General features: G+C 41.6%; 1 protein-coding gene and 1 non-coding gene across 4 annotated transcripts; one reads left to right on the plus strand and one right to left on the minus strand.

The window, feature by feature from the left end:
* Positions 1-63,316: 63,316 nt before the first annotated feature.
* LOC126484307 (uncharacterized) lies at positions 63,317-120,649 on the plus strand. 3 transcript variants are annotated; one of them, XM_050107740.1, is made up of 4 exons: positions 63,317-63,559; positions 109,769-109,939; positions 110,375-110,608; positions 120,216-120,649. In XM_050107740.1, exons 1-4 carry the CDS (start codon positions 63,416-63,418, stop codon positions 120,534-120,536), a joined length of 870 nt encoding a protein of 289 aa, XP_049963697.1. In that variant the 5' UTR covers positions 63,317-63,415; the 3' UTR covers positions 120,537-120,649. The 3 variants fall into 3 exon arrangements, with proteins under 3 accessions (XP_049963697.1, XP_049963699.1, XP_049963698.1); XM_050107742.1 differs by lacking the exon at positions 63,317-63,559 and adding an exon at positions 71,876-72,003; XM_050107741.1 differs by lacking the exon at positions 63,317-63,559 and adding an exon at positions 76,973-77,164.
* Positions 100,087-100,161, minus strand: Trnal-caa (transfer RNA leucine (anticodon CAA)). Its single transcript has one exon. It is a non-coding gene; the product is annotated as a tRNA-Leu (tRNA).
* Positions 120,650-126,855: the final 6,206 nt, after the last annotated feature.

Below are 126,855 nucleotides of genomic sequence, written 5' to 3' on the forward strand. Positions count from 1 at the left end.
AGATGAATTCAGTGAACCTTATATACAAAATAGTGTTATACAATTAAGAAACAAAACAATAACCTTGTGGTTCAGCTCTCATGAACAGCCACATAATACCTGTACTGCGTATAATTATCAATGTAAAAATATGTGTAACGAGATTATTTCAGAAGTAGTCTGAAAAAATACAGTGTGAATTTTCTCAAGGAGAGGGGAGTGTTGTGAACAGTAAGGTATCCTATGCAAATGTAAACTTTTTGAAGTTCCTCGATGGCCATCACCAAGTCATGTTCATGCACAAAATCTGCATAGAATTGTCAAACAGATTGGAGAGCTGATACTTCAGCTAGCATGATTCACAACCAAGGCCATTGCGACACAATGCTCTAGCGAGGTCTGCGAACTGCCAATGGTGTATTATGAGCTCAGTGTAAAGGGAGCATAACGTCATTCTGCCTCCCATGCACAGTGGAGTAACAACACACAAATCATATGCAAGAACGACTTTCAGCCCACTGATGCTGCAGGAAGCATAGAGATGAAAGCCGAAAGGTCCGACACGGTGAAAAATGCTGACGGGCCTGAAAACTGGGCCACATTCAGTCATCCTCGTCAAGCAATAACGTCGCATTCACCAGATATCGATTGCCTTCGAGAGAGCAGCCAGCCTGGCCTGCTGTTGGCGCTGGCTATGCTGGCGCCATTGAGACTGCTGTGGTGGGTGCATCAGCACATTCCAATTTTGTGTTGTGTTCCTGCTGCTGTCACCACTGCTGAGGAGGAGATGATTCAAATCTAACACCAAAACCAATAAATGTGTAATCCGCTAATGGTGTTGCTGCGTCGCGGTTTTTTCCGTCCCTTTACGACGAACCTGCACCTACCTGTGAACATTGTCTCAGCAGATCATCAGTAGGAAAGCCGAGTGAAACCTACTGTACTTCGACGTGAACCAGGCTGCAATTGAAGTCACTAATCTACGTTTCGGGAGGAAGTTTTCACACAAATGAAAGGTTGGAAATTTTGTCCTCAATTAATACATTCTGAAACTTAGGTGAACAAGTATCACTGCCAAGCCCGTGCTAGTCTTAACACAGTCACTCACAATCCCTTTCACTCACGTTGACAAGTTTATGGTGTTGCATTTCCCGAAAACGCAATAGCTACAAAAATACTTATTGTTTTTGATTGAGAATGCTCGCCAAATATTAAGTCTGTCGGTACCTAATACAATCACAGTTTTTAGCCACCGACCTGCTCAATACGCCCAAGGAATATATATCTTTTCTCGTCACAAAATTCACTTAAAAATTCCGAAATTTCTACACGCCCATCGGAATAATGATGCCGTCACTTTACCACACTTTTGATGCATGAAACACTGCTAGATCCGGCAATTTATCATTTCCATCGGAACCTCTACCACACACGTCCGAACTGTTTCATGGCTAGGCTCCCACTCGTCTCTCGAATACTCTTAAGTCTTCTCTACCAGTAGAGAAAGGCGCTCGAAGAATATTGCGTCACCATTGGTCAGTTTACTCAACAGCCAATAGCAAAACAACATTCTCAAGCGTCAATCCGCGCTTTTCATCAATAATCAATCGCAAAATAGTAAACCTAACGACTGCACCTTTTACCGACGTAATTATCTAATATGCTGAAGTTTTGCTTATGCATAAAGTTATTTACTATTGTTATTTATACCTGAATTACTTTCCCTTTACCATAAACTTACTTTACAAATCTATTCTACAAAAATCCCCTTTGTCCATATCCACACTTCTTCAAAATGTCCCCACACTAAATCCTACTACATAACTCGTTAAACAATTATCTTCTTGTTAACCTTAAACCACACTCACGCATCATTCATACTGCTAAAACACATTTATAACATTTTACATACACAAAAAAACATAATAACACTTTATGAAAATACTAGAACAGTTTACGAAAAACATTCTCTTACTTTAGTGCACTCTAGTGGGCACAATCGAAACTAAAATCACAGTCCCTCTATCCAATATTGTCCTCTATCGGCTGATACATAAACTACGTGCGCGTCCAGTCTCGCGTCACCATCTGTCACTATCCAGCTCTGAGACACATCTCCCACTTAAAACCGCCTCCACAGCAGGATCGTTATACGGCGCTACGCCTCAGTATCTCAATTGCACCACTAGGCATTTGACAGAACTCACCACCACACTCCATGCTTCATCATCGTGTGCCTATAGGGGTCACAGCCCACTGACTCCTACACTGTTTTTAGCGTAATCATGGCCTCAATTGGTAGTAATCGCAAGTTTCATTTCAGTTTTGTGAAGGAGACTTAGGCCTCTGCAACGGAGGAGAGGGGGAGAGCAAAAGGGGGAAGTTGGCTCCCCCTGGTATCAGGATACAACCTTTTTATTTACTACTGAATAATCTTGAATTTCTAGCAGCTATTGTCTGCAACTCCAATAAACTGCTCATCTAACATTGTTGACAGTGATTAGAAAAACTGCAGCTTTACCAATCCCTACATACCTTGCATTTTCTTAGATTGTAAGGTGTCAGTCGATTCCTGACCTCACACATCACATTTTAATTCCGTAAATTTCGTTAATAAGAGCCACAATCATGTTTTTACCACTTGATTTACACTTTTGCCACCTATGGTAACGACACCAGCAACTATAAAGGCGTCCGCAGCTCGTGGTCGAGCGGTAGCGTTCTCGCTTCCCGCGCCTGGGTTCCCGGGTTCGATTCCCGGCGGGGTCAGGGATTTTCTCTGCCTCGTGATGACTGGGTGTTGTGTGATGTCCTTAGGTTAGTTGGGTTTAAGTAGTTCTAAGTTCTAGGGGACTGATGACCATAGATGTTAAGTCCCATAGTGCTCAGAGCCATTTTTGAACTATAAAGGCCAAGCCATGTTGTCCTATTTCTGAACCTTCTGCATTCTGATTGGGAACATTTTGATGTGGATTAGTTAATGTCGTTCTGCGCGCCATAGGTTGGGGAGCTAGTGATAAGCCACAGCAGCGACTGTGGGCCGAGTTGCCTGTAGAGATACTTTCTAAGGGACGGGGGCTGACTTCTAAGGATCCTGTTGACAGAAGGTGGGGCGGTGTCTCTGGTCAATCAGGTGCTCGGGTACCCAACACTGTTCTGCTGCATGGCATTCCGGTGGCCGCACAATTTTTTCCATGAGCCGTAGGCTGGCAGTGCATGCAGCGTGCGTCTGGATAAAAAGTGAGAATAATAAACCGTGTGGTTAGTCTCCCGTAGCAAGTAAATGACCGTTTTGGGATTAGGCCCAGGACGGTCAAAGCACATTTTGTCGAGGGTACTCGGCCCCGTTCACGCGAAATTACGCTGATTCGTTGGCTCGGCTGTGACTCTGGAGCTAATCTGCAGTCAATATGGCTATGAATCTTCACAAAACAGTGCCGAAACAATGTCGTTAACTACTTATAGTGATCCGCCGTTCAGCTCTTATAGGAATGCAGAAACGAGCGAGTCTCTCACCCTGGAGCACGAATTCCGTCGCCGATTTCGAACTCATAAACATATTAGCAGTATACTAGTAATTTACCATTTTTCTGTGTAGAAAGAAAACCAATGAAGCCTTGCTGATTCTGCATTCAGTTTTACGCAACAGAGCTGCTTGCATGAGGGACAGAGGTGGACCCAATGCATTATTAACTTGCTCAGTTTGTGAAGTTCGTTCTCTTTAACAAATCATCAATTTCTTCTGTAACTGCAATTATTTTTTGGCTGTACATGTATATCACATCTACCAATTTCCGTTCCATTCGGATAATGCCTTCATGGTGCGTCGTTTTTTTGTCTTAGTGTGTCTTTATAAGGCAGATTACTGTGCTTTCTAAACGTTACACGTATTTCAATGCATGTGCGAAGTACATGTTTAATGTTAGTAATTTGAGTATACGTGCCACCTTTTTTATTTAATGAGCTGAAATTACACCCTCATACACCTTGAACATTGCTCACCAGTGTGGGATCCGTACCAGATAGGGTTGAAAGATGAGATTGAGAAGATCCAACGGAGAGCAGCGCGCTTCGTTACAGGATCATTTAGTAATCGCGAAAGCGTTACGGAGATGATAGATAAACTCCAGTTGAAGACTCTGCAGGAGAGACGCTCAGTAGCTCGGTACGGGCTTTTGTTGAAGTTAAGAGAACATACCTTCACCGAGGAGTCAAATGGCTCTGAGCACTATGGGACTTAACTACTGAGGTCATCAGTCCCCTAGAACTTAGAACTACTTAAACCTAACTAACCTAAGGACATCACACACATCCATGCCCGAAGCAGGATTCGAACCTGCGACCGTAGCGGTCACGCGGTTCCAGACTGTAGCGCCTAGAACCGCTCGGTCACTCCGGCCGGCACCAAGGAGTCAAGCAGTATATTGCTCCCTCCTACTTCCACGAACAATACGAGACAGGAATAGAAGGGAGAACCGATAGATGTACTCAAAGTACCCTCCACCACACACAGTCAGATGGCTTGCGGAGTATGGATGTAGATGTAGATATAATCAAATCCATTGTATTCGGAAGTACATAGCCGTGCTATATTGTGTTTAAACATATAATTACTCCAAAACACATCACCCGAGAAATGGAAATACAGTTTTCTGAGCCAGAAGAAGGGGGAAAACTGTGAAATTTTACGTTCGGAATAATATGCTCTCCAGGACTGTGACCTTTTCAAAGTCTGAGTGCAACAGAGCGCCACATGTAGTCACTAAGATACGAATTCTGCACTGCTATTGCAGTGCTACAAAATAAAGTGACTGTAGACACGAGGATTACCTTGGAACTGATTATGCCAGCCAATTCAAGGGTATTTTCTGGTGACTTTTAATGTGTCATTTTTGTTGTTATCCAGCAAAATTTTCTCTACCCTTCTGACTTTATTTTCCTAAACCCGATTTTTAGTAAATTTCAATTAATTGTTAGTTTCAGCCTAGCATTAGAAGAGTATGAATCAATTATTTTTGTGAATTTTTGCAGATTTATTTCAAATCTCGCTGGACACTCTGAATTTAATTATATGAAGACGTAATTTCTGCTTAATGAATGAAAAGGTGGCAACGAATCTCATATTAATAACATTAAACATGTACTTGACACATACTACTGAAATATGCGTGACGATTAGGCAGCAAAGCAATCTGCCTTAAAATGTACTCTAAGAAAAAAAAAAACGACGCACCATGGAGGAATTATCCGAATGGAACGGAAACTGGTAGATGTGATGAAAATGTACAGCCAAGACTAAAATTGATTAAGAATTGCATGATTTATTAAAGAGAACAAATTTCACAAACTGAGAAAGTCAGTACCGCGCTGGTCCACTTCTGGTGGAGCAACTATTCGGCTTAGCATTGATTGACTGAGTTCTTGGATTCCTCCTGAAGGATATCGTGCCAGATTCTTTCCAGCTGTCGCGTTGATCGTCAAAATGCTGAGTTGGTTGCAGGACCCTGCCCATAAAACTCCAAAAGTTCTCAATTGGAGAGCGACCTGGCGACCTTGTTGGCCAAGGTAAGGTTTGACAAGCATGAAGACAAGCAGTAGAAACTCTCGCCGTGTACGGGTGGGCATTATCTTTCTGAAATGGAAGTCCTGCGTAGCTTTCCATGAAGGGTAACGAAAAGGACCGTAGAATATTGTAATCATACTGCTGTTCTGTAATGGTGCTATGGATGACAACCAAAGTGGTCCTATTATGAAATGAATTGGCACCCTAGGCCATCAATCCCAAATGTCGAGCCGTATGATGGGCGAAAGTCAGTTTAGTATCCCATCAATGCCTGGGGAGTCTCCAGATCCATCTTCGCTGGTCATCAGGGCTCAGTTTGAAGCAGGAGCCATCACTGAAGATACTCCAGTTAATGAGATTCCAGCCCGAAAGCTGTCTGCAGATGCCCCAGAAAGCAATAGGATACCAACCAGACTGTCTCCTGCTTTGCCTCTTAACATCCAGGCTATCGCCTGATTTGTGGCTTGACATCCAGGCTGTCGCCTGATTTGTGGCTCGACATCCAGGCCGTCGCCTGCTTTGTGGCTCGACATCCAGGCTGTCGCCTGTTTTGCGGCTCGACATCCAGGCTGTCACCTGCTTTGCAGCTCGACATCCAGGCTGTCGCTTGCTTTGTGGCTCGACATCCAGGCTGTCGCCTGCTTTGCGGCTCGACATCCAGGCTGTCGCCTGCTTTGTGGCTCAACATCCAGGCTGTCGCCTGCTTTGTGGCTTGACATCCAGGCTGTCGCCTGCTTTGTGGCTCGACATCCAGGCTGTCGCCTGCTTTGCGGCTCGACATCCAGGCTGTCGCCTGCTTTGCGGCTCAACATCCAGGCTGTCGCCTGCTTTGTGGCTCAACATCCAGGCTGTCGCCTGCTTTGTGGCTTGACATCCAGGCTGCCACCTGCTTTGTGGCTCGACATCCAGGCTGTCGCCTGCTTTGCGGCTCGACATCCAGGCTGTCACCTGCTTTGCGGCTCGACATCCCAGCTGTCGCCTGCTTTGCGGCTTGACATCCAGGCTGTCACCTGCTTTGCGGCTCGACGTCCAGGCTGTCCCTGCACCACACGCTCCTTCCGTCTCCATGATTTCTACCTCACCCTTTATGGTCGTCCCATTTAACTCACTGCCACCCTCAACCGTCACCTCATTTTGACCCCTCACCTCCTGACCATCCAGCAGATAGCCCATTCCCGCCTCCGCCTTCTGAAACTCCTGTCTGGCTGGACATGGGGATTGCAGCCTTCCACCATCCTCCACACCTACAAATCCCACATCCGACCTATCCTGTGTTATGCCAGCATTGCCTGGATCTCCGCACTCACCCACTATTACAAGGCCCTCCAAATCCTCGAACGCCATGTGCTCTGCCTTGCCTTCCGTATCTGCCTTCCTTCCCCCATACGGCTTCTGTATGACCTCATCCTTTTCCCCCATCTCCTCTTTTCCTCCAACATCTCTGCATCCTTTACACTGTCCACAGGCTTGATCCCCACCACTCCCTGGTTTCCTCCTTCCTCCCACTCCCCCAACTGTTGTCGCACCTCTAGTGCGGTATACCTCCCTCTCTCCACCTCCACACCCTCCATCTCCTTCATCAGGGCAATTTCCGGCACCTCACCCTCCCAGATGATGAACTTCACCATAACATACACCCTTCCTTCCAACTGTAACCTGGCCTTGTCCCCCCCCTCCCTTTCCAGGGCACCCTTTTTCCTCTCCCCTCCTTCTCCCAGAGCAGATTTTCCTCCTTCCCTCCCTGAGTCCCTGCACCCACTCCTCAGCTGTTTTCCTCTCCTGTCCCTTCCCTTCCAAGCCCTCCTTCAGTCCACCCCCCACCTCATCCCCCTTTCTCTCCCCTCCTCCTCGCCTCCTTTCCCCTTCCTCCCATTTCCCTTGCCCCCCCCCCCCCATGCAGATCCTCTCAAGTTTTTATTCATTATCAGTGTGCTACGTTAGTGCTGTGTTTCGGTGTCGTTATTCAGTGTCATCTAGTGATGTGGGTTTTAATTGTGTGCTCGACCTGTTTATTGTCCATGAAAGTTCCTTGCTATGCCGTCCATCACGTAGCTGTTTTACTCATTCTACGGGCTTTTATGCTCCGGCCGTACTTTGCCTGGTGCCTTTTAATGAAGGGTTTTTTTTATTTTTGTGAAGCATACCTTTTTAGATTTTTATCTCCAATTTACAGTCACCGCTTTGTATGTCTTCTTTGCTTCTGTACCGCATTTTTGGTTTCTATATTCCGCCATGTTATCTCTTTTATATTGTTTTTAAATGTCTTCCTGTCTATTTATGTCTCTTGGTTGAAGAACGGCGCTTATGCTGCTGCCAGCCTGCCCCTGATGGGGAGTGGAAATGACAATAAAGGAAAAAAAAACATGCTAGTACAGCAGCTATGCTTCTCGCAGAAGCAGCAATGTTTAAATTAAAGACGAGATTGTAGGTATTTTGCTGCAAGGTTTTTTATTACCCAGTTTCATAATATCTCATTTATTATTAAGGTACTCACATTATATTCTGTTGCATGCTGTAATATTATTGTTTTTTGAGAAAGAATCTTTAGAGAAACAAAATACTGTGCATGTCGGAAATATAAAAGTCGATCAAATATGCTGCTTAAAAAAAGATTTATCCAGTGTTCCAGAATCAACAGTGCTTTAGTCTTAGCATCACCAGTGAGTTCAATACTAAACTGAAGAGACTACTACACGACCCAAAGCCTTGATTCTTGACGTCACAGTCGCCGTGTTAAACCATGGCAAAGTATCAAGTTGTTCTGGTATATAGAAAAAATAAAGTTACCGTTTATGTACACTGTGACGCTGTGTATGTGTTTTTTTAGTTTACAGATTACAGTTAGTTATTGCCATGTGTCTTCTAACCCTTCCCTGCGAGATCAATTTTGCAATTATTTTATACGTATTGCCGCTAAGGGTGCTGACAAATTATGATCCTCAAAAAACGTATCTGTGTGCAACAGATTTTTGCTTTCACTTTTCGCATTTTATTTGCTAAATAACAGAAGTATATTGCGATACAACATGGTCAAAACATTGACATGGAAAATTTCTTATTATAGTTACCTACATCTACATCTACATCTACATCTATACTCCGCGAGCCACCTTACGGTGTGTGGCGGAGGGTAGTTATTGTACCACTATCTGATCCCCCCTTCCCTGTTCCATTCACGAATTGTGCATGGGAAGAACGACTGCTTGTAAGTCTCCGTATTTGCTCTAATTTCTCGGATCTTTTCGTTGTGATCATTACGCGAGATATATGTGGGCGGTAGTAATATGTTGCCCATCTCTTCCCGGAATGTGCTCTCTCGTAATTTCGATAATAAACCTCTCCGTATTGCGTAACGCCTTTCTTGAAGTGTCCGCCACTGGAGCTTGTTCAGCATCTCCGTAACGCTCTCGCGCTGACTAGATGTCCCCATGACGAATCGCGCTGCTTTTCGCTGGATCATGTCTATCTCTTCTATTAATCCAACCTGGTAAGGGTCCCATACTGATGAGCAATACTCAAGAATCGGACGAACAAGCGTTTTGTAAGCTACTTCTTTCGTCGATGAGTCACATTTTCTTAGAATTCTTCCTATGAATCTCAACCTGGCGCCTGCTTTTCCCACTATTTGTTTTATGTGATCATTCCACTTCAGATCGCTCCGGATAGTAACTCCTAAGTATTTTACGGTCGTTACCGCTTCCAATGATTTACCACCTATGGCATAATCGCACTGGAATGGATTTCTGCCCCTATGTATGCGCATTATATTACATTTATCTACGTTTAGGGAAAGCTGCCAGCTGTCGCACCATGCATTAATCCTCTGCAGGTCCTCCTGGAGTACGTACGAGTCTTCTGATGTTGCTACTTTCTTGTAGACAACCGTGTCATCTGCAAATAGCCTCACGGAGCTACCGATGTTGTCAACTAAGTCATTTATGTATATTGTAAACAATAAAGGTCCTATCACGCTTCCCTGCGGTACTCCCGAAATTACCTCTACATCTGCAGATTTTGAACCGTTAAGAATGACATGTTGTGTTCTTTCTTCTAGGAAATCCTGAATCCAATCACAAACCTGGTCCGATATTCCGTAAGCTCGTATTTTTTTCACTAAACGTAAGTGCGGAACCGTATCAAATGCCTTCCTGAAGTCCAGGAATACGGCATCAATCTGCTCGCCAGTGTCTACGGCACTGTGAATTTCTTGGGCAAATAGGGCGAGCTGAGTTTCACATGATCTCTGTTTGCGGAATCCATGTTGGTTATGATGAAGGAGATTTGTATTATCTAAGAACGTCATAATACGAGAACACAAAACATGTTCCATTATTCTACAACAGATTGACGTAAGCGAAATAGGCCTATAATTATTCGCATCTGATTTATGACCCTTCTTGAAAATGGGAACGACCTGCGCTTTCTTCCAGTCGCTAGGTACTTTACGTTCTTCCAGCGATCTACGATAAATTGCTGATAGAAAGGGGGGCAAGTTCTTTAGCATAATCACTGTAGAATCTTAAGGGTATCTCGTCTGGTCCGGATGCTTTTCCGCTACTAAGTGATAGCAGTTGTTTTTCAATTCCGATATCGTTTATTTCAATATTTTCCATTTTGGCGTCCGTGCGACGGCTGAAGTCAGGGACCGTGTTACGATTTTCCGCAGTGAAACAGTTTCGGAACACTGAATTCAGTATTTCTGCCTTTCTTCGGTCGTCCTCTGTTTCGGTGCCATCGTGATCAACGAGTGACTGAATAGGGGATTTAGATCCGCTTACCGATTTTACATATGACCAAAACTTTTTGGGGTTCTTGTTTAGATTGTTTGCCAATGTTTTATGTTCGAATTCGTTGAATGCTTCTCTCATTGCTCTCTTTACGCTCTTTTTCGCTTCGTTCAGCTTTTCCTTATCAGCTATGATTCGACTACTCTTAAACCTATGATGAAGCTTTCTTTGTTTCCGTAGTACCTTTCGTACATGATTGTTATACCACGGTGGATCTTTCCCCTCGCTTTGGACCTTAGTCGGTACGAACTTATCTAAGGCGTACTGGACGATGTTTCTGAATTTTTTCCACTTTTGTTCCACATCCTCTTCCTCAGAAATGAACGTGGCTATGTGGCGAACTGGACATTACAGACACGTCCGATTCCACCCGACTGCTTTGACCCATGATGTCATCAACCTACATCTACATCTACATCCATACTCCGCAAGCCACCTGACGGAGTGTGGCGAAGGGTACCTTGAGTACCTCTATCGGTTCTCCCTTCTATTCCGGTCTCGTATTGTTCATGGAAAGAACGAGCGTCGGTATGCATCTGTGTGGGCTCTAATCTCTCTGATTTTATCCTCATGGTCTTTTCGCGAGTTATACGTAGGAGGGAGCAATATACTGCTTGACTCCCTGGTGAAGATATTTTCTCGAAACTTCAACAAAAGCCCGTACTGAGCTACTGCGCGTCTCTTGCAGAGTCTTCCACTGGAGTTTATCTATCATCTCCGTAACACTTTCGCGATTACTAAATGATCCTATAATGAAGCACACTGCTCTCCGTTAGATCTTCTCTCTCTTCTATCATCCCTATCTGGTACGGATCCCACACCGGTGATCAGTATTCAAGCAGTCGGCGAATAAGTGTACTGTAACCTACTTCCTTTGTTTTCGGACTGCATTTCCTTAGCATTCGTCCAATGAATCTCGGTCTGGCATCTGCTTTACCGACAATTAATTTTATATGGTCATTCCATTTTAAATCATTCCTAATGCCCACTCCCAGATAATTTATGGAATTAACTGCTTCCAGTTGCTGACCTGCTATATTGTAGCTAAATGATAAAGGATCTTTCTATGTATTCGCAGCACACTACACTTGTCTACATTGAGATTCAATTGCCATTCCCTGCACCATGCGTCAATTAGTTGCAGATCCTCCTGCATTTCAGTACGATTTTGCATTGTTACAACCTCTCGATATACTACAGCATCATCCGTAAAAAGCCTCAGTGAACTTCTGATGTTATCCACAAGATCATTTATATATATTGTGAATAGCAACGGTCCTACGACACTCCCCTGCAGCACACCTGAAATCACTCTTACTTCGGAAGACTTCTCTCCATTGAGAATGACATGCTGTGTTCTGTTATCTAGGAACTCTTCAATCCAATCACACAATAGTCCATATGCTCTTACTTTGTTCATTAAACGACTGTGGGGAACTGTATCAAACCTCTTGCGGAAGTCAAGAAACGTGTCATCTACCTGGGAACCCGTGTCTGTGGCCCTCTAAGTCTCTTGGACGAATAGCGCGAGCTGGGTTTCACACAATCGTCTTTTTTGAAACCCATGCTGATTCCTACAGAGCACATTTCTAGTCTCCAGAAAAGTCATTATACTCGAACATAGTATGTGTTCCAAAATTCTACAACTGATCGTCGTTACAGATTAGGTCTATAGTTCTGAACATCTGTTCGACGTCCCTTCTTGAAAACGGGGATGACCTGTGTCCTTTTCCAATCCTTTGGAACGCTACGCTCTTCTAGAGACCTACGGTACACCGCTGCGAGAAGGGGGGCAAGTTCCTTCGCGTACTCCGTGTAAAATCGAACTGGTATCCCATCAGGTCCAGCGACCTTTCCTCTTTTGAGCGATTTTAATTATTTTTCTATCCCTCTGTCATCTATTTCGATATCTACAATATTGTCATCTGTGCAACAACCTGGAGAAGAAACTACATTGCAGTCTTCCTCTACGAAACAGCTTTGGAAAAAGACATTTAGTATTTTATCCTTTAATCTGTCATCCTCTGTTTCAGTACCATTTTGGTCACAGAGTGTCTGGACATTTTGTTTTGATCCACCTACCGCTTTGACATAATACCAGAATTTCTTAGGATTTTCTGCCACATCAGTACATAGAACTTTACTTTCGAATTCGTTGAACGCCTCACGCAGAGACCTCCTCACACTACATTTCGCTTTGTGTAATTTTTGTTTGTCTGCAAGGCTTTGGCTATGTTTATATTTGCTGTGAAGTTCCCTTTGCTTCTGTAGCAGTTTTCTAACTCGGTTAGTCCGCAGCTCGTGGTCGTGCGGTAGCGTTCTCGCTTCCCACGCCCGGGTTCCCGGGTTCGATTTCCGGCGGGGTCAGGGATTTTCTCTGCCTCGTGATGACTGGGTGTTGTGTGGTGTCCTTAGGTTATTTGGGTTTAAGTAGTTCTAAGTTCTAGGGGACTGATGACCATAGATGTTAAGTCCCATAGTGCTCAGAACCATTTGAACCATCTAACTCGGTTGTTGTACTACGGTGGCTCTTTTCCATCTCTTACGATCTTGCTTGGCACATACTCATCTAATGCAATTTGTACGATGGTTTTGAACTTTGTCCACTGATCCTCAATACTATCTGTACTTGAGATAAAACTTTTGTGTTGAGCCATCAAGTACTCTGAAATCTGCTTTTTGTCACTTTTGCTAAACAGAAAAATCTTCCTACCTTTTTTTAATATTTCTATTTACGGCTCAAATTACCGATGCTGTGACCGCTTTATGATTGCTGATTCCCTGTTCTGCGTTAACTGTTTCAAATAGTTCGGGTCTGTTTGTAACCAGAAGGTCTAATACGTTACCACCACGAGTCAGTTCTCTGTTTAACTGCTCAAGGTAATTTTCAGATAATGCACTTTAAAAAATTTCACTGGCTTCTTTGTCCCTGACACCTGTTATAGACGTTTGCGTCTCCCAGTCTGTATCTGGTAAATTAAACTCTCCACCCAAAACGATAACATGGTCAGGAAATCTACTCAAAATATTTTCCAAATTTTCCTTCAGGTGTTTTGCCACAACAGCTGATGAGCCAGGGGGCCTATAGAGACATCCAATTACCATGTTTGAACCTGCTATAACCGTGACCTTCACCCAAATTATTTCACATTTCCCATCTCCGTCAATTTCCTTCGATACTATTGCACTTCTTATCGCTATAAACACGCCTCCCCCTTAACTGTCCAGCCTGTCTCTGCGGTATACATTCCAATCTGAGTTTAGGATTTCATTACTGTTTACGTCTGGTTTTAGCCAACTTTCTGTCCCTAGTACTATATGGGCATTGTGACAGTTTATTAATGAGAGCAATTCTGGGACCTTTCTATAGACGCTCCTGCAGTTTACTATTACCACATTAATACTGTCATTCTCTGTTGCGTTTTGCCTACTGCTACCTTGTTGCATCTCAGGAGGCGACTTGTGGGGTCTAGGGAGCGAATCTAACCTAAAAAAAACCACATGTGCACTTCACACGTACTCCGCTACCCTTGTAGCCACTTCCTGCATATATTGCATGCCTGAACTATTCAGGGGGACCCTACATTTCTGCACCTAATAGCGGAGGTCGAGAAATTTGTACCCTAGATCTCCGCAGAATCGTCTCAGCGTCTGGTTTAAGCCTTCCACTCAGCTCCAAACCAGAGGACCACAATCGTTTCTGGGAGCGACACTACAAATAGTTAGCTCAGATTCCACCCTACGAGCAAGTCTTTCTGCCTATACAAACTTCGCCAACAACCTGTATGAACTGAGGATGACCTCTGAACCCAGATGGCAGGAGTCATTGGTGCCGACATGAGCAACAATTTGCAGTCGGATGCACCCAGTGCTCTCTATCGCTGCCAGCAGGGCCTCCTCCACATCTTGGATGAGACACCACAGCAAGGAGACAGAGTGAGCACTGGCCTTCTTCCCCGACCTTTCTGCTATTTCCCTAAGAGGCTCCATCACCAGCCTGACATTGGAGCTCCCAATCACTAATAAACCCCTCCCGCCCCCCCCCCCCCCGCCCCCCGTGTGCCTGCTTGGGCATTACTGAAGGAGTGGCCACATGTCCACTAACAGGCAGAGCGGGCAACGCCACACGGCCAGCCTCCACATTGACCCTCTGCCTCATGTGACGTGAATGCAGTTGAACCCGCCACTTCTCTTGGGGAGAGGGTGGCCCAACTGTGCCCAGTACCCATGAAGATGTCTCAACAGCAGTGACCGTGGGAGAAGCATGTAACACCTGGGTTGTACCATGTGACCCACCAGAGTCCCCACTGCCGCTACACTCTGAGGCAGCAGCCTGAAGACGGCTGACCGCTGCCACCAGCACGTTCAGCTGTTCGCGAACAGTGGCCAGCTCCTCCTGCGTCCGTACACAGCAGTCACACATCCTATCCATCCAAAGAAATCAACAGTTTAGTGTAGAGAGTTAAGTAATCAACTTTTAACTATACTGCTAATTCACTAAAGGTGGCTGATAGCTGACGAAACTGTGGTTACTAGACACTTCTTGTTGGAAACAATGAAAATAAGCACTAACTGTCTCTGGATTGTATTCAAAACAAACACAAAATCTATGGAGCACTAATACTAGTACTCGAAAATTAAAGCTTCCTAAAAGCAAAAACACACGGTAAAAGAAATGACAAGTAAGAAAAACATAGTTAATACTTAGAGTTACGTAGCTTGCTGCAAAGGAGATGTGAAGCAGATGGCAGTTACAATGACAATATGGCGGAAACAGCTACCTACAGTGTATACAAAATGATGACAATGACGTCACTACATAGACATGCCGACAAACGCGAACAAAAATAAAAGTGAAACAGTACCGTCTCACTCCAAAAATAAAATAAAACTAACTGAGGTTTAGGACACGGACAAGCTAAATATACAGCAATAAAAAACATCACTCCATCCAAAAACAAATAATACCCAAAAAAACTTACACCAACAAAGTCACACGAATTGGACAATTCGCTTGAGCTACAATCTCTTTCGCAGATGCCAATACCAAAAACCCAACACCTGCAACACTGAAAAGGGTAATTTCCTTTGACCCACCTACATAATCACACCAAATACCTAAACCCAAAACCACGATATCATGATGACAACGAAAACTCAAATGAACCCAATACCAGACATTAAAATTAGCACGTCCACATCCACCACCAGAGGGCACTACCAAATATGACAAAATGACATCTACAAACACAACCAACTCGAAAACTTCATTCCATAGTGGCGTAACACACCACAACACTATTACTACATGGGTTAAAACAAACAAGGGAAATCATATGGTTCCATTGATCCCTGAACTGCAAAGTGCATTTCTCTCCTCTCCTAACGAGAAAAGTTCTGTACACGTCATTAGGCAACAAAATTACTAAACCATTGCTTTGGTGCTAATTTCAGCTGCTGACAGCTGAATAATCTTTAATGTTGATATGAATCACTTTACATGTTGCTGTGTTAACAATTTGCAGGCGAGAGTTTTGGGGAAGGAAGGGGCTGCTCAAATTAGTAACGTGTGGAAATCAAATTTTAATTTTTATTTATTGTTCTGCTTCATTCAATATACATATTCGCATGTCATACATTGGCAAATGTAATTAACTTCCCCAACCTTTGCCACATTTTGTGTGTCTCTTTATTCTGATCTTAAAGTACACAGTAGCAATACGTCATATTAACTGTGACTTGTGCCTGTCTTCACATTCAATGGCAGAGACTAGCGTCTGTGCTTTGTCAAATGTGCTGGCTTCTTCACCAGAGAAACAAGAAACATAATTAATAAGCCTTTCATAAAAATGGTTTGAGTATAAAGTAAATCTCACTAGAGCAGAACTAAAGCATTTTTTTTATGCTGCACTATTGTAAACATGCTACAGGTGGGTGAAAGAAACCATCTCTGTTAACCTTCATGATAAAGGCAGTTGGATTTGCAACAGGAGTCATGCAGTAAGTGTGTTCATTTCAGCATTTTTTGGGAACAGTAATAAGCTCTTTGCACTCATCATCTCTTATCATTTGCCTAATCTTACTCACAACTTATTATATGTCTAAAAACAAAGATTCTGTAACTTACCAAATGAAAGCGTTGGTAGGTTGATAGAAACAATAACGAACACAAACACACACACAAATTTCAAGCTTTCACAATCTATGGTTGCTTCATCAGGAAAGAGGGAAGGAAAGGGAAAGACAAAAGGAGGTGGGTTTTAAGGGAGAGGGTAAGGAGTCATTCCAATCCCGGGAGTGGAAAGACTTGCCTTGGGGAGGAAAAAGGGACAGATATACACTCGCGCACACACACACATATCCTTCCACACATAACAGACACAAGCAGACACATGTAAAGGCAAAGAGTTTGGGTAGAGATGTCAGTTGAGGCGGAGGTACAGAGGCAAAGATGTTATGAGCGGCGGCAACTTGAAATTAGCGGAGGTTGAGGCCTGGTGGGTAAGGGGAAGAGAGGATATATTGAAGGGCAAGTTCCCATCTCTGGAGTTCTGATAGGTTGGTATCAGTGGGAAGTATCCAGATAACCCGGACAGTGTAACACTGTGCCAAAATGTGTTGGCTGTGCACCAAGGCATCTTTAGCCACAGGGTGATCCTCATTACCAACAAACACTGTCGGCCTGTGTCTGTTCATGCGAATGGACAGTTTGTTGCTGGTCATTCCCACATAGAAAGCTTCACAGTGTAGGCAGGTCAGTTGGTAAATCATGTGGGTGCTGTCACACATGGCTCTGCCTTTGATTGTGTACACCTTCCAGGTTACAGGACTGGAGTAGGTGGTGGTGGGAGGGTGCATGGGACAGGTTTTACACTGGGGGCAGTTACAAGGGTAGGAGCCAGAGGGTAAGGAAAGTGGTTTGGGGATTTCATAGGGATGAACCAAGAGGATACGAAGGTTAGGTGGATGGTGGAAAGACACTCTTGGTGGAGTGGGGAGGATTTCGTGAAGGATGGATCTCATTTCAGGGCAGGATTTGAGGAAGTCTTATCCCTGCTGGAGAGCCACATTCAGAGTCTGATCCAGTCCCGGAAAGTATCCTGTCACAAGTGGGGCACTTTTGGGGTTCTTCTGTGGGAGGTTCTGGGTTTGGGGGGATGAGGAAGTGGCTCTGGTTATTTGCTTCTGTACCAGGTCGGGAGGGTAGTTGCGGGATGCAAAAGCTGTTTTGAGGTTGTTGGTGTAATGGTTCAGGGATTCAGAACTGGAGCAGATTCGTTTGCCACGAAGATCTAGGCTGTAGGGAAGGGACCGTTTGATATGGAATGGGTGGCAACTGTCATAATGGAGGTACTGTTGCTTGTTGGTGGGTTTGATGTGGATGGATGTGTGAAGCTGGCCACTGGACAGATGGAGGTCAATGTCGAGGAAAGTGGCATGGGATTTGGAGTAGGACCAGGTGAATCTGATGGAACCAAAGGAGTTGAGGTTGGAGAGGAACTTCTGGAGTTCTTCTTCACTGTGAGTCCAGACCATGAAGATGTCATCAATAAATCTGTACCAAATTTTGGGTTGGCAGGCTTGGGTAACCAAGAAGGCTTCCTCTAAGCGACCCATAAATAGGTTGGCGTACGAGGGGGCCATCCTGGTATCCATGGCTTTTCCCTTTAATTGTTGGTATGTCTGGCCTTCGAAAGTGAAGAAGTTGTGAGTTAGGATGAAGCTGGCTAAGGTAATGAGGAAAGAGGTTTTAGGTAGGGTGGCAGGTGATCGGCGTGAAAGGAAGTGCTCCATCGCAGCGAGGCCCTGGATGTGCAGGATATTTGTGTATAAGAAAGTGGCATCAATGGTTACAAGGATGGTTTCCGGGGGTAACAGACTGGGTAAGGATTCCAGGCGTTTGAGAAAGTGGTTGGTGTCTTTGATGAAGGATGGAAGACTACATGTTCGTTATTGTTCTGTCAACATACCAACGCTTCTGTTTGGTAAGTTTCACAAATTGTTATGCTATTCATTGAGTATTGTTGAATCAAGTGCCTCAATGTAACTAGCATGTTCACTATCATCAGTGAACTTATCACTTTGCTTCTTATGGCACATGAATTCATGAACACCGAAAGAGCTCAATTTCTCAGTGTCATCTCATTAGTCTTGTCACTTGCAGTAACATTGTTTTTGAGCAACATTGTTCTCGGAACAGACTGGAATTGTAACGTGATGGGATTATCACTTCAACCAGACTTATATATGATGCAAGAAAAAAAAAAGCCTTCTAGAAGATCTTGTGAGAATTTGTATGTTAAAAAATACTTCAGGGGTTCAGTATTCCAAAACAGTAACTACTGGAGAGGCATCTAACACGGTTTATGCACATCAAAAATCCCAGTACAAATGTGTTTCATGGATGTACTAATGCACAGGAACCATCAATCCTTAATGTTTGAAGGAAGTTTTCTGCCTCACAAAGAAATTCAGTCTAATAACTTATATTTCCAGTTCTCAATGGCTGTTTAAAGCCCTTAGCATTAACATTCCTAGAACTGCACACATCAACTGGTTTATCAATTATTCTGATGAATTCTGCATTGGCAGAGGCGTCCTGAAAATCAGGGTGCTGGGAACTCTCCAGAAATTTTATGGCATCAGCAACACTGGAACTCATTGTCTGGGCTGCTAAAGAGACATTCATTTTCTTATTATAGAAAATCACATGTGAATCAGAGATTGAATTGGCAAATTTTAAGGATTTAAACTCTTGCAGATAACTTCAAAATAAAGTCCCACTTCACATCTCCAGCTTCACAGTTAATAATTTTCTTTTTAGCTAAAGCGTCACGAACTAATTTCAGAATATGGTATGGATCAAGAATTGCATGAACATTACTGTCATTGGCAGGATGCTTGAAGTAAGGGACAAAATTTTCCAGGTTCAGTAGCACCCAAGATTCTTAAGTGTCTGAATGCTGACAGCAGCACCATCACATGTCACTGACCTCACATGAACACCTTCAGAGAACAGTATCAGTATACAAACTCTCACGATTTCAGTGATTACATCTCACAACAGTTTATTCACAAAGAAATATGCAGTTGGACATTTAAACTTTTCATTATATGACACTACCTGAGAAACTAAAGCTTCAGTAGCCAGTTCTTCTGCATCTGCATTCATAATGTCACCCAAATCAACATCGCCTACATACACTATTTGGTTGTTGTTTCACATAGGCTGCTTCCTAATTGATGTACTACCAAAAATAAGTGCACACTCTTTAAGATCTTGTGTGCCACTGGCTTTATGTTTTAGACAGTTGAAAATCTCTTGTAGACAGCCTGGTTCATGATTTACTGAAGACACCCAAACACGAAGAATACTGGTGTGGAGCAATAGAAACATAGTGTGCAAATTTATACGCCCTAGTGGAATAGAAATACAAAGTAATAGCAAACTGTTCGGTTAGTTTGCTGTATTGCCTTAATTGCTTCATTGCACCACTGTTTTTCAATTGGGTAACATCAAAGTTCAAAAGCACTAAAATGTGTCTGAAGAACACTTTCCAACTTGTCATTTACACAGTTTCTTTTTTTCAGCACTGTAATCAATCCTGCCAATGTTTCCACCTTTATTTCATGCCACTTCAGTTTCATCTGCAATCTTCTCACTTTTTTCCTAAGGGCCACAATTGTGTGAGAGACTTCAATCTGAACACTTGCATCACACTTCCCATGATTGCGATCAGATTCACACAACATATTTGTCACTTGGATCTAATTTATTTCCTGGAATAAAAGTAAAAGAATTCATCAGCAACAATTACAAGTTACTAGAAATGCAGAAAGATAGATTAACAGCAATGTGTATCCTCGCTGCTAGTTAAATACATGGTTTTACATCAGAAATTGATGGTTTACTCCAAACAAGTTGTCTTCCCCGATTGCTTTTCACTTGCACATGGCCTGGGGAACTGAATGAGCTTGGTATAGGGTCACTCTTCAGCAGCTGTCTATCAGCTCCTGGTCAAAATATGTAGCTGTCTTTTGTAAAATGAGAGCTACAACTGATGCTGTTTGTAGATGGAGTCCAATAGTCCCTTCATACTGCATGCACCCATTTCTTTAATAGTTCTGGATGTGAGTGAGGAAAACTGAAAAGATTTTAAGTATGTTTTTACAGTATCTGAATCTCTCGAACACAGCTTCCTTTACCATATATTAAAGCACATGTAACTTACAAGTGGAATTGAATACCACCTCATGTTGTCCTTCAATTACTACCCTCCATATGCAACAAAAAGAAACAGCATCACTTTAAAGTCACAAGCAGAAGAACAAGAAATATTACTGCCCTGTTGCAATATGGCGACTCCACCAAAGAGAATCATGGTTTTCTGGGCAAAGACGCCTTTGAACAGTTTAATATTGAGCTCTCTGATCAAACAAAAATCAACAACTGAGAACTTCAAAGAAAGAGAAATTAAACAGCATCATACATACTGTTACTCATATATAATAAAATACGATATTGTAATTTATAAGATCTTCAACACTCTCCTGCAATGTTCACATTTTATTATTTCATCAAAGATTTAACTCAAATTAATCCCAACCAAAGTTTTCATCCTTGATAACTTCTTCACTGATAAACCCTTAGTAAAAATGTCTGCTGCCTGATCTTCTGCTGAAATGTATTCTACATTGATCTTCATCTCACTTACCATCTGTTGCACATACTGATATATTTCAATACGTTTAGAGCATTCATAGAATGTACTTTGAATGTACATAAAATGTACCTTGATAAAATGCATAATGTTGAACTGAACTTGCTTCAATAATTTTAATTCCCTTCAATAAATGATCCAACAACACTAATGATTTACTTTCAGTAACAAATTAGGCTTCCACTGATGACTCTGCAACACATTTTTGAAGTTTACCTTTCCACATTACTGGTTCATCACAGTACATCATTAAAACTCCAATTGCTGAACATCTGGTCAGTTTTTTACCTGCTCAATCTGCATCACTATAAGCTTTTATAGCAGAACTGATCATTTTACTAAACAGAATTCTGTCATCAGTTGTGCCTTTCAAATAGTGAAGAATTTGTTGAAACAATTTCAAGTGGACTTGAATTGGTGAATCTTGTGCTCTTGGAGTGACATTGACAGCTTAAGCTAAATCTGGATGTGTTCCTAATGTTAAATACATGAGACTACCTATAATCTCTCGGTAACTGACAATGTCAGTAGCTGGCGGTGAATCACAAGTTATCCATCCAAGAGCAATAGGTAATGATATGGGATTTGCATCAGTCATAACATACCTTGCCAACACTCTCTTTGCATATCCAGTTTCATTAATCTTCACACAGTTTTCAGATCTCTGGATTTAAAGGCCAAGAAAGCAGTTATTACATTACATCACACTAATACTTGTTCCATGGATCATGAATGTGTTGGAATTCAGTTTGGGTTGTGGTCCAAGGAAAACACACTTAATACTGTAAGATTTGATATAGTGCATATCAGTAAGTACAAACATTCACATTACAGCAAGTCATACAGAACATTCAATAAGCAAGATGGTGCGGGCTGTTCGGTTAGTGTGTAAAAGAACTTGTGATAGTGGAGATTGTTGTTCATACTTATCAACACCATGCTGCCTCCCTCCCCCCCCCTGCCCCCCCCTCCCACACACAGTGTGGAGCACTGTTTGAGTGCAATGAAAAGAGGCATGTCCGGTGATGTACGTGGTGAGGATGATGGCAGTGATGGATGTGATGGGGATATCCATCTCCAGAGGCTGTTGTGGCAGGGAGCACACTGGGAGGTGACATCCTCCACAAGTTCGGGCAGAACATTGGTTTGCAGAACCACTACAAGGGATAGCGGGGAGGAGTTAGAGAGAGAGCGAGAATCTAGAAACTGTGTTGATGTTGACACAGGTGCAGGTTTGGGTGAGGGCTGCGGCAGTAGCTCTGAGGCGATGGTGAAAACTAAATGTCCAATGACTGTACGTAGGTGGGGCATGGTGTTGGTTGAATTTTTAGGTGTGCATGGATTGGAAGCACAGCAGTTGTCTGTTCAAGAGGAGAATGGCAGCAAAAAAGTCACACGATTGTTATGTTTACACTGGAATGGATGGAACATTGGTTTGCAGAACCACTACAAGGGATAGCGGGGAGGAGTTAGAGAGAGAGCGAGAATCTAGAAACTGTGTTGATGTTGACACAGGTGCAGGTTTGGGTGAGGGCTGCGGCAGTAGCTCTGAGGCGATGGTGAAAACTAAATGTCCAATGACTGTACGTAGGTGGGGCATGGTGTTGGTTGAATTTTTAGGTGTGTATGGATTGGAAGCACAGCAGTTGTCTGTTCAAGAGGAGAATGGCAGCAAAAAAGTCACACGATTGTTATGTTTACACTGGAATGGATGGAAATTCGCGAGTGCCTAGCAATTGGTGGGCATGAACGATGCACGTAGAGACTGTCTATTGTCCAGAATGCACGAGACAGGTGAGCTTGGCAGTGGCAGCACAGCAGGCGTGTGTGGAGCTCTCGAGCAAGCCATGCGAGGAGGCACGAGAGGGAGAAATGTTTATCAACACACTGGGTGGGTGCACGTATTATGGTGTGGTGCATGGTCAGAGCCTGGATGGCTGGATTGTCATGAGGCATGAGTGTCAGTTTGCGAAACAGGTGAGAGAGACATTAAGTGGAACACACTTGATGGGGGTGGGGAAGGCGGGGGTAACACTGTACAGTTGAGACTGTAGTCACACGTGACAGATGTGATGTTGCTAGCCTGTGTGCTGTTCTCGATGAAGCTGTCAGATGTGGCGGATGAAGGCTCGGGTGTTGGCACTGCTGTGCGGTGTGAATTGATGTGGGCGGTGATCACAGCAAGCTCGTCCTTGGCACAGGTAATGTGATACTCCAAAACAGCATTCTCATAGTGGAGGGCACATGTCTTGACACTTTCTACCAGGACGCAATCCACAGTTGCACAAGTCCTGCTCACAAGAGCCATGTACTGATGCACTAAACATATAATGACGTTTACACTCGGAGAAGGTGGCGGAGCTTGTATACACAGAATGTGAGAGTTAGAGGTGTGGTGAATGGTGAAACCGAGAACCTCAAACAATATTTGGAGACAGGTGGTGGTATGATAAGAAGTCGATTTCCTGGTTCGGTTCTGCATTGTCCGCTACGTGGAAGATCCAGGAGAGGGAGAGGCTGTTAGAGAGGCATAGTTGAAGATCGATGGAGCCACAGGTCTGGAGTGTAGATGAGTTCATAGCTCACAGGAGAGAGCATGTGTATGTGAGGGGGCATGGGACCATTGAGTTAGGTACGATTGAGATGTCAGGGCTGATGTCCACGAGGAAGTTGCGAGTCAAAGAATAGTCTTTGATGCAAAGGTGGCTGTTTGATGGGACAGATGCGTGAGTAGAATGTAGTGCGGGTTGCTGCTTATCGGACGATTGGCTTTTCAATGCTTGCATGGAGGCATGGCGTTTTTTGGGTTGTTGCTGAACACAGTGTGGTACTAACAGTGAGGGTACATTGGGAGAGGAGGCAGCCAATCATCCTCGATGTGTTCGGTTTCATCTGCTGGGGTGAACAGCACGGGCATAATATTCAGTGGCTTGATGGGTGGAGAGTGCACGTGCTGGGTGCCAGGCGGTGCAGTAGTCTGAGGAGTGGAGCACACCCCGTCCCTGCCAGCAGCTATGCAAACTACTGCTGCAGGAGTCCCAACCTGTTGCGTGACTTCCTGCTGATGGCGCTGGAGGGATTCCAGGGCGTGGGGGAGGAGATGAACCTGGAGATCTGTAAGCAGTTTTGATAACCACACCATCCACAGGGATTTGTATGGCATCATCTGTTCGCTGACCAGCAAGTGTAGCCGGCACCAAAGCTGGGATGGAGTTCAGTCACCGAGATGCTGAGGCCAAAGTCATATTTAACTTGGAATGGTGAACACAAGCCTTCCTTCTATTGTTGTAGTTATGCACTTCGCAGAATAACCTCTTGTGGGGAATGCAAGAGACACTCGGTGATAGACTGTTTTGCAGAATCATACTTTGAAGTTAGAGGTGAGCATCAGAAGTAGGTCACAGATCAGGTCTGTGCACCTATGCAGATGAGTCATGAGGCACAGGAATTTTGAATTGTCGTTGGTGATGCATGCAGTTTGAACAAGTACTCCACCAGTGCAAACCACGTTGTTTGGGTGTCCTTGGATAGCGGAGGTCAGGGTTGGTAAGTGGCCTGGTGGTGGCAATGACAGCACAGCTAGTTCTGTATCTGAGTCCCTCATATCACTTGTATGATGTGGATGCTGGCGCTGTAAACGCAGGCACCACTGCCTAGCATGTCAGTGAGCAGTCTGTCAGAGTGGATGAGAATGGCAGCGAAGCACTAGCAATTGATGCCATAGAACTGTCCAATGCAATGTTCACGGTGCAACTGCAGAAGGCATGGCCAGCACCATGTGAAATGCGAGCAGGTGAAAGGCTGCAGCCGAAACCTCCTGAAAGTTTCCTTGTGGTGGTAGAGGGCAGGGGAGGTGGGGGTTGGAAGAGCTGAAGTGCACAGAGTAGCACAGTTAAATGTCCCCACGGCAGTGGACATGACCAGACGGGGCATGTTGGTAGGTGCAGAAACCACAGTTAGTCTCACTAATAGGCACATTGTTCACATCAGGATGGGGCCCCTAAAGTGCACTGAGGGGCCGAATGGTCACTGGGGCCAGAAACGTACCTGGAAATGTTCGTGATATACACTGGGTTTTGTCCACTTTGTAAACCAATAAAGCAGTAAAGTACTCTGCCGTCATGGGAGCATAATTGGTACATAAGGTCTGTCCTAACATAGGTGAGGTTTCACACAGCATTTGTTGCAACAGTCAACCAGACAGCTGGCGTCTGATACATATTTTTTGTGCACAGAATGCAGAATCCACCTTAGCAAGATGAAATGCAGGAAATTTGCTCACCTCATTATCATTTTCAAAATGCATGTGTCAATGCATACATGCTGGAGAGGCAAAGCCTGTGTCTACAGTCACATTTTGCACTTTTGAGTGGCAAAGATGTTGAGGCGACAAAACTGCAGGAAATGTGTTGTAGAATCCACGTGGTGGTAGTGGTGGTGATGGTGGTGGCGGTGGTGGTGGTGAAGCAATGAAATATCCCATTTTAGGTTCAGGAGCTTCAATATCCATGTGCTGCCTGGCACGATACATGGCCAAGTGGAATGAACGAAGGTGTAAACAAAGCTGGTGCTTTAGCCGTGAAAATATTTGCTTATGAGGAAACAGCGCGCAATTCTTAATTGAGGTCACCACTGTGGGAATTCGGTTTGGGTTTTAGCCCAAGGAAAACACACTTAATACTGTAAGACTCGATATATTTCATATCTGTAAGTACAAAAGTCCACATTACAGCAAGTCATACAGTGAACTCAATAAGCAAGATGGCATAGGCCATTAGGTTAAAGATTCAAAGATCCTGCAACGGTGGAGATATGTTGTTTGTACTTGTCAATGCCACAAACACAACATTTTATAAAGATGTGGAACATGTCAGTTTAATGTAAGTTTTCTTTACATAATACAATGTTTTTTACTATTCCATATCTAAAAATTTATCTATTGAGTAGAAGTAGTTGCCATCCAGAAAGTTTTTTTGATTTGTTTTTAAATGCTAGTTGGCTATATGTCAGACTTTAATGCTATTTGGCAAATGACCAAAAATTTTTGTGGCAGCATAATTCACCACTTTCTCTGTCAGCCAGATTTAACTTGGGATGGTGAAGACCAATCTTCCTTCTGTTGTTGTAGCTATGCACTTTGCTATTATTTTTGAATTGGGATAGGCTATTGATAACAAATTTCATAAGTGAATACACGTATTGCAAAGGTATTGTGAATATCGTGAGTTCCTTAGATAAATGTTCACTTTCCTTATCACAGTACCAAACACATCTTGTAATTTGTTTGTGCAACTATGAAACATTTCTTCAGATCCCATTATCAATTTTTCATTCACATGAAACAAAAGGATAAATTTTCATTAAAATACATACAGAGATCAGCACTGCTCTCATGCAGATTGGGTTTCTTAAGATATTCTTTCAAACATTCATACCAAAATTTTACTGCTTGCTTCAGTCCATACTAGCTTTAAAGCAATCTGCACACATGACCTGTACCATCGTCATAATCTTGTTTCTGTTGCATGTAAATTTCTTCCTCCAAAATACCATTCAGGAATGCCATTTTAACATCAAATTGTATAATGTTCCAATTTCAATGGACAGCAACACAAAAAAGAACTCTCATTGTCTCAAACCTAAGTATAGGACTAAATGTTTCAGAAAAAGCAACTCCTGGTCTCTGACTAACCCCTTCTGTAACTAATCCTGCCTTGTAGCAGATGATGTCACTATCATTATTCAGTTTTGTTACAAACACCCATTGATTAACAATAGTTTCCCTTCCAGCTGGTAAATCAACTAATTTCCAGGTGGAAAGCTTTTGAGGTGGCAGCCTCTCTTCATCCATTGCACATTTCCAATTTTCTCCATCTGGAGACTTCACTGCTTCATTGTAGTCTTTTGGAAATTCCCTCAGCATCATTACCTTTGGTAGCTCAGGTTCAACTTGATAACAATTTCTCTATTTCTCAAAACTCGATGTCCATCTGTACTTCCAGCTCCAAAAATGAGATGTTATTTGTATCTTCATTCACTCCAGCATAATCATGATCTGATCTTGTAATGTATTTTTCTATGGTTTCTTTATCATTCAGGTTAAATGGCGTCACATGTTTAAAACCACCCTTAACCGATATGTCAAGTAGCTTGGTTTCATCACACTTCAGTGATTGTTGTAATTTTTCAGTCTTGAATTTTACATCTCACCTGAGTGTAACTGAATGCATGTCTGGGAGTTATACACAATAGCCACAGTCATCATATCCAACTAAATAATCTTCCAAAGATTTGGCTTCAAACTTCTTCCATTTCTGCACTGCAATCCAGACAAAATATTCCACCCCAAATACTTTCAGATGATCAAACTGACTCTTCTTCCAAAAAAATTCAATTGGTGTTTTTCCCTCAACACTTGTTGGCCCAGTTCTGTTAAGAGTAAATGTTGCAGCAAGCACAGCTTCATATCACAATAAGCAACACCATTTTGGCGTGGTGTAGAGAATTTTTCAACCCAGTTGACTCAGCACATTTTTTTACATTATATTTATCAAACTCCTTGCCACCATCAGTTCACAGTTCTTTAAAATTCAGTTGAGTTTGTGTTTTCACCATCTCTGTGAGTATTAGTAACTTTTGTCTAACCTTATCATTTTGCTTTAAAAGAGACATCACTCTGAAACCAGAAAAATCATCCTTAACAACATGAAAATATTGATAACCAGAAAATATTGATAGACAGCTACATCCTTTTCTTTCATTAGACCACAGATACTGGCAAAGATTAATTCTCCAGAGTTAGTTGATTTATTAACTAGGTTACCAAAATCTAGCTGTTGTCATTTACCTAGTGTACAACCTTCACAAAATGTACCATTGACCCTTACATCAGTAACATGTCCTGTCAAGAATGCTTTAAATGATGTTTATTCTGATGCCCAAATCTTCAATGCCACATTTGAAGAGAGCCAGTAGCTCCTTTTACAACCAAATACTTTTCTTGCTGAATCACTTTCACTGTCAAATTATGAAGTTCATTCTTGCTTACAATTAGAGCTACAGCAACTGATATGTCGTCTCTGTAACACCATCATATATTACCTTCATTTTTGATACTTTGATCAATACCTTTTTCTCCAGCCTTTCTAACAGAGACTAAATTACAAGCATCATATGGACAGCACCATACACCTTCAAAATATCATCTGGTCCACCTTTTACCATCTAAAGCTTCAACATCAGAATGACTATTTCCATATGGTTTGATGTGCATATTATCCTTGGTGCTGTCCATTTTCTTTGGTGAATCAAGAAGATTGTACAAAATGAATCAAACTTGGTGGTTTGTTACATGATGTGCACAGCTATCAAAGTACCATTCATGCAAAATCCAACAATGGAAAATCCAGGATAGAATAGAACAATATTACAAAAAGGATATTTGCTACTCACCATAAAGTGGAGATGCTGAGACACAGATAGGCACAACAGAAAGACTGTCAGAAAGTGAGCTTGCAGCCAATGAGGCATTCATCAGAAATAGACGAGATATGCACACACACTCACACAAACCATTTCCTCCTCTGACTCTCTATAACTCCTTTTCCTTTGTCACATGGTGCCCTGCTCATCACCATACATGCCACTTCCCTTTACACTAACATCCCTAACGCCCATGGCTTACTACTTACTGCTTCCCCAACACCCGATGGCTTGCAAACCGACAACCTCCTCCCTAGTCACCATCACCAAATATAACCTCACCCACAATTACTTCTCCTTTGAAGACATTACCTACAAACAAATCCAAACACTTGCATGGCACCATCCTACGCCAACCTATTCATGGGCCATCTACAGGAATATGTCCTAAACACCCAGAATCCCAAACCACTCACCTGATTCAGATTCATTGAAGACATATTCATGATGTGGATCAAGGGTTAGGACAAACTATCCACATTCCTCCAGAACCTCAACACCTTCTCGCCTATCTGTTTCACCAGGTTCTACTCAGCCCATCAAGCCACTTTCCTCAATATTGACCTGGACATCACAGATGGCTATATAAGTACCTCCATACATATTAAACCTACCACCCACCAGCAATACCTCAACTTCAACAGCTGCCACCCATTCCATGCCAAGTCCCTTCCATACAGCCTAGCCAACCAAGGTCATCACATCTGCAGTGATGAGCGGTCCCTTTCAAAATATAGTGAGGGTCTCACTGATGCCTTCACAGACCCTAATTACCCTCTCTACTCACCCACCAAATCCCATAGTCTCACCATCCAGCCAGAGAGAAACATTCCCCTTGTGACTCAGTACCACCCAGAGTTTTGACTACCTCTTGTTGTGCCCTGAAGTGAGGAATGCAGTACCTCTACCACAATGATATTCCACCACTCACTGAATCTACACAATATCCTCATCCATCCTTACACAACTCCTCCTCCCAACCCCTTGCCTCACAGCACGTATCCCTGTACTAGACCTAGATGCGACACCTGTTCCATACATCCCCACCACCACCTACTCCAGTCCAGACACATCACCTATCTCCTCAAAGACAGGGCTACCTGTGAAACAGTCATGTGATCTACAACCTAAGCTGCAACCACTGTTCTGCATTCTACGTGAGTATGACAATCAACAAGCTGTCTGCCTGCATGAATAGCCACCGATAAACTGTGGCCAAGAAACAGCTGGACCACTCCACTGCTGAGCATACCACCTAATACACCATTCTTCATTTCAACAACTGCCTCACAGCCTGTGCCATCTGGATCCTTCCCACTGCCACCAGCTTTTGTGAATTGTGCAGGTGGGAACTCTCCCTGCAATATATCCTACATTCCCGTAACCCTCCTGTCCACAACCTTCATTAATCATTGTCCTTATCCATCTAGCCCCTTCCCTGTTCCCATTCCTACACTGCACAGCCCTCTATTCTGCCAATGCATCCACAGTCTTTTTTCTTTTCTCCTTTTCTGCTATCTCCTCCCCCTCCCCCCCCCCCCCTTGCCATCTGTCTAACCTGCTGACTGCACCTAGAGGCCCTACACTCTCCACCTCGTCCTTGTATGCTCCCTCAAGCAGCACTTTAGTATCCCCTACCCCTACCCTGCTATCACTCCCACTCATTGCCCCACCCTCCTCCTTACCCCCACCAATTTGTTGCTTGACCCATCATTCACTGCTGCTTACAGTGTGGCCTCAACAGCCAGAGACTGTGGTCATATGTATATGAGTTGTGTTTGCAGGAGCATGTATGTGTATGTTGTCTATTTCCAATGAAGGACTTGTTGGTTGAAAGCTCACTTTTTGACTGGTTTTTGTGTGTGTGTGTGTGTGTGTGTGTGTGTGTGTGTGTGTGTGTGTGTGTGTGTGTGTGTGTACCTATCAGTGACTCAGAAAATTCACTATATGATGATAACAACTATCCTTTTCACAATAATGTACCATTCATCACACACTGATATAGCTACATTTGGAGGTAAATCAGATATCTTGGACAAAATATTTCTTGGACTTACTTCTGATGATATTTTCATAGCTGATAAAGTCGCATAATCACCACAGTTACAACAGTTCCTGGATAAATGACCTTTGCCTTTGCTTTTAACATCCCCTAATACTGTTCTACAATCTTTAGAAATGTCTCCACTTTTACCATAGGACAAACCCTTCTTCACATTTTGTTTGCTTGACTTTTTCACTACTTGTGCACTAACTATATTTTTGCCCTGTAGCTGAGATGATTTACTTGCTCTTGAAATCATTGCAGTTTCTACATTGGTTTCATCTCTTTCTTGTATCTGCAACTCATAATTTAGACATCTTTTCTGCAATTTATGCTTGTTTTGTCTACTTGTGGAAGATCAGACCAAGTCACATCAATGTGATCACATTCTTTCGGCAATTTCTGAAGTAAACATGTGCAAAGATTAGCTCCATCTATTGGTTTATTTAGCACAGACATCTTTGTTTGAACTTCATCAAATTTTGCTAAATGACCTTGCATACTACCTGAACATTTCCATCTAATATTATGGAAGTTATGTCATAGCAAGTCAATATTTTCTGCAGAGTGACTATTATAGATGTCATGCAACTTTTCCCATACATCTTCTGCAATTTCACATGTAGCAACTCAAAGTAATGGGTTTGTATCTAGTGACAAAATAAGACTTTTTGGAAATTTCTTTTGTCTGAGTGGATAATTTTGCAACATAACCTTCAATGTTTGCTTCTGGCGTGATTAAAATACCAATTACCAAGTCATAAGCTCTATCACATTCCAAAATAACCTTCATGAGAATATGCCAGGTTGCTCAGTTCTCTTCACCGATTACTCTTTCAATTTGTTTTCTTCAGTTTTGGTTTTCTTCTTACCCACTCACATCAAGTGGGGTCCTTTTCCTTTTCTGTGCCTTCTATCAAACTCACAAAGATGTCCTATGATTTCATAAGCTTTCCACAATAACGTAGGATAACATCACAATCTGTCTGCTTGAATTCCTGCATTCTTAGAAGTCTTTTTCTAATTATACATCTCAATTATTGAGCAAATCAGTGTTTAGCTGGACCATGCACATCTGACACCATGTCAGGAATATGAAAGACAAACATACATGCTGCTTAAGCAAAGACTTATTCATTGTTCTTAAATCAACTATGTGTTACTCTTAGCAACATGCACACAACAACTGAGAAGTTCAAAGAAAGAGAAATTACACAGCAACACAGCGCACACTCCGCTGCAGAGTGAATATCTCATTCTGGAAACATCCCCCAGGCTGTGGCTAAGCCATGTCTCCGCAATATCCTTTCTTTCAGGAGTGCTAGTTCTGCAAGGTACGCAGGAGAGCTTCTGTAAAGTTTGGAAGGTAGGAGATGAGGTACTGGCAGAAGTAAAGCTGTGAGTACCGGGCGTGAGTCGTGCTTCGGTAGCTCAGTTGGTAGAGCACTTGCCCGCGAAAGGCAATGGTCCCGAGTTCGAGTCTCGGTCGGGCACACAGTTTTAATCTGCCAGGGAGTTTCATATCAGCGCACACTCCGCTGCAGAGTGAATATCTCATTCTGGAAACACAGATACTGTTACACATATATAATAAAATATGAAACTGTAATTTATATAGTCTTCAACAGTGCTCAACAAATGCTTTATGGATAATGGGGAAAACAATGAACACTACTCTTTTACAGATGTGTCACCAAAGAATGAAGAATTCACAGTATCCTTGCTTGACAAGTGTTTCTTCTCTGCCTTTAGGTAACAAGTCATAATTAATTTATATTTGTTACTTCTCATACACAATTCTGCTGTCTGCAAAACATTGACACTGTTAGATCACGAACTGATACAGAAAGAGCAATTATGTACCAAAAGATCAGTGCTGTTTACCAGAAATTAACTGTACTTTTCAAATAGTGTGTATGTACCCACAACACAAGTGGATAGATGAGCTAGTAGTAGTTCAGCTGTCAGTAATTTATATTTGTTACTTCTCATACAGAGCTCTGCTGTTTGCAAAACATTGAACACTGCACTTGATTGATGAGTAAGTGACGTCTCTGTAAATGACTTCACATGCAAATACTTGATGGTAGACATTTTCCTCAGATGGTAGAAAGCTCTTTTGGTACAATCTGCGAACCTTATGACATTTCATCACTTGCTTAACAGTGTGTACACATAAGTGATAGACAGACTGCTGACCATCATCACATTTGATACCACTACCTGGCTCATAATTTTTTTCAGCAGGCTATATCAGTTCTGCCAGATACTACTGTCATCAGTTTTGTCACTTCAGTTACTGACAGCTGATAAGAATGGAGTGAGAGAAATAACTCTAGATGCTGATTGGAATTCTCATGGGTTTGGCACATGTTTTTTTTTGGAATGGACAATTGAAAATAGATTTTCTAATGCACCTTGTGCAAATCTCCCAGTCAGAACAAATTAAAACCCATTCTCATTCAGAAATGTGTCCTGCAGTCCTAAAATACCTGCATTTTCAAATTAACAACTGACTGGATTGGTTTCCAAATGCCCCTCTATCTGATCATCAGGTTTTGGCTAGTGAAATTGTGTCATTTAAATGGCAAAGTGCCTTATAATATGTTTGTTAGCTGGAGCTATTAATGTAATGAGACAATACCAATTATGAACATGCTTGAAGAACCATGCTGTGGTCAAAGGAGTCCTTGGAAGCTGCCTTGTCTGGACAGCAGTTTGGATGTTAATCAGTACAGCTATCATGCCAGTTTCAAGCTCAAATCACTATATATATCTGTTTCACATGACCAGTTTGTACCTCATTTCATAAAATACCATTTTTACATTAATATTTTTGGAAAGGAAGATTGACTGCCCACCGACCAACAGATTCTTCAAAGTTTTTAATGTAAGTGGTGTACCAGATAGGAAAATTTCAAAGGAAAATTTGCAGGCAGTATATTAGCATTTCTTATGATAAAGAAATAAATGCCATGTGACGAGGGCCTCCCTTCCAGTTGTCCGGCTGCCTGGTGCAAGTCTTTTGAGTTGACACCACATTGGCAACTTGCGCATTGATGGGGATGATATGATGATGAAGACAACACAACACCCAGTCCATGAGAGAAGAAAATCTCCGACCTAGTCAGGAATCGAACTCGGGCCCCTTTGCGCAGCACAGCCAATGAATTGTACTACCATGGTGAAGTGATACTAACAATATCCATCATAAGACCTGCATGCTTTCCTTCTAGTAACATGAAGTCTAGTTTGAGCTTTAGGGACCTCCTGAGTTCTCTCAGTATGCCACGTCTAAACTTCACATTGTGTAGTGTAAATCTGAGTGTTCTATCCAAAATAATGTGAAATTTGTTTTCTAACAAGATGTTGTACCTTGTTTTACTACAGCTGAGTGTTCACTTTAGAGCTTTCTGCAGCGTTTGAACTGACCACACGCTATCCTTGCAGATTCCCTTTGCTAAACTGTGAATTGGTCTGCACCAAACAAAACACATAGAGCTGAAAGGAGGGTTAGCTGTGGGGTGTGACATCACTGCCACCAAGAATCGCGAGCAGAGGGGAGAGACGCCATTGTTGGGGGATACACAGCTGTGCAGTGCGGTCGGACGGGGCGGACCTGTGGTGAGGCTTGTTCCGCCGCTTGGACTCGGCAACATAGTTAGCTCGATCTGGTCACGTATTGTATTACTGATACCAGCTGAATAAAGTTGTGCAGGCAGCGAACTCGAATTGTGTGTTTCGAGTATGTTTCTGCTGGTGACAAACTGCTTCCTCAGCAAAAATCTTCTCTGCATTTCCTGAGAGAGGTTCAGTTGTTTCTTCAAAGTATTTATTTCATCATGCAGCAGTTATGCAAGGTTCTTAAAGGATGAACTTTGTCTTCTGTTGTGTCCAAGTTGACTATGAAATTCTGATACTGAGCTTATTTGAAGCTTCTGCAGTCTCTGAAACAGATGAGTGAAACATTACAATCTGCAAAAATAAACTGAATTTAATCCTATAGTAAATCATTATATTATTGCATTGGTCACCATTTTTTTTTTTAGATTGTGGCAGACAAATTACAGGTGAATAGTTCTCATAACATCAGAAGCTGTAATAATAATAATAATAATAGTAGTAGTAGTAGTAGTAGTAATCATATAACAAAAATTAAAAAAAAAAGAGAGACAGAAAGAAATCTATGGTGATCTGTGTGGCTAACAGTAATTCAGTGTTGCTATTATGAAGAAATGGCAGTTCCCATTCTTAATAGCCTTCATGAATACTGTTAAATCCCATCTGGGTAATGCATACTGCAGTAATGATAATGAATGAGCTTAAGAACATTTTATTAACAGAACAATTTCACAATTGAGAATAGTTTTGATAACTGAAATACTATTCACAATCACTTGAATATATCAGAAACAAAATGATGTGATATCAGCTCTGAGGGAGGCATTATTCCGAGTGGCTGTAGATACAGTGTCCTGGAAGGCCATGCTGCATAGCATACTGAGATACAGTGCAGTGATGGTGCAGTGTAGAGTGGAGCATATGGGCTGGTCTCAGCAAGTTTCAATCAACGAGCTACAAGGTGTAGCTGGTTCCTGGTGGAACAGAGTAATCAGTTGAGTGGTGCTGCTGGAGGCTGTGCTTGGTCATAAGCATCTAGCAGGCAGTAGTAGGGTAGTGACCATGTAACATGCAAACAGTACTAATTACCTCAATAGCAGTGTTGCCGGTTTCCTGATGTGTACGTTGCTTGGAAGCATAGCTGATGCCCTCTGGCGGTTCTTGTAAGGACGGTGTGTTTACATATTGGTTGTGTACAGTATGGGACCCCATTATATGTGATACTCATATACATCTACGCCTATACTGTGCAAACCACTGTGAGGTGCATGGCAGAGTGTATGTCCCATTGTACCAGTTATTAGGGTTTCTTCCTATTCCATTCATGTATGGAGTGCAGAAAGAATTCATGTTTGCATGCCTCTGTGCATGCACTAATTATTCTAATCTTATCCTAATGATCCCTATGTGAGCGATAAGTGGAGGGTTGTAATGTATCCCTAGACTAATCATTTTAAAGCTGATTCTTGAAACTTTGTTAATAGACTTTCTCAGGATAGTTTATGCCTGTCTTCAAGATTCTGCAGTTTAGTTCCTTCAGTACCTCTGTGGCACTCTCCCTTGGATTAAACAAACCTGTGGCCATTCATGAAGCCCTTCTCTGAATACATTAAATATTCCCTGTTAGTTCTTCCTGGTACAGGTCCCACACACCTGAGCAATATTCTATGATGGGTCACACAACTGATTTCGCTATGAAGTGGTACACCCAGGTATTTATTTGTATGAATTGGCCAATTCCAACAATGACTCATTGATATTATAGTCATAGGATCTACGTTTTCCCATCTTGTGTAGTGCATAATTTTACATTTCTAACCATTTAGAGTATGTTTCCAATCTCTGCACCATGTTGAAATCTTATCAAGATCTGACTGAATATTTATGCAGCTTCTCTCAGATAGTACTTCATTACAGATAAACACATCATCTGCAAAAGGCCTGACTTTACTATTAATATTGTCTGTAAGGTCATTAATACGAGGGCAGTTCAATAAGTAATGCAACACATTTTTTTTCTGAAACAGGGGTTGTTTTATTCAGCATTGAAATACACCAGGTTATTCCCCAATCTTTTAGCTACACAACACTATTTTTCAACGTAATCTCCATTCAATGCTACGGCCTTACGCCACCTTGAAATGAGGGCCTGTATGACTGCACGGTACCATTCCACAGGTCGATGTCGGAGCCAATGTCGTACTGCATCAATAACTTCTTCATCATCCGCGTAGTGCCTCCCACAGATTGCGTCCTTCATTGGGCCAAACAAATCCGGCGGTGCGAGATCGGGGCTGTAGGGTGCATGAGGAAGAACAGTCCACTGAAGTTTTGTGAGCTCCTCTTGGGTGCGAAGACTTGTGTGAGGTCTTGCGTTGTCATGAAGAAGGAGAAGTTCGTTCAGATTTTTGTACCTACGAACACGCTGAAGTCATTTCTTCAATTTCTGAAGAGTAGCACAATACACTTCAGAGTTGATCGTTTGACCATGGGGAAGGACATCGAACAGAATAACCCCTTCAGCGTCCCAGAAGACTGTAACCATGACTTTACCGGCTGAGGGTATGGCTTTAAACTTTTTCTTGGTAGGGGAGTGGGTGTGGCGCCACTCCATTGATTGCAGTTTTGTTTCAGGTTCGAAGTGATGAACCCATGTTTCATCGCCTGTAACAATCTTTGACAAGAAATTGTCACCCTCAGCCACATGACGAGCAAGCAATTCCGCACAGATGGTTCTCCTTTGCTCTTTATGGTGTTCGGTTAGACAACGAGGGACCCAGCGGGAACAAACCTTTGAATATCCCAACTGGTGAACAATTGTGACAGCACTACCAACAGAGATGTCAAGTTGAGCACTGAGTTGTTTGATGGTGATCCGTCGATCATCTCGAACGAGTGTGTTCGCACGCTCCGCCATTGCAGGAGTCACAGCTGTGCACGGCCGGCCCGCACGCGGGAGATCAGACAGTCTTGCTTGACCTTGCGGCGATGATGACACATGCTTTGCCCAACGACTCACTGTGCTTTTGTCCGCTGCCAGATCACCGTAGACATTCTGCAAGCGCCTATGAATATCTGAGATGCCCTGGTTTTCCGCCAAAAGAAACTCGATCACTGCCCGTTGTTTGCAATGCACATCCGTTACAGACGCCATTTTAACAGCTCCGTACAGCGCTGCCACCTGTCGGAAGTCAATGAAACTATACGAGACGAAGCGGGAATGTTTGAAAATATTCCACAAGAAATTTCCGGTTTATTCAACCAAAATTGGCCAAGAAAAAAAAGTGTTGCATTACTTATTGAACTGCCCTCGTATATAACATGAACATCAAGGGTCCCAACACAGTTCCCTGGGGCACACCCAAAGTTACTTCTATATCTGATGATGACTCTCCATCCAAGATAACATACCATGTCCTCCCTACCAAATAGTCCTCAGTATAGTCATAGATTTTGCTTGGTACACCATAGGGATCATACTTTTGACAATAAGCATAGGAGTGACACTGAGTGAAATGCTTTTTGGAAATCAAGAAACACTGCATCTTCCTGGTTGCCTAAAGGCAAAGCTTTCAGAACGTCACGAGAGAAAGGTGCAATTAGCATTTCACATGAACAATATTTTTGAAATGCATTCTAGTTGGCATTGAGGAGGTCATTCTATTCAAGACAATTCATTATATTTGAGCTCAGAATATGTTCTAAGATTCTACAACAAATTGATGTCATGCATATTAGATGACGGTAGTTTTGTGGATCACTTCTATTATCCTTCTTGTAAGCAGGTGTGACCTATCCTTTTTCCAAGAACTGGGCTTGGCTTTTTGTTCAAGGGTCTACTATAGATTATAGTTAAAAGAGGGGCTAACTCAGCAGCAAATTCAGTACATAATCTGACAGGAATTCAATTTTAACGATTTCAGCTGTTTCTCAACACCACTGGCACTTAGTTCATTCATCTTTTCAGTGTTATAAGGATTAAACTAGGTCAATTTTCCTGGGTTTTTGTTTCTAATGGAACATTTGAAAATCAAGTCAGCCTTTTCAGCTTTTGCTTTGCTGCCCTCAGTTTCAGTAAATGTCTCATTTGCTAGGGACTGGGCACTAACTTTGGTGCCACTAACAGCTTTACGTATGACCAGAACTTCTTTGGATTTTGTGAAATGTTATTTGACAATATTCTGCTACTGCAATCACTGAAGGCATCACACATTGCTGTCTTGACAGCCAAACATGTTTCATTCAGCATCTCTCTATCTATAACCCTACACTTTGTTTTACACCTATTATGCAGTACTTTCTGTTTCTTTACAAGTTTCTTTACAGTGAATGTATACCATGGTGGTTCCCTCCCATTATGAACCCCCCCCCCCCCCCCCTGCAGGTCCAAGGGTTAGAATAGGCCTGAGGAATTCCTGCTTGTCATAAGAGGTGACTAAAAGGAGTCTCCCACATTTCGGCCTTTATGTGATGGTCCCCTGTAGGATTTGACCTCCATTTTTCAAAATTTTCCCAAAGAGCGAGCCAATTGGGAAAGGGCACCTTACATGGTGCAGCCTGTCCATCATGTGCTGAGATCTACTGCATCTGTCGTCGAAGTGAGTCTGCACTTCTGCTCATTCTCCAACTGTTGGGTGAAGTCACCCTCCTGGGTGCATATTTTTCTATCAACTGTGCAGCATCGTTTTCTACGCTGACGATGATAATGGCTTGTTTGATGGTTGCACCTGATATTCAGCACGGTAGGCAGTCTGTTGTGGTGGAGCTGCATGTATCCTGGTGGTTGTAGCACCTGACCACACAGGGATCACTCTGCTGATGCCTGTGCCATTAACTCCCTATGTATACCGAGGAATAGATGCCTGTCAGCCTGGGGCATCGGGACTCCCAACAATGGCCATCCTGCCATGTCACCTTTGCTGTGGCTGGGTGGCTCCCATGGGGAGGGCCCCTGGCCAGAGTGGGTGGCATCAGGGTGGATGACACGTGATGAAGCGTAGTGCATCATCTCTTGCTGGTGTTCAAACACCATCAGTCTCTAAGTGTTCACGGGCTCAATTCAGTGCACAGAAGTAAGGCCCCAAATTGTTCCTCTCCCTGGCCACACCATTGGAGGAACATGAGGCTAAGGATGACACCAGCTCTTATTCGCCCTGGTACTTTGTATGTTCAAGAGCTGATGGGGAATCTTTCATGACGATGAAGCCTCATTTTTTTGTTGAGCTTTTAGAGGACATGTTTGGGGAGGTGGATGGCTTGTCCAAAATGAGATCTGGGCGAGTCTTAATCAAAACAGTATCCTCTGCCCAGTCATGGGCATTACTTGCTTGTGACAAGTTGGGGGATGTTTCTGTAACCATCACACCCCATAAGAACTTAAATATGGTCCAGGGTGTCATATATCACAGGGACCTTCTTTTGCAGTCTGACAATGAGCTGCACGCCAATTTAGAGCAGCAAGGTGTACATTTAGTTTGGCATGTCCACCGGGGTCTGAGGGATAATCAGGTTGCCACCGGACCCTTCATCTTGGCCTTCGAGGGTGATACATTACCTAAGAAGGTCAACGTAATGGTCTACCACGGTGATGTAAAGCCCTATATCTCTCCCCCAAAGTGGTGCTTTAAATGCTGGTAGTTAGGCCACCATATGTCTTCCCACTGTACTTTCAGTGTCACATGTCAAGATTGCGGATGCCCATCACATCCCAATACTCCATGTGCCCCACCTCCCACCTGTGTCAACTGCGGAGAGCACCATTTGCCTAGCTCACTTGACTGCAGGATTCTCCAGAAAGAAAGGAAAATCATGGAGTACAAGACCCTGGACTGAGTGACATACACTGAGGCTAAGAGAAAATTTGAATGCCTACATTCTGTATGTATGACAATGTTTTACACCACCTCTACAACAGTTCTAGCCCCATCAGCTCCACCAATCCCAGTCACCTCTCAGAGCAGCAAAACAATACCTGCCCCCTTGATACTGGGTGGCACATCCCTCCCTGCCCTGTTGCTCCTGCACCAACTTCTTTGGGAACATCACCCTCCCCTCCCCCCCCCACCCCCCCACCCCCACCCCCTTACCCTCCCAACCATCGGGGATATCAGTCCCCGCTTCTGTGCCGGCGAAGCGTAAGACTTGAGTTACACCCTTCCCAGGTTTCTGCTAGTGGGAAATATGACATCTGCCAGTACCTGAAGAGCCCAAATGCAGCTGGTCATGGGGATTCACGCTCATCCTCAGTCCTGGAGACTGAATCAGTGAAGTCATCCCAGCCGGGGAAACCCAAGGAGCAGTGAGAGAAATCCAAAAAGAAAATCACGAAGACCAAGGGAATTGCGGTGGCACCCACACCTCCGCTACCTACAAGCTCTGCATCTACAGATGAGATGGAGATTTTGGTGTCCACTGTGGACCTATATCTCACTGGACCCTCAGACACAATGGATATAGACTGCTCAGGCAATACATCTGTGCCAGAAGGAAACCCTGAGGCACAAACTGCCTCGTTGAATGTTCTATGCCTTCCCAGTCATACGATAATGTCACCCTCCAGTGGAATTACAGCGGTTTTTTCCACCGCCTAGCTGAGCTACAGCAGCTGTTAAGCTTTACACCTGCTTTCCACATTGCCCTCCAGGAAACCTGGTCCTCGGCAATGCGGACCCCTGGGCTATAAGGGATATTACAGGAACTGTAGCGACTATAATTGAGTGTCAGGTGGAGTTTACGTTTATGTCCTAAACTCAGTCTGTAATGAAACTGTGCCCCTTTAAACCCCTCTGAAGCTGTAGCTGTCAGAATAAGGACAGCACAGGAAATAACTGTCTGCAATGTATATCTTCCTCCAGATGGTGCAGTACCCCTGAATGTATCAGTTGCACTGATTGATCAACCCCCTAAACCTTTCCTACTTTTGGGAGATTTTAACGCCCATAACCCCTTGTGGGGTGGCACCATGCTTACTGGCTGAGGCAGACATGTCGAAACTTTACTGTCTCAGTTCGAACTCTGCCCCTTAAATACTGGGGCAGCTACACTTTTCGGTGTGGTTCATGGTAGTTACTCGGCCATTGATTTATCAATTTGCAGCCCAGGACTTCTCCCATCTATCCACTGGAGAGCACTTGATGACCTGTGTGGTAGTGACCACTTCCCCATCTTCCTGTCACTGCCCCACATCAGGCCCATGGACACCTGCTTTAAACAAGGCAGACTGGGAAACTTTCATTTCTGCTGTCAACATTGAATCTCCCCCACACGGTAACATCAATGTGATGGTTGAGCAGGTGACTACAACAATCGTCTCTGTGGCAGAAAACACAATCCCTCACTCTTTAGGGTGCCCCCGGTGAAAGGCAGTCCTTTGGTGGTCGCTGGAAGCCGCTGAAGCAATTAAGGACCGTTTGCAATCTCTACAACGGTATATGCGGCACTCTTCCCTGGAGCACCTCAAAGCCTTCAAATGGCTCAGTGCCTGAGTTCACCAACATATCAGACAATGGAAGCAGGAGTGTTGGGAGAGATATGTCTCGACCATTGGATGCCATACATCACCTTCCCAAGTCTGGGCAAGGATCAAATGTGTTTTCTGGTACCACACTCCAACAGGTGTTCCTGATGTTAACATAAATGGCATGTTTTCTACCCACGCAATCGCGATTGCCGAGCACTTTGCTCACCACTGTGCTTGAACCTCTGTGTCAGAGAATTACTCCCCAGCCTTTCACACTCTCAAATGGCGGCTGGAAGGGAAAGTGCTCTTGTTCACTACACACCACAGTGAATCCTATAACGCCCCATTTACAGAGTGGGATCCCCTCAGTGACCTTGCACATTGCCCTGACACTGCTCCTGGGCCACATCAGATCCACAGTCAGGTGATTACACATCTCTCATCTGACTACAAGTGACATCTCCTTGTCATCTTCAACCGGATCTGGTGCGATGGCATCTTTCCATCCCAATGGCAGGAGAGCACCATCATTCCAGTGCTCAAACACAGTAAAAACCAGCTTTATATGGAGGCTATCGGCCCATTAGCCTCACCAACATTCTTTGTAAGCTGCTGGAATGTATGGTGTGTCAGTGGTTGGGTTGCATCCTGGAAACACGTGGCCTACTGGCTCCATGTCAGGGTGGCTTCTGACAGGGTCGCTCTACCACTGATAATCTTGTATCCCTCGAGTCTGCCATTCGAACAGCCTTTTCCAGATGCCAACACCTGGTTGCTGTCTTTTTTTATGTACAAAAAGCGCATGACACGACCTGGCGACATCATATCCTTGCCACATTATACGAGTGGGTTCTCCAAGGCCTGCTCCTGATTTTTATCGAAAATTTCTTGGTGCTTCATACTTTCTGAGTCCAAGTTGGTGCCTCTCATAGTTCCCCCATATCCAGGAGAATGGGGTCCTGCAGGCCTCTGTATTGAGTATATGTCTAGTTTTAGTGGCCATTAATGGTCTAGCAGCAGCTGTAGGGCCATCTGTCTCACCTTCTCTGTATGCAGACGACTTCTGCATTTCATACTGCTCCACCACTACTGGTGTTGCTGAGTGGCGCCTACAGGGAGCCATCCACAAGGCACAGTCATGGGCTCTAGCCCACGGTTTCCAGTGTTCAGCAGCAAAGTAGTGTGTTATGCACTTCTGTTAGTGTCATACCATTCATCCAGAACTAGAGCTTTACATTAATGACAATCTACTCACTGTAGTGGAGACACGTTGATTCTTAGCACTGGTTTTTGACACCCAATTGACTTGGCTTCCTCACCTTCATCAGCTTAAGTAGAAGTGCTGGCAGCACTTCAATGCCCTCCGCTGCCTGAGCAACACCAGCTGGGGTGCAGATTGCTCTAGACTGCTGCAGCTCTATCGGAGCCCTTGTTCAATCCTGCCTTTACTACAGGAGTCTGATTTATTGTTCGGCAGTGCCCTCAGCATTACATTTATTCGACCCAGTGCACCACTGTGGCATTTGCCTGGTGACAGGAACTTATAGGATGAGTCCGGTGACCAGCATCTTTGTGGAGGCCAGAGTTCCTCCATTGCAGGTTAGGTGTGCATAACTTCTGGCCACTTACATTGCACACATTCACAGTTCTCCTGCGCATCTGAATTACCATCTCTTTTTCCCACCCATGGCGGTTCATCTCCCATATCAGCAGCCCAGGTGAGGGCTTCCAATTGCAGTTTGTGTCCGATCCCTTCTTTTCAAATTGGAGTCCTTGCCTTTACCACCTACCTGTATACTTGAGGTCCATTCATGTACACCTCCATGGTGTACACCTAGGCCGAAGCTTTGCCTGGACCTTTCACATGGTCCTAGGGACTCAGTTAACCCTGCAGCTCTCCTCTATCACTTCATTTCGATTCTTGACATCATGTGGACTTTTTGCATATTCATGGAGGACATATTGAACAGCACTCCTTGCCAGACGGCTGCAGTGTTTTCACTGCAGAGCTGGCGGCCATTTCTTGTGTTCTTGAGCACATCTGGTCATGCCCTGCCAATTTGTTTCTTCTTCATACTGGCTCCTTGAGCAGCCTACAAGCTATTAACCAGTGCTACCCTCATCATCCTTTGGTAGTGACCATCCAGGAGTCCATCTATGACCTGAAATGGTCCAGTCGTTTAGTGGTGTTTGTCTGAACCCCAGGCTACATCAGAATCCCAGGCAATGAACTTGCCGACGGGCTGGCCAAATAGGCTATGTGGAAACTGCTTATTGAAGGTCGGCTTCTCTGCAACTGACCTGCATTCAGTACTATGCCACAAGGTTTTGCAGCTTTGAGAGATAGAATGGCATATCCTCTGTACGCACAACGAACTGCATGCCATTAAAGAGGCTAAAAATGTGTGGAAGACCTCCACGTGGGCCTCTTGCAGGGACTCTGTGGTTCTCTGTTGGCTACACATTGGCCACGCTTGGGTGACACACAGTTACCTCCTGCGCCTTGCTGACCCACCTCAGTGCCAGTGCGGTGCCTGGCAGACAGTGGCCCATATCTTGGTGAGCTGTCCTCCTTTGGCTGCCCTGCAACAGACTCTTCAGTTACTGGACTCATTGCCATTAATTTTAGCTGAAACACCTCATTGGCTAACTTAGTTTTACATTTTATATGTGACGGTGGGTTTTATCATTCTATATAAGTTTTCGCGCATGTCCTTTGTCCCTTTGTGTTCTCCACTCTAATGCTTTTAGGCTGGATGTTTTAATGTGTCACAGAGTGGCTGGTTTTTCCTTTTCATTCTCATGGTCAGCCAGCCATGGTCATCTACTCTCTTGTTTTTATCCCTTCTACCTGTTTTTTGCTTCTCTCTGTGGTCTTCTTTTCCTGTTTTGTCCATAGTAGTGTTGGTTGTCTTCCTGTCATTCTTCTGGTTCTTCCATTCTCCTGTTGTGGTTCTTCCATTCTCCTGGTGTGCTGTATGTCTCCTTTCTTTTCTTCTTTCCCTTGTCTAATTACTTTACCAGGAACAAGGGACTGATGACCTCACAGTTTGGTCCCTTCCCCCTCCTTTAAACCAAACAACCAACCAACCAACTCATTATGAACTGTTCTACTGGGTACATATATATCCAGTGTGTGGTCAGCTATCCTTTTAAACTTGAGCCAGAGTTCCTCTACATGCTCCTGACCTGCCTGACCTGAGCTGAAAGTTTCAAGTTCCTCACTGATTTTTTATTTAGTTTACTTAACATATATATCTTTCTGCTTGTTTTAGCTTTCCTTTGTACTTTGGTAATCATTGTTGCCACAACCGTGTCAAGGTCACTGATACCAGTTTTGCTGTGGACATCCTCAAAGTTGTCAGGTCTATTTGACTCGTTCCACATCATTACGAAATATCGTATTCATTATCCATGGAACTAGTATTAATCTAATCTAATCTAATCTAATCTAATTTGTTGCCATTAAATCCAATACAGGGTGCATCATAATTAATGGCGTAAATGCATACAGTTGAAAGTACATGATACTAGAAGCAAAACAGTCTCAGTAAACATAGGGTCAAAAATGCATACCTTAAGAGCTACAAGCAATTTTTCATCTTCAATACTGTGAAGCAAATCTCTTCTACTGCAAGCTCTTTGCTTTCTACACTTTGGGAAGTGATAATATGGACAAAAACAAGAAAAAAGTTTGGTAAACATATGCTGTAAAATGCATATCTTAAGAGCTATGAATACTTGTTCATATGTGGTACTTTGGAACACAACTCTCCTAATGAACAAGTACTCATAACTTTTAACATGTTTACTGAGACTTTTTTGCTTATAGTATTGTGTACTTTCAACTGTATCCATTTATGCCATTAATTATGATACAACCTGTATACACTGAAGGGCCAAAGAAACTGGTACACCTGCCTAATATTGTGTAGGACCCTGCGAGCATGCAGAAGTGTCACAATATGAGGTAGCATGGACTCAACTGTCTGAAGCAGTGCTGGAGGGAACTGAAACCATGAATCCTGCATGGCTGTCCATAAATCCATAATAGTATGAGAGAGTGGCAATCTCTTTTGAACAGCAGGTTGCAAGGCATCCCTGATATTCTCAATAATGTTCATGTCTGGGGAGTTTGGTGGCCAGCAGAAGTGTTTAAACTCAGAAGAGTGTTCCTGGAGCCACTCTGCAGCAATTCTGGATGTGCGGGGTGTTGCATTGTACTGCTGGAATTGCCCAAGTCCACCGGAATGCACAAAGGACATCAATGGATCCAGGTGATCAGATAGAATGCTTACGCATGTGTCACTTGTCAGAGTTGTATCTAGACATATCAGAGATCCCATATCACTCCAACTGCACATGTCTCACACCATTACAGAGCCTCCACCACCTTGAACAGTCCCTTTCAGACATAATCTTGTCTTCATACCTGTAATGTCCATCTGCTCAATATAATTGGAAATAAGACTTGTCTGACCAAGTAACATGTTTTCAGTCTTCAACAGTCTAGTGTTGGTGTCAACGGGCCCATATGAGGTGTAAAGCTTAATGTCATGCTGTCATCAAGGGTACACAAGTGAGCCTTCAGCTCCAAAAGCCCATATTGATGATGTTTTGCTGAATGGTTCTCACATTGACTCTTGTTGATTGGCCAGCATTGAAATCTGCAGCAATTTGCAGAAGGGTTGCACTTCTGTCATATTGAATGATTCTATTCAGTCATCATCAATCCTGTTCTTGCAGGATCTTTTCCTGGCCACAGCAACGTCAAAGATTTGATGTTTTATCAGATTCCTGATATTCATGGCACACTTGTGAAATGGCCGTATGGGAAAATCCCCACTTCATCGCTACCTCGGAGATGGTGTGTCCCATTGATCATGCACTGACTATAATACCATGTTCAGACTCACTTGAATTATCACTGTTCTACAAAAAAAACCTTTTTTTCTATTTCTGATTAAAAAATGTTGTGATCTTAGTTGTATTTTGAGTGATGAATTGAAAACTGTTTTTGGTTTTTTTTCTGTCAGGGATAGTTTATGAGTAATCGCAATTTTATTTCTCTTTCCAGTTTCTGATATAGTGCAGCAAACGTGAGGTGAAATTCGACAAACAAATGCACATCTTTATGATGTTATAAGTTCATCACATTAATGGAGGGTGGGATCTAACATATAACACAGTAACCTTTGTGTATACACTTTGAAGCATTTATTTGACATGAGAAATTACAGAAAATTGACAAACAATGAGCCACTGCCTTGTAATGCACATCACTTTTTTCTCTTGTATTGTGAATCTTTCTTCTCTTGAATGATATTCCAGCAATAATCTGCTAACATAGAAGGTACCCACTTCCCTTCATAGCGCCTTTCTATGGTAGAAATGTCTTTATGGAATCTTTCCCCATGTTCATCCGATATGTCACTACAACTCTCTGTGAAGTTGTCCAGATGAGAGTCCATCATATGTACCTTCAAAGACATATTGCACCCCAAATCCTGATATGCTTTGATCGTATCCTTCACCATTGCTTTGTAGTTAGTAGCTCTTCAACTTCCGAGGAAGTTTTCCGACACCATCTTGAAACAGTCCCATGCGGATTTTTCTTTATCAGTTAAACATGCTTCAAAATTTGCATCTTTCTGCAGCTCCCTGATTTGTGGGCCCACAAATACACCTTCCTTTATTTTTGCAGCTGAAAGACAGGGGAATTTGGTAGCTAGATATGCAAACCCACAGCCTGTTGGAACCATGGCCTTCACGAATTGTTTCATCAGGCCAAGTTTGATGTGAAGTGGTGGAAGTAGTATATATTCAGGAGCTACCAGACTTTCACATAAATTCTTTTCGCCAACTTTCCATCTTCGCCTAGGCCATTTCTTTTTCACGTAGTGAGAATTTCGGTCTCGACTATCCCACTCGCAAAGAAAACAGGCATACTTTGTGTAGCCTTGTTGCATTCCCAGTACCATAGCAATTACCTTGAAATCTGCTCATATTTTCCATTTCTGTTCATTGTATTTTAATGAATTTAGTATCCTTTGTACGAATTCCTAATTCTCTTTTGTCAAACTAGCATAAGCTAGTGGAACAGAGGGTATTTTATTTCCGTTATGGAGCAAAACACCCTTCAGACTTGTTTTTGATGCATCTATGAAAAGTCTCAACTACTGTGAAATATAAGTGAAGTAGAGCACTTTCATCAGGCCAGAAACGTCATTGCAAAATGTCAGTGCTTCGTCAGTTGAAAAATAAGAAATAAAGGCATGTTCTCTGTGCCTGAACACACTGATTTTAGTACTTTGGTGCAGTAGATTATACTCTTGTAATCTTGAACCAAGCAGCTGCACCTTCTGTTTAATTAGTCCTAGATCACGTATTAAATCATTTAAATCTGCCTGTGTTAACAAATGTGGCAATGACTCACTTGTGCAGTGATATAAAGAATCATCATCTGTGATTTCTTCAGTTCTACTTATTTCACTGTCACTCAGAATTTGACCTCGAGCTCTTGAAGGTACTGGAAGGTTGTCGGAATGCTGCATTGGCATTCTCGCTGAAGGCAGATCTGGGTAAACAATGTGCCTCTTCGACTTTTTGTTTCTAAAACCCTGAATTTTTGTTAGACAGAAGTAACAATCAGTAACATGGTCCTTAGGCTCCCTCCACACCATGGGAACAGCAAACAACGCCACATTCTCTTTACCTTTCCATCACTGAATTAGTTTGCAGTAACATGTAGCACAACAGAAATGTGGTGCCCATTCTTTACCTTGGTCTCCCACCTCTACTCCAAAGTAATATTTGTATGCTTCCTTTATGACTGAAGAAATTTTCTTCCTATTTCTGGCAAAAGTGAACTTCCCACAGATGTAGCAGAAGCTGTCCGGCTTAGATCAACATCCACAACAACGTGGCATTTCTGCAAATTTAAAAATACCACTTTGGTAATACACCTGTATTAAATTAATAGTAGGGAACTAGAGGAACGCTGATGTGTAAGAACAAGCAGTCATTTTATCTTCAGCACCAGGCTCAATCAGTTTACACACAGAAACTAAACAATTCAACCATGCTCGGAAATATGACAGACAGTTACTTGTCAGCCAAAACACCTACTCATTAAGACTGACACAAATTGCGGCTAACACCACTGTTGTAAACTCAATGCACCTGCCTCTAGGAGGCGTGAAGCTTTACTGCCGAGGCAGCGACCGGCTGTCACCGTTCGAGTTAATGAGATGTTTCAGGTGGTCTTAATGACATAGGTGTGGCGGGGGATAACCTAATGATGTCTGATTCTTCCCACCTGCTGTTGTACAAGAAATTATCACGTTCTATCACTACTGGATGCGGCAACATACGTATTTCTCTATAATGTCTCTGTGTGTGCCATGAATTGTGAATATACATATATATACACATTACATAAAAAGTATCACTGACAATGATATTTTGTTTACATATTTGAATTTCCCATGGTAAAATGGTCTAGAAGCACATACTTTAATATCAGAAATAGAACCCTTGTCGAACAGTGTTATGATTGTCTGCCACTGTAGCAGCAGTAACCATTCTAACAATTGTACCAGACACTTTTGTCTTATATAGGCATTGCTGACTACAGTGCTGTATTCTTCCTGTTTACGTATCTCTTTATTTGAATATGCATGCCTGTACCAGTTTCTTTGGTGCTTCAGTGTATCCCCACCCTGAGTAAGGTTCCTAACTATCTGTTCTAGGTCATTTTCAGAGAAGGCATTTAGTAAAGTTTCATACGATGTCTTATCCAACCACCACTAACAAAACTGTAATTTTCCCAATTAATTGTTGGATGATTAAAGTCTCCACTGATGATTGCAGTATGATTAGATAAGTTAACTACAAGTGAACTGAGGTTTCCTCTAAAGTTTTTGATTACATCAGGAGTTGAGTGTGGTAGGCAACAGAAGGATCCACTTACCACTTTATGCCCATCCCTTATACTGATTTTTGCCCAAACACCCTCACATGCAGCTTCAATTTCTACTTTGGCAGATTTGTGTTTCTTGTCTACTGCAACAAATACACCACCTCCATTTCCCGTTTGCCTATCCTTTCAATATACACTTAAATTTTCCCAAAAAATCTCACTGCTATCAATTTCAGTTTTCAACCTTGTGGTATTAGTAAATAGACTCCAGTGTAGAGACACCTGTGGGCCAAGGGTAACTAACTCACAGAGTGAATATATTGTACTGGCAGCATCCATAGTCACTAACACCCCTCCCCCTTGAGAAGTTGGCCAAGCCAACTCAATGAAGACCACAGATCTGACATCTGAATTTTCCCTGTAAGAAGTCCAACAAGAAGGGGAATCCAGAACAGCTGCCACCTAATCCAGAGAACCCATGGCCCAAGGAACTGAATGAGTTGCTGATGGCAGGAGTGGCTGTGGAGGTGCTGGAGGTCAGCTGTTGTCAACTATCAGAGTGTAGAGGAATAGGGATGTTGTAGCACAGGAGTGCATGAAGAGAGTGGGAGTGTAGAATGGCGTCCAGAAGGAAGAGACTGGAGGAGAGGTACACTTGTCACTGGGTATGGTGTGTACCAGGGCACTCGAAGGGGCTGGCCTAAGAGCGCCCAGGGAGCAGTTGTAAGGAGCACAGGAATATAGGATCACAGGAACAATGAGGACCAAAGGTTGGCCTGGGATGGTGGTAAGGATGTCAACACTGTGTGCAGTGGAGCATGGGAACAACTGGGTAGAGGGATCAGCGGGTTGTGGATGGGCATCACCCGGGGGTGCCTAAGAGCATGGCAGAAAGCTGATTTGATGGCAGCCAAGGCAATGTAAGTGTCATCATCGAGGGGTGTGCAAGAGTGTGGAAAGAATCTACACTGCAGAGAAGGATGTGTACCACCCAGAAGTGTTGTGCTGCTTAGCAGAGGAGGAAGTTGAGCGTGGCTGCATTGGCCAGAAACGGCAGTGTATGTTGGCAGGCAGCATTGGGCTTGACTGTGGACAGACAGCATCAAGTTCAGCTGGAACTGTTGACCGCACAGGCAGCAACAGTGAGAGTGCAGCAGCTCCCTTGGAAGGAAGGCATGCTGTGGCTACACCAAGGAAAAGGCGTGAAAAAAGAGCAGTGCCAGATTCAGCTGAAATAGAGCAGTAGCTGGTCAGCGGTCGAGTCATGGTTCTGTGTGCAAAGAGGCAGCTGTGGCTTCAGCATCATAGATGCTGTTGCAGGCACAGTGAAAGTGAATGTAAGTGGTGACATCAGTGCTAGAAGAAGTGGTGTCACTCTTGGGAGAATGGCCGACCATAGCTCGAATGGAAAGAGCAGCACTGGGCATGAATGTAGGGTGTGTGGTGGATGGGCACTGGATGAGAAAGAGGTGGTGCTACAGCTAGCCAAGGCACTGGAGCCAAAGGAGGTTCCTCTGATGAGCCAATCATCTTAACATTGTTTATCACAGACAGGTATACCAGCAACAAACCATCCACATGACACTGTTTTGCCTCCGACAATGATCCCCAGAAGTACAAAGGGAATAGCAAACAAACATATGGTAAGGAAGTCCACAGAGACTAAGAGAGTGAAAAACATGTACACACAGCATGGAGTCATCACTCACACACAATACCCAACCTGAGCAAGAAGGAATGACTCTAGCAGAAAACACATTTTTTATCCGTGTCACCAATTTTTATGGCATTAGCCATCACTGTTAAGTTCTGTTTGGGTCATGCATACTCTAGTAATTACCAGGTTGAACTCAAGTACACTTCATTAATGGCACAAGTTCACAGTAAATGACAGTTCTGGTAACAACTGAAAGATCACTTAAAAATAACAGAAACAAAGTACACTGACATGATACCATTCAGAGTGAAGCTTTATCCACCCAGAAAGGCTGTGCTGTGTGGCATATGGGAAGCAATATAGATATGATGTGTTGTACAGTGGAGTGTCCATACTGGTCTTAGTGAATTCCAATTGATGAGCTACAAAGTGTAGCTAGCTCCTGGCCTAGAAATGAAGCAGTTGAATAATGTTGCTAGAGGCTGTGCTACACCTTAAGTACCTAGCAGGTGAATGTATGTCCATGACTATGTGATGTATGAATCATACTTATTACCCCAAGAGCAGTGGCAACAGTTTCCTGATGCACACAATGCTTGGAAGTATAGTTGGTGCCCTACAGCAAAAACTATAGCAGCAATGTATCAACAGACTGTTTGTATACAGTATGGTGTCTGTAATATGTAACGCACATGTGGTACTAGCAAATAGTCTCTGGAGGAGAGATGCCTGGCCAAGGGTAAGTAACCTGCAGAACAAAGCATCATACTGGCAGTAGTTGACCTACTATACATCCCCTACCATGTACTAAAGTGGCATAACAGAAAATGTACATAATAATTATACCATTTGGATATGACTTCATACAACTGTTATTTGTAAACCAATAATTAAGATCAACAGACAGTTTCTTAAAATATGTAAAGCGTACAGAAACACAAACTTCCTAGACATGGAATTCCTGCTAAGGGAATGCTTCACCAGGCATGGTATGCATTTAGATATTCATCGTGAAAAGTTTCTAATCTCTAAAGTAAAATAAATGGTTTAATTTATGTGCATAATTGTATTGTAGCAATGCAAAATGGAGAAAGCAGCCAATTTGTAATAAAATACTGAAAATAACAGCAGCAGAATCACAATCACTCTCCAACAACAGCAGCTATAGTCAAACTAGACACTACATACAGATCAGTGCAAGAGGAGGCATCACAAATAAGAAAGCCACCTACTCGGTCCAGACATACAACAGCATGGTGTGAGACTTTTTGCGGCCCCAGATCAAAAGAGTTTCCCTATAAATTATCTTAAAATACGAAACAAGTAAGCCAAAGGAAGGAAGCAATCAGAAGTAAGGAGTTTTCAGAGCCAACTGGATCTGAAGAAAAATGGCAGGACAATACCCCTACTTACTTGAAGAAGAAGTCATATTTCCACAAGTTACAAGAAATCAGCTAAAATACTTGAATAGTACAATAATGTTCTCATACATTAATTGTGCATATAGCTAAGTATAAAATTGATAAACTTCAATACTGGTTGGTAAGCTTAAACTACATTGTGCTTTCTGTAAATGAAAACTAAATTTCCCAAAAAGATTTAAAATCAAGCAAAAATTATGATTATGATTGACAGGCTTTTACTGTAGAACAGATGTTAAACATGGTGGTTTATCTGACTATGATGAAAATAGTGTGTGCATGAGCTATGAAGCTATAGATCTAAGTGAACTGTGCATAGAGGCAAAACTGGAAGCTGCATCTATAATGTTGAGAAAACAGGAAATTTAAATGATTAATGGAAAATCACATATAAAGATGTGAAACAAATACTAACAAAGAGATAGAGGGGCTGGCCAGTACTTACCTCAGCTCAGTACAGTTGACAGGAAATTTTAGTAGCTTTGGTATACTACTCCATGAAGCACACTGAAGATTTTATTTTGGAACTGCTGGAGAAATTTATCCTCTTGTTTCTCAAACATAAATTACATAATATAATGTTTGGTGATATAAATATAGACAGGTTTAAGAATAAGAATGTTAACCATTTGCTAAATATATTAAGGTCTCTCAACTTCTGCTGCACTGTGACAAACCCACAATGGTGGCAGCACATCTACATAACATGTAATTTTCATCAAAACAAAACAAAATTTGACATGAGCAGGCTACATTCTCATCATAAGGGACTATGACTCAGACAGACTCTTAATAGTAAAATAAGTCTGTATTGAACACAGAAGAATCATAAGACCTATTAATACGGTGTTGTACCTCAATAATCTAGAAGGAACTTCAGCTCATTTATTTGACAGAAGTCCCTAAATATGTTGTAATGATCTATTTATGAACAACAGACTGATAGGCCAAAATATTGTACATACTACTGACTAAACCATCAAATTGGAACTGTTAATATAATATTTCAGGCAATCATGATTCAGCAGTAAATGATCTTATAAGTAGTATTTAAAAGTTAACTGAAAACGTAGGCTGAAAAGTTATTTTTTATTTTACCTGTTTTCTCAGGACATATTTCAAACATGTTTCCTCTCAGTGGGTGTCTGGCGTACCATTGGGGGTTTACAATGACAAAAATCTGTTGGAACAAAATGGCTCTGAGCACTATGGGACTTAACATCCATGGTCATCAGTCCCCTAGAACTTAGAACTACTTAAACCTAACCAACCTAAGGACATCACACAACACCCAGTCATCACGAGGCAGAGAAAATCCCCGTCCCCGCCGGGAATCGAACCCGGAAACCCGGGCGTGGGAAGCGAGAATGCTACCGCACGACCACGAGCTGCGGACTCTGTTGGAACAGCATGGGTTTAAATATCACCAGTCCATCAGTTCTTTTGGTTATCAGCTTATGAGGGGTAAAATGATTGTGGGAAACAGGAAAATTATTATTAGCTAATTTCATTATAAGTTATAAAAAGTGATGAAATCTGTTAGCTCTCTCAGTTATCTTTAGAAGAAAAAATATGTTCATCTCTAGAATAACATAACTTCACACATGTTACTGACAACACATATTGTGAACAACACATTTGAATAATAGGCCCACAATGTAAACTTTCATATGGGATATGTTACATAATAAACTGGTCAAAAATAATTTAAATGTAAAGAAAAAAATAAAATTAACTTCACCTCTTAACTGACATTCATTCTTTGACATTTAATTTTCATCACATTTCACATATACTATAACATCATCTTAAGCAAACATTGCACCTAGTATTTGTATTTGAGTTTGTCAACTGGCTGTGGAGTTATTGGTCTCCTCCCCTCCCCCCCCTCCCCCTCCTCTAGCATTACTTTTCCTCAACAGTAGTTATCGATAGCAGTATTATTTTTCATATTCTGGACAGGTCAGTATTATGTCAGTTACTTTTCTGAAAACTTTCATATAATTTTATACACAGTACGTTATATTTCAAGCTAAAATATATGAAAAGAAATTACTTTTAAAAATATTTTAGTTTTGACATTATAATCAATAAGTACTGACTCTGAATGTGCAGTTAAAATTATTATTATTATTGTTATTATTATTGGAAACATTAGAAATTCCAAATTATTTGCACACTTAAAATTTCTTTTATTATTTATGCAATCCCATACTGTTTACAATGTTTATTTCTGGATTTATTTATGAAATAATAATGGAAGTTAATAATGTAATGAAAACTAGTAGGAATTTATTTGTTAAGAAAAATTGTAAACACTTCAGAATATTGTTATTTCCACAGTATGAGAGTTGTAAGCTTGCCTCTGATTTGATCATATGTATTTTTGTATAATAAGTGTGAACAATCTAATTTTGGCTTTGTTAATGTGAAAAATCAAAATACTGTATGATACACTAAAATCAGTGGAAAATACATTTACGTAAAAAATTCTGCAACAACAATCCTCCAATTTACAAGGATTGGAACTTAAATAGTGGCAACTATTTACCCACAACCAATACAAAAGAGTTACATGTTTGCACCTGTTACTCTCCTTCAAAGTTGTCAGCAGCATTGTGTAGAACCCATTTCCAGTTATGTGGAAGGCGTAGTATACTGTAGGGGAGCCTGTTCTGATGATGGTGCAAATGGAGAGGTCTACTGCCTGTTGAATCTCTGGAACAGTTCTAAAGTGAATGCCACAAAGGGGTTCCTTCATCTTCAGAATCAAATCAAAGTCACAAGGACCTAAGTCTGGGGAGTATGGTGGATGGTACAGTACTTCCCAGTCCCATCGACCGAACAGAGCAGCCACAGCTTGTGCTGTATGCACCCACACATTATTGTGCAAAATGATGGGTGGGTTGCGCAGAAAGTGTCGCCACTTCTTTTGCAAAGCTGGTCGCAGTTGATGCTCCAAAAATGAACAGTAATACTGGGCATTGACGGTCTGCCGTGGAGGAACGTAATGCATTAGGATAACACCATCACAGTCATACAAAAGAATCACCCTAACTTACACCAAACTGGGGTCTGATGCACTTTCGACTTTCACAGCGACCCATAATGACGTCATTCGTTGGATTGGTGTTTCAGTTTTGGCTCATGCGATGTGCCCCATGTCTAATCCAGTGTTATGATACAGCGTAAGAAAGCCTCTCCTTTGCACTCATGGTGCTCCAAGTACGTGTGAGCAGCATCGTAACGCAACCATTTCTGCATTTCCGTCAAGTCATGCGGAACCCATCATGATGCCATTTTTTGTGTGCCCAGGCATTCCATCAGGATGTGAAGCACAGTAATATGCACTAATCTAGTTTTGTGGGTGAGATCACGAATCGCATGGCATCGATCACTGTCCACTAATGAGACACTAGGACGACCTGCCCGATGCATGTCTGCCACACTTTGCCAACATTCATTGAAGGCTTTTACCCAACATGCCACTGTTGTGTATGGCAACGCCGATTCCCCACATGCCTCTTGAAGACCTTGATGACACTGTCACACAGTACTACCTCTGACACATTCAATCCTGATCCAACTCCGTTGTTCCCGAAAACATAGTGACACCATTACATTAGACTGCTTGCTCACATGTGACTGTGTTTCCCTTGGTTGTGCACACACCGTGGCATGGGACGGGTAAGTCCATTTGCTCGGAGGTAAGGCAGGTATGTCAACAACGTGTGCTATCAGCGACAATGCTAGATTCCATTGCATAGTGTCTCCACAGCAGTGATGATACTGTTTAAGCTCCAACTTACTTATGTGCGAGGAAGTATGTTGTCCAACTCTTCCCATAAAATTCTCTTGAAAAATTTCAATAGTAAACCTCTCAGTGATGTACAAAGCCTCTCCTGCAATGTACAAAGCCTCTCCTGTAATGTCAGCCAATGGAATTAATATATGACAGATAGGGGCTTTTTGTTGAACAGATTTGTATGGTCAAACGGGTGTAACTTCCAACAAATATGACTCATATATCCATTATATATGAACAAGTACAGTCAGAGTGTGACAATTACGTTCGATGGGTATTTGATAGGACAGAAGACTACGAAGTCCATGGAGTGCTCGAGGAGGTCAAACAAAACGCAGTCTGTGGAGATACAATTTAGGAGCACTATGACACCAACAACTAAAGAACAAACTTTTCTATTAAATACAAAAACAAGAACTGACTAATCACTGTCCTGATGACAAAATGTAATGAAAATGCAGTAGCCTCCAAGTGGGCAGGTGATAATGCAGGCACACTGATACTGCAAACAGCAGAGTCCCTGGCTTTGGCTCACAACAGTATCACAATTGTTGGGGAAGATGTTGATCCACTAGTTGTAATGATGGATCCCCAAACTGCTCCCCCTCCCAATAAGCTGAAGGATAAGCAGTATGTGATGTCAGCCTACAAGGCATCAGTGAACACGAGTTTCTTACCTCCCACAGAAGCTACAGCTCAACAACACTCCTGCAGAGCTTTCCATCAGGGGCAGCAGTGGATCATAAACTACTTGGTCCAGAACAGTAGGGGTGGAAGTTGAAAAAAATTGGGTTGGGTCCCAAAAGGCTTCGTTAGCTTGTATATTGTAAATGCATACTGCCAAAGCAGATATGGGTGTAGGTGAGCAGGACTGTTATGCACAAAACTGTGCCAACAGTGTGAACAAATGTGTTCCAACATCGACAACAATATTGATACTGAAGACGAAGACGGCCTGGACGAGCCCCTTGCAGTACCACAGTACCACTGTCTGAAGCAGATGAAGTGACAGAAGGTATTAATTCACACAATATTGGCACCATTCTGCATCTTTACTAACAATTTTTTATCATAACATTAATAATTAAATTACATTTTTTTCAGTCAAAAAACGGCAAAACTCACTATTCACACTGGACCTACCACAGCCCCCGACTCTTTTCCGGGACCTTCCACTGCCAAAACCTTTAGCTGGACCTTCCAGAGCCTAAGAAACATTGCCTGGACCACCAACAGCCAAAAGGAGATGAGTAAAATAACTGCACACATCACATCAGTTCAAGTCTTAATACATCGATGGTTCACTATACAACTTATAAGTCTTTTGTATCCTTTTTGTTGCTAAATAACTTCTTTCTTTTCCAGAAGGAAAACCTACTCAAAGTGATGAGCCAATCCTGGGTTCGACATTCATTCATTTTATGACACACGCACATTACTATACACACATTTCTATTCATCTTTCTATTCACTGTATTGTACCTAACAATTTGTAAATACAGTTTATTAATGTTTTCATCAAACAGGGTTCCCATCAATTAATTCAAAACAAACTCTTTTAAGCGGAATACAACGAAAATTTAGACCCGATGTGAGATAGAAAGGTGGAAGGGATCAATCCGTTGGCTGTAGGGTGTAGAATGCCTTTTTTCGTAATTTTCGCTTTGCCTCCCCCCCCCCCCCCTCCCCCCGGTCCCCCCTCCACTCACTCCAGTTATAAAAAGTGATATTACAGGTGTCTCTTGTAGGAAATTTAATGTACTTCCATGTGGTGAAGACGTTTCTGTTGATATCATGTATATTTTCGAGTTGTTGTGGGTGGGAGTGGAAGTTTTGGACGTTTTCGCAGAAGAGCCAAATATCGCTTCTATTTAGCATGCTCTAGCTGCGATACTGCTAGCAAGAGGCTGAAACCTGACTAGTGCGCATTTTGTAAGAAATTTTTTCTACATCAATTTTGTATACACTAGTCATCTTCGAAAAATGCATAGTTTTCGAAGTATAGGAGAAAAATCAAAAAAAGGGCTACAATTTTTAGGTTTTTTTGCGTTTTTCCCTGTGAAGCCGAACTCCCATAAGACTGCAAACATGAAATTGAGACTCAGTGCCCCCGCCCCCCCCCCCAAAAAAAAAAAAAAATTTAGATAACCTTTGAGAAAAAAAAACTTCCGCAATTTTGTTATGGGAAAACCAATATCTGACTTAGTTATTATGGACAGTATTGTCCTGGGATGCAAGATAAATTCTTCAAATTGGTTATATTCCAAAACGATGACTGACGAATACTATGCAAATATTCTGTACCAATTAGATGAGAAATGCTTGAGAAGAGACCTCTACTATGGAAGAAAATAAATCATTTTGGGATTACGGAAGTGACCGATTCCACCCGTCTGCATTGACCCATGACGTCATCAGTATGGCGGACATGACTATTCTAAGCGGCTCCAATTTGGTGCCTATAATCTCACTACATACACATGGCAACAAACAAGAAAATACGTATAAATAAGACAATAACACCTCCCTCCAAAAATACAATGAAAGTAACGGGCCGACCGCGGGAAATTGGGGGTTTCAGGGAGGGAACAAGCTAAATTTAACAGTAGAGAAAAACACATCACGGTCCCAAAACACACAAAATGGCGAACAAAAAAAATTACAAAAAAAAAAAAAAAAAAAGATCTACGGGAATCTGACACTTCCCTTGACCTATATAGGTCAACCGCGACTGACGGTACCAGAACACCAACGTCTGCAGCAAAAACTACGAAAATTGGAATCAGACATTCCCCTTGACTACAGCTGACTATACCAAAACACCAACACCTACATATAAAACTATGAAAATTGGAATCTGTCATTTCTCTTGACCTACATAGGTCAACCATAACTATTGATACGAAAAAACCAACACCTACAACTATGAAAAACAAAATCACAACACCTCAAAAAATCAAAAGTCAGACATCCCTACGTAACTTAAAACACATTCAATACAAAATAATTACACAAAGCATTACAACTCGACAAAAATAGACACAAAAAAAACTATTATCAGATTACCTTTCATTAGGAAACTGGGTGCACTCAGTGGCTGTTATGCGACTTATAGAGTGGAGCTATCAGTCATCCTTTTTTAGATTTTATTACGCAGATCCAAATTTCGGCAAGTAGCTAGCCATTCTCAATGCAATGGAGCCCGAACAACAGGGACTTACGTGCATTGAGAATAGAAAATAGAGCACTGAGAATGGCTATCTTCTAGCCGAAACCTAGATTTGCGTAATAAAAAATAAAAAAACATAATTACTTACCGCCAAAAAATTCTGGTCATGTGTTGTTTTTTATCTTTGCCGTAAGACTATAGAGTCTCCTAGTTTTTGTTACTTCTCTGTTATTTTTTTAGTTTTATTCTCATTGTGAGTTTTTGCGAATAAATAGTTTTTCGTTAACACATTATATCGGACGGCTATGCAATTATTTGTTGTAGGCAAGTCGCCTACAGCCCTTTCTTTAGAAAGACAATATCTATGATCATACTTATCTTTTCAATTTATATGTGGAACAGTTACGAAATCTAGAAAGGTGGAGCGCAAGCTCGGGTGAAGGAAGACTGGGAAGGAAATCGGCTGTGCCCTTTCAAAGGATCCATCCCGGCATTTGCCTGAAACGATTTAGCGAAATCACGGAAAAACTAAATCAGGATATCTGGAGACGGGTTTGAACCGTTGTCGTCCTGCTAACCACTGCGCCTAACCCCACTCGTTGGGACGCAAGATAAAGAAGCGTGGAGAGCTGCATGTAACCTTTCTCCTACTAAATATAACAGCAACAACAGCAGCAGCGGCAGCAGCAAAAGAGCGATTGGGTAATTATTATGTGTTCTGACCTCTGTCGTACAGTTTGCTCCTACCGAGCAAGGTGGTGCAGCGGTTAAGACACTAGACCTCAGATTCAGGAGCAGGAGGATTCAAACTCCCATCCGATCATTTACATGTCGGTTTTCTGTGATTTTCCTAAATCTGTTAAGGCGAATGATGTGCTGATTTTGCTCGGCCTGTGACGACTTTGTTGCTATGGGACATTGAGCTTTAATCGACTGTCCACTCTATTCTATGTATTGTATTACATTATTGTTCGGGATTAAAAATAAGTGGCAAAAGAATAGATGTGAAAAACCACAGATCAAAATCTCACAAATCTGTTCGTCGCATGTTCCAGTAATCTTTTCCAAGCACCATTAGAACGACATTCCTTTGAAAGAGATTTGGGATACATCACTCATGCGAAACAGTTGTTGATCTCTTCATGATTGCTACAGTTACAGCCCAAAATAGAATAGAGTGGACAGTCGATTAAAGCTCAATGTCCCATAGCAACAAAGTCGTCACAGACCGAGCAAAATCAGCACACCATTCGCCTTAACAGATTTAGGAAAATCACAGAAAACCGACATGTAAATGATCGGATGGGGGTTTGAATCCTCCTGCTCCTGAATCTGAGGTCTAGTGTCTTAACGGCTGCACCACCTTGTTCGGTAGGAGCAAACTGTACGACAGAGGTCAGAACACATAATAATTACCCAATCGCTCTTTTGCTGCTGCCGCTGCTGCTGTTGTTGCTGTTATATTTAGTAGGAGAAAGGTTTCATGCAGCTCTCCACGCTTCTTTATCTCGCATCTCAACGAGCGGGGTTAGGTGCAGTGGTTAGCAGGACGACAACGGTTCAAACCCGTCTCCAGCTATCCTGATATAGTTTTTCCGTGATTTCCCTAAATCGTTTCAGGCAAATGCCGGGATGGATCCTTTGAAAGGGCACAGCCGATTTCCTTCCCAGTCTTCCTTCACCCGAGCTTGCGCTCCACCTTTCTAGATTTCGTAACTGTTCCACATATAAATTGAAAAGATAAGTATGATCATAGATATTGTCTTTCTAAAGAAAGGGCTGTAGGCGACTTGCCTACAACAAATAATTGCATAGCCGTCCGGTATAATGTGTTAACGAAAAACTATTTATTCGCAAAAACTCACAATGAGAATAAAACTAAAAAAACAACAGAGAAGTAACAAAAACTAGGAGACTCTATAGTCTTACGGCAAAGATAAAAAAACAACACATGACCAGAAAAAAACTCTCGCGCGCTTTTGATATCACTTTGCACCAGACATGAAAGTTACCACTGCCACACAGCCCCCACCCCCCTCAGTGCGGAGCCCCAGGGTTATCTTGATATTTGAATTTTATTCGACGTCCAGCTCTGGTGTGCGTCGGGTGCCTCGGGGGCGGTGACGTTGTTTGTGGTCGTAATTCACGTGTCTCGGACGATGTACTGAGCGGTGTTTCGGTATGCTCTGCGTCCATTATGTGTTGATGCACGGGCGTGGTGTCAGAGGGCGGTGAGGGTAAAACCCATGCTGGCTTGACACGTTCAATCGATACCTTTGTCGGAACAAAATTGAAAATTATGTCCCCGGTATGCTTATTTCTACTCAGCACCTGAAATGGGTCCGTATATGGTGGTTGTAAAGGCGATTTGACTGAGTCTGTTCGCAACATTACGTGAGAGCAATCGTATAAGTCTTTGTGTACAAACACCTTATGCTCGTCCTCTTCGTGTTTCAACGCTCAGCCCGGTCTCTCTTGCGCTTAAAGATAACTTGTGGTCGCTGTAGCGTGCGTAGCTGTGTTCGCAGATCCTCTATTGCAGTTTTTAAATCTCTAATTTCGTTTGAACTTTTTGTTGTTTGTCGCTTTGCAACAGCAGCGCAGTTTACTGTTATATCGTCAGTTTGGTCTTGCTGGTAATGGTAGTTATCGTACGTGGCATCTGTTGACGTCATTGCGACTGTTGCAGTAGGGTCGTGCGTCTCGTAGATACTGTCTGCAGCGAGCAGCAGTTTGTCAACTGATCTTTCGTCGTATATAGCTAGTGTAGTTCTTACTTGCGTTGGTAGCTGTTGTTACCACACGTGAAGTAACAATCTATCAGAGACTGTCGAACTATCTACCAGGCTGCGTAAATGACGCAAGTTTCTGACGGGGTCCTATCTCCCCGTTTCTCTTGGTACAGTACTTGTTTGACTCTGATGTCGACCGACTTCACACACCGAGAAATTAATTCTTCTTTCAGTCTACAATATGCTCCTTCTGTAGGCGGGTTCACTATAATGTCAGATATCAAAGCCGAGGTCTGATGGTCCAAATTCACCAAGGTGAACTTCTCGTGATCACTGACTATTCTTTGTTGTAAAAATATATTTTCCATTACCGCGAACCATGTGTGTGACTGAGAAGGCATGAATGGGGGCGCTCGTAATTGCAACCGTTGAGTTGGTGAAGCGTTGAAACCAGCGGGTAGTTCTATTGCTGTTACTTGCTGTGGTTGTGCTGCAGTAGTCCCAGTTTCCGATGAAGTTGCCTTGCTGGTGTGCCATGGTTGTTGAACCAACGTCATTCCTTTGGTCCGGTATATGCCTGAAGTTCATATCTTTCGAAATATGCAACTGTACAGTTTCTATCTCATTCTGAAGCCTATGAATTTCTTCCGTTATCGGACCGTATCATTTGCAGTCGTCGTTCATTGCTTTTGCAGTTAAGGTTCGACGTAGCTAACGAAAAGTTTGAAGTTCCTTAATCGGAGGTCACCAATTATGTAGGCGACTTGCCTACAACAAATAATTGCAAAGCCGTCCGGTATAATGTGTTAACGAAAAAATATTTATTCGCAAAAACGGGTCTAGTTTAGCAGGGGATACAACCACCACCACCTAGAGACAAGGCCGCGGCGCGAAATTCATAGCAGGTCGGGACGTCACTCCAAGCGGGCCACCATGTTGTGTTTTGAAGCGTTTGTTTATATACACGTTTGTTGGATCGAGTGCTATATTCGTGCTTTAAACTAGCGATTACAGAGTTTACGTGCAGTGAAGCTACTGTGAACATGGTTTACAAATGCTGTGTGCGCCAAGGTGTCGTGGGAATTACGGAACTGGACCTAAAGTAATCTTGTTTTCCTTTCCGAAATATGCGAATCTGCGTTGGAAATGGCTTTCAGCGATTCATCGGAACAATTTCCAACCCACTGAGCACACGAAGGTATGTAAAAACTATATACCTAGTACAATTATTATTATTTTTCTGGTGGAATATCTTGCATTTAGGATACATTTGACTGAAATTGTGAGCAAAAGTTCGCAGTAAATAGGCCTAGTATTCGTTTTCAAGTGGTTTTATTTTGATTTTGAAAACGAAATACAAATTTGTGGCTCGTGTTACTTTTTATTCGTGTTTAAATTTCCCTGCAGTTCGTATTTTGTTACGCATTACCGATACGTTTTATTCTCTATTTGTGAGTGGGTGTTGTTTTTCACTCTCGCATTAGTTAGCATGAGTGCTAACGAATGTTGAAACTGCTGTTTTCATTTTTAAAAAGCGATCTCTCTGTATGATGCATACCTGTGTTGTTTTTCTGTGTTAGTTTTTCCTGTTAGACATTCGCCAACCCACGATCAAATAATTATCTTTCAACCTAACCTAACTTCAGGTTACGGTGCAGAATAGGGGTCTTCACAAACAGATTTCAATGGCGTTCTGTATCACTTGAGCCGCCTCATATAACGACATTCTCGTTAATAACGCATCTAGTTACTTAACCTGTCCGGTGTTTTAAATGTTTCAGATGGTTAATTGAAATGACAAGTGCCATTTAGTTCATACAGCACAGCTTGGCACGGAATGTTTAGTTGCTATCTTCTTAAAATACTTCCAGTTGGATGGTCATGACTGTCTTACTGAGGTGTGTCATTTATGTTGGCATCTGTTCAACTTTATTTTGTGTTTGGCATGCGTTTGCTTTGGAGTTGTTGTTCTATCCAAACATGAATTATTTGCTAGGCATATATCGGGACCTTCATTCAGTGTTACCTGCAATGACACAGTTTTAATATGTGCTGGCATAAAAACACCCACAGTGAAATAGTATTCTGCAGCTGTTGATATCTCTTATACCATGACAATGAAGAAACTGTAAAGTCAAAATTATAAAATAATTGCTATGTTAACATGCAGAATCCAACAGATTTCTGAAATTTGGTGCCACTTAATCCATAACAGGAACTTAACTCTTATAGTTCCATAAATATCATAGTACTGCTGTAACACAAGCAGTTCACAGGTATATTCATCATATACTGATGCCTGGTGAGGTATGCTCCTAGTGCTTATAGTACTAATTAATAAAAGAATATTAAAATGGAATATGTATGTTGTTGTAGAACATGGTATATTACTGTTAGGCCTAAATAATTTGTGTACTTCCACTAAGGTGTGACCTGTCAAGCTGATATTGGTGGAAAATGAATGAGTATCCAGTGTTTTTTACTTTCGCATGCAGACACACATCTCTAGATCATGCTGTATATTGTACTGACTCACACTACTTTGTTTTAGGTTTGTGAACTTCACTTCACCAAATCTGACATCTGCCGTCATACGGAATGTTATGATGAAGTGAAAGGCATAAAGTTTACTGTCAAGCTTTCAAGACCAAGGCTTAGAGAGGGTGCTGTCCCATCAGTGTTACCAGGCTGCCCAAGCTAATTGTCTACTCCATCCACCAGCTATCGAGAAAGTGCAGAGGAAAGGAGAGCTAGATTGGACAATGAACATCTTCTACAAGCAATTAAAGACAGTATAGTAACCAAAACAGAGTATGATTCGAGGAAGTTATTTTCTACTTTCGAAGCATTTCTGCAGTGCCTAGAAAGAGAAACCATTCCCAGTGAATGGACCATTGTTAGGAGAAGTGACTGTGTCCTATTTCTATTGCTTACTGTATTGACTGCTCCATCTGTGTCTGTAGGCTATCTGTTGTAGTGACAAATGATTTGCAGTTGTCTGCCTATCGAAGTAACACTGAGATAAGAAAGATAGGCAGTAGAAAAATATCACACAAACTTTCAAATATGAATGATTTGTTTACGGTATTAGACAAAGTGAAAGAGTTAGTCAGTGCAAAAGAAAATTCATTAAAAAGCCAGTGCCTTCTTATACAGGACATTTTAAATGACATGTGCAGTTCTGTAGATGAAGAAAAACAGAAACACATTCAATTCTTAAGTGAGCAAGTTAAGTTGCTATGTAGCTGTGAGGAAAACTATAGGTTTAATCCTCACTTTTCTGTATTTTGTTGTATTCTGCATTCTATCTCCCCTCATGCCTATAAATTTTTGAGGTCATCTGGCAATCTTATTCTTCCTCATCCAAGAACTTTACAGAAAATATGTTCCTCATATACTAATGGTTCTCATAATGAACAAAATGAAGGTGCTATGCTCCTGTATATTAAGGAAAGATTTAAATCTTTGCAGGAAAGTGATTGTACCATTTCTTTAATGATGGATGAAATTCATATTAAACCTTATTTTGATTACAAGGGAGGAAACATTGTGGGGGCAGCATTTGATAGTGACGAGGCTGCTACTACAGCATATGTCTTTATGATACAATCATTGCTGTCTTCTTTTAAGGAAGTAGTGCATGTCCTTCCAGTGAGAAACCTTGTAGCTGAACAGTTATTTTTGTATGTGAAGAAAATATTATGTGGCCGTTATGACATTGGTTTCAAAGTTATTTGTGTAGTTAGTGACAACAATGCTATAAATAGGAAATCTATGGCACTTTTTAGCTCACCTCCAAAACTCAGTATAGTTTACCCACATCCAGCTAATCCAACTAAGCCACTATTTTTTATAATTGATTCTGTCCACATCCTTAAGTGTATACGTAATAATTGGGTTAATCAAAAGGACTCTCAAGTTTTGCTCAAATATCCACAATTTGATGGAAGCAGTGATGATTGTCAGGTGTTAATGGCATCTTTTGAAGCGTTGAGGCAGCTTCATAAGATTGAATGTAATGGTCTACTTAAGCACTCTTATAGTCTTTCTTTGAAGTCTCTTTATCCATCTTCACTTGAGAAACAGAATGTGAGCCTTGTTTGGCAGATATTCAATGAATATACAGCTGAAGCCGTTTCAACTGTAAGAGAACAGAAAAACTTGTTACATTACCAGACCACTGCACAATTTATTAAAATTATGCTTACATGGTGGAAAATTGTAAATGTTAAGACAGTTCACAAAGGTGTTCGACTAAATTATCTCTTCCAGTGCCCTCTGTCTTTAAGTAATAATAATGAAAAATTAGTTTTTTTTTGGAAAAGTTTCTTGTGTGGCTCAATAAGTGGAAGGACTTAGGCCTGAAAAATAATATCCTTTCAAAAGATACACATACAGGTCTGCCACACACAACCTATGGTTTGATTGAGATGGCAAGGTACTGTACTAAAGAGCTCGGTTTCACTTATTTTTTGCCTGGAAAAATTCAAACTGATTCTCTGGAAGCAAGGTTTAGCAGTTACCGATCAATGGCTGGCTCTCAGTATCTCGTATCTGTGAGACAGATTTTTGAAGTGGAAGCGAAGATGAGGATGCAGAACATGTTACCACTCATGTTGAATTGAAGTACTTTTGGTAAACTGCCTGTTGCAGAAGGGTTCATCTTTAATTGTAATGATGACACAAAAGAGACTATACAAACAGACTCTGAGTTTATGGTTGACATTATATATTTGGAGGAAGATTTCAGGCAGGCAGAAACATACCTTCCAATATTAACATATTTAGCAGGGTATTGTGTTCGCAGTGTACTGAAGAAGCAGCAGTGTGAGGTGTGCAGCAAATACCTTCTCTGAGACAAAGAAATGTGTCTGCATGGTGAACATCATCTTGGTTTAATCAAAAATTTGGACAGGAGTGGTCTGTTTTTCCCTCAGCCTGATGTTGTGAATGTTATTTACAATTACATTACTGTACAGGAATTAATATCTGCCCCTAATGAAAAAAAAAATTTGTCATCCAACAGTCAAAGGGTGCTTGTTCAAAATGTAACCATAAATGCTGTTCAGAAGAAAAGTTTCTTCTTAACAGACTTTATTTGCAGTAATGGTCATTTGGCAGATAAAATACTGAAGTTGTTAGTCAAAGCATCCACCAACGCATTGTTAAATAATTACATTAAGAAAAAGAATGACACCTTTACTGCTTCTTTTAAGAAACGGAAGCTTAGCACATTTTAATTTGTGTACAGTTTACATGTTAGGACATTTATCAGGTGTCACAGGAAATTTTTGTTATGTCTCACACATTCAGTTACACTGTATTTGGTCCACTGAAAGCAGAGGCAGGTTCCATAATCCATATTGGTGTAGTACCTTCAACTAAATGCACACTAATAGTCATTTGGTCGATATAGCCTGTAAGTTTTGGATAATTTGCTTCCAACAGTTTCAAATGTCAGAAGGTCACAACTGTTTCCATGCAGACTATTCAGCTGAAGTAAATACTTTGTCCAGTACTAATGGTTAGTTTCAATCTCATCATTGCAAAATTTTACCAGTTTGTGTACACATCCATCTGTGCACCTGATTCTGGCCTAAGGTTGAAACTGGGCCAGTTTTTCCTAGTAAAGTTTTTATGTCTTTCAACTATTCTGTGCAGAAATATTTACATCTTCCTTTCAATTTGTTGAGCCTGTGCTGCCCAACAAGAGGAAATCTGTTAAAGTAATTTTGTATTAAACCTCATGTAATTCATTATAACTATGTATGTAATTAGAGGCTATTATTTTGGCATGGAGGCATATAAAACTTAAAGTAGAATATTACAATACTACAAAAGGGAAAGCCAAAAATGGATTTCTCCCATTTTCCTGAATCAGAATGACACCAGGATGTTTCCTAATGTAGTTAATTCTCATAACAACTGTTCATCTAAATTTTGATACAAGCTGTCAGTATTGTTGCATATGGGTAACAATTAGTTATTGCTTTGCATATATTATTTTACTGAGACATAGTTACATTCTAGTAGTTGCTTATTCCACTCACAGTTTGGAATAGTTTAATATCAGACACAGTAGTTGGTCTCCATTCCCAAATTTGCATCTCATCCAGACTGTGACCCTTAATTTGTTACTAATCTTATTGTTTTTTGTTTTTTTTTAACCCCTTGTTAGCGTGACGCTGTGTGTCAGGCTTGGACCGCACATGTGTTTAATATGCTAGAAAATTTCATAACAGCACACACTTTGGTACTGAGTGAAAAGTGTGTTCTTGAACTGTTTTTGCCAGTAGCTGTAGAATCTTGTGTTACAGAAAATCACTTCACAGCATCAAAATACAGCTTTGGTGTTCCATACAGTCAGTTTAATTGAAACAGTTTATTCTAAAAGGAATAATGTGAAAGGTGGTGTTTATATAGTAATTAAGGAAAACTTCTTCCCACCTATATAGATGGAGAGTATCCTTACAAACATTAAGGAGTGTCATGTTGCTGCATTTTATTTGAATGTATAGGACATTATATCCTACACCATTCAGTTTAATTTGGAATCAGTGTAAAATTGTTACAGTTTTGATTTATGTTGTACATCTTTAGCTAATCCCAGAGTTAGTTCCTCTGATTTATTTTGTTTACACTTAAGTTCATTACAAGGAAATTGGCCTACTTCTAGCTTATAGCAGGGTTTTCAACAAATGTTGCATAGCTGTGCAGTAACAATATAAAAGAGTTCTTTCAGTTGTGGATCAGGTATTCAACTGTAATGTGAGGTTGGTCTGATATGTTGTCGTACTCAGTATTACCATTACTTATTAGTTTACAACGACTAGCTACATTTTCACTTCGTTGAATGTCCTTCAGTAGTGCCTCATCCAAGTACACCTTTATATCATGGTGCATACATTCCAACAAATGTTTGTTGCTCTATTACTCTGTCTGAGTTAATACTTTCGTCAGCAACATAAGTCATTGTTAGTCACAAGTATTAAATTTTATAGACAGTAAGACTGGTAATGTAACCTGTTATACGCATCTGACATGTTTTGCAACTGTCATTTTTCACAAAATACAATATATAAAATGTGTGCAACTAATCAATTGTTCTGAAAGTAGAAAAGGCTTGCTGCCTTTTAAGATGGAAATCGCGATCTATTTCTGTAATGGAACTATGTTGTGCCCTGGGTTTTGTAACAGCATTTTCAGGAAGTAGATGTACATATGACTGACTTAAATAAATTATAGTTCATTACTTCTAGTGTTTTATAATCCTACATTATCATAAACTATTAATAATTACATTATTTTAAGCATGCTGAGTACTACCGTTCTCATGTTACAGTAATCTGTCTACATATTACAAAGAATTTAACTTGCTGTAGTCACCAGCAGTGATTTCTGATCTATCCCTGAAGTTACTAAAGTGCTAATGTGAATTGTAGTGTCCCTTGTTCTGAAGTTTAATACAATTCTTAGTATTGTATACAGCATTCCCCTTTTTTTTCTCCCCTTAATGAGTCACTGTCTCCTGCAGTCACGTAGGTAGACACTTAATGAAATTCTATTACGAAATACAGCTTCAAACAATGGAACAAATTAATCTAGAAGTAGGTTAAATTTATTATTGACATTTTTAGTGTGACACATTGTCTCATTCCAACTGGTGCTGAAGGTTTGTAGGTTTTCGCTGTAGACTTATATAAAGGTCCTGTTGATAAAACTACTGTTGTTTGCAGGGCTTACAGCATACATTTTGAACAGCTGACCATTATGGTCAGGAATACATCTAAAATTTCACTTAAACATATGTTGCTAATTCTTTTATCTGCAGAGTATTGTCAATCAGGCTTGTAAAGTTCTTTGCAACTCTTTTGAGAAAGTCAACACCTGCACACGGCTTATCAAATGCTCAAAATCTGCCATATTTTTACAGGAAAGAAAATTTACATTACAATAACAACGCATAATTGTTTTTGTTTCTGAGAAAAGGTGAGTTAAAAGTGATTGTTTGCTTGGGGAATGTACTCAGCTTTCCTGAGGGCGCTCTATAAACAGTTACAGAATATTTATTTAGGATACTGAAGGCAGAGGAGGAATTTAATATTATACACTGTATTAGTGCAGAATTTTTCGAGTGAGTGCAAATAATAGTCGTGTGGTCCAGAAAATCACAGTGCATTTTTCACAAATGTACCTTGTTTTATCATGTATATCGCAATATTATTTACATCCCGCACTCGTACGTTTTCACTGGCTATTGATAAAGTCTTAAGCAATTACATTACCGGTAAAAAAGAATTATAAACTATAGCTTCTGCTATATCGCGATTGATAAAGTTATGTATTTTAACCATACGGCAAAGTACTCTCCTCTTTGCGTGGTATCATTTGCCAAGATCTCGTTTCGTTATCTCCAGCGGTTTACGAGATATGAGAGGCGTTATGAATGTTTCATTCCCGCGCGTTGCGATCGGAAGTGAAGTTGCTGCAGATGCTCAATTTTTTCGAGATTGGAAGCAGATATTGATCCAAAGTTTTACGAAAATTTCCAAACCTCACCCGTATTTCACACTCAGCAATAGAATATATAATATGCATCAAACACAAATTCATAGCGCCACCTATTTTTGATGGCAACGTTCTCAAATTTGATACTCATCTGTGAAATACCACAATAGTTACGAACATTATCGAAATGATTGGCACTTCATCGTGAAGCTGCCATATAAAGCTAGAAGTATTTCAGAAATTAATTATTTTTTACGGAACAGGTTCTGTAAAACCGTTTGACAAAGATTTGCAGGCCGTGCGTCTCGAATCCTTAAGCGCAGCGCCAAGCCAACCCTGGCCCGCTTTGCGTGCCGTCACAAGAGCGCGCCGCGGCCTTCTCTTTAGGTGGTGGTGGTTGTATCCCCTGCTAAACTAGACCCGCAAAAACTCACAATGATTAGAAAACTAAAAAAAACAACAGAGAAGTAACTAAAACTAGGAGACTCTATAGTCTTACGGCAAAGATAAAAAACAACACATGACCAAAAAAAAAACTCTCGCGCACTTTTGGTATCTTTGTACCAGACATGAAAAATATCACTGCCACAGGGCGGATGGAGCTTAGTTGGGAACGTGGTACCGTCGAACTTCATGCACGGATGATGTGACCATTAATGATTGCAGTATACACAAGCACCTGGACGAAGATTGAAAAAACTTAATTTTTTCGACAGCTAACTGACTACTGTTGTTTTAAATCGCATATATACGCCGTAGAAAATCTTGGAGCGGTTAGGCGTTTGAATTTATCACTGAAGGTTATTTTTGTGCGCACAAGATTTAAACACAATAATAATATTGCGACACGAAAATGGCCAAGCGATACTTCTTGCTTTCATTTCTACAATCATTTTTTGAACAAATAGAGCTAAAAATTAAAATAAGGTAAGGTAAAGCTGTGCTCAACCTCAATGTTTTCTCTTCTGCTATAAGATCCTTGCACCCAATAATTTCCAGGCGCCATATTTGTTTACGTAATATGACAGCGACACGAGGCAAACGAGAAACTCGTTGGCCTCAAACTCGTTGGCCTAGACAGTGACTATACATGTGATGTGTTACTACAGTGAAAGGAACCTGTGACCACCGGAGGTACTCAGTTTTACTTATTTTATGTTTACCATGAGATATACGTTTAATTTTTGTCAAAAGAAACATAAAGTCATGTTCTGAAATAGTGTTTTCTTTCTCCACGAGACAGTGTCACAAATTCCTCCAAGAACTCGTAACACAACACATATACAAATGTCATACTAACAAATGTAAATCCACCTGATGATGAAGATTTGAACCTTTGAAAAGCGCCGTGGAGATAAATAAACAATGGCAGGCAACAGTAAACTTGTTGTTTCATTTAATCTCAAAGACTGGTTTTGACTTAGCTGTGTTTTATTACGTATGGCCCTACAGCTTAACGTAGAATTAGTCACGGTGAAACATGGATTTTCCTCATATACATATGGTTAACACAAGTGCAATAAGCAATGAGTGAAATCTAAGGACCAACTGAGAAATGAAACCTGAACCTTTAGATTTATAGTTTGACACCCGCACACACAATGAACCCTCAATGTGAAGCATTATAATTCAAAATAATGAGATACTTTCTTACAATCAAATTATTTGTAAATATTTGAATTCAAGATCTAAATCTCAAGATAAATAGCCGAGGTTGAGCAGTTTGTTTTTTGTAGTGAGTTGTCAGCTTCTTTTTTAATCCCTGCACTGGCATGGTATCGTTCATTAGAATGTGAGTACAAATTTCTCAACATCGCAGTAAGAAGACTGTGTTATCGGGTCAAGGGTGCTTTTATTGCACAGCATAGTTCTTTCAGGTGAGTAGACTTTATGCACACATTTTTCTGATGAATATATTTCTACCTTTGAAAAGCAACTTTGTGGTCTATTGCGCCGATAAAAAAAGTGTGTCAACGAAAGCGTCCGATTCCACTCGTCTGCTTTGACCCATGACGTAAGGGTGTTGTGTGACGTCATTACGACGCGGAATTTGAGTTGTTTGTTGTTGTAGGTGTCGTCTTGTGTTAGATAGTGCCTCTCTCTCTCTCTCTCTCTCTCTCTCTCTCTCTCTCTCTCTCTCTCTCTCTCTCTCTCTCTCTATTGTGCAAATCCAGATTTCGGCTAGACATGGTATTCAAGGAACTGTGACAGACACTGCATTGAGAATGGCTAGCTACTTGCCGAAATCTGGATTTGTGTTGTGGTGTCACCGCCAGACACCACACTTGGTAGATGGTAGCCTTTAAATAGGCCGCGGTCCGTTAGTATACGTCGGACCCGAGGCCAACGAGTCTTTCTCGTTGGCCTCGCGTCGGACCCGCGTGTCGTCACTATCAGTGATTGCAGACCGAGCGCCGCCACACGGCAGGTCTAGAGAGACTTCCTAGCACTCGCTCCAGTTGTACAGCCGACTTTGCTAGCGATGGTTCACTGACAAATTACGCTCTCATTTGCCGAGACGATAGTTAGCGTAGCCTTCAGCTACGTCATTTGCTGCGACCTAGCAAGGCGCCATTACCAGTTACTATTGATTGTAAAACATGTACCATCAAGAGCGATTTTCACCAGTTATGGATTAAAGTTAAGTATTCCAGCAGCTACGTACTTTGCTAGTCTCCATTACTTGACCTGTTCCAGACCTCACGCCAGCCTGCGTGAGCTTATCGCGTGCCTTTCGGCTTCCTGTCATAGTGGATTGGCTGTCTTGCCAGTCCACAACATGTGTAATAAAATCTAAAAAAAGGACGACTGATTCCTGAACTCTATAAGTCACATAACAGTCGCTGAGTGCACACACTTTCCGAGTATAGGGTAACTTGATAATTTTTTTTTGTCTAGTTTTGTCGAGTTGTAATGCTTTTTCTATTTATTGTGTATTGAATGTGTTTTAATTTACGTAGGGGTGTTTGACTTTTGATTTTTTGAGGTGCTGTGGTTTTGTTTTTCGTAGGTGTTGGTTTTGTTGCATCAATAGTCATGGTTGACCTATATAGGTCAAGGGAAATGACAAGATTCCAATTTTCATAGTTTTATATGTAGGTATTGGTGTTTCGGTATCGTCAGCTGTGGCCAAGGGGAATGTCTGATTCCAATTTTCGTAAGTTTCGCTGTAGACGTTGGTGTCCTACCGTCAGCTGCGGTAGACCTATATAGGTCAAGGGAAGTGTCCGATTCACGTAGATTTTTGTAATTTTTTTTGTTCATTTTGTGTGTTTTGGGATCATTTTGTGGTTTTTGTTTTTACTCTTATATTTAGCTTTCCCCCCTCCCTAAACTCCCCAATTTCCCGCGGTTGCCCCATTCTTTGATTGTATTTTTGGAGGGGGGCGTTATTGTCTTATTTATACGTATTTTCGTCTTTGTTGCCGTGTGTATGTAGTGAGATCATGGGCGCCATATTGGAGACGCTTAGAATAGCCATTTCCACCATATTTATGACGTCATGCAGGGTGTATACGACCCGGGAAAAACCCGGGAATTTTTTCATCCGGGAGAAAACCGGGAAAAACCCAGGAATTTTTCGGAATTCCGGGAATTTTTCGTTGTTTTAGCTTTCAGTTAAATTTTTGTAATTTTGACTGCAGAACTGATTCTCCAGCAAAGAATGTTGTTGTATTCTGCTACTGGAGAGTGATACTGCAGCAATAAAATATAAACGAGAGGGAAAAAATAAAACTTCAGTGGCAAAGGAAATGTGCAATTTACAACAACAAAACACCGTGCACGCACAAGCGTCTGCAAATAGCAAAAATATGTCAAAGGCCGTAGGGCGCAGACTGTAATGCTTCATAACAATAAACTGCTTGCTATTAGCATGACGTCACAACTGTTCACGTTAGGTTCCTTTGACCAATTGCCAGCGGTCTGTTGCGTATCCGCATTTGACTCGCATATAAGCAGGACCTTCTCCCGCTACTTGAAGTTTGGCTGTTAGCTGTATTGGTAGTAGCAGCAAGCAGCCAGATGCAAACGAGAAAAAATTTTCTCCCGCGCCCTAGCTGCCCGATTCACGCTTGCACAGAGTTGTCTAGTGGGGAGGGGGTTAACCTCCATGTGACCCGTGTTTACGTTTAGTGATTTCGCTGCTTCTCTTCGTGTACAGCTCCCACGTCAAATGAAAACAAAACGGATTTCTGTGGCCGGGAGCTATCAAGTGAATTAAAATACATTCACATAATTATGGAGGGCGAAAATATATTATTAATTTCAGTTTTCTGATTTTATTTTATTTCCAAGTTAGTAGCAGTCAAGCATTAATCGCCTTGCAGAACAGTGAAGCTTTTTTTGCAAGTTTGCTAAAGAAATTTGGCTTTATTAATCTTTCCGCTGAGGCAATAAATTATTTGAAACGAAGTGTTTCCTTCTACAGTATTGCCTAGTTCCAACTGTTTGCTGAATTTCAAGTGCAATTTAAAGTCCACGTTATCATCGTCTGCCATATATGGCATTGTGCCATAATAAAGAACCAAGAAAATTTACATCCCAAAAACCACACTGAAAGGCTTAATATCAGATGGGACCTACTTCATTGTGAATCTGGAAAAAGCCAATTTGCACTTCAAGCCGAATTATGCATTTTAGTATGGTTTACGAAATTCCGATGCTCTTTGGAGTATCCTCTGATGCCCTGTTTCCTTTATGGTGTAGTGTAACCTTTGTTAGTGCTTCATACACACGAACATGCGGGCTTCCTACACCACTACAGTTGCACACGCACAGTAATGCCTGTTTTCTGGCGCTCTCTGGCAACTGGTAAATCGAACATATTTGTAACAGTCTCCGGATATTATTGCGAACGGTGGTTAGAAAAGCGTTACTTTCACAGTAAATTTCTTTTTACGCAAGATGAATTAGGTTACGTGTGAGAAAGTAGGATGGATATCTAAATCACAGAGCGTTCGAAACTGAACAGTTTGAGGACCAGCCACTTAAAAGAATTTCGAGCCGAGACATTTATGTCAGAATTTTAAATTTACTGGCACATTTGTGTGTATCTTAAAGTATAACACACGCAAAAAAAATTAAAAAAAGACCAATATTACATGTGAAAGCTTAGCTTCTGTTGTAGCGTGTTAACCTTAGAGACCAAAATTACATGTGAAAGCTTAGCTTTCCTTGTAGATATACTGTACTGTGTACATTAATGTAAACCGTTAACATTTCCTCTTGCGTGTTCGCGCTATGTAACCAGTGAATTTGCTGTTGGCTGACTACAGCACGTGTCCTATGCTCTGAATAGCTGCTGTCATCGGCTGGCGAGATCTCGTGGCTTGAGATATGACTCGCTAGCAAAAGGACATCGCAACCTCGGTTTCAACGCTCCGGAAACTAACGCGCTGTGTTTGGTGCAATTCGAATTTATACTTTCGTAATACGAAAATATGCAGCGTATATATTGCTGCAAATCAAAGGTCTTTCCAAAACTTCGCTCCTTTTTTTTATTTATTTATTAAAAGTCTCTCCAAAACTTCTCTGCCCCGTCATTTCTTTTTTTCCGGGAAGTTCTACGCGATTGTATAAAACGTTAACCATTCAAAGGATTGATAAGTTTTACAGTTCCGAGGGAAAATCTACGGAAAACCTACTGTCACTTAGCACAGAAAAATTGTATTTTCGCCCGGGAATAAGCATATTTTTTAAACGGGAAATCCGGGAATTTTTTTTCCTTGTCCCCGTATACACCCTGTCATGGGTCAAAGGAGACGGGTGGAATCGGACACTTCTGTAATCCCACTCTTTCCCCCTTAAAGCCATTCGTTCTTTGTTTTGTACTGGCTTTCCACCTGACCTCTTAATATACATACGGGCGCTCTCTTTTATGCAAGGGTCTTCAGTTTTCCACGTTCTTCAAGTTAAATAGTTCTGTTATGTTCCTCGAATGACTTCGGATTACAGTATCCGTCGAAGCCATTCGTGGTGAAAATTATTAATTTACAGCTTCAAACAGTGCACAGTAATACTGGTCTCGTCAAGTTCAAGGCAGTCAAACCGGTGCAGGTGGTGGTTCTTTCTGCCCACGGGGATTCACAGCTGGGCGTTCTAGGTCGGGCCAGTTATTATCCAGGAAGAACCGTTGCGTCTCTGCACACCAGTGCAGAAGTGATCGAAAATTCTGTGGCCGATGGCGACATGGATGAGGAACTACCAGCGCTATATAACGCGCTGCGGCTCCACAGAACACCGTCGTCTTTTGGCTGATTCGGTGGCAGCAAGATATCACAGCAAAACCTCCGAGGTGAGTGCAGAGTTTGGGAAAGAAATATTCAAATGATGATCTCGCATACTGTATCTCTTCTTACATTCCCTGCTTGCAAAGAATATTTGAGAGAATTTCTGCCTTCTGCATGACACAGTCCATTTGTTTTTATCTATACAGCGATTTTCGTTTATTATTGCGTCTCACATAGCCCAGTGAGTTTTTCGTGTTGATATCTTTTCTTGTTTCCAATAAAGTTGTCGTCCACTGTTGTACTAGACATGTTAAAACGCTTAGTTTTTCACTGACAGTGTTTTAACATTCAAACACGAACTTAGTTTTATTTTATCGCGAAAACATGGTCTGTGCCTTCAGCCTATGTGGTGTTATAGCTGTATAATGCTATATGATGCTACAGTGACAAATGAAATGGTGTCGCAATGGAATAATCATTCATTTTTTGCATTTATCGTATTTAGATTAAGGAGAGGCGTATCTTTGGTTGCTATATAAAATAACGGCCCTGTCGCTTACAGTTTGGTGCAAAACTTCAATACATTTCTCTAAACGGACCAAATTTCCTGTATCTGCAGCAGTCCTGCATTTCGTATCTTGATGCAGCCGCCTTTCTTCTCACTATTGTCTCCACGTTTTCACCCTCTAACTTAAGATTCCATTCACACTACAGAAATGGTTCAAATAGCTCTGAGCACTGTGGGACTTAACATCTGAGGTCATCAGGCCCCTAGAACTTAGAACTACTTAAACCTAAAGGACATTACACACATCCATGCCCAAGGCAGGATTCGAACCTGCGATTGTAGCGGTCGCGCAGTTCCAGACTGAAGCGCCTGGAACCGCTCGGTCACACCGGCTGGCTCAGTCAAATACACAAATTACTAATTTCCATTCATCTAAAAGTAATTTTGCGGGCTTCTATTGGAAATTATTTTTCACAGTTGAGCAGTTTTTTTTTTTTTTTTTAATTTTTTCGTTCGCAACACACTTTTATTCTGCTACCAAACTAGCGCTACGTAAATACGTATTAACGTAGCCCCTGCAGTTTGTAAAAGAAGTGCATCTGAAAGCAGTTTTCCACACAAAAAGTGCCTAATTTAGAGTATGTCACTAAAGGCCATATCCTTTTTTCTTAAAGATACTAATCGAGGTAAAACTATTGACGAAAACAATGGACATGTATTCAGCATGAGCCCGGTCCAATTCCTACATCATATGAGGTGAACACCAGGGTAGTTGGTTTAACAAGCCACAACCGATTCCGCCCCCATCCCCTCCAAAACAAACCTACTGCTTCTTCCCTAATGAATTCGTTCAGGATGGCACGTTAAACAGTAACTTGAGTGTCAGCATGCCTTTCGCCCAGAGAATTAATAAAAAGCGTCGTTTGTCAAACATGATGTCCGAACAGTTCATTTCTTGACCAACACACACGTTGGAATGTCACTACCCTAGTGATAGTGCTTGTAATCACACTTAGCGGTCGTAATCATTTTATTCCCGCTTCACGTAGCCTGACGACAGATTATCAACGTTACTATAATAGCGACAAACCTGGTAGGTTTTGTGTAGCCAGCAGACAGAAAATGGGCTTGCTTTAGATTTCTAACGATCTATAGCGTTTCGAAGATGTGTCGCTAAAGTAGTTCTGAGCGAACGTCTCTACAGTAGTCACCCCCTCAGATTACTTTACAAATGTTTCCGAGAAGTAACGGTTGGGAAGTGGGGAAATTTGACTGAAGAATGTCTCGCCTCACCAGGAACAATTACCTCAACGTACAATCACCAGTGTCACATGCACCAAATGCCACACACATTCTGCAGTCTGACTCTTCAGTGATCCCCCCCTGCGGGTCCGGGGGTTAGAATAGGCCCGAGGTATTCCTGCCTGTCGTAAGAGGCGACTAAAAGGAGTCCATCCCCCTCAAGGGGGTAGTTAGCGCCTGCGTCCAGAGACGGACGGTTCCACGACCTATATTTGTGGTCTTTTTGGTTTTTCACTCCTCGTTTCTTCCTTCCTTTGGTTGGTTCCTTTCTTTGTTCTTCTCCATCTCACTGTCTCCCTTACTCTTTCCCTTGCCTTCTCCTCCTTGCCTTCTCCTCCTTGCCTTCTCCTCCTTGCCTTCTCCTCCTTGCCTTCTCCTCCTTGCCTTCTCCGGTCTCTGCCTCGGCGTTTGAGACAGTCTGTCCTCTCTCTCTTCCTTTTCCTCTTCTTCCTTCCTCCCTGTGTGCGCCTGAAGGCCGACACACGCATTCGCACACTTAGCCGGTGACGGGGTAACGCGTAATTCCCCGCCCTGGGTAGACAAGTAAGGCACGCACGTACCCCCTGGTAAAGGCCAGGCCCAGGGAGGGGTGATTGCCTGAGCTGATACCTTCCGACCATGCCGATTGGTCCCTCCGTCTGTTTCTCGGGAGGTGTGACTTGAAGTGTAAACATTCACCTCTGAGAGGGACCCCACAAGGAAGGAGCGCGCCATCGGAGATGCTGGCAGTCATGGGGGATTCATCCGCAATGGATTTCTCTTCTTCTCTCTCGACTTCTGCCCACAAACAGAAACATGACCAGCCACCAGTGACAAAAATACTACCGCCTGCCCCACAGTTCCTCGTCGTTTCTCGATCTGAGGACGGAAAGGATTTTTCCTCTGTCAACCCTTTCGTTATCCAGAAGGGCGTAGATGCCATAGCCGGTACTGTTAAGTCTTGTACAAGGTTGCGTAATGGTACCTTGTTACTAGAAACTGAGAGCGCCTTTCAGGCACAGAAACTGCTTCGAGCCACACTCCTGTACACGTTCCCTGTCCGGGTGGAGGCTCACCGAACTTTGAATTCGTCTCGTGGTGTGGTCTATACTAGATCCCTCGACGGATTGACTGACGAGGAGATTCAGTCTTTCCTCGCTGAGCAGGGCATGACAGCTGTTCATAGGGTCATGGAAAAGGTCAACAATGACCTTGTACCGACCCGGACACTTTTCTTGACCTTTGATAGTGTTAAGCTGTCATCGCGCATCAAAGCGGGCTACGAGGTTATTTCTGTTCGCCCCTATGTCCCGACACCTACGCGCTGCTACCAGTGTCAGCATTTTAATCACACTCGCCAGTCTTGTTCCAATGCGGCTAAATGTGTCACTTACGGCAGGGATGCCCATGAGGGTGACTGTCCACCTCTGTCTCTTCATTGTGTGAACTGTCAGGGTGACCATGCAGCATCCTCCTGTGACTGTCCCATCTATAAGGAAGAACGCTGTATCCAAGAAATTCAGGTCAAAGAGAAAGTGTCCACCTCGGCTGCTCGCAAGCTATTAACTAGTTGGAAGCCCACACTGCTCCCAGCAGGGAAATACAGTACTGTCCTCGCCTCTCCTCGGACTACCAGGGAGATGCAACCCAGACATGTGATCTGACCTTCAGCACCACGGTCGTCCGTTCGGCCAGTGCTAAGATCGCGCGGTCGACCTCTCCTCTTCCTCCCATCACCCCACAGACACAAGCCCCTTCATCAGCTTCTGCTAAGACGAAGACCCAGAAATCAGGTGCATGTGCCTTCAAGAAGGAAGCGTCCCGTGCAGACTTCCTACGTACCTCGACCTCCCAGCCATTGACCAGTATTTCCACCAAACGACCTTCCAAGAAGGCTCATAGGAAGCACAGTTCTCCTTCTCCGCCATGGCGCCTTTCTTCTCCTGCGCCACCCAGCGGTTGCCGCCCCAGGCCGTCATCCGTTTCGCCTGGCCGCACCGCTGGTAGCCGAACATCTGGCCGTTCACCGGCGGAGTAAGCTCCCCCTCCCGGCCATCTTACCAAGATGGCCGATGAACCTATAGAACCAATGGACGATGACTGTCTGCCTACTGATAGCGGCGGCAGTGCTCGCTCGAAGCAAGGCCCTCAGCGGCCTTCGAGGTGACCCCTTCTTTCATCTTCCTTTTCTTCTTACGATGGCACTTATTCACTGGAATATTTGCTCCAACCGAGAGGACTTGAAGTTGCTGCTCCGCTTGCACCATCCACTCATCGTAGCCCTCCAGGAAACAAAGCTACGCCCATGTGATGAAATTGCCTTGGCACACTACACCTCTGTGCGTTTTGACCTACCCCCTGTGGTAGGTATTCCGGCTCATGGAGGGGTTATGTTGCTGGTCCGGGATGATATTTACTACGATCCCATCACGTTGCACACCGGCCTGCAGGCAGTTGCAATCCGAATTACTCTCCCCACGTTTACATTTTCCATTTGTACCGTTTACACTCCATCATCGTCTGCCGTTACCAGGGCAGACATGATGCAAATTATTGCTCAGCTACCTGCACCATTTTTGTTAACTGGAGACTTCAATGCCCACACCGAGTGAGGTGGCGCAGTGGTTAGCATACTGGACTCGCATTCGGGAGGACGACGGTTCAATCCCGTCTCTGGCCATCCTGATTTAGGTTTTCCGTGATTTCCCTAAATCGCTTCAGGCAAGTGCCGGGATGGTTACTTTGAAAAGGCACGGCCGATTTCCTTCCCCATCCTTCCCTCACCCGCGCTTGCGCTCCGTCTCTAATGACCTCGTTGTCGACAGGACGTTAAACACTATCTCCTCCTCCTCCTCCTCCTCCTCCTCCTCCTCCTCCTCCTCCTCCTCCTCCTCCTCCTCCTCCTCAATGCCCACCATCCCCTTTGGGGCTCTCCAGCATCCTGCCCGAGGGGCTCCCTGTTAGCAGACCTTTTCAGCCAGCTCAATCTTGTCTGCCTCAATACTGGCGCCCCTACTTTTCTTTCAGACACATCTCACACCTGTTCCCATTTAGACATCTCTATATGTACTACCCAACTTGCACGCCGGTTTGAGTGGTATGCACTTTCTGATACATATTCGAGCGAATTGTATCAATTATAAACGATTACGTGCACAGTGACATCGTATTATTAAAGAAAGCAAGAAAGCCAGCTGGGCTGCTTTCACAAGCACCTTCAACAGTTTTACTCCTCCTTCTGTTGTCTGGGGTAGCCTGCGCCGGCTATCTGACACTAAGGTCCACTCACCAGTTTCTGGCGTGACGGTCGCGAATGACGTCCTTGTGGCCCCTGAGGATGTCTCCAATGCCTTCGGCCGCTTTTTCACAGAGGTTTCAAGCTCCGCTCATTACCACCCTGCCTTCCTCCCCCGCAAACAGGCAGAGGAGGCTAAGCCACCTAACTTCCGCTCCTCGAATCGTGAAAGTTACAATGCCCCATTCACCATGCGGGAACTCGAAAACGCACTTGCCCGGTCACGGTCCTCCGCTCCAGGGCCTGATTCTATTCATATTCAGATGCTGAAGAACCTTTCTCCTGCGGGTAAAGGTTTTCTTCTTCGTACTTACAATCGCATCTGGATTGAGGACATGTTCCCACATGCTGGTGCGAGTCTATTGTTGTCCCAATTCCTAAGCCGGGGAAGGACAAGCACTTGCCTTCCAGTTATCGACCCATCTCGCTTACCAGCTGTGTCTGTAAAGTTATGGAGCGAATGGTTAACTCTCGTTTGGTTTGGCTGCTCAAGTCTCGACACCTACTTACCAATGTACAATGTGGATTTCGTAGGCGCCGCTCTGCTGTTGACCATCTGGTTACCTTGTCGACCTTCATTATGAATAACTTCTTGCGGAAGAGCCCAACCGCAGCTGTGTTCTTTGATTTGGAGAAGGCTTACGACACCTGTTGGAGGGCGGGCATTCTCCGCACCATGCATACATGGGGCCTTTGCGGTCGCCTCCCTCTTTTTATTCGTTCCTTTTTAATAGATCGACAGTTCAGGGTACGTGTGGGTCCTGTCCTGTCGGACACCTTTCGCCAGCAGAATGGTGTGCCACAGGGCTCAGTTTTGAGTGTCGCTCTCTTCGCCATAGCGATCAATCCAATAATGGATTGCCTCCCAGCTGATGTATCAGGCTCCCTTTTTGTGGACGATTTTACCGTCTATTGCAGCACGCAGCGTACATGTTTCCTGGAGCGCTGTCTTCAGCGTTCTCTTGACCGTCTTTACTCCTGGAGTGTCGACAATGGCTTCCGTTTTTCTGCTGAGAAGAGGGTCTGTATTAACTTCTGGCGCTACAAAGAGTTTCTCCCACCGCCCTTACGACTCGGTCCTGTTGCTCTCCCATTCGTGGAGACAACAAAATTTATAGGTCTTACATTTGACAGGAAACTTAGCTGGTCTCCACATGTGTCATATTTGGCTGCCCATTGTACCCGTTCTCTAAATGTCCTCCGTGTTCTCAGTGGTATGTCGTGGGGAGCGGATCGAACCGTCCTACTTCGTCTATATCGGTTGATCGTCCGCTCCAAGCTGGATTATGGGAGCTTCGTATACTCCTCTGCACGGCCATCCAGCTTATGCCGCCTCAACTCCATACAACATCGGGGTTTACGACTTGCGATCGGAGCGTTTTATACTAGTCCTGTCGAGAGTCTTCATGCTGACGCTGGTGAATTGCCACTCACCTACCAGCGCGATATACTGCTTTGTCGGTATGCCTGTCGGCTACTGTCAATGCCTGACCACCCGTCTTATCGTTCCATTTTTGACGACTCTCTCGACCATCAATACGGGTTGTATGTCTCTGCCCTGCTACCCCCTGGAGTTCGCTTTCGTCGCCTTCTTCAACACCTTAATTTTTCACTTCCTGCAACCTTTCAAGTGGGCGAGAGCCACACGCCACCTTGGCTCCAGGCTCAGGTTCGCGTTCACCTTGTAACCTCCCCGCAGAAATGATAATGAAAAGAATTGAATAGAATTGCAAATAGTGCCAAGTGTTAGCTTCCCACAGTAATAAAACTCAATGATAATAAAAATGTGCAAAAAATGTTAAGTCCCCACAAAATGAACGTTAAGATCAACCTGATAAATTTTATAAGGGCAGCTGCGCTGACCTTAGGCCCTGTGCAATAATTAATCTGATAAATTGATTCTGGGAGGAAAAGTATAGGAAATATTGTTTCAATTGGAATGATTCTTTTCTTAAAAACGATTGCTTTGAAAACAAAATTATTATTGGGGCATTTCTTGAACAAATTAATTACAATTAACATACATTACATTATCAGATGTGTGCAATGCTGCTTCATTACCTTATTTAACAATATACCTCGTCCCGAACCTTGACCAGAGACCCATGTCGACGCCCGCCGACTCGTCACACACAACTCCGACTCAGTACAACTCGCAACTGCAACTCAACTCTCGCACGGTCAAGCGCAGACTAGCCACGATAAATAACTCTCTGGTCAGAGATTCTGTCATGCCTCGCCATCGCTGGTACATATGAGATGTACGCGTTTCATAACCCTCCACTGGGGAGGCAAAAATTTGGCAGCGATGGTGAGACATTTGGACTTGCCATGAGCAACAATTTTTTTCAGAATTAATTAACTTTACAATTACAGCATATATACAGATATAGAACATGAAGTAAATATGGTGCACATGCACCAAGTACAAAACATATTAGGCAATGACAAAATGTGAGTACAAAACATATTATCAAATGACATAAGTGCACACGCACTGAAATTCAGAATATATCACAAAATGTATATACAATAAGTAGAAATCATGTTAGAAAAATGACAAAAGTGCACACGCACTGTAGTTCAGAATATATCAGCAAATCGAAATGTACATACGATGAGTAGTAATCATGTTAGAAAATAACAAAAGTGCACTCCCACTGTAGTTCCAAAAAAAAAAAAGTATAGGCCATGAATACAAATGATGTTAGCAAACAATGATTTTTACTATGTTACAAGAATTAGGATAGGAAAGGGAAGGATTGCATCATGGTTGTAGCACTTTAGGTTGCACGCAGCTGCACTGAAAGTCCGTATCTTTCTACTGTAGCACAACACCAAGTCAGACAATCTGAAGTTCTTTTCCCAGAAGTATTTATCAGCGTACCCAAGACACTGAAATGTCGTAGTAATAGTCCACGTTATCATTTTAGCAGTACATTAGGTACACCAAACAGTGGGATCATAATAACGTCTCCATCGCTCACGGTGGTGGACAGCATGTCGTGTCAACAAACACCACGCTCTTACAAGGCACACCAACGTAGAATTAGTGCAAAAACCAAATATAGTGCTCCATGATCAAGAGGATATACAGGACAAATGGATATTGCAGTAATTCAGGGTAGTTAGGTCAGAAAGTGAAGGATATTAAGTCACATACTAGTCTTCATTGGGAATTACATTAGTAGTTTGCGGCATTCATAGCCCAGTTATTGAACATTTCTGTACCATGTATGTAGTATTACAGAAAAATGTTCATTAATTGATTTACAGACAACATTGTCATTGGTCATTTCAATACCGTAATCAGTAGCGTTCATTTCCCAGTCACAAAGCATAATCAGTAGCATTCATTTCTTTGTTACAAAGCATAATTAGTAGCATTCTTTTCCCAGTTACAAAGCATAATCAGTAGCATTCATTTCCTTGTTACAAAGCATTATTAATTAATCATTGGTCATTTAAATACAGTAATTATCTCAATACAGTAATCAGTAGCATTCATTTCCATGTTACAAAGCATAATTAGTAGCATTCATTTCCTAGTTACAAAGCATTATTAATCATTGGTCATTTCAATACTGTAATCAGTAGCATTCATTATTCAAGTGACATATTATTCATAGATGATCTGCATTACTCAGAACTCTCTTAAACTGGTATCATTATTTGGGACTGGTAATACATTTTTTTGTTAGCAATGCATTGCTTTGGGTAATTATAGGGGAAAGCAAGAAAAAAAAATTTGCTTCCGGGTTGTTGCTGTAAATGAAAATGTGTAACGTCATTCGTCATGAGTCCGCTGTTGCAAGATTATGAAACAAGTAGAGTATATGTAATCGCATTCATAAATGACATAGATTTAATGAACAACTGCTTATAGCACATTAATTTCATAAATAATTTCTCCCGCAAAAACATACAAAAAATGGATTATTAAGCTGAAAGAAGAAATGCATTTTATGCTGAAAAGTAGTGAACTTCGAATTAACAGGTAGTGAAATGTGTGTAAAAATGTGTTCCATAGCTGTCCTTTCCAAAACCTTCCCTCATTATACTATGCAATATAACACCTGCTGTCAAAGCAAACTGCAACAAATACTTAAATAACTACATAGCATAAATACGTAACTTCAACAATATCCTCATCTGTAAAGAAAAAACTTCATTATCCATCACCTCATTATCATAACTCCATTATTATTATCATCATCTGTAAAGAAAAACTTCATTATCCATAGTAGCATATTCTTTATCATTATTCATCAGCATTCATTATCATCTGCAAAAAAAATCATTTCATTACTCATTATACAACTATTCCTTATTTCTAGTATATTCCATCACTAAAACTAAGATGTGTAGTTCTGTCTGACAGCCTGCATCAATCGCCTTGTATTCTGAAAGAAAAAATTAGTTAACACCGCTATTCTACGATGTGTATAGTATATTCTTGTTAATGCTTGTTAATCCTGATCCCTTTACTCTTCATCACGAGGTTTGCATCTTCTTTCGTTCATTCCGAAGGTGAAATTCCCATTTCTGTTTAATTTATTTCTTTTACGCATCATTTCTTTCTGAAATTGATGAACAAAGATTAATGTCTTGCATTTACATCATATACTCACTAAATAATAACTGGTTTATGATAACATAATTACGCATACCATGACAGAAAACGTAATATGTGAAAAACTTATATAGTGTTCAGAGGCAAAAATGTACTCATTGTATCACAATGTAACAGCAAAGTAGTCACGATGTTGAGATATCATAAGGCAAAATGTCAAAGTCAACTGGTGTTTGCTATATCTTAACTATCTCATAGTGCATACAAACAAAACATGAAACAATCGTATATACCTAAGAAAGACAAAAATGTGACGTTCGTTGTGTTCAGCTTGTATGTTGTGTAGTTAATAGAGGCGAGAATTAAAGACTTTAATGGAGAGAAAATTTAATAAAATTAATATGTCACTAGATAACATTGCATAATTATTCATAAGATACGTAAGTTTCTCTGAAAAAAATGTGCACAGTCTGATATGTAACAAGAAGAGCGACCTGCTAACCTTACCTTGCCGGGCACTTGCCAAGAAAAAATACGATAATCATCAGTAAAGTAGTCATGTGAATATAATTGCATAGGTGATCATAAAAATTAGCAAATGGCATTTTAGCATGTTAAATCATAAAGTGTCTTCATTCAATAAAAGGCTTGATGTCTGACCAGTGGTGAGCGCCTTTGGATTTTCTGGTTCTCAAAGTTTCGACGTGTACTTCATTGGGGTGAGGAATGCTGCGAATCCGATATGGACCTGCGTATAGAAGTTCAAATTTACTGCACCTACCTTTTCCTTTGTTGGATAAATAGTGTGTACGTACTAATATTTTCTGTCCAATGTGAAAGTCACGGCGTGTACAAACCTGTTTTTGCTGTCTTCTCCGGCGCTCTGCGGCACGTTTGATGTTCAGCGTAATGTCGATTATTTCGCGGTATCGTAATCGACGAGATGTAGGAAAGTTTATTAATTCTGTAATTTTGTTAGGTGGTTCAACATTTTTCAGTATAACAGACGGAGATAGCATAGTGGATTCATTTGGAATGGAATTAATTACATCTTGGAATGACAATATGTGTGTGTCCCAATCAATATGTCTTTTGTGGCAGTATATTCTACACAGTTTACCAATTTCTTTCATTAATCGTTCACAAGGGTTCGAAGAAGCATGGTACTTGCATATATAGATCGGAGAAATGTTTCTAGCTCGTAACATACGTGTCCATATAGCAGATCGAAATTGTTATCCATTATCGGAAATTACTTTCAACACATGCCCTACATGAAATAGAAAATGTTTTTACAAATGCTTTCGAAACAGTTTTAGCAATAGCTTTGCGTAACGGAGTGAAGGTAACAAATTTTGAAGTAAGTTCAACAGCGACAAAGATGTAGCAAAAACCTCTATTAGTTCTGGGAATCGGACCAAAAATGTCTACAGCGGCCATATGTCTTAAATTAACAGGTACAATGGGATATAATGGAGGAATGTGTGAAGTCGTGTCTGACTTAGCTTTCTGGCAAATTTTATAAGACGCTAAAACTCGTCGTATACATTTTTCCATGTTGGTAAAATAACAGTTCTGTCTCAGTATAAGAAAACATTTTCTAGCTCCGTAATGTGCGTAACTTAAATGAGTATACCAGATTAATTTGTTAACAAGCTCGTCAGGAATGCATAATAACCAATTGTTGCTGTCAGGATCAGAGCGGCGAAATAGAATGTCATTGCGTACAGTGTAATGGTTTCTAATCGTTACGTTATTCCTATCTTGCCAGAGGTGTTTAATCTCTTTCCACACGTTGTCTTTATTCTGCTCTCGTGCTATGTCCTGTAATGACGACGAAATAAAATTTTCAAATGCAACTTGTTGAATGTACATGACGCTGAAATTTGCTTTGCAGAAGTTGGTTGCGATGTCTTGCTGATTGTTGCTGAGAGAACGAGATAGTGCGTCTGCTACAATATTTTGTGTGCCGGGAATGTGAACTATTGTAAAATTAAATTCCTGCAAGTAAAGTTTCCATCTGCTTTATCTGTCGTGAGTGAATTTAGGCGAAAGTAAGAATTGTATCGCTCTGTGGTCTGTGTATACGGTGGTATGTCTGCCATAAAGAAAGTGCCTAAATCTCGTAAAAGCCCATACTACACATAATGTTTCCAGCTCTGTAACGGAATAATTTCGTTCAGCAGGTGACAGAATGCGACTTGCAAATGCGATGTTTTTAATTACTGTTGAGCCATCTTCTTCAATTTCCTGAAAAATATGTACGCCTAAAGCGGTGTTGGAACTGTCGGTGGCAATGGAGAAATTTCTGGTAAGATCTGGGTGCGATAAAAGTGGTGCATTCAACAAAGCATGTTTCAGGTTCATAAATTCAGAATGTGCTTGCTTATCCCAGGACCAAATAGTGTTTTTGCCTGTCAATTGGCATAATCTAGGTGTGTCTAAAGCAGAGTGATGAATAAATTTACGAAAAAAGTTAATTAATCCCAAAAAGCTGCGTAGTTGCTTCTTCGTTGTAGGAACAGTAATGTCACGTAGAGCTTGAAGTTTTTCCGGATCAGGCGCAATGCCTTCTGCTGAAATTACGTGTCCAAGAAATTTTGTAGTAGTTTTGCCAAAGTGCGATTTACTGAGATTAACTGTGAGTCCTTGAGCATGAAAAGTTTGCAACAGTTGTTCTAGAATCAGATTGTGTTCAGTCCAGTTAGCTTCTGCAATAGGAATGTCATCTACGTACGTCGTGATTCTGCCTTGAAGTTCTGTCGGAAGTATTGTGTTTAAACCGCGAATAAAAGCTGCAGAAGAAATAGTTAAGCCGAACGGTAATTTACAAAATTGATAACAATCACCAAAACAGAGAAATGCTGTGTATTTTCTGCAATTCGGATGGAGCTGAATTTGCCAAAATCCCGATTTCAGATCTAATGTAGAATAAATAGCAGTACCGTGAAATTTCTGTAGAAGTTCCTCTAATGTCTGTGGTCAATCTGTTTCATTAATAATTATGTCATTGATGTGACGTGAATCAAGCTCGAGGCGAAGTGAGCCATCTTTTTTCTTAACAATATGTAGCGGGTTTATGTACGGACTAACTGCCGGTTCTATAATTCCTTGGTCAAGCATATCCTGCAATTCTTTCTTAACCTGTTCTCTATGAATATACGGAATGGGATAATGCTTTGCTTTCAATGTGTCGTGCTGTTTGACTTGAAATTCATAAATAAAACCGGACATAGTACCAGGAATGTTGTCAAAAACTGGAGCTTGCTGTAAAAGAATTTTGTGTAGTTGCGTCCGTTCGTCGTCTGTATTTGCACTGCTCTAACTTTATCAGAAATCATCTGTATAACGTCATAGTCAGCTTCGTCTGGAGTATTATAGTTATGTACGTACGTATCCGTGAACAATGTGGAATCACAGTCAATGCTACGTGATACGGAAATGACCTCTGTGCGATTAATTGTCTGTTCTTCTGCAGATAATGAGTGCTGAAATTCCAAAGCCAATTGTACATTCTCGTCCTTCAACATTAAATAGGAATTTTGAAAATCAATAATTGCGTCGTCTTGTACCAGAAAATTAGTACCCAAAATAACGTCTGTTGTCAATCAAGGAACAATCCAAAAATTTGAGTGAAAAGTATGACCTGCAATACAAAATGATAAATGCGTCTGTAATTTAACATCTACTCCTTTACTCGATACTGCTCCTTTCACTTTCGTTTTGCCTAATGGTAATGTAGGATAGGTATTCTCTTTGTTACATTCGTTGAAAGTTTCTTCATTTATTACTGACATAGGTGATCCGGAATCATTTCCGCTGAAAATTTCAATGAACCAATTTTAATTTCGATGACAGGATGTGAAATGGTTTTCTGAACAACTGGTCTTTCCTGCAAAAGAGTGTCTCTGATATCGTCAAAAGTAATAACATTTTCGTGAACAACATTCTGCGTGTCAAAACTAGTGCTTGTGTTATTGGAAGATGCGACCTGTACTGTATCTAGTCAAATTCTATCTGACGTGTCATTATTGTCAGGACGATTCTGTGGCATTTCGACTATTTGAACTGTTCTATTATTTCTTCCAGACGTATTACGCTCTGGATGATACCTACTGTCTGATTCATTCATCAGAATATGTTGTTGCTGATCATTTTGCTGCTGGTAAGACCGACTGTTATTAAACGTACGCTGAAAATTGTCCTCATTATTTTCACATCTGTCGTAATAGTCATTTCTATACGGTGCATTGCGATAGGAATTGAAATACTATGTTTTCTGTACGTAGTTGTTCCTTTGCTGCCGTGCGTTACTATTTGTTGTACCAGGGACTATACGTCCACGCGGCGAAACATTAAAGTTAGCGTGACCTTGTGCATTACATTGTTGGTTAGGTATGCTAACCGGCTGGTTTTGTTGCTGTTGTTGTGAAAAACCTCTATTGTTACTAAAATGTGGTTCCTGTTCCTGATAATTTTGACAATATTGATAATTAAAATTGTGTCTGTTATTAAAGTTCTGGTGGTTGTCGTTCCTAAAGCGTCTATTACCTTTGCTATTGAAATTACGTGGCTGATCGTAATTACTGTATGTTTGTTGGCCTTGGTTGTTATATGAAAAATTTTTGTTTACGAAGGAATAATCTGATTGCTGCACTTCTAAAAGCTGCAATAGATCGCTGAATGCCGAAATATTTTCTTTTTGCTGACCCGTTAGAAGTGACACTCTTAATGATCGTGGTAATTTAGAGATACATAATTGAATAAGTGCAGATTCACTGTACGGTTCATTTAGGTACTGGTTTTGTTGGACCATGTGCTCAAAAAATTGCATGACACTGGGAAAATTTGAGTTCTCATAATTTGGCAAGCTAATTAGTTGATATTTAATTCCGCGTTGTGTCGTCTTCGACCAATACCCTGACAGAAAAGCATTCTGAAACTCTTCTACCGAGTAACATTGTCTCGCGATCGGTCTCATACGAGTTGCCGGTTTGCCTTCCAAAAAACTGCAAATAAATTCAAGTTTGTGTGTTACAGGCCAAGTCGGTGGAAAAGCAAAACTAAATTGTTGTATCCAATCCAGTGGGTGAATCTGTGTTCTGTCATTTTTAAACACTTTAAATTTTCTCACTGACAGAAAATGTTTGTAATCAAAATTATCGTCTCTGTATGATGGAACAGGTTCAGGATTGTAAGAGAATCTGTTGAACTGTGGCTCTGTAGATTACCCAAATTATACGCGCTGCATGAGTCTGACAAATGTTCGACAAGTGGCATCTGCTGTGATGTGTTATTAACTGAAATATTTTTCATCTCTGTTACTTCTTGCTGTAAACTTGACAATTTTCTACGTAATGTATTATTAGATTAACTGATCTCATTGATTGTCCGTTGTAGATTTTGGAATTCAGGTGTTCGGTTAAACGAAATCGGTGCAGTATCGTCTGACCTATTGTCATTATTACTTTCGATAACATGAATACGACTGGCCAATTCATCATATTTTTCAGTCAGTATTTTTGCCTGATCATCGTTTTTACTGTCAGAAGCATTAATCTGTTTTTGTAATTTACGTGTGGTTTCGTTCAATTTTTGAACGTCAGCTTTCACGACATCGGAATCCTGTGTTAGTTCTAATTGTTCGAATTTGTCTGTCACTGTCTGAATATCTGCTGTGTGTGTATCTGTTTCTGATTTAAGATCAGAAATTTCATCACGTAATTCTATGTTCAACTGTTTGATGGTATTAATTTCGTCGGACACTGTAGCAATATTGTTGTCTACGTATGTTTTTGCCTTCGCAAACAATTTACGTTTGTCTTCCTGTCTCTGTGCTGTGATTGTTTCCATTACTTGACGTTTTACTTTATTCTGTGCCTGTATAAATTTATGGAAACGCGTATCACTGTTTTGTAGGTGTTGATTAAAACGTTCGTCAATTTGAGTGTTCTGTTGGTCGAATTTCGCGTCTATCTTTGCATCCATTGTGCACGAAAGTTCTGCTGTCATTAGCTTAAACTCGTCGCGTAATTGTGTTGCTTTTTCAGAGCATTGTTTACCGACTGCGCTAATTTCCTCTCTAAGTGTTTCTGTTGTGGCTGTTTGCATATCCCTTAATTCCTGAGAAACGGACCTAATTTCTTCGCAACTTTTCCTAGCACAAGCCTCAATTTCCACACGTAATTGTTCCTTAGTATCATGACACTGCGCGGCAACGGCTCTAATCTGTTCACTAAGCTGTCTGGAATTGTCTAATTTTTCATTTAACTGTCTGGAATTGTTGTCTAATTTTTCATTAAGCTGTTGTTTGAGATTTTCGTTATTTTCATTAAGTTGTTGTTTGAGGTCTTCACTCTGTTGTTCGGAATTTTCATTAAGTTGTTGTTTAAAATCTTCACTCTGTTTTTTAGAATTGTTATCTAGTTTTTCATTATGTTGTTTAAAAAATGCCATAATTTGATCCAATCCAATATTACCTACTCCATTCTCTGTACTGTTTGATGGTGTGTCTGAAATTGTCGCATTTTGTGTGACCATTTGGTCAATCTGTAATTTACAAAAAGGTTTGCCAGTCGGATGTACACTGTCAGTCACTATTTTGGAGTTAAATAAATCCGTCCTACTTTGTGTATCCTGTTCATTTTCATTAGAAAAATTCGCCTGTTCGTTATGTGAATTTTGCAAACCGGTTGTGCTAAGCTGGGCAGCGCTCATTGCAACAGAGCGCCCCGCGTCATCAATTGTCGTCAAATTAACAGAGGACAGAATTGAATTCGTCTGTTCATCACTACGATCAAAATCAACATTGGTGGTCGGTACATATTGATTGTCAATAAATGGACGATTGTCATCATTACACTGCGTGTCACAATTACTATCGGTCAAGTTGTTTAATTCGGTTATTTCACTCATTATACCTCGCGATGTACTATTAACAGTTTTTCGCGGCATATTTACACAAATCACAATTATTCACTAATGAGACAAAGACAAAGCAAAATCCAACAGATACAAATACAACAAAGAGCAACGAATTGCCGATGATCTGAGGAAAGAAAGTCACAAAATTAGTAAGTGTTGCGCCAAATGCTAATTATATTTTATTAAATAAGAGCAGATATCAGGCTACTTTTCAGAAGATTCTCAAAGAAATACGATCCTGGTCCGGATGTCGCAAAGTGTAACCTCCCCGCAGAAATGATAATGAAAAGAATTGAGTAGAATTGCAAATAGTGCCAAATGTTAGCTTCCCACAGTAATAAAACTCAATGATAATAAAAATGTGCAAAAAATGTAAGGCCCCAAAAAATGAACGTTAAGATCAACCTGATAAATTTTATAAGGGCAGCTGCGCTGACCTTAGGCCCTGTGCAATAATTAATCTGATAAATTGATTCTGGGAGGAAAAGTATAGGAAATATTGTTTCAATTGGAATGATTCTTTTCTTAAAAACGATTGCTTTGAAAACAAAATTATTATTGGGGCATTTCTTGAACAAATTAATTACAATTAACATACATTACATTATCAGATGTGCGCAATGCTGCTTCATTACCTTATTTAACAATATACCTCGTCCCGAACCTTGACCAGAGACCCATGTCGACGCCCGCCGACTCCTCACACACAACTCCGACTCAGTACAACTCGCAACTGCAACTCAACTCTCGCGCGGTCAAGCGCAGACTAGCCACGATAAATAACTCTCTGGTCAGAGATTCTGTCATGCCTCACCATCGCTGGTACATATGAGACATACGCGTCTCAACCTTGACCTCAGCTCGCTCCCAAAGGAGGTTACCCCCGGTTCGGTCTACCACTCCCGTTATGTCGAACTTCGTTCGAAGTTCATTAATATGACCTTCATTTATGCAGATGGCTCTAAGACCAATGATGGGGTCGGGTGTTCTTTTATTGTCGGGGCACAAAGTTTCAAATACCGGCTCCATGGCTATTGTTCAGTCTTCACAGCTGAGCTCTTTGCCCTCTACCAGGCTGTTCTTTACATCTGCCACCACCGACATTCTGCTCATGTCATCTGCTCCGATTCCCTGAGCGCCATCCAGAGCCTCAGTGATCCGTATCCAGTTCACCCTTTCGTGCACCGGATCCAACGCTCTCTTCAGCAGCTGGTGGACGTCGGTTCTCCGGTTAGCTTTATGTGGGTTCCTGGCCATGTCAGTATCCCTGGGAACGAAGCTGCAGATGCTGCGGCCAAGGCTGCGGTCCTCCAGCCTTGGACAGCTTCTTGTTGTGTCCCTTCGTCAGATTGTAGCAGGGTCATTTGTCGGCGCATTTTATCGCTGTGGCATGCCGATTGGGCTGCACTTACGGACAACAAGCTTCGGGCCTTGAAACCTCTTCCCGCGGCTTGGACGTCCTCCTTCCGCACTTCTCGACGGGAGGAGGTCGTTTTGGCCCGGTTACGAATTGGACACTGCCGGTTCAGCCATCCCCATCTGCTGACGGCTGCGCCGGCGCCGTTCTGCCCATTTGGGCGATTGCTGACGGTCCGCCACATTTTAATGTCCTGTCCGGATTTTAACACGCTGCGTCTTGATCTTGGCCTGCCATGTACTCTAGATGCCATTTTAGCGGATGACCCACGAGCAGCTGCTCGCGTTCTTCGTTTTATCAACTTGACAAACCTCTCTAAGGACATTTGATTATGCTGTTTTTTTTTTTTTTAATCCTATGCCTGTCAGTCTGTCTTTTATCGTGTTTTCCCTTTTAGTTGCTGTTTTAAACTTGTGCCTCGCGGTGCATTCCTAACGTAGTCTGGGCGCTAATGACCAATGAAGTTGTGCGCCCTAAAACCACAAAAAAAAAAAAAAAAAAAAATCTTCAGTGATCCATCAAGCGCTGTGGTACTCGAGGACGGCCCTCGCCAGTGGATATGGGGAACAAATAGTAATTAATTATTTGTTTCATTTATATATAATGAAATCAAGTTTGATGTTAATAGCCTACTGTATGACACACCCAATACTCTCAGCTGGATTTTCAGCTGGATTCCATGGGTAAAGAATAAATAAATAATCAGAGTTTTCCGAGTTTTCGAAAAAAAAAGAAGGAAAAGTTGTATCCGCTATCAAACAGGACATTTCTGTTTATCAAGGGATCACATACTTGTCGAAAGAAAGAAAAACAGAAAATAAAGGAACACGATATTCACAGGAAATCACTTATTATATGTATCTTCAAAGTTAACGAATTTGCACTAACAATCTGAATATCATTTTATTTATTGTGAAATGGGTCCTTGAATCAGGTACACCATCATCAGTGTTATGTTTCCCAACATTCCACGTTCTATCGTGCCAGATTTTGCAGCATCAAACGTCTTCAAGAAAGAACAAAACAGTTTTCCGGGCGAACGCGTTGACTGTGATTAATTATGTATTCTTTCCAATCAGAATCTAGTTATACGTCGCCAGTTGATTCCAGGCTAATTGATTAGTTACTCGCACAGTAAATTCTACAGTCTTAAGCCGCCACTCTCTTCTTGAATGCGATTTATTTGTTATTCCCCTTCGCGTAACGTTACCAGAATTTATAAACTCCATTACTTCCCCACAAGTCTGTCCTGACTCTGGGTGAAAGCTGCTCCTTCTTCAAAGACAAGAGGGGGTGGGACGTTCGACAAAATTCACTCTGTGCTGTATTTCTCCTGTTGTGTGGAATCATCTTTCAAGAAAGCGTGAATATAGTGGGCTCATTTTCATCGCTTCAGTGGTGTGAAAAAATCTTAATCAGTACACACAACGACGTGAAAACAAACTAAAAATGCAATTAGACGGGAAGTTGAAAGATACTGCATCTCACGAGGCATGAGAGTGAGACGTGCACAACCATTTTTCAAACCCGTCACGTCTGTTCCGCGGACGATGGTGGCAGTCGAGTGCCTCGTATCGCTGCTTCGCCTTCTTCCAGCGCTGGGAATGGCGCGCGGCGGCGGCGTCTCCAGAAGGCGGCGGGGGCGGAGCGTCGCTGCCCAGGCCAGCGGTGCCGCGCTGCTTGGACAGCGGGATCTCCAACACAGCAGTCACACAGAATAAAGGAGGCGCAGGAACCAACAACACGCACACTGGGCTTTCTTCCGGATTTCTGCAACATCTTAGTTCCAACGGGGTCCACGGCCAAAACAAATTTTCAGAATGGCGATAATCTACCACACTGCGTGTCATTACTTGCAATAGAATATCCTTTTATGTAGTACTTTTTACTACGGCACAGTTTTGACTGTGCAGTCATTTTCAAGTGTAGGTACAAGGTTTGCCCGGAAAATACGTATAAAAGTTGAATAATAACTTTATTTTACAATTATTCAGGTATTACAATATGGCCTCCTTCAAAGTACCCGCCCTGAGACGCGATACACTTCTGCCAACGCCGTTTCCACTGTTGATAACTTTACTGAAAGTCTTCAGTTGTGATGTTGTTCAGTTGCCGTGTCGTTTCCGCCTTGATGGCTTCCACATCTCCCAAGTGCCGCCCCCGAAGCACCATTTTGCATTTCGGGAACATGAAGTCACACGGGGCTAAATCGGGTGAATAAGGCGGGTGGTCTGTCACGGTGATTGAGCTTCGGGCCAAAAACTCGCGCAAAACGAGCGAGCGACGTGTGAGCGAGCGCATTGTTGTGATGAAGGATCCACCTGCCCTTTTGCCAACTCCGGTCGAACTCGGGCCACACGAGCTCTGAGACGTGTCAGAACTACAACATAAAAATTTCCGTTCACTCTCTGGCCGGGAGGGACAAATTCCTTGTGAACAATGCCCCTAGAATCAAAGAAAACAATCAACATTGTCTTCACATTGGACCTTGATTTTCGCGACTTTTTTGTTCTCGGTTCTCCTGCTAGTTTCCATTCCTTGCTTTGAGATTTGAGCTCCACATCGAATTCGTAAAACCAGGACTCGTCTCCAGTGATGACTCGGTTGAGAAAGTCCCCTCGTTCCTCTGCTTCCAACCAATCCTCACAGCACTCAACCCTCTTTGCTTTCTGTTCTGGCGTCAAGAGCTTCGGTACGATTTTCGCACACAATTTCTTCATTTCAAGTTTTTGTGTCAGGATTTCGTGCACGATTGTTTGGGGGATTGACAGCTCGTCAGCAATCATTCTGACTATCAATCTATAGTCTTTAAGAACACAAGCACAAATTCGTTCAACATTTCCATCGGAACTCTATGTCGACGGGCGTCCTGGGCGAGGGTCATCGTTCACTTCTCGGCCATCCCGGAACCTTTTTAACCACTTGTTCACGGTTGCTTCCTTCAGAGAATTGTCTCCGTAAACCTGTTTCAAACACTCAAAAATCTCACGGCCATTCTTGCCTAGCTTTGCAAGAAACTTGATGTTGACGCGCTGTTCCTCAATCAGAGCCCCATGCCGACGGCAGGAGAAAAAGGGCAACTGTCAACAAGCTGCCGCACACTCCCACGTGGCGGTGACTGCAGCTTGTAACATAAAGACATTATTCAACTTTTATACGTATTTTCCGGACAAACCTCGTATAGTTTAAACCATTAAACGGACTTACTTGGATTAGGCGTTCGCGACAATGACGAGGCACAAACAGCGCCGCAGCCACCGCGGCACGCCTGATTTTTATAGCAAGTGGTATGTAATTAGGCTAACCACAATGCCGGGGCAGTGCAGCGTTTCGTGTCTCGCTGCCGGCTCGATCGCTGCAGACCGCTTTTATCCCCACGCTGCCACGCAGCTACGCCGCTGCACCTTCCCCGTGTTCTTGACACGCACACGGGGACTAAATCTTTCTCAGGCGGCTTAGAGGACATTGTGAGGTTGCAAAATTTGATAATTTCACATCTACCTTACATCGCTACTTGAGACTCTTGGTTATTAGACATACTCATTATTATGTCTGGCATTTAAAAGAACCCATTCGTCGAGTTTGCACTGAAAAAGTATACACTGTTCACACTACTGCACTTTAGGTCATACATTGCTGTACAAGAAACATAGGTAACATATCGAACATTCAATTAAAAATTCTTATATTGTGTAGTATGTTCATATATTTGAAAAGTATTCCATCTTATCGTCTGCAGTATGAAAGCCTTATTCACAAAACAACATATATTGACACTCGTAGCAACATACTAATAGCAACTTAGAGAACAAGTAAATCCAAAAGTGTTTAATAATGTTCAATACATGTAACGTCTAATCCGAGTGGGAAGTGACATTAAAAGCCAGGTGTTCTTTTTTTGCTATGGATTAACGATAATTTCAGTTCTATTCACAAGTTTTTAAGTTGAAATAAAATAATCACAGGTCATTCTGAAGAAATATAAGTCTTGATAAACCTCCAGAGGGAATACAAGTTCTTACTGCAATCATCTTTCTAAATTTAGGTCATACATTTATTGTTCTGGAGAAGTCCTTAGCACTGATTGCCAACCTTTTAAGCTGCCACTACTGCTTCTGGTCTAAGGTCGGAACCGAGCGAGGTGGCGCAGTGGTTAGTACACTGGACTCGCATTCGGGAGGACGACGGTTCAATCCCGTCTCCAGCTATCCTGATTTAGGTTTTCCGTGATTTCCCTAAATCGTTTCAGGCAATTGCCGGCATGGTTCCTTTGAAAGGGCACGGCCGATTTCCTTCCCAATCCTTCCCTAACCCGAGCTTGCGCTCCGTCTCTAATGACCTCGTTGTCGACGGAACGTTAACCACTAACCACCACCACCACCACCACCACCACCACCACCACCACCACCATCTAAGGTCGAAACATCTCCCACATAAATGAGTCGATCCTTCCTCCTTTTTTTTCAGTTTCTAGTGCAGTTAACAGGCAGTAGTTAATTCCCAATAGGATATTTTTTTTCCTACAGTTATGTCTGTCTCTGCAAACAGCTATGGCATTGAGATACTTGGGTCAGCATGCATACTCCCCTCTCTGTCTTCTGTGTGTTGATTACTGTATTCACCTTCATTCACTGTCATGTTCTCAAGAGTCAATGCAGCAGTAGTTATTCATTGTCATGAATAGGCTTTAGAGCATAAAGAGAATTTTACAGTAGCTGATTTGTTTTGCAAATTATTCCAATGAACACCCAAAATGAAGTTCGCGGTAGTTGTTTACAAGAGAATTAACTTTTCTTTTATGAGTTAATAATCGATAGAGATAGAAAAAAGTTTGACAGGTGCGAGGACGACTCGCGCTATAGATGGATGGTTGGAGAGAGAGAGAGAGAGAGAGAGAGAGAGAGAGAGAGAGAGAGAGAGAGAGAGATGAAAAGAAAATATCCAAAATTTAATTAGCCCTGTAAATTTCGACATATTTTTATTTACTGTGTGCCCGACCGAGACTCGAACTCGGGACCTTTGCCTTTTGCGGGCAAGTGCTCTACCAACTGAGCTACCGAAGCACGACTGACGCCCGGTACTCACAGCGTTACTTCTGCCAGTACCTCGTCTCCTACCTTCCAAACTTTACAGAAGCTCTCCTGCGAACCCCCAGACTGTGGCTAAGCCATGTCTCCGCAATATCCTTTCTTTCAGGAGTGCTAGTTCTGCAAGGTTCGCAGGAGAGCTTCTGTAAAGTTTGGAAGGTAGGAGACGAGGTACTGGCAGAAGTAAAGCTGTGGGTACCGGGCGTGAGTCGTGCTTCGGTAGCTCAGTTGGTAGAGCACTTGCCCGCGAAAGGCAAAGGTCCCGAGTTCGAGTCTCGGTCGGGCACACAGTTTTAATCTGCCAGGAAGTTTCATATCAGCGCACACTCCGCTGCAGAGTGAAAATCTCATTCTGGAAATATTTTTATTTGTTTTACATCATTTGTGTGATATCTTCAGTGCACCCTCTATAAATTGGCAATATATTCATGTGAAATATTGAACTTGTAATTGTTCAAACTTCGGCACCCTTAAACAGTATCTATGCAAATGCTTCATGTCTAATCATCATGAGTTATAAGCCCACTTTGTCAGAGTATGGACCGTCCGAGGACAATATGGTCTGCCTAGCTTAATGCTCTAAAGTGTGATCATTATAACTTTTAATGATGTCATTTGTAGCTAGTGATGTTATGTATCAGATTTTGTTTCTCTTTCTCACATTAGATAAATAAATACCCATTGTGCAAGAAGGCCTTTACACCCATCTCAGACTAATCAGTGTACTATAACACGCTGTGAATGACGTGTTAGAGAAGCCCACGAATTTGAGAAATGAGATACAATAAAAAGGTCTCCATGATCGCAAACTCAGGATCTCATGCAAAAGATGTCATGTAGCAGCGAGGATGACTCCGGGAGTGCCTCATTACCTGAGCAAAAGCAGCCACAGGAAAGAAAAGATGTGAGCCACGTCGTATTGTCACAGCGACTGGGGGCAAAGTTGGTATAACTGACTAGAGTGCAGCCACCAAGCCCTTCTGTGGCGAGACTCTGATTGGAAAAGCCCCTGTCTCCTTGACGTGCCGTGGGTGCCTTCTGCATGCACAGCGAGATTTTTCTTTGGCTTCGAGTGCACGGCTGCACTGCGGCAGTGGTGGTGGTACTGACCGCGCTCGCTCCAGTATTTTTTGCAGTGCAGTGCAGTGCATTGTCGCGTGGCCCAGACTCCACGTGCACATGCGCACGATGGATTGCCGGCAGCGGTGGTGCCAAGTGGGTTCTGCCACCCCCCCCCCCCCCCCCCCCCACAGACCCTTTGCTAGCTGCGCTTATTTATTACCTGCTGTGCATCTCTGCTGGCACTGCCACTGCTGCAGATCCTAATGCTTCCTCCTGCTATGCTACAGGCCACCCCCAAGGCTTCCTGGCTTCTGAGGCTCATCATCATAGAACAACGAGGGTAAGGGTTGGGACTATGATAGCGGAGTGGGGTGTGCCTGCCACCCCACGCCGCCATCAACAAAGGCCACTGCAGCCATCTCGTTATGACGGGTGCAGCCAGGTGGAATGGTGCCGTAGCTGGGAGTGGCCGCGCCACGTGTCACCCAGACGGCAGACGGTACAGGGTAATCTGCGCTGCCCGGGCCACCCATCCACCAGCCACCAACAGCAAGGCGAACACGGTCAATGTACTTACCTGCCACCCAGCCAGCCTCGAGGCCTGCCTGTCTGCCAGTTGCCAGCCACATAACAACACGATGCGCACGAGAGCCACAAGCCGAGACGTCCGCCCACCACAGCAACATCCTTCATATAAGAACTGCACATATTCGCAGGCTCTCATTCTGGCACGAAACTGTTATTCTGGACAGTTCGATTATGCACAAGTCCTGTTGCAATAGAGGAAGGCTGATGCAGAAGCAGCACCTACTCACAATGTATTGTAGTTCATTTTTTTAAATTATGAGTTGTCTTTAAGTAGGTACAGTTTTTATATTATGTGTAAAAACGCAAAACTGATTTTCATCAAAGCCTGTACCTTTAACTGCTCTGCAAATTAATTTCCACCAAAATTGAGGCAGCTGTAGTAACTAACAACCAACTTACCAAATTCCATCTCATAAATATCAGTTACCTGATTGGCTAACCACTTCTGAATGACCGTTTTAACATTATCTTTGTTGTACTGCCAGCCATGTTGAAATTTTGTTTAAGTGCATGAAAAAATGGCGAGCAGTGGACATTAGATAAGGGCTATATGGAACCTTCTACTTGGGCCATATGTTGTTAGTCGCCATGAAGCAATGAAAATCCATTAACTATCTTATCATACCTTTCGGCTTTGAGTGCTCGGCGAAGTTTAGTTGATATATCACAATACATCTTTTAGTTGAAGGTGCTACCGTGGAACAAAGAATCCACAAGCAACACACCTGCTTAGCTCAGAAAATAGTAAATATGTCTTTCTGGGCTGAAATTGTTTGACTGGACTTCGCTCTTTGAAACTTTCCTTTGTCTCAGCCTAGAAGAGGTGGTTTCGAGTAACATCTCACTTGCAACCGTGAGCAAAATCCGCACACTCTTTGGCACACGAGACAAATAACTTGAAGAATTGTTATGAAGATTAACTAGGTAACGTTTATGGGCGGAATTGGACTAATTTTCTGCATTGCTGTTGTTACAAAACAGTCTTAATCTGGTCGCCAGCCTAATTTTGGCCTGTGAGATTGGGTTAAACTTGTCACTATTCCAACATCAAAAATAAAATGCCGTGTAGCGCTCTGTAAGGGGGCACTCAAAAATATTGTGTCTGAGGGCTTTGCTGTGGCGTATATACAACATAGCACAATTCCAATTCAGGTATATAAGCACCGACATGTAGACAAGGGATTAATGTGGCATTCATATGTTTCCAACGTGCATGCGATAAATGCGAAAACGTGAATTATGCGTTAAAGTCCGTCCAAACTGGGCCAAAATGATGTTTTTCTTTTCTTGGCTGCCAAAGGACAAACAACGGTTGACATACATCGGAGACTGAAGAATATGTAGCGGCATCATGTTTGTCGAAACACTCCGTTGTGAAATGCTGTGCCAAGTTCCATGAAGATCGTGATATGACACAACAAGCTGGTCGATCTAGTATGCCAGCCTCAGCTGGGAGACTCAAGTCGGGAACACTCACGCACCCATCCTATAGTCCTCGTCTCCCCTCACTCCACCTCCCTCCATGCAAAAATCAAGCTTCAGTCCCTTAAAAAAGGTCTAAGATTCCTGTCGGGACAAGGACCTGCAGCAGGCAGTTAAGAACTGCAGCAGGATGAGGTGTTTTACAAAACAGTATCTTCAACCTGGTGCATTGGTGGGACAATTGCCTCAATGTTCACAGTGAATTTACCTGGTTGTCATACCGGTTCTGGACTGTACGGCCTTCGAACGCAAACTTCTTGATCGTGCCTTATAGTTAAGGAAATCTGATCCAAATTGGTCTCTTGCAAATTCCGCAGGTAACCTCCTCAAAGATAAAACAGACAGTATTGTAAAGTGCTGAAAAATGTTATTAGGGAGCCAAAGAGGATGTGGTACGCAAATAGATAGCAAATTCACAGGATAACAAACCATATGCTGTAACCTCCCCGCAGAAATAAAAGAAATTTATATTTAAATGTTAATGGACATCGTGCTAAGTGTAACCTCCCCGCAGAAATAAAAGAAAAGTCTATGATAATGAAAACGTGCCAAATATTTGGTCCCCACAAAAATTATAGAATAATAATGACCCAAATGTTGTTGAGCTCCCACAAAACATCGTTAAATTGAAATAAAAGCGACTATACCTTCGCTACAAAATATTGAAAAATAATGGCTCAATGTAAACTCGACACAAAAATTAAGAAATCAAGATTAATCATTAAACCCACAATAATACGGCAGCATCGCTAACCTTAGGCCCCGTGCAATAATCAATCTGATAAATTGATTGTGGGAGGAAAACCATAGGAAATATTGTTTGAATTGTAATGATTCTTTTCTTAAAAACGATTGCTTTGAAAACAAAATTATTATTGGGGCATTTCTTGAACAAATTAATTACAATTAACAGATGTTATTGGCTGAGCGCAATGCTGCTTCATTACCTTATTTAACAATATACCCCGTCCCGAACCGTGACCTGAGACCCTATTTAACAATATACCCCGTCCCGAGCCGTGACCAGAGACCCATGTCGACGCCCGCCGACACCTCACACACTACTTCCGACTGAGTCCAACTCACAACTGCACTCCCGCGCGGTCAAGCGCAGACTAGCAACGATAAATAACTGTCTGGTCAGAGATTCTGTCATGCCTCGCCATCGCTGGTACTGAATACACACGCGTTTCAATGCTCACTAGTGAGGGAAGTGTCTGGTCAGTAGCACAAGGTCGACGATATAAAATCAGTTCGTAGTAAAAATATTTCTGTTACTGATAAGCCAGATTTATGTGCAGTATTTAACAATCATTTTATGAGTACTGCTGGTGATTTTTTTTTTTTTTTAAAGCTTAGTTTCTACAGAGAATAATATAACCATATAACTCCCTTGCAAAATGCATTTCCGATATTGATGTCTCATATACTCCTTTGTGATACTGGCAAGGGGCAGATTGAGTCAATAATTAAATCACTGAAGAGTAAGGACTTTCATGGATATAATAGAGTGCCCAGACGAATATTAAAGTACTGTGCTGCACATGTTAGCTCTATACTTAGCCATATTTGTAACTTTTCCTTTAAGAATGGTCCGTTTCCTCAACGATTAAAGTACTCAGTAGTAAAGCTGCTTTACAAGAAGAGAGAAAGGGATAATGCAGACAATTTTACACCCATTTCTATGTCATCATTGTGTGCTAAAGTTATTGAAAAGGTTGTGTATGTAAGGATAATTGTGTGTGCGTGTCTACTGCTGACAAAGGCCTTAATGGCCAAAAGCTATTATTGTGTGGATCTTTTTATTGTGCCTATCGTGACTCAGCTTCTCCGCTATATGGTGAGTAGCAACTTTCCTTCTCTCGTATTGTTATATTCCATCCTGGATTTTCCATTGTTTGATAAGGATAATTGATTATTTTATATCACATAATTTGCTATCAGATGTACAGTTTGGCTTTAGAAGTGGTTTAACAACTGAAAATGCTATATTCTCTTTTCTCTGTGAGGTACTGGGTGGATTAAACAAAAGGTTTCGAGCGGTAGGCATCTTTTTTGATTTAACCAAGGCATTTGATTGTGTTGATCACAAAATATTGCTCCAGAAGTTGAACCATTATGGAATACGAGGAGTACTTCACAATTATTTCACCTCTTACTTTAACAACAAACAGCAAAAGGGCATTATTCACATTGTTGAGAATGACTGTGATGTGGGGGGTCTCAGTGGGGCACGGTCAAATGGGGGGGGGGGGGGAAATTACAGGTAATTCTAAAATATTTCTGTTTGCTGGTGACACTAGCTTGGTAGTAAAGCATGTTGTGTGCAACATTGGCTCTGTTTCAAAGAGTGCAATTCATGACATAAGTTAATGGCTTGTACAAAATAAATTAACGCTATATCACACCAAGACTCAGTTTTTACAGTTTAACAATTCAACAAAACTCGATGTTTTCACAGAATGAGCATATGATTAGTGAAACTGGACAGTTCAAATTTCTTAGTGTTCAGATAGGTAGTAAACTGCTGTGGAAAGCCCACATTCAGGATCTTGTTCAAAGACTTAAGGCTGCCATTTTTACTATTCGAACGGCATCTGAAATAAGTGATTGTTCGACACGAAAAGTAGTCTAGTTTGCTTATTTTCATTCACTTATGTCGTATGGTATTATATTTTGGGGTAACTCTTCCCATTTTAAAAGGATATTTTTGGCTCAGAAACGGGCAGTTGGGGCAATAAGTTGTGTAATTTTGTGAACCTCCTGTTGATCGCTCGTCACAAGTTTGGATATTCTGACACTGGCCTCTCAATATATTTTTTTGTTGTTTCTTGTTAACAATATCATCTTATTCCCAAGTATTAGCAGCTTTCATTCAGTTAATAATAGGCAGAAATCCAACCTGCATTTGGATCGCATTTCTTTGACTCTTGTGCAGAAAGGTGTTATGTATACTGCTGCATCCATTTTAAATAAGCTACCACAAGAATTCAAAAATCTTACCATTAATACACATGCTTTCAAGTTGTAACTGAAGTGTTTCCTCATGGGTCACTCCTTCTATTCTGTTGAGGAGTTACTTGAAATATTAAACTGAATCCTATGTTATATTGTTGATTACGTTTACCTAAACTTATGGCTTGTCTTTTATGGGTTCATAAACATTTTATCTGTTATTACTGAGCCGGCCGGAGTGGCCGAGCGGGTCTAGGCGCTACAGTTTGGAACCGCGAGACCGCTACGGTCGCAGGTTCGAATCCTGCCTCGGGCATGGATGTGTGTGATGTCCTTAGGTTAGTTAGGTTTAATTAGTTCTAAGTTCTAGGGGACTGATGACCAAAGTAGTTAAGTCCCATAGTGCTCAGAGCCATTTGAACCATGTTTTTGTTATTACTCTTATATTGTAATTTCCTGTACTGAAACGTTTTATGGTCTTAAAGATTTGCTTCTCAAATTGGTCCTACAGATCTAGACGTCAAGGTCAACAGATCTGCCAGTCACAACACCACACTTAAGGTTCCACAAAAAAATAATAATAATTTATTTTCTTAAATTTTCATCTCTTTCGATGAACATCAACAGCAGCCAACCGATAGCCCAATGATTTTAAATAAGGCCTGTGGCTACTACACAGTAACAATCGCCTAGAAAACCAGAAAATAAGCAATAGAATTCCAGGTCTGCAGACGGGAGTGCCAGTTCTTGTAAGTTTTCCATATTGGAAAAGTAACTTCATTGATAACAAAGGGAAAAAGAACTACTGACTCCAAAAATGTTAAACACTTCTAAACATGAAGCCCAACGACTTGCCTCCCTCACCCAGAAGAGATGCTGAGGATTCCTCAGTTTTGCGAGCTCCCGTTTATGCCCGAAAATCTTCAAACATTCCAACTAACCTATAACTAAGGACAAAATCATAAAGTATCTGTTTTCTTGAACTTTACAACTTTCAGCACCAAGTCTTCGGATATGAAAGGTGGCCACTGACACTGCAGTTCATCAGGAGCATTAGACTGACAGTCAAGTACTCTAACCCACTTTCTTGCCATCCCATCAGTCATAGTGTTTCCTTCATAAATTAAATTAATCTTTTTCTTTACTTTTATTGTTAACCGGTTTTCGGCTTACAAGGCCATCCTCAAGCATTGGCTGAAGATGGCCTTGTAAGCCGAAAACCGGTTAACAATAAAAGTAATATTGTAGAACAAAAGCAAACTGGTGCTTTTCATTTGTTATAATGTTGTTCTACCAAGAACCGACTGTAGATTCTGTTAATTAAATTAATCTGATGAATTTAAGAATGTTTTCATATCTTTTGCAGACAGCAAACGAATCAATGCACGCATTTCACACCGGGAGCGACATTTTCAGTTATCCATGGCATTATAAATAACCACAAACAACTATGATGATTGCTTCTGTTTGGTGTATATGCGTAGCCAATAGGTCCAGACATTGAAAGTGCATCACCTACCGCAACAATGCTACATTCATAAACGATACTTCCTTAAGAAAAAAGAACCCTACCTAGTAGCGTGCCAAGAGCATTGTTCCGAAATCCACAAATGTGATGTCAGTTCGTGACTCCTAGACTGTTGATCACATTTGAAGATTGCCTAAGAAGGGGAAAGACATGCTGTGTAAATGTGCTAATTTACAGATTGCAGTAATAGCTGTAATTTTTAGGACCTAACAATAACAGTAATAGATAAACCTTTATTGCCCATGAACATATTATCTCCCAAGTCATTATAATCCCTTACTATTACATGCAAGAGCATTTGTCATAACAGTTTGCACAGTATTTTGGAAGGGAAAATTTTCATCTCAAAGAATTTGGAGTCGTAAACACAAGTTTCTCAAAACTCTGTGCTACTCTCCATCAACGTGTACACAGGAATGCTCCCAAGTACCTTCAGGATTTCGGAAGATGACTACACGAACATTACAAGACGTACAGAAAATAGACATATCAATAGACAGTGTGTCATTACATGTGTGCAGTTCACTGAAGTCGCTGCTGTTGCCTGGGAAGGCGCAAAGACAGCGGCCCGCCTTGGAATTCTGTTCATTAGGTTGCCATCTTGTGGGACGAGCTAATTTCTTGTGACAAGTTAGAGCCGATGTTTTGACACACCTGTCACTTAGTGGTGCGCTCTGCAACTACACCACATCTTTTATTATGAATCGAAACTCAGAGAGATTTAGTGCTAGGTGTCCTTTCTTTTATGTCGTATGGGTTTTGCACAGTAGTCATTTGAAACCCTGGAAGTACTTATGAAAAACCCTGTATTGAGGGCAAATGATGTACATTTTAAAGTTCACATTTTTCACGTTGGTAAATGTGCATCCTTCGATGTGTAAGTCATGGAATTAGCAGTGACGTAAATTTTTTTGAACATGCTTAAAAAAATCAAGACATAAATCACAAATGCCTGCTTCTTTAGATTCCACCATCCTCTGGTCCTATCAAGATAGTATAAGGCTTGACAAATATGTTATTTGGTTTTGCTGTCATATCAACAGCAACTGCTTCGGTGTAATTACTCATAATATTAGCTGAATAGCGGGTGTTGAAGATCCTCGACTAGATCTCTCTGTCCTAATTTAGATTTTTAGTGTAATGTCACTGGGAAGTATTTCTGTTCAACATGCAGGCTTAACAGAATGTTGCAGGGAATGTCATTATGCAGTTTATCAGTTAAAAGTACCTTCATAAGTCTTGTGTGTCTTTTCCTATATTAACAGTCTTACACACACACACACACACACACACACACACACACACACACACACACACACACACGTACATACATACGTATACACACAAACAAATCGAGTATCAGATCAGCATCTGTCAACATGAATATGGAGAACTGTCAATAAGCTACACAGATTTGCCATGCTTCCCACATGAACGCCCTGTTCATATCTATGTCGTAGCCAAATGCTCTACCCGCAGACTAAAAGACAAAAATAACACAGGTATATCTAACAGTTCGGGAATGAATTTCCAAAGGTTGTTGCGATATCGTCAAGTCGGGCAATGCTAAATGGTCATTACTCTCTTATTTACATTATACATAATGATCTAGCAGAGAGTTATATCATTCAAATATTGACGATCTTATATTTTAACTGCAGTTCTTAAGCTAGAACTGTAAACTGACTTCATGTTGCACTACACACAACTTTCATCTCCTTTTGATTCCTCCACATTTCTTATCTCTATTCCATCACAAAGTTCTGTAACTTCCTTCTAGTGGCGCTTGTTTCCCAGGTTTCTGCTCCATATCTAGAGCGTACCACGGACTGCTACTGTCCTCAGACGTAAGTTAAGAGGCGGAATGAGTAAATGGCTGACAGTGTTCCACAGCATTCATATGGACATGATCATGGTTTTAGCGAACTTCTCAGGTGAAATTTTACTCTGGCTTCCTTTTGTATTCCAGATGAGCGCGATGACATTTTTGTTATTAGTGCTGGGTGTCACCGCCTTGAGTGAAGGAAGGAGTTTAGTGTTCGAGAACAGACGCAGAGATACTGCGTGGGTGGGCACCCTTGGCAGTGCTGAAAGGGGAACTCTCAAAGGAGGTGGTTGGGAGATGCGCCCTGGTTCTTTGGTAAGTTGTCAGTCTTATCACAAATGGTTGTCATTTTTCTGCGATATAAGTTTGCTATAGGAAATACCACTGAATACAAAGGGATACCTAAATAAGATTTTCTATTTTCCATTGAAAAAGAGAAAAGTCATTGTCATCACTTAAACATTACCACATAAAAAGCAGTAATTAATAAGTATTACATTCTCCAATAGCAAAAGATGCTCAAAAGCCTTTATTTCACACAGTCTAATAACTTTATCATTACGTTTAATACATTTACTTATTTGAGAATAAACTGCCAAGAATGTCTTGATATTTGAAGAACGGATATTTGATATATATGGTAGGGGACGCTGTCATAAAACGTGCAGTGTTGAAGAATTAACAAGAATTCCAGTCGCATTAAGAAAGGAAAGTTACAGTTTACATTCTCATCGAGGGGTATATCAACAGGTCACCATCAACATGGACGATGGATGGACAGGCCGCTTCTGGGGTCGCACTGGCTGCTTATTCGATGGCTACGGGCATGGCAGATGCCAGACGGGAGACTGTGGCAGGAGGCTGCAGTGTAACGGCACCAGCGGCCAGCCTCCTGTAACGTTTGCAGAAGTCAACCTGGGCGGGTGGGGCAGTCAGGACTTCTACAGCATCAGTCTTGTTGATGGCTTCAATATCCCCATCACGGTGAGTGCAGCACTTTTCCCACAGTCAATTTGTGTGTCCTTCCTGGGTGTTAGTCCCAAGGCAAAATACTACGTTAGAGTTATGACAAACAGGCAACTGCAGACGGTGTGTCAATATTTATGACTCCAGCATAAAAATAATCTCCTCAGAGAAATATGTAATTATAAGAGGGGTGTTCATGAAGTTTTAACTATCATCTCAACAAACTCCAGATGCGTCCATGAAACTTGGCGATGCTGTTAGTCCTTCTCTACACATCTACTCATCAATATAACACATTTTTCCCAACTACGGATGACGTGTTGGAGACATTGATTGGGAAAGCCTCTCTTTTGGCTGTTCAGGAAGAGTTCCACCTCGCAAACAACTTCATCGTTATCCTGGAAGTGCCTGCCATAGGATGGTTTCTTCACCAGAGGAAAGAGGAAGAAATCATTGGGTGTCATGTCGAGCGATTACGGGGGTGAGGCAAACACTGATATTTCGAGTAAGCACCATGAGTGAGTGTGTCCTGCACAGAATGAGCTCGGACATCATCGTGGTGCATACCCGCACCCCTTGGGCAGCTTCCCACAAACCCTTCATCCTCACAGTTTCCTGTACCCTTGTCAGGTAATATGGTCCTGTGATGGTTCGCCAGTTGCGACCGTAATCTTCAGCAACACACCATGGCCTTCATCTTGCCCAATGATGGTTGGATTTTGGCTTTTCGCTGGTGAACCCAAATGTTGCCACTACTTGCTTTGCTTTTTTGTCTCGGAGTCGTACTGATTCAAGTTTCACTGATCATGGTAACTAGGTGGCTAAGGAATTTGTATGCATTGACCTGACACGGTTGTAACATTTCCGCTGCTGCTCGGTTTAGCACATCAGAAGGCACGGAACCTTGTGACCTTTGTCAGATTCAAAAATTTTGTCCGAGATGATGAAAACTGACTCGTGACCGATTTTCACTTTATCCACTGTCGCTTCGATTGTGACTCGCTGGCTTCGTAAACCAGGAGCCTGTTTCTATTACTATTACCAGTGCTCCTGAGAAACATAGTCTGTCACTTTGTTCGCCACTATTTGGAGCTCCTGATTGCAATGGAATTGTCTGGGCCACTAAACCATTGTGTCATATAATGATGGTGCAATTTTACCATACAATTCCACCATCTCAACATGGATTGTTGCAGCCTTGTTCCCCTTCGGATTTAGAGAACAAATCACTGAACGATACCCTACTTAATTTAATGGGCTGTGCCGTACTAAACTGGCTGCTCTAGCTGCACACTATGGTACTGTGTGCAGGGATTTCATTGTGTACCAGGACTGCAGACTAGTACCTTCAAACAAGCAAAAAAGTTAATTACGCAACTTTTTGTTTTGAGGTGATAAGGAAAACTTCACAACCACCCTTCTTATTTCTAACCTGCTTTGTGAATAGAGGTAATTAATGAAATAAAACTAGCATTTGAAGTAGTAAAGGGTACAGTGTCAGCAGGAATGATGTTTATTGCATATCTAGATTTCAGTCACTGTGTTGCCATTTTCAGCGCAGTAAATGTACATTAAAACATTAAAACATTAAAACCACTTGTATATGCGGATAGTACCAACTTGACTATTCATATCAGAGGCTGGGCCACTCTGACTTCGATACCACTCTGGAAACAAATTCGATAGATACACAAAAGTATACTAAAGTCATGAGGGCACCGCAAAGAGGCACAATCACTACAGGACTTTATCCTAAGAAGTATGTTTAGTCAACGGAGCAGATTCTGTTGACTGAGTCATTAGTTAATGTTTCTGGATCCTACTAGGGCTGATAAATTCAGTTTCTCAACAGTGGTGTGTACTAATGTCTGTTAACCTGTGACGCAAAATCAACATTTCTGTTGCAATATACAGTTTTTCCATAAAGTCCCTTTACAACTTCAAAATTTTATTACAACATTTCTTTTATTGTAATCAGTGTTTATAAAAGTTTTTTTGATAGTGTTTAATAGGCATCTATATGGGCGCCTTTAGTTGCATGAAGCACATCAAGATGGTACTCAATTTCTTGCCATATTTGCTGTAGTATAGCATCATCAATGGTAGCAATGGCATTACGAATCCTTTGCTTCCAGTCAGCAATGTCCCATATCTGTGTTTGATACACAATATCTTTTACATACCCCCATAAAAAAAGTGTCCAAGGGAGTGATACCTGGCGAATGCAGTGGCCAAGGAATTGGCTCATCCCTCCCAGTCCATGTGCGTGGAAACATTTTATTGAGGGACCGACGAACAGGCAGTCCCCAATGTCGTGGTGCACCATCTTGCTGTAAAATGATAGTTGGTTGTAGGTAAATCATTTGTGGTGCTACATATTCGGTCAGAAGTTCGAGGTAAACATCTGGAGTAATTGTTGACTCATTGAAGAAAAATGGACCAATTATTCTGTTGCGCATGATTCCACATCACACATTCACTTTTGGACTATCCCGGTGAAGCTCCCTAGTCACATGGGGGTGTTCAGTTCACCAGATTCTCACATTATGTCTGTTTAATGTCCCAGAAACGTTGCCTCATCACTGAAACAAACTCGCTTAAGGAATAATTCAACGGGACAACTGGGAGGGGTGGGAAAAACACGGGAATTTTTTAGAATTCCAAGAATTTTTCATTGTTTTAGTTTTCAGTTAAATTTTTGTAATTTTGGCTGGTAAGAACCAATACTCTAACAATGGATATTACTGTATCCTGCTACTGCAGAATAATACTGAAGCAATAAAACATGAACTATAGAACAAAACGAAAATAAAAACTTCATTTGCAAAGGAAATGCGTTGCGTATAACAACAAAACACAGTGCTCATACAAGCATCTGTCAACAGCAAGATGTGTCAAAGGCTTTAGAAAGACTATGCAATGCTTCGTAACAACAAATTGCCTCCGATGAACGTGACGTCACAACTGTTTACATAAGATTCATTCAAGCAGTTGCGAGCGAGCTTGTGTGCAGTTGAGTCGCGTATGAGTAGTACCTTCTCCTGCTTCTGCCTACAGAAGTGTGACATATGGCTACACAGTATAAGCAGTAGCAGCAAGCAGCCACATGCTACCCGGACAAATTTTACTGCCGCGCCGAAGCTGCCAGATTCACGCTGCACAGCAGGCCCGGATGTAGGGGCTGCGGCAATTTCAAGAGGGGGGAGGGGTGGTAAATTTGTGTACTTGAGGAAAAAAACCTTGTTTCACAAAGCGCCTAGCATCCAGCGCATGTTGGTCTAGCAATTATTCATATGATTTTGAAACGCATCCGTCGATTTTTTTTAACATTTTTGAACACATTCCTTCTTGATTTCTGAATGAATAAACTTATGATTTTTGTATGGGTGCATAGAGTACGTGATGTGTCTGCCAGAGGAATCCCAATCACATCTAGAAATAAGCTTTTCTGCAGACAAAAGGGGACGAGACTGTACGAGCTGAGTGGAATAAAGCTGAATGAGTGAATGGGTTTGCGAATGATCAGCTTTGTTATAATTACTAGCAAAATCCATAGATTCAGACTACCAGACTGGAAATAAACAACAAACAGGAATAACTGATAAGAAAGATCACGTATTATCTTTTTGGTATCTCCAAGAAAATGAAATTTTGACAGAAAAGTTTTTGGCCAGATCGCTACACTAGTAAGGGCCAGTTGTACAGTCCCTGGCTAGCAGCCGCTGGAGTTGAATTCTGGGAGTAGCATGGAAAACACGTTGTACGAACACGTAATAATGCCTAAGCGGAGAATAAACATGAGATAGCAAAACCGGTGATGTGGCAGAGTTGGTGAAGTTAAACAGAGAATCAGTCTTGACACTGGCAGGAATAGTAACAGAATTAGTGATGACAAGATTTTTTGTTAGAATGAGGAAGGATAAGAAATGGGGACACAAATTATGGAAGAGTGTGACAATTTCAAATTTATACAAAAATTTCTTGCTACTATTTTTCGATCTAACGCTTGAGAAGCCGGAGCGTATGAGTGAAATGTGAAACTATTTCCTAACATAAAGCTTTTTGCTTTTAGTGGACCTAATAGGCATTTGATATTGGTACTTCATCAATTATATTCTTTCGTGCTATAAAAATGACCATTTGTGCCAAAACAGACTCGTTTATTTGGTGTTGTTACAATTGCTGCAATATTAGACAAGCCTATTTCATTTCATCTAGTAGATAGTGAGAAAACATACGTAATCAGATCGAAAACTCACACAAGTCTTGGATATCATTTGTATTAACAGCTTTTTCAGTATTAGACAACGACATTCTGATTTTTCATGTAGCAAAATGTTTGACACTTCGATGAGGTAATAGATTCTTTCGCAGAAAGTAAAGCACACCATGTAAAGCTGTAGCAAGATTAGAGAGAAAAAATGCTAGGACCTAAGGACTGAAGAAATATCTACTATCTTGCTTGTCTCTTGTCTTTATGGTCTTATGTATCCTATTTTTAATTTTATGTCACGCAAAACAGCAAGTTATTAGATAATATGCAATAAAGAGTGCAAACTTTCTGAAGAGTTCTTGTTCTCCCACTTGCAAATAATCCCATCCAGTATTAATTGCAAATTTTTTTTTTTTTTTAAAAAAATAGGGCAGCGTGTCAAAACGGCCAACTGGGAGCAGGAGAGCCACCACAGGACATTTCAATTTCCACTGTCATGAATCTAGTTTGACGGCACCCATAGCAAAATATACACGTTTGAATTCCACAGAGCGAAATAAAGTGATGCGATTGAAGAATGCTATGTAAAGAGGTGTGGCACTGCACTTTGTCACACTTAAGACCAAATAACATGTCTTAAGTTTTCTCAAACACGTATGCTAAATTTATCAAACTGTTCAGAAAGATGTGCGCTACAAAATAAACATTTTTTGAAAAGTCAGTTTTTTAAATTTTTGGCATCCTATCTCAAATTTTTGGGGGGGAGGGGGTTCGAAAATATTGTAGATTCAGAGCAGACACGCAGAGCAGTCTGAATTATAGTGGGGAGATGGGTAGTCTCCAAGTGACCCCTATTTACGTTTAGTGATTCCACTGTTTCCTCTTCGTTTACTGCTCTCACGTCAAATGAATACAAAACGGATTTCTGTGACCGGCTGCTATCACATGACTTAAAATACATTCACATAATTGTGAAGGGCTAAAACATTATTAGTTTCAGATTTTATTTTATTTCCACCTTTCTGACAGTCAAGCATTAATCGCCTTGTAGAACAATGAATTTTTTTGTCGGTTTGCTTAAGAAATTTGGCTTTTATTAATCTTTTCCGCTGAGACAGTCAGTTTATTTGAAACGAAGTGTTTAATTCCATGCTATTAGCTAGTTTCAATAGTTCACTGCATTTCAAATGCGCATTTTCATCTTGTAGCACATATGGCATTATGCCATAATAAAGAACCAAACATGAGATAATACAGTACTGGTACTCCAAGAAAATTTATATCCAGAAAACTACACTGAAAAGCTTAATTTCGGGTCGAGGCCTACTTCATTGGGAATCTGGACATGCGAATGTGCACTATAAGCCAAATTATGCATCAGTATGGTTCATGAAATTCCGGTGCTCTTGGAGTATCCTCTGCTGTTTTGTTTCTTTTAGGACATAATGTAAGATCTTCCAATGTACAAACATACGGGCTTCCTACGTCTTCGTAGCTGCACAAGCAGTTTGACACCCTTTATCTGGCACTTCCTGCCAACTGTTGAAACTAAGCTATTTCTAACAGGTTGCGGGAAAATATTGCAAATGGTGATTTGAAAAGCGTTAAGCCTAGTTTACACCACGACATTGGGTTGCGCCACTCGTTGCATGGAATGAGTTGCACGCAAATGGTTTCATATATGATGTGGACCCGGCGACACCAGTATACAATTCAGTTTTGTCATTTTGTGAGTTCCTAAGTGAAAGTTTTGGCAGCTGCACGTCGCACAAGTTGTGATGGAGTTAAAGCTTGGTGTATGGAATTGCTGCATAAGAAAAAATAAGAAACATGTTTCGATTCGTGAGTGAATGAAGAAAAGATGTCAGCTCGCTTGCTCAGCAACCTTGATGAAACAATTTATAACGGAAGATCCAAGAAGATCTTTTAATTATCTTATAATGTCACCAGAACTGTCCTTGTTTTTTTCTAAATAGAGTTAATTATGCGATAAGGAAAAGATACTGTAATGCATGAAGCACTGTCGCCAGAATTGAAATTATATATCACATTGCGTGCATTACAATCGAGAACACTCGGCATCCTAGAAGATGCAGTGTAACTTGGTGGTGATGTTTTTTCATTAACACCAATAATTATTAATATTAACTAATAATTGTCAACATTAACAGAAATAATTATTTGAAACAGGCCGCATTAAGAAGAGAATGGTATTATTTAAGCACTTGTCATACCGTACAACTAAGTTTTTAATTCCCTCTTCAAAGTATTCGGCCGCCTGCTCCGACAGCCAAGAGTTCACGGCCGCTTTCACTTCATCGCTTCAATGAAGCATTGAAGCGCTGCCCACCAAGATGGTGTTTGAGGTACCAGAAAAGGTGAAAATCGCTAGGAGCAAGGTCGGGGCTGTATTGTGCATGGTCCAAATCTTCCCAGCCAAAAGAATCAAACAAATCCCGAGTCTTTTGAGAGGTGTGAGGCCTAGCGTTATCATGCAGGAGCAAAACTCCTTTTGTCAGCATGCCACGCCTTTTGTTTTGAATTGCTCTGCGGAGCATCTTTAGAGTTGCACAGTAGGAATCTGAGTCGATTGTCGTTCCTCGTGGCATAAAGTCCACTAGCAAAACACCGCGCCGGGCCCAGAACACAGTTGCCATAATCTTGCACTTTGACAGCGTCTGTTTGGCTTTGACCTTGACGGGTGAAGTTGTGTGTCGCCATTCCATCGATTGTCGCTTGCTTTCGGGAGTGATATGGGATACCCATGTTTCATCTCCAGTGACAATTTGACTCAACATGTCATCCCCTTCTTCCTTGTAACGAATCAAAAAGTCCAATGAAGTGGCAAATCTCTTCCCTTTGTGGTCCTCTATGAGCAGTCTGGGTACCCACCGAGAACACAGTTTATTAAAGTTTAGGTTTTCAGACACAATTTTGTACAAAACCTATCTTGAAACTTGTGGAAATTCCAAAGAAAGAGTGGAAATTGTGAATCTTCTGTCCTCACGAATCTTTGTTTCAACTGCAGCCACCAAATCATCAGTGATCACAGAGGGCCGGCCTGCGCGTTCTTCGTCATGGACGTTTTGATGGCCATTTTTAAACACTCTAACCCATTGACACACTTTACCTTCACTCATTGCGTTCAGGCTATAAACTTCTGTTAACTGACAATGAATTTCTGCAGCTGATAGGCTTCTCGCGGTCAAAAAACCTATCACTGACCGTATCTCACACGCGGCGGGCAATTCAATAATCGTAAACATTATAAAGTAGCACAGCGATGCGTACACGTCAGCTACAGAGTTGCAACTTGCATCAGTGTGAACGGGAAGGATGCCGGCAAGTGGTGCGGTGGCTTGTTGCGGCGTCCGCGCGAACTACAGGACTATACGCGCGAACGGCCCTTACTTAAAAAACAACCCTCGTATGTTGCTTATTTTTGTAATCAGCATCACTGAAATCCCACAAACGCCTATGCAAAGCATAGGTATCCCAGAAGAAAACATTATTCTCCGTTCCCACTTCATGTTTGTTTGCCCACACTCTAATAACACACGTAACCACAAAACTCGTGCAACTAGTGTTGCCAAAGTTGGAACACGCCAGTAGTCTTTAGTTTCACCGAGTTGGGCAAACGTGCAGTGTGCGTGCACAATGGCTGGTACCGCAGTTGCCTGCAACCTAGTGTCTTCATGTAAACTAGGTTTTACTTTCAAACTAAATTTCCTTTTACGCAAGAAGAACTATGTGCGAGGATGTAAGATGAATTTCTTAAATCACAGAGCATTCTGCATTCGACTCTAATTGAAAAAATCAACACTTTGAGGACGAGACATTTAGAAGAATTTCGAGCCCAGAAGATCAGACATTTATGTCGTTAATAAGCATTTGACTGGCAAATTTATGTGATGTATCTTCAAGTGTAACACAAAAATCAACATTATATGTGAAATCTTAGCTTCTCTTGCAGCTTATTAATCTATAGGTAGTGGAGAGCGGGCATGGTAACTACGACGATAATCACTCGCACTTCTGTCAATTATTACGAATACTTTAACTCTCGCAGCGTATACACAATGCGTACAGCATAGAGCGCATATTACAGAGAACTGATCTGGCAAAGATACAGTTGTTATTGCTGCGGTAGGGTAGCGATGTTTTTGGGGTGTGAGCCAGTTGTTCTATGTCCTACAAATGTTGGAGACCAATATTTTCTTGTCACGACACTATGTGTATTAATTTAAGCCATTAACTTTCCGTATTTGTGAGTTTGCACTACTTAAGAGTTTTGGTGCTATTGGCTGAGTACATCACGTATCCTATACTCCAAATACACTGATGAGATCACGTGACATGAGCTGTGACTGGCTCGATTTCAACGCTTTGGAAAGTAATGTGCAGTACTTGGTGGAAACCATAGCCATTCAAAGGATTGATAACTTTTGCAATTCCGAGGAAAAGTACACTGTCACTTAACATGCTAAAAGTATATTTTCACCTGGGAGAAAACGTATTTTTAGCCAGGAAATCCAGGAAAAATACAGGAATTTTTTTTTCTTGTCCGTGTATACGCCCTGTTCAACCTCCGAAAGGCGTTCCAGCATGTTGAGTGCAAACTCTGTCCCTTTTGGCTTGTCATTTGGCTGAAGTGTCTGTAACAGTTGCACTTTGTAAGCATACAACCATAAGGTCTTGTGGAGGACCTTATGCACAGTTGAACATGGTAGTTGCAACTGTTGGCAGCAGCGCGGATGGACTTCGTAGGTGAACTAGTGAAGGCGTTTAAAATGTGATCGATGTTTTCCTCGTATGTTCTTGGTCTCCCTTTATCCAACACTGTCCCTGTCTCCATAAATCTTTTGTGCCTTGCACGGATTGAATGGTGCAATGGTGGATTTATTGCATACTTTGTTCTGAAGTTCTGTTGAGTCTGAACATCAGATTTTGTCTCGATAAACCAGGACACACATTGTGCCTTCTCTTCAGGAGTTGCCATTTTATAGAGGTTCTGTTCCTTCCATCAACAGAGTATATGAAACACAAAATTTTACTATGTATAAAAACTTAAGTAAACAGTGATTACAATAAAAGAAATCAAAATATTTCAAAACTGCTGCTGTAATAAAATTTTGAAGTTGTAAAGGGACTTTATGGACACCCTGTACATTAGTGACCACCCCACAACTGTCCTGTCAGTGTTCCCTACACACTGTAAGAAAACACCTCTTCTGAAAATGAAAGCCTCAAGAATGAAATTTTCATTGCAATCTAAACATGTAAAATTTGTTGAGAGAAGAAATGGAGTTATTCATATTCTTAGTTAAAGAAGCCTACTTTTCTGTAGTGATGTCTGTGGCAGAGCATCCTGTCTGAGACACACAGCCTCACCCTCCGTTCTGCGTGTTGCAGATAGAGCCCATCGACAAGCAAGGTGGCGGCGACCGCTACCGCTGCTACCCCGCATCCTGCCCCACCGACATAAACGCGCTGTGCCCATCCAAGCTCCGCTCCGACGGCGGCTGCAAGAGCGCGTGCCTCGCCTTCAACACAGACCAGTACTGCTGCCGGGGCCGCTTCAGCTCGGCACAAGCCTGCAGGTCCTCCTCGTGGCCAAGGAACTACCCCGCCTTCTTCAAGGGCCTGTGTCCCGACGCTTACAGCTACCCCTACGACGACGACCGGAGCACCTTCACTTGCGAAAAAACAGCCTACAGGATCATCTTTAGTTGAGCCACTGTTAGGAACACGTGATTCACTTTCCTTCAACAACCCAGGCTTTTAACAATCTGCTGCAACACATTTTTGTAATAAATGAATAAACAAATAAAGTAGATATCAGTTCATCCAAACTTCTTATTGCATGATGAAGAGCACTTTCAATGTATGATACATTTCGTGACTCGATTACAGGAATGAACTCTTCATTAAAACTCACATTTCATTTCATTCTAGACGAAACCTACAGCTCCACTTCATTTGGTTGAATTAGGTGTGGGAATTGTATTAGTCACATTGAAATATGTCGTAAACCACAGTGACAATGAAATCAGATGGAGTTGATATTTGGAGAAAAAATCTGATGATTCTCCAAAAGATATTACATGGAAACAGACCATGTAACAAGACTGGAATACATGTTATAATTTCAGAACAGTGTCTCCACAGCAGTGTTGCCACTATTTAAGTTCCAGCCTATGTATTTAGTTCTATCCAGTTGTGAGGATCTGATGTTAGGTTTTCAGCTTCAAGAATCAGATCCCTAGACAAGAAGAACTGGAGCCGGCTTAACATGACAATCTAAGTAAAGTTGAAGGTTTATTGTAATCTTTGTTCTTCTCAAATCTCCATAAAAGACTTTGCTTATTAATTACTTGGACTGCGCATTTTTAATGTGGACAGTAGATGAAAGAAGTAAGGAGGGGGGAAATAACAAGTGGGGGCTCATCCTGGGGTTAATTGACTAATGATAAAGTTTTGTCTTTTGCAGAAATTGGTTTATTTCATTATTTTTGAAATTTATGTACGAATACTTCCCCCATGAACCATGGACCTTGCCGTTGGTGGGGAGGCTTGCATGCCTCAACGATACAGATACTCGTACCGTAGGTGCAACCACGATGGAGGGGTATCTGTTGAGAGGACGGACAAACGTGTGGTTCCTGAAGAGGGGCAGCAGCCTTTTCAGTAGTTGCAGGGGCAACAGTCTGGATGATTGACTGATCTGGCCTTGTAACACTAACCAAATCGGCCTTGCTGTGCTGGTACTGCAAACGGCTGAAAGCAAGGGGAAACTACAGCCGTAATTTTGTCCGAGGGCATGCAGCTTTACTGTATGATTAAATGATGATGGCGTCCTGTTGGGTAAAATATTCCGGAGGTAAAATAGTAACCAATTTGTATCTCCGGGCAGGGACTACTCAAGAGGACGTTGTTATTAGGAGAAAGAAAACTGGTGTTCTACGGATCGGAGCGTGGAATGTCAAATCCCTTAATCGAGCAGGTAGGTTAGAAAATTTAAAAAGGGAAATGGATAGGTTAAAGTTACTAATAATGGGAATTAGTGAAGTACAGTGGCAGGAGGAACAAGACTTTTGGTCAGGTGAATACAGGGTTATAAATACAATGTCAAATAGGGGTAATGCAGGAGTAGGTTTAATAATGAATAAAAAAAAAATAGGAGTGCAGGTAAGCTACTACAAACAGCATAGTGAACACATTATTGTGGCCAAGATAGACACGAAGCCCACACCTACTACAGTAGTACAAGTTTATATGCCAACTAACTCTGCAGATGATGATGAAATTGATGAAATGTTTGATGAGATAAAAGAAATTATTCAGGTAGTGAAGGGAAATGTAAATTTAATAGTCATAGGTGACTGGAATTTGACAGTAGGAAAAGGAAGAGAAGGAAACGCAGTAGGTGAATAAGGATTGGGGCTAAGAAATGCAAGAGGAAGCCACCTGGTAGAATTTTGCACAGAGCTTAACTTAATCATAGCTAACACTTGGTTCAAGAATCATGAAAGAAGGTTGTATACATGGAAGAACCCTGGAGATACTAGAAGGTTTCAGATGGATTATATAATGGTAAGACAGAGATTTAGGAACCAGATTTTAAGTTGTTAGACATTTCCAGGGTCAGATGTGGACTCTGACCACAATCTATTTGTTATGAACTGTAGATTAAAACTGAAGAAACTGCAAAAACGTGGGAAATTAAGGAGATGGGATCTGGATAAACTGAAAGAACCAGAGGTTGTACAGAGTTTCAGGGAGAGCATAAGGGAACAATTGACAGGAATGGGGGAAAGAAATACAGTAGAAGGAGAATGGGTAGCTTTGAGGAATGAAGTAGTGAAGGCAGCAGAGGATCCAGTAGGTAAAAAGACTAGGGCTAGTAGAAATCCTTGGATAACAGAAGAGATACTGAATTTAATTGATGAAATGAGAAAATACAAAAACGCAGCAAGTGAAGCAGGCAAAAAGGAATACAAACGTCTCAAAAATGAGATCGACAGGAAGTGCAAAATGGCTAAGCAGGAATGGCTAGAAGACAAATGTAAGGATGTAGAGGCTTATCTCATGAGGGGTAAGATAGATACTGCCTACAGGAAAATTAAAGAGACCTTTGGAGAAAAGAGAACCACTTGCATGAATATCAAGAGCTCACATGGAAACCCAGTTTTAAGCAAAGAAGGGAAAGCAGAAAGGTGGAAGGAGTATGAGTATATAGAGGGTCTATACTGAGGCGATGTTCTTGAGGACAATATTATGGAAATGGAAGAGGAGGTAGATGAAGATGAAATGGGAGATATGATACTGCGTGAAGAGTTTGACAGAGCACTGAAAGACCTAAGTCGAAACAAAGCCCCAGGAGTAGACAACATTCCATTAGAACTACTTGGGAGAGCCAGTCCTGACAAAACTCTACCATCTGGTGAGCAAGATGTATGAGACGGACGAAAAATACCCTCAGACTTCAAGAAGAATATAATAATTCCAATCCCAAAGAAAACAGGTGTTGACAGATGTGAAAATTACTGAACTAGCAGTTTAATAAGTCACAGCTGCAAAATACTAACGCGAATTCTTTACAGATGAATGGAAAAACTGGTAGAAGCCGACCTCGGGGAAGATCAGTTTGGATTCTGTAGAAATGTTGGAACATGTGAGGCAATACTGACCCTACGACTTGTCTTAGAAAATAGAATAAGGAAAGGCAAACCTACGTTTCTAGCATTTGTAGACTTAGAGAAAGCTTTTGACAACATTGACTGGAATACTCTGTTTCAAATTCTGGAGGTGGCAGGGGTAAAATACAGGGAGCAAAAGGCTATTTACAATTTGTACAGAAACCAGATGGCAGTTACAAGAGTAGAGGGACATGAAAGGGAAGCAGTGGTTGGGAAGGGAGTGAGACAGGGTTGTAGCCTCTCCCCGATGCTATTCAATCTGTATATTGAGCAAGCAGTAAAGGAAACAAAAGAAAAGTTCGGAGTAGGTATTAAAATCCATGGAGAAGAAATAAAAATTTGAGGTTCGCTGATGACGTTGTAATTCTGTCAGAGACAGCAAAGGACTTTGAAGAGCAGTTGAATGGAATGGATAGTGTCTTGAAAGGAGGATATAAGATGATCATCAACAAAAGCAAAACGAGGTTAAAGGAATGTAGTCGAATTAAGTTGGGTGATGCTGAGGGAATTAGATTAGGAAATGAGACACTTAAAGTAGTGAATGAGTTTTGCTGTTTGGGGAGCAAAATAACTGATGATGGTCGAAGTAGAGAGGATATAAAATGTAGACTGGCAATGGCAAGGAAAGTGTTTCTGAAGAAGAGAAATTAGTTAACATCGAGTATTGATTTAAGTGTCAGGAAGTCGTTTCTGAAAGTATTTGTATGGAGTGTAGCCATGTATGGAAGTGAAACATGGATGATAAATAGTTTAGACAAGAAGAGAATAAAAGCTTTCGAAATGTGGTGCTACAGAAGAGTGCTGAAGATTAGATGGGTAGATCACATAACTAATGAGGAGGTACTGAATAGGATTGGGGAGAAGAGAAGTTTGTGGCACAACTTGACAAAAAGAAGGAACCGGCTAGTAGGACATGTTCTGAGGCATCAAGGGATCACAAATTTACTATTGGAGGACAGCGTGGAGGGTAAAAATTGTAGAAGCAGACCAAGAGATGAATACACTAAACAGATTCAGAAGGATGTAGGCTGCAGTACCTACTGGGAGATGAAGAAGCTTGCACAGGATAGAGTAGCATGGAGAGCTGCATCAAACCAGTCTCAGGACTGAAGACCACAACAACAACAACAACAACAACATGTACGAATAAGTTTTCAATCACATGAAGTAAAACTGAAGGCTGCCCAACAAAGGATCTTTATACCAACAGTGACAATGTGCTACCAATGATAATGAGGGACCGAATCTAATGAAAGTGAGGAGGACATTACAGCCGCAACTGGAGACATCAAAAAGGAAAGATAAGTACAAACTGTTTGTGAATTTAATTTTGTTTGTGGATTTGTGTGCTTGTTAACAAAATGAATAGGGACGAAAGCAAAAGTGAGGTAGAAATGGAAGCTGCAGGATCCAATCAGGACATGTTTGACTCGAGTGAAATCGCGGACAGTAAAGAAACAGTCAAGGAAATGAAGACAGATAGCAATAGCAAATTTAGTGCAGTTAGTGAAAGGCAAAATGACTTGCAAACTTCCCTACAAGGACAATTAAATTACTTGAAAACTGAAAACAATAGTAAAATGGACAGATTGGTCAACTTAGTAATCAAGTTTCAGAGTTAAAAAATGGGTTGCCAGAGAGCTTAAAAAGTGTGAATTAAAAAGCTGTTGTTTTAAAAAATAAATTTATTGTTTTGGAAAATGAGTTTGTAGCTGAGTCAGCGAAACAATCAAAGAATATTGATGACATCAGAGTTGAACAGAATGCCATATTAGAAAAAAAATCCCAACAAACATCACTACATTAAGCCAAAATATTTTAAATGTGGAAAACAATAGGCTAACTAATCTGTTTCAGAGAGAGAAAAAAAAAAAACAGCATTTCAGGAAACTTGTCTGAACCAAAATCTGTGTGCAAACAATGGTATTGTGTGGTCCAACACTCCCATCAAAAGTTTTCCATCAGATAATTTACATCCAGTGGATTTTCTGCACCATTACAGAGATAGTTTGGTGTCAGGCATGAATGAAAAATTAAATTTGTTAAAACATTTCGTGAAGACTATGCTCTGTCATGGATATATTTAAATTTAAGTCAGTGGGAAACATATCAAACTCTCCAGAAAAGTTTTTTAAAAAAAATTTTGGTTGGTAGCTGAGCAGGGGAGAATCAGAAGTGAATTTTTGAATGGTCATAATTACATAAACAGGGATGGCACTTTGAAAGAGTATTATAAGAACCAGCTTAAAAAATTAACACATCTTGACAAACCATTTGACCAAATGACCTCGATTCATACACTTAAAAGGAGATTAGCAGAATTATTGCAGTGGGATGTAGTACATGGACCGGCGATTGTTTTGAACAATTTTTATGATATGTTGACAGGGCAGATAGGACGGTAGAAAGAAGTATGTACCGTAATAACAGTAGTAATAAAGATCACAAAGGGAATAATCACAGAAAAAGGAATAATGGTAACATCCATCAGGATCAAAGTGACAATAGAGAGAAATTCTGAACAGCAGCAGGATAGGAATAATGGGAATTACCATGAGCATCTTAATAGAAGAAACAATCGCAGAAGTAACTACATAGGAAACGGCAGTCCGCCTCAATGGATGTCCACAGTTTTGGGGTGAGGAGACATAACAAGTATAGGACACCTAAGTTACAGTTGCAGCTAGATAATACTAACAGTGTGAATGATATGGCACATGTATCTGAAATTGAACAGAAGGAATATCAGTATCTCATTTATATTTTGAACCAAACTTTTGGGATACTATGTCTAATTATGGTGATGTAGAAGCTAATCCCAAACCAGGATATGAGAGAAGTGGAAATTTTAATGTAGTATGTACTAATGATCTACTAGTGTTGTTGATTAAGTAAATCAGGTGATGACTGTATTGGATCTGAACTACCGGTAGGTGTTTTTTTTTATGTAGATGTGAATAAGAGCTGTGAAATAACTGAGGTTGGTAAGTCTAAGAGTGGTGGCATATTGCAAATGAATGTAGGTGAGATAAGTGACTTTGATGGAGATGAGACTTTTATTGTGTGATGTCCTTAGGTTGGTTAGGTTTAAGTAGTTCTAAGTTGTAGGGGACTGATGACCATAGATGTTAAGTCCCATAGTGCTCAGAGCCAAAGACTTGTATTGTTAGTGATGTTGTTGATGAAGTAATTTTGGAGGAATATGATGATGAGTAGCAGGTATTTGTGGAGTTTAAGAATATTGAAGTTTCAGATTTATTTATAAATGATGTTGACAATGCTGTTTCATTATCTTGGTGAATGGGTCCACCCCAGTGGTAGAGGCGGCACCTTCATCTTAAAAGGCATAACAA

This window comes from Schistocerca serialis, chromosome 6 (assembly GCF_023864345.2).
Source record: "Schistocerca serialis cubense isolate TAMUIC-IGC-003099 chromosome 6, iqSchSeri2.2, whole genome shotgun sequence".
Taxonomy (NCBI): Eukaryota; Metazoa; Arthropoda; class Insecta; order Orthoptera; family Acrididae; genus Schistocerca; species Schistocerca serialis.

Excerpts from the sequence above, each read along its gene's own strand:
- LOC126484307 (XM_050107740.1), top strand. The coding sequence starts at position 63,416 with ATGCTGTGTGCGCCAAGGTGTCGTGGGAATTACGGAACTGGACCTAAA. Across the intron at positions 109,940-110,374 it reads AGATGCGCCCTGGTTCTTTG|GTCACCATCAACATGGACGA; the intron begins GTAAGTTGTCAG and ends GTATATCAACAG. Across the intron at positions 110,609-120,215 it reads GCTTCAATATCCCCATCACG|ATAGAGCCCATCGACAAGCA; the intron begins GTGAGTGCAGCA and ends TGCGTGTTGCAG.